This window comes from Mytilus edulis, chromosome 4 (assembly GCF_963676685.1).
Source record: "Mytilus edulis chromosome 4, xbMytEdul2.2, whole genome shotgun sequence".
In the NCBI taxonomy this organism is placed as follows: Eukaryota; Metazoa; Mollusca; class Bivalvia; order Mytilida; family Mytilidae; genus Mytilus; species Mytilus edulis.
In genome coordinates this window covers 64,717,987-64,862,165 of record NC_092347.1, presented here as the reverse complement: position 1 = coordinate 64,862,165, position 144,179 = coordinate 64,717,987, and the positions used below count along the sequence as shown (strand labels likewise).

General features: G+C 31.8%; 2 protein-coding genes across 2 annotated transcripts; one reads left to right on the top strand and one right to left on the bottom strand.

The window, feature by feature from the left end:
- Positions 1-46,206: 46,206 nt before the first annotated feature.
- LOC139520235 (kin of IRRE-like protein 1) lies at positions 46,207-89,064 on the top strand. Its single transcript, XM_071312717.1, has 7 exons — positions 46,207-46,400; positions 79,212-79,339; positions 81,045-81,261; positions 81,721-81,744; positions 82,572-82,892; positions 86,974-87,003; positions 87,401-89,064. Exons 1-7 carry the CDS (start codon positions 46,328-46,330, stop codon positions 87,517-87,519), a joined length of 912 nt encoding a protein of 303 aa, XP_071168818.1. The 5' UTR covers positions 46,207-46,327; the 3' UTR covers positions 87,520-89,064.
- Positions 89,065-118,981: 29,917 nt separating this feature from the next.
- LOC139520234 (uncharacterized) lies at positions 118,982-123,004 on the bottom strand. Its single transcript, XM_071312716.1, has 2 exons — positions 122,512-123,004; positions 118,982-121,043 (listed from the first exon to the last, which is right to left on the bottom strand). Exons 1-2 carry the CDS (start codon positions 122,677-122,679, stop codon positions 120,561-120,563), a joined length of 651 nt encoding a protein of 216 aa, XP_071168817.1. The 5' UTR covers positions 122,680-123,004; the 3' UTR covers positions 118,982-120,560.
- Between the last annotated feature and the right edge of the window lie 21,175 nt (positions 123,005-144,179).

Here is a 144,179-nt window from a genome sequence, read left to right as displayed (position 1 = left end):
GATGTTACATTAAATACACCGTGTATATGCAGGGTTTAGCGCTCTTTGTTCGTTGAAGAATGAGCCAAAACTCACTGCGAGATTCATATATGGCCTGGTTTAAACAATTATAAAAGAATATTATCCTTTCCAAAAATAATTATCCTCTTTTTCAAGTGTCTTAGTTAACTTTTTTTTTATCCCTTGCACTTGACTGATCCACGAAGGTACATTTAATATCCAGTAGTCAGTGCGTCTGTGCTTACATGACACATCATTTGTATCTGATATTTTATGTAAGAGTTCATCTGTTGAAAAGGTATGGGTCTTTCTATACCCAGGAATAGATAACCTTAGAAAAATTTTAGATACGCACGTTTGGCTTTAATGCTATTTCACGTCGTAATAGATTTAACCTTCAAACAATTTAAATCCGAACGTAACGAATTAGGATTTATTACTTATGTAAACGAAATGGGCGTCTGGAGTATTCAATTACAAGTCTGGTATCTACCTTTGGTGAAATGTAGCATCGACAGTATTTTCTCCTTAATTCAAGGTGACCCATCCTCTTATTCAAACCCGTCCTGAATAAGAATAAGATATTTGCTACCAGAATTAAAGCAAATAACAACAACCAATCAATCGTGTTATGATTAGCATTTGGCATTTAAAATATGATAATATAATTAGATACTTGTAACCAAAGCAAATGTCACCCATTACCGGTTTTGGGACATACTACACGACTATACCATCAATGAACTTTGTTGTTTGTTTCCCTCCTGGTGCTAGTCCTATCAAGACAGTCGTGATGATAAATGTAATACTAAGTTCACTTTTTATCATTTCTTTTATAAAAACTAATGTTTCCTGTCGCTATCAAGTGTGCAGGCATTAGCCAATATCCATTGTAAGAGCACTCAATGTTACACGATACACTGTGACTAAGCAAGGTTATAAAGTGTACAATATTTTCTTATTCAGGAAAAAATACTTTGAAAAACAACAGACTTATTTAAGCATGATATTACTTTTCGAACATCATTGCATGCTACCGAAGAATGCCTTTGAAGTCTTGCACAATAAATTGAATTTTATGGTTGTTATTGAAGATCAATATCAATATTAACCTACTAAATAAAATTGACTTATTTCCCTTCAGACGTGTTTATCTCTTCAAGATTCGTTGAAGTTTTTCTATAAATGCAGCTAGCTATTAAACTGTTTTCACCACATAAAACGTTAAACTTCATCTTTTATCACGCAAGCAATGAAAGTGAAATACATGTATGTTGTTGACATTTTCAGAGTAATTATAGATTATTACATGGCATTTTTCATATTGCCCTGGTATCAGCCCTAGACTCCCATATCAAGCCAGAGGGCTTTAGCCCGAGGGCTTGATATGGGTCGTGGGCTGATACCAGGGACCATATGAAAAATGACATGTAATAATCTATTTATCACATATTTTTAAGCAAGAGAAAACAAATAGCTTACACCAAATTATGTTTGATATTTCATCAAAAATCAAAAAGATATTTAACGAAAATAAAATAAAAAATGTATCACTGTGAGTTTAAAAAAGTTCGTATCACAGTAGGTAAACAACGTTTTGTGAAAAGTTTCAGAAATGATTAACAATAAATATATTAATTCTAAGAATTGCAAATATTAAACGACTTTAAAATGTTACATTACAAATGTTAAAAATGCTTAAGAAGAATCCTATATCGCTACTCATTCCAGTGTGGCGTCATATATTTTATAAATTCTTTATGACGTCAAAATTTTACGGGAACTATTGTGATTTTCACTGTTGATTTCTACTTTTTTCTTCTACAGCAGATTCGAAACTTTCTAAATTTCTTTTCATTGTGTTCAACTTGTTTACAAATAGTCTATGATTGACAGTTTACCGGAAGTTAAACTCGGGGGCTTGATATGGATTTCGAGGGCTGATATCGATATCGGCCCCGAGGGCTGATAACCAACCTTGACTTCCGGCTATTATTGGCCATGCAAAAACGTACATATCAGTACAAAATATGTGATAAATTAAAGAAAAGTTTGGTTTTTTTTTAGATTAGTAACTAGAGTTATCTTAGATATTTTCTAACTTATAATGTGTGCTGATTATATGCAAATAAAGACTGCATAAAACAATCTTTAAAGCAAATAATATTCAGACGTACAGAAACTGAACATTTCTTCAATTGGATATAGTGTTTAAACAATATATACACAAGAGCAAGGATGTAAATATTCTCGCCATAATAAAGAATTCAATTGCAATACGTTTGTTCTGTTTCTTACTATTTTAAATGTTTCCGATTTTTTACCGGGCTTTTTTTCTCAAATAGATCTTATTTTTTGTCAGCTTAAAGAAGAATAAAAAGAACTTTATTTATTCCAAAGTGCATGAATATTAACTTTGATACATGCTCGAATGAAATTGTGTGCAAATATATATGTATTTTCCATGTTTTAGGGACACGATGGCCGAGTGATCTAGTTAAAAGAGAAATTAAGGATACCGAGGAGAAATTCAAGCACAATGACATATTACCTCGAAAATAAATAAAACAGCAAAAAGTTAAACAACAGTACACAAAACACGACACGATCCACCCCAAAAATTCAGTTGATCTCAGGTGCTCATATTACGGAATAGTAAGTCGATCTGGATCCACACGTGTTCTCGTGTAAGTACAAACTAAAATCAAGGGAAAAAACAACCAATAAGCAATAATCAATTTCTTCTTATCAGAACATTCTAAATTAATTTTCAAATTACCATTTTGTAAGACGTCTTGCAAGATTTTACATTGAGAGAAAGAAATAAACTCATATAGTTTTGTATACACAAGATTCTGCAGTTACACTCGAATAGAGGTAAAAAAGGCATATCAAGTACGAGATAATGCATTAAGAAACACTGCATGGTTTGATTTATTTTTCAAATTATTGTCAATCGAAATGACATTCGTTTTAAATTTAGATTTGTTTGTTAAATGCTAAATGGCAAATAGGTCATTTGCAAAAGGGAACAGAACGAAACAAAAATTAAGATCCCGGAATTGCAGTTTCCGTAGTCCGATACGGATACACAACGGTTTGACATGGGGTTTTGACGTTACTTCCACGGATAATGAAGGACAAGGGCCATTTGGTCACATGCTTGATATGGGTTCTTACAATGAGACAAGGTTTAGTATGCAACGACACGTGTCGGGGCGTATGTACTGCGGTTTGTTACGGTATAAGTAAGGGTAAGTACGAACGAGAATGGTCTGAAACGGAATAGTACGAAAAAAGTAAAATCACAAAAATACTGAACGTAGAGGAAAATCAATTAGGAAAGTCCATAATCACATGGCAAAATCAAATAACAAAACGCATCAAAAACTGTCATATTCCTGACTTGGTACAGGCATTTTCAAATGTAGAAAATGGTGAATTCGACACATTTATCGTTAAGCTTGTGATTTGTCATTTCTTTATGGCAGTGAATCGTAGATTATTTGGGTTTTTTTATGTTAAAAAAAATATGTATATATAAAAAAGAAGATGTGGTACGATTGCCAATGAGACAAGAGATATGACACATACATTAACAACTATAGGCTTTCAACAATGAGCAAAGCCCATACCGCATAGTCAGCTATAAAAGGCCCCGATATGACAATGTAAAACAATTCAAACGAGAAAACTAAATTTATATAAAAAAAATGAACGAAAACAAATATGTAACACATAAACAAACGACAACCACTGATTTACGGGCTCCTGACTTAGTACAGGCACATACATAAATAATGTGGCAGGGTTTAACATGATAGCGGGATTCAAGCCCTCCCCCATACCTGGGACAGTGGTATAACAGTACAACATAAGAACGAACTATACAAATCAGTTGAAAAAGGCCTAACTCATCAGATGGGCAAAAATACAAGTAAACGTGACCGGGTACTTGTACACCCCGACAACAAAATGACACAATGAACAGATCTGAGAGTAATCGCAGTTATCTGACAGCTAGTTCAAAGCCACTATAAATAACAAAAAAATCATGCATCTAAGACTGAACTATCAATCCGTACGCATCCAACATCCAATATATGTCTCTGTACCATGTACTGTCCTTTTTATCCTTGGACCAAATACATGTACCAATTATTGACTATTGCGACTATTTCTACAAAGTTCTTGAATTTTACTTGATTTTCCACACAAAATGCAGTCACGAGGGGCTCATAATAGCCATGGATAGGTAGTCAGTTCCTTGTCGACCGTTGATCACCTCTTCGTCTGCCATCAAGTAGCCTGACCACTGCCCTGTCATTTTGTGCCATTTCAATATCCTAGTCTAGCCAATTAAGGTAGTACCTAACAATACAGGGATATAACTGTAAAATCAGCTAAACGTTTTAATAACGTTGTATTTGTAAGGAAATAGTAAGCTTCTCAATGATCAAAATAAGTGTCAAACTGCTATCTATCCAACCATTTTTTTCCGAGAAAGTGATTGGTTCAAGTTTTCTTAAATTTTTATATTTTTTTCAAAAGGTCAAAGTGAATATTTTGTCAAACTTTTATGAAAATTAAACGAGCCAAATTAATTGTAGTCAAGGTGTTTGGTACCACCTTAATTGCAAGAAGCAGTTGTTAATCATTCATGTTAGATAATGTTATTTATCCTGCAATTGGGTGCTCTACTATACAGATACAGCCCTACAGATATCGCTATGCTGTATATGTATACTATACAAATATCGCTTTAAAGCTCCGCCAATGTCGGACTGAGTATTGTATGAACCTGCGTGACATCAGATTGTGTACTGCAGGCGCATTCCAATGACGTATTAATTGCGAATTAACGATTTATTTTATACATTCTGTTTGTTTTCAACCATTTCTTTTAGAGCAATAAGAAACACACCAATTTTTTGATAACATACAAACATGAAGAGCAGTCTTTTCTACGATGACAACTATCGATTATAAAACTTGAATGTGTATGATTGTGTAACAAAAACAACCATGTCAATTTAAGCATGCATGTTTAGTGAATGTCGAGTCTGAAGCGTAGAACAACTCGTACACTCCTGTTTCAAATTGGACAATGTTTTGTTATTTGTTTTTACTGTTGAAATTAGTTGTTATGTTAAATTAGATAATTATTCACCTTGAGCGATGTATTACTGTTGACCATTCGAGATTCTTTTTGTTCTCGAACCCTTCTTTAGCTTAATGTGTGATTACTGTATCCTATTACTACACGGGCCTCAAGGGAGTAAATGCAAAACATGTGGTTTTGTGTCTTTCAAAACACAAATAGGCGAATTAATTGCAGGATAAAGACAATAACTGTTTAGTGTCTTTAAATACCAGCTGTATTTGTACATGTACTCGGCTCGAAACAGCTGTAGTAGCTCGCTAAAAGCTCGCATACACCTTGTTTCCTAGCCTCGTACAAATACAGCTGATATTTAAATACACTAAACAGTTATTGGCTATGTATACCTGAACGGCAAGACACAGAATACGTTAGACCCTATAAGTAGGGAGTGTTTATATAGAGTTCTTATGTCAGTTTGTCGTGGACCAAAATATTCCGTATCTTGTCGTGTTTTTAATGTAGCAAACAGTAACAGACTGTCAGAACGCAAAATAGATATACCAAAAGAAAGCTGTTAATTTGGACTGTCAATAGTAATTGATGATATGTTGGATACAAACAATATAAATACCTTGCAATTGCCCATCTACTGATCTCTCAAACAGTTTTTTCCTATGTGTTTTCAAAGCACATATAATGTGAATTTTTTCTTGCTTGAGGCATCTGATTTAAAGTGAAAATGAATTTCTCTTAATGATACTATATGCGCATCAATGGAAAAGTCCAGATGACCTAATTTCCACACGCTATTCAATCCTTTGGGGCGAATTTGTCTGATAAAAGAAAACCTAATAGAAGACTAATTAACTGTCTCGATGTTGTAGGGTACAGTGGTGTAACACTCAATCAGTAGTGTAATTTTGCCAGCAGAAACTCATAGCTCTACAAATCATCTGTTCACTTAATAAATGTTTTAGTTCATTTATATGTTTTGGAGTTTAGTATGACGTCCATCATCAGTGAACAAGTACACATTTTTGTTAAGGGGCCAGATGGAGCACGCCTCCGGGAACGGAATTTCTCGCTCTATTGAAGACCCATTGGTGGCCTTCGGCTGTTTTCTACTCTTTGATCGGCTCTCTTTAACACATTCCCGCATTTACATTTTCTATTCGTTTATCAATTTAGAGCGTTAATGAGCCCAAAACCACTTTGAACATGAAATCATTCGAATGGGTAAATTTGACAGAAATTTCGGCTGCTGATATGAAAACAAATTTGAAATTTAAAGACTGAATGATAGAATGTTGTACTCATTTATATGTATATGTCTGGAAGACGTTTGTATAAGTTTATCAGCGAATAAAGTAAAAAAAAATAAAAAAAAATACTGAACTCCGAGGAAATTCTAAACGGAAAGTCCCTATCAAAAGCTCAAATACATCAAACGAATTGATTATAACTGTCACAGATTGATAAGAACTGTTATCACATTCCCGACTTGGTACAGGCATTTTTCTTGTATAGAAAATGGTGGATAAAACCTGGTTTTATAGCCATCACTTGTATGAAAGTCGCATACAATTCCATGATATTGACCACGAGTTGTGAACAAACCAAACAAACATAACAAAACAAATGTCAAAAATAAGGGCACATTAGTCAACATTGTGATATAATTTGAATCACAATTTAAACAAACGAATATGTACTATGTTGTCATGTTTTTCTTGCCGAAAGATCATGCACAAGCTTAATGAATGGTCTGCAAGTCGAACTAATTGCCATGGGATAAATTAATACAAGTATCACTATAAAATTAAGCAAATGTGTCAACAGAAATAAACAAAAAGGCATATAGACCAGGCACATTAGCAAAAACGAAAGAAAGGAATACAAAAATTTACCATCATGACACAATGACGGGATATATAAGTACCGAGCCACGTCAAATGGATAGTGCCAAAACAGACTAAACAGTAAAAGTAATAATTGACTAAGACAAATAAAGTATACTATTAACACATTACTAAGAAGATAAACAACTTCATTACCTGAAATCTATACTTCAAGATTATCATGACTATCGTGTATTATTTGTGAAGTTGATACGGAACATTTATCAACAAGGTCTTGGTATCTCTTTCGAATTATTTGTTTATATTTTCTGAGGCGTTAAAAAGAGGAGATATAAATAAGACATAATGTAGCTCCTGTTATAGTAAAAATACTAATATCATGAAATTTTTTAAAAATCATGTTAATTGTATAAACAAATAAACAGGTTGCTATAGTATTGGCACTTACAAAAAATGTAAATGATGAAAGTTCTGTTGTATCAATAAGTTGTCATCAAAACAGATTTTGGGCATACTGGTTATAAGCCAATTTGAATGATTTTTTGAATGATTTAACCCAAAATATATGTTAGCGCTTTAATACTAACGACAAGAACTCAAAAATATGTTATATTTTTGCAATTTATGAAGCTTCCTGCAAAAAGGAAAGACGCATTATATTTATCTTTATATCACCACAATAGCTTATAACATGTGTATGTAAGTTAAGTCAATATTTAAAATGCGGTTGATGGACAGTGAGTTCATCTTATGTAAATATCTCAATTTAAAAAGACAACACAAACTCAATAAATAGCTAAATTTCTAGTTCAATCGATTCTGATAGCAGAACAGATTACGGTTTTACAGTAAGCTATTCGTGATAAAAGAGTATTAAACCGATATTTTTACCAATCTCATTGAACAATCGGAACAAAAAAATCATTAAAAAGTAATTAAAGATAATAAAAATGTAAACCTTGATTTAAGATGAAGGTTAATCAAGAGTGAATGCTGATCGAAATGAATTGGAGTCGGATCTAGAAAAGTGAGATAAGCATCAATGAGCATACGTCTTTTTAAATTCGCTTTCTTTTGAAACGATCAACACGCCGAAATCAAGCTCAAAATACAAATTTATAATACCATACTATTCCGCAAACTTTATTGATTTGAAACAATTATATTAAAAACAAATAAAAACTAAAGTCAGGTAAAATATTTTGCATTTTTGAAAGTAATTTTCGACAACGTAAAATAAATCTGATTATGATTTTTGGACAAAAATCTTAATAACTTTTAGCATTAACAAGATGTCACTGTACAGTACGAATCTTTGGAGTGAATACTTTTTTGAATAAGTGAGCATAATTCAAAACGTGATTACCCAACCTATTAGCGATAAAAAGTAGTTCATGTTACAATGTACAGTATGAATCTTTAATTAGTAAACTAGTTTGTGACAAATGAGTATAATGTGCTTGGTGGGAGATTTTAAATTCCTATGACGACATGGAGAAAAAAAATCAAATGTATACGTACACCAAATGCACCACCACTATATATTTCTGCAAAAGATATTTCATTGTGAGTTTCAGGCGATTCAAATACGCGGAATATAAAAAACAAGATGTCGTATGATGGCCTACGAGACGGCTATCCACCAAAGTTCAAGTGAAGTAGATGTGAACAATTTAAGGCAACCATACGACCTTCAACAATGAGAAAAATCCATACCTTATACATGTAGTAAGCACATCCGAAAAGAAGTAAACACCCTAAGGTTGATGTGGCGTTGTTTACCATTTGGCGAATTAGAATTGCAAAGCTTTATTTTTTAGTTTTTTTTAGCTGCGATAGAAATGCCAAAGAAAAAAGAACAACAGGAAGGGCAAATCACGTTTTTAGCTTCAATAACGCGTTTCATTTTTATTTGGATCGTTCGACAATTTTTTTCTGCGCTAGAACTGTTCTAGTTAGAACTGTCAAGATTAGTTCAGGGTAAAACTGTAGTAAGTAGAACTTTCCAAATCAGTTATATTCAGATAACTCTCAGCAGAACTGACCAAATCAGTTCTAACCGTAGAACTGTCAACCGAACTGCTTAAAACTGTTCTAGCCGTAGAACTGACCAAAACTGTCAGAATTGTAGAACAAATCTAGATGACGTCAGTTAGGGCATCTCACTGGTCACCATTCAGTGTTTTTATTATCGTTGATAAAGCTACACGCCAAATTATATTCTATTGACTAATTTATATTTAAGACAAAGAGTTCTTTTAGAATGAAATTCAAAACAGTGTGGCTGTGGCCATTGATTGACACATTAAATTCATCCATTGACTGGGACAATTTACGTGAACGTTTGTCTGTAACGACCACTGTTCACGACGTACCTACGATAGACATTTAAACTGTGGGGTTACCAAAGGTTTCTTAACGCCTTTAATTATAAAATAATTCGAAAAAATAATCAGGAATAACCTTTATGTTTTGATTTATATAATTGATATAAATCAAAACATCGTGTTATTTCTGATTAATTTTTTCGAATTACAAATGTACTTTATTAAGGTGTTGAGAACCTTTGATGGCCCCATAGTGTAAGTGTCTTTAAAAAGTACATAGTGAGCAGTGGTCGTTGCTTACAAACGTTCACCTAAATTGTCCCAGTCAATGGATGAATTTAATGTGTCAATCAATGGCTACAGCCACACTGTTTTGAATTTCATTCTAAAACTGTTCTATGGATAGAACTGACTAAATCAAAAAAATCTAGCCTTAAAACTGACCAAATCGGTTCTAATCGTAGAACTGTTCTAACCGTAGAATTGACTGTCTACATCAGTTCTAGCTAGAACTGACCAAATCAGTTCTAGGTTAGAACTGTCTTAAAGGTGTCAGGATGACGGTTCTACATTCTGTCCTTGAACGGTTCTCCCTACAGATTCTGACAGATATGATAAGGGGTTAGAAGTGATCTCCACTGTAGTTGTTTCAAAATACAAAAATCTTTGACGACTGTTCGTAAAACTCATTAATTCTTAAAGATACTTAAAATAATTAAAAATGATTAATACATCACGTTTTCCGAGACAAGAATATTAAACAGTATGCCTCCGCAAAGTATGTTTAGACGCATTACAGACAATTCAACCTAATCAAGATCTTTTAGTATAGCTGCAATATAAACTTGTAGGCGGGAGACGGAAGTAAAAAAAATATGATATGGTAAAATATTCTAAATTAGATAAAACAGTAGTGACCAATGTGTATGATGATAGAATTCTAACATCTTTTTAATATTTTATATTTTTTTGTCAATATTTCTTTGTTTTATACAATTATACATAAGCGATATTATACACATATCTCCCTTGACTTGGGATATATAAAACATTTTCTTAAGTTAAATATGTTTTCCCGAGAATTTAAAATCTTCGAATCTCCCTTAGTCTAGAGAAATAAACGCTACACTTCACTTAATTCACGCAGTTACGGCAAACGGAATATTTAAGTAAATACTATAATTTTTCTTCTGATTGAAAAGAATTAGGATTATAGACATTATAATTAACAATTTATTTATATAATAACATCTTTTTCTCTGTTTAGATTATACACCTGAAAATCTTTTAAACAATATTTGCAAGTTACATGGGGTGACCAGATCTTTACATAGGATAGTGTCCATTAATCCAGATTTTTTTTAGCTACCAATGTTAAAATAGAGAAAAATACAACATTTTGTTTCTTAAGATGCAGATACAGACTTTTATATGCCTGAAATACCAATACCCAGTCAGAAAAATGAGCCACAATCGATACAATAAAATTACACGGTCTAATCTATATAAAAACGAGAAACACGTATGAACTACATAAACAGACGACAACTACAGTACATCAGATTCCTGACTTAGGACAGATGCAAACATTTGAAGCGGGTTTAAACGTTTTAATGGTACCAAACCTTCTCCCTCTTCTGAAACAATAGTATAACATCACAACATAGAGAGACACACTATAAAATATATATAGGCTTACTAGTAACTCAAATTAACACACAATGAACGAATAAATTTGATCTGTGATACCAGAATGCAAATACCCAGTTGATACCAATTATAAGGGATAAATAATAAAGATCAAAAGGAAAAAAAAGGTTTAAACAAAGTTAAAGTATGATACCATTGTGAAATGTTAAACAATATTAAGAACATTTGCTGCATATGTTAAATCCAGTTTCCCTGTTAAAAGACTGTAGTATAACCCAATAATTCTTTTGGACTATAACGCGATATTTCTGAATAACTTTAGACAAAAAAAGTCTACATGACGTGTTAAATTTGTGTTTCTAATGTGATTCCGAATGTTATATACAGTTGCGTTACGGTGTGAGCATCAATTCTGTAAAAGAATATTTCAACAGAACACCAGACAATCTCAATAGTAAAGTAATAAATTGAATTGTCTCGAAATGTACTATGGATTTGAAGTTGAAAAGTACATTGTACTCACTATAAATACCATGTAGTTGACATAGTATGTTGAATAATGTTCATCGGGGGAGGGGACTCACTCGACTCCTGCTTTCCAAATATGGTGATTAACCTTATTTTACAAGCTGATTCAAGCTCTATTTTCAACACAAATGAATATTCGTTCGTGTCAAGGATGGTATCGTGTTAAAAGAAACATTTCTTTAATTGAAACAAACCTTTTGGGATTTTAGTCCTATTATATTTTATGCTTCTGCTAATAAAAAAGAAAATCTATTTACCGTTTAAGATCCCTTTAGATTTCCAAACGACATTCAAAGAAAGAAAAAACAATTTTCCAATTTTATTCCTAACGAAATTAAAATGTGGATGAATAAGTATCGTGTCTTTGTTACTGCATATGGATAACTAGATTTAACGACCAATTAAGGATTTGTTTTCCCTATGAGTAGTAGCAGTTAGTAATATTTGAGTACATGAAATACAATTGGTGCAAACTTGTATTCCCAGGTTGTTTGAAACCAATTGCAACACCTGAACCCTCTGTATTGGCAAGTCAAGATCGATTGTGCTATTTCGTTGACTATATTAAACATTTATTGCGCAAATAGATGAAGGGTAATTTCATATAAATTTGAAATATGAGTTTTCATGAAGAAAATCAAGAATTTCAACATTTAACCAACATTTTATCTGTTATTTAAGAATGCATCCCTTCTAAATTGATTTGTAGTCTTGAATGAAAGACAAAACATGACAACTAGTAATGATTAGAAGCAAATGGAAGGTATAATGTATCACTAATCAAATAATGTTCAAAATTGAGAAAAAAGATAGACAAAACATATACTGAATTCGAAGGAGAACAAACAAATTGACCAGCATAAGACAACAAAACTTTTCACAGAAAATAAACTGGGAGCACCGCAATCCCATGAACAGATATGAAGATGTACTCAAATGCTGAGGAAATGTCAAGAATATAAATTGTCCTACATTGTACTTGAATACAAATAAGTCAATAAACCATACAACTAACGTAAATATAACCATTTTACAAATTAAGGGTGAACTCAGCTGATACAAAGGAGGTAAGTGGTTCCTAGTTCACTACCAAAAAACTCCTGTGTACATCCGATAATGAATTTTAAAAAAAACGGTGACAAGACATCTTTGTTAACTTTTATTTGTGACCCGTCCTTAATCGTGGATAAGTGATATTGGTTTGTGTCATGAGCAAATACAAGAATACGGGACTATGTTTTCGACTAATAAAACATATGGCATTGCATGGTATTTTAAGTTATATTAAGGGAAGTATTTTGTTTAATGAATAGTGCATGAGTACCAATTAGAACGGATTATCTTATTACAAAATACATTAAAAAAGGCAACAACACATATTGATTAAAAAACGTCGTAATACTTCTAGGCTACTGAATAGAGGGTTCTTTGTGGTCTGACCGTAGATGTTTCGGCACACTCATGTCCTTCTTTCCTGATTCTTTTTAACGTAGTTTGCATACAACATAATACAGGGTGTATATTGTTATAACTAACAAGAATGGTTCCATAAATGGTACTGGAACTGTTCATCCATTTAACTAAGTTTAATTCATGTTTTATTTTATTTTAGGATAGACAGAAAGACGATCAGTGTCAATATGTACAAAACTTCTAATTCTTAAGAGCAGTTTCGAAACCGAGACACAATGTCGGTGATGTTTTTATAGTTTAAAGTTTTTCATCAAATTAACTCCAAGTTAAATTAGATGGCAAATACCATTTTAATGATACTAATCATTATAGGTTTTAATTTAACACTTATTTTATTTGATGTTTTAAAAACTGTAAATTATACATCATTCATAAACATTTTTATTTTAAATCAGCTTTGTCATGTTCATAATCTACGGATGGACACATTTTCATAAATATTGAAATTTTTTATAAATAAAATATAATATTCCCACATTAGTACAATAAATGACACACTTAGTTGTAATAAGCTTCTTTTATATTATAGTACGTATAAATCCATGACAAAGTAATCATTAACGTGGTGAAAAAAGATGTTTAAAACATTGAGATCAACAATTTCCATCCGTTGGTACATATTGGTACATCAAAATTTCAATGGCTTGCAAGTATGATGTTGAACGACAAAATTATACTTTTGTAATGTGTATAAGAGTTGAAACAATTAAAAACATTACCCAGGTATAACATAAAATGCTCTTGGATATTGTACATGTATCTACTTTGATAAATAATCCTCATTTTGTGGTGCCATAAGGATATTTCTACAAAGAAAAGAAATATAAAATATTGGAGATGTATGATTACCAATAAGACAACAATTTATTTTTATTACCCAGTTATACACAAATATGCTCTGGGATATTGTAAATGTATCTATACTGCAATAAATACCCCTTATGTAGTAGTGTTAGTAGGATATTTCTACAAAAAAAAGGAAATGTAAAAGATTAGAGATATTGTATGATTGCCAATAAGACAACAACAACCCATTGGATAACGAGGATGTCAACAAACAAAGTTCAACCGTTGAAAAGTTTGCTACAGACATACGAATAACGTATCATTAGGAAAACGCAGAAGCACAGTTGGTACCCTTTTGGATGAAGTTTGACAAACACAACAAAAAAGTTGTCATTATTAATCAATTGAATACTTATATAAAAGATATGGAATTTAAAATGTTTTGTAAAATTGAACGATGATTGGTTTTTATTCCATATGGCAGTCCGGAGATCATGGTTACAAACTATTGACGATGCCATGATTTGTCGGATATGTCAAAAGCACAGTAAAAGTAAAATCACAAAAATACTAAACTCCGTGGAAAATTCAAAAGCTCAAACACATCAAACGAATGGATAACAACTTTCATATTCCTGACTTGGTACAGGCATTTTCTGATGTAGAAAATGGTGAATTAAACCTGGTTTCATAGCTAGCTAAAATCAACCTCTCACTGGTAGATGGGTGTATTGAGAAATGCCGAATGCACAACTTTGCAGTTATATTGGTAAAAGAACTTGAACATTCCTCTAAACAGTCTCCTCTCTAAATCTGAAACAGAAAAAGAAAGTGTAGATAAATAGAATCAAAGACTTAAACAAAACCTCACGTAGTGCTAGTAAAGATGCGTTGAAGGTGAATTATTATCTAGTAGAGCACATCTTGACACAAGATCTTTTCCAATATGTGTGAATATTAAAGTAGGTTCGTATAAACAAACAATTTGAAATTAGAAAATAATAATAATAGTTAGTATACACGTTTGGATATTGTAATTGAATTTCTCAAACTTCCAAGTGATAAGCACGAGAAAATCTGTTCAATGAAATGAGAAAAAGCTCGACCTACTCACTCGTGCTCGATGAGTTTATTGACATCGCTTTCCATAAACATCTTACTTTATGTGGTAGGTATATAAATTCTGAATCTAACAGCAAGGATGCCTTTAAATGCGATCCAGTAGTAAATGATACGCGTGTCGAGTCTATTACTGAAAAAATATAGAGATGAATTTAAATCAAAAAAATTATCCACGACTAAACTGGAAGCATCACGGACCTGCAATGTATCTGTTAAAAGCAATATGGTGTATGAAGATTATTGAAGGAGACCAATTATTCACTTATCACGAACCTTTGCATGGACCAATTACTTTCCATTGCATGCAAGGATTCTTACAACAGTCATGGCAGTGAAGCGATTACTTGTGTTAAAATATATATACCAAAGATCAAAAATAAACTTTTAACAGTGATGTTCATGCACATGAAATGTAACAATTGAAAAATTTAAAATTATAATGTAAATGAATTAATCGAAAGGCTAATGATTAACCATCAAATTTCTCTGCTATGTAATTAGCACAGTCATTGGTGAAAATTAATAGCGTCCTAGTTGAAATGTTTCATGGCAATTAAAAATCTAAGTCTGGACCTTGTTGGTATGCTGAATAAAACTTTTTAAAAATACATCACCTACGAATTAAAATACTGAACATATATTTTAAAAAAAATATTTGGAAACATCAATTTCCTTTTTAGACCATGTTAAATTGGCTCTTTTAATTTGTTTAACAAGACAGTCAGTGAGAAAATGGTAATCCTCGTCTACACATGGTATACAGTTTGATTATTTGTTTTTAATCAACAATTTAAAGTAGTAAAGTACAATACATTATATAATGTTTTTAATGTTGAAATCCCTCAAAACTATTCTTTCCTGGATTTCAAAAGATATTCTGAAAACAAATTATAATACAACATATTGTATATCTTTTAACCTTTTATTGTATAAGATTCAATAATGCATATTCTACAATAAGAAATTTCTTCACGTAGTGATTTTTGTCGTGTCGGAAAATTTGATTAAATTCAGCAAAATTATTATAGAATTTGAGACGGGAATGTATTAACAAATCTCGACCTATGTCTTATTAAATTGTTTCCTTCGATGATGCAATTACAGTTAATGTTTTTGTAGTTGCTAAACAGCATCTTAATCGGAAGTAGAACGAAATAAACTGCAATTCGAAAAGTACATTTTAACGTCAAAGAATAACCCAATAAAGTACTACTGAACGAATACAACAATAGTGCTTAAAGTCATAAGAAACCTTAAATTAAAAAAAAAATAATGCATATGTTTTTTTATAACTCAATGGATAGTTTTCATTATATAACTTATGTACAAATACTTATTTCTGAAGAAAATTCTTTAGCTTGTTCATATTTAGAAGGAGTTTACTTTATTGCAATTGCTTCCTTCCAGATTTTCCGTATGCAAAGTGACCTCAGTGTGACCCATCTCTTAAAAATCCGGTGGTCGCAATACGCATGGATGTCCTTTTAACCTGACATATTTTCACAACAACACTGACCGATTGAAAAAAATGATAATTATACGAAATTTAGGTGAACAAAATGATAAAATCGTGCACAGAAGACTAAGTTTATGATGTTTGTATGCATTGGTTCAATAATTGGAATAACATTAAGTTTCACCGGTCACCCGTTTCAAATGACTTTAATATATTAAACAGCATATATATTTTTTTATCCAACGCAATCATAGGTTTGAACGTTGTTTCCAATTTAGACTTCTTTATATATAGAAGTATATAAAAAGGACCAACCAGCATTTATACTATATATGTACAACTCAAATGAATCAAACCGCATTAAATATAATTATTTTAAGAAAAAAAATGTACTAAGTTACGCCTAAGAATAATGGGAAATTCTTATAGAGAAATTATATGAAAAATTAAAAAGTGCAATAAATCAAAATCAGAGCAGGAAAGTTATCCTAGTATGGATTATCTTACATGTATCTTAAAGCTTGAATGTAAGTAGCAAACCTCTTTTTAAAACATCATAATAGACACTGGGAGATTTATATTCCAGCAGCACCTGCATACGGGGTATATATCTCCCAATTGATACGATATTTCCGTGCTTGCATTTCCTATCATGATTTTCAAGGAAGCTATTAAACCAAGAGTTCCAAATGGTGAAGTTGAAATCATCCCTTCGTAAATTTTACGGACGCCATCACGAGTTGGTTGACCGTTATGGAATAACCGTTTCACAATGATATCGGATATGTTCCTTACGTCGTAAGTACAATCCCCTTCCCTTTCATGAATGTGACCTACCGAAATAGACTATTTTCCGGATTTGTTATCACATAAGCAACATGACGGGTGCCACATGTGGAGCAGGATCTGCTTACCCGTCCGGAGCACCTAAGATCACCTAAGATCACCCCTAGTTTTTTGGTGGGGTTCGTGTTGTTTATTCTTTAGTTTTTTATGTTGTGTCATGTGTTCTGTTGTTTGTTTGTCTTTTTTCATTTGTAGCCATGGCGTTGTCAGTTTGTTTTAGATTTATGAGTCTGACTGTCCCTTTGGTATCTTTTGTCCCTCTTTTATACTTCATATGCAAGCTCAAACATAAACTCAATTTGCAGTAAAATATAATTATTACAAATAAACTCATCATAGATACCAGGAATAACATTTAATATTTACGCCAGACGCGCGTTTCGTCTACAAAAGACTCATCAGTGACGCTCGAATCAAAAATGTTATAAAAGGCCAAATAAAGTACGAAGTTGAAAGCAAATTGAAGCTTAAAATACCAAACTGTAAAAGTTAACTCCTGATTCAAACTAACTGAATAATAGTACTAGACTAAGTGCCAGTTAGTATTAAATTTTAATGATCCAAGTATACTTTGAATTAATCACAATACAAATACTAGTACAATCAGCTTTAATGGGTAAAAGTTATTTTTGCAGTGAAATTTAGAGAAAACATTAAGTACGTCTTACATCAAAATAGATAGTAGGATATACAATTAGCATAATAAGTATAAATGTTTCACAAATGTACACAATCAATGCACCTGTTTTTAAGGTTATATTTATAATATAAAGAGAAATCCCTTTGACTCTCATTGAAGCCGACTCGAAAAGTATTTCAAGAAATTATTTCAAAAAGAAAGATATTTAATCCCCTTAATTACAACACGTAGAAAAGGAAACGGATTACTTTAAAGTTAAGATCTAAAAAAAAATGAAATGCATTAGTTACTTATCTCGAGAATTAATTACTCTCTTTTGGTCGATGGTATTGTCTTAGCATAATGAAAACAGGATTGGAATGTCTAAGTACTCTCTTGATGTCTGATTTTGTTTTTGCATTATTATGTAATGTGGGCTATTCTTAGAAGTCTATTACATTTGTATTCCTATTGGTCTTAAAATTATGTCACAAGTTTGAAATTAATCATATTCAATGTATAATTGATATTTTCCAAACTTCTAAGACCAATTCATTTCCCAAAAGTGTACTTTTGTCAATATTTGCTCAGCTAAACTGAATTAGAATCAGATACTTCTTTTTGGTCATTTTTATTAAAATTATTGTAATTTTACATAATTCGCAATTGTTGTTCACTTATGCCCGTATCGTTTCAAAATTCGGACTTTTATTTCATCACACAAAATCGTTATTTGATGATTGGTAATGTATTAAATTCATATTTTCTTGAAGCAATCTTTTTTTTATTATTTAAGGTCCTAGACTTTTATCATTGCATAACACACCAGACGGGTTATAAAAGACGACATTTACATAATTACAAATCGAAAATTTTACAGATTGCATTTGTTTGCAACACCCAAAGAAGTTGAAATTAAAAGTGAATTTCTGAATGATCAGTATAGTATTTCGTTTGAAAATTTCTAAACTGTATAAAACAACTTCAGAGATATATTTAATATCTAGCATATTGCTGTTACATGAACGTATTAATTTTGCTAATTCTAATATTCAGACAAGACGGTAACTTTCCGTTCCTGCTCTGCATTAAATACTGAAATGCTCTGTGAATATAATTACCCATAACTGAAAATTGCTCATCGATTGTTGGAAAACGAAATTGAATATACACTATGAAATGTATCCAGGATGTTATGTAGGTTGACAAATTTCGAAAGGAGTAGGTTCAGTAAGACCCCTTTTTGGCCCCAAAATATAGCAGTTTTACAAAATTGTTAAAATGTAAACTTTTAGTTATTTATTGGACAGTAGAATGCTTCTGCTACATAAATATGGGCTGTTTTTGACAATACAATGCACATATATCGGGTACTAGCACCATTAAGTCATGCTAAATTACTGAAATCTTCACAATTCTAGCATTTTAGTTATATTTTAGACAGTTTTCGTGTGAAACGAAAGTGGCCGCATTCGTGTTCATCCTTAATATTGAAATGTAAGTTGTATTTTATGATAATACACAACATATATAAAGGTTGAGGATGAACACGGATGCGGCCACTTTCATTTTTGACAAAAATCATCTGAAAAGTGACATTTTTCGGCATATTTGGTAGATTTTTCATATTTGAGCTTGAATCGGGTTGTTTTTAATGACTATATCAGTTAAAATCTTTCACATAAATTAATTGATTCAAATGAAATAGACACTTAAGTGTTTAAAAAGTGGTCAAAATCTTTCGTAAGCTAAACTTGAAATTTGAGGCCAAAATCGGTCCTTACCGGACCTACTCCTTTATATTTTTGAGAAAGAAAAAAAAAAACAAGTGAAAAAAATAGAGGGAATTGCATAACCTTTAACATGATTTATTTTATAAGTAATTAACGCAAGAATGAATAGTGTACTTCACTTACATATATGAACTGGATGAAAGGTTAAGAACAAATTAAAAATGCAATAGAAATACTGTTTAATTCCATTATGAATTTGAAAACAAGTACAAATGACATTTTTTTGCACTTGTACAACATCTTAAACACAATAGAACTTGGTCAAGGTATAAGATTTTGCACAGAAATAACACATATAAATATAAAAAGAAATAATTGACTTTCAAATCACTGATTAACATGGTGTTTGAGCCCTGAAGCACACACAGTAGAAAAATTAATTGAATTATATTCATCAGGTGCAAAGGGATTAGAAGTGTTATTACAAATTTATGATTTAAGAACGTCTTCTGTTTTTCATTTCTTGAAGGTTGATGATTAAATATTCGAAGAAGGTTGATGGCTTGAGAAGATATTCATATTTATCGTGACCATTTATCTATACATGCGTTCTGTATGCCTGTATGCATGACATTCTAAATGTATATTGTATTTACGTCAGTGAAACAGCAAACCAACAACAAAAATACATCGAATATTATTCTCTAAGAATAAACAGGTGTCTATATACAGTGTCAAACTCTAAACCATTCTAAATTTACCACAAAAAATGATAAGCTTTCGAAGATCCTTCATCAATACCAAACTATCTAAATAACAAACAAACAAACAAACACACTCGGATATGACACAAGACAATCACTAACGAGGTGCCTGACTCGGAACAGACTAAAATCGACACTTAATACAATTGTAAGTCACCATCAATAATTGGTTGTCCGATACAATACGACATATCTTTGTCTCAACATAACCTCACATATTTTTCAACATTGGCGATACAGTTAACACAAAAGGTCGTCCCATCATATGTGGCTTGATCGAACGAAGTTTTGTTTAATGAACTACAGATGCTCCAAGGTCAAAGTCGGAATCACTTTGACAAATCAATACCTCAAAAGTACCTATCCTAGTTTAAAACTCCGTTTCTGGTACCTGAGATGCGTGTGGGAAGGATAAAACACCCTTCCCTTCTAATGTAATGGAATTATCAGCACCCCGGATCACCACTGTATTAATCTATCATCTAATTGTATGTATATTATATATATACACAACTCGTCTAAACATCAACCCAACAATGTTAGATCTGTAAATTTGCTTTCGCAAATTTTTGGTTCTTCCCTCGCCGGGATTCGATATATATATATCAATTATCTCACTGTATGTTTCATCGACCATTCGTCTTGTATGTACGCACTAACATCATTTGCAGCACTGATCTTAAGAATCAAAAGTAGTAAAATATTCAGTGGATGCATGTACAAAATGGAATTTATTAGGTTTCTTGTACAACAAAGACCAATTATTGTTATGGTAATAGCCATTATTGACATTTGTATCTTCACTGAAGAACGTTTATGGTCATCAAAGCGTCTAAGTTTACCACTACCCAGGAAAATAAGTATCACAATTGTTCCGAAACTATTTATTTGTGTCGCTTTATCATACCTGCTTTGACTCATTTACACATATTGCAAATTATTGGCTATAAATATTGGATCATATAACGGCTGACGCATACATAGCAGTTTGATACCCTTTCAAAAAATATTTCCTGTATTTTAAAGGAATAATGTCAAATGTTAGGTGTGACCAGGTTTCGATATCTCTTTTTTGACAAAGTACACAAATTAACATGTCTTTATGCGTGCTGGTCTTATTTAAGCATGTATTGGCCTTCATTTTTATTCTTATATTTTATTTTCTACAAATATGTACCATAATTGGTTTGGTGCTCAATTTGTGTTCATTGCCGCGATCATTTGCTACTTCTTACTAGTTACGGTTTGCAAAGGTCATGTGAATTTAATTCTTACTATATAATCTATATATGCTATTTTGAAAATTAAGAACTAACACCCGTGTTCATTATAGGTTCTTTTAATGTTCGTATTGGGTTTTGTTTTTCCTCCAGTTTTCTGTGCTGTATTCAGTTTGATTAACATTATAAAAATAAGAAGATGTATTTATAATTGCCTGTGGGACAACTATCCATAAAATATATGTACTAAAGGACGATAGGGAAATATGTCGGTCACCGTACAGCCTTAAACAAAACGCTTATCCATCCACTAACATTGGGCGGTGGTGTAGCAGTACAACATAATACATATCTACAGAAATCAGTTGGAAGAGGATACTTAGCAAAAAAAAAACATACTTACAAAACCAATACACAAAGTTTCGATATATGAGTACTCGTAAGTTCAAAACCATTTTCGTCTTATAAATAAACCAGGTTTAAATATTAATAAGTAGTCATTCAACAGATTTAATCTAAAGACGACGTGAACAGTCTGAAAAGCATGACTTTGTGCAACTAAACAACACAAATAACAAAAATACAGCAAATATTAATCGCTAACAATAGACAGGTGGCTATAACATCAATTTCAATTTCTTAATCACCCCGAGTCTACAAAGAAAGAAGTTCAGATGTCAAAGATGAAGCACGCAGCACAAACTCTCTACTTACAAAAAAACAGTACACAAAGTTCCGATTTAAGAGTACTTGCAATTTCAAAGCAATGTTCGTCTTATAAATAAAGCATGTAAAGCCGGACTTATCAATCCCCTTAGTTCAACTTACAGAAAGATAGCTTGCGCGGTGAGCTATGATCTCTCAGATAGAGAAACATAACAAATGTATTAGACAATAATGCAATTTAAAAGGTTTCAAGTAGAGTTTTCAAAGATCTTGGTGACCTGAGTCTAATTGAATATATTACGAACTACCTGATGTGGTAGAAAATTATGTCTACCGTATTAGTGTCTATACAAACACTCTTCTTGGAAAATAATGAAGACGATTTAAGGACTTTTCGTCCATCTCGTATATATTTGTTCTTTAAATGAGTCAAATAAACTCATTGAATGAGTCAAAGTTTACATTATTTTTATAACCAGACTAAGAATGTATACATTAACTTCCCACACTTGCGGCACTATCAACTCATAGTTCCATTGATACATTACATTTACATCAAATGATTTTTCAAGGCTAGGTATTTAGACACAAATATTTAAAAAAAAAATAGCGGTTTTCAAAGACCTGATAGACTTAATGTACTCTATCAAAGCATGTATACTGTTCATCGTCATTAAACAAAATAGCAAAGTGATTTGTTATCTGAGAAATTTAAATGTGTATTGATCCACTTTGATGAAGCCAAAGTTCCAATTCATGTCCTATTTTGATCAGACACTTTTGTCATCAGGGGAGTGTCATTTAACTTGTAAACATTTTTCAGGTTACATATTAAAACGTTATTTATTTATTAAGGAAATGACTCGACTTTTCTCAACACCAAAAAGATAACTCGTTTTCATTTTATGTGAATTCTTTTTCTAAACAACGATGTCATCTTCCGTAGAACAGAATGTATGCTAATGAGAAAACGAAGATTATGAAATGAAGAAATATATATATTTGATATAAACTTTACATTCATTTCTAATAACTGACAGGTGTCTATACTATGTTAAACTCTTAATTATCCCAAATTCACAAAATAGAAAATAAGCTAACGAAGATCAGACTGAAATTGACATTTAAAACATTTGTAAGTTTTACGCTCACCATCAAGATTTTGTTGTCCGATACGATATATCTTTGTCTTAATGTTACCTAACGTATTTTTCTACTAACGTTCCACTAAAATGCAAAAAATATGTCATATGGGGCTTGATCGAACGAATATTTGTTAAATTAACTGCAGATTCTTCAAGGTTAAAGTCGAAGTCACTTTGACAAATCAATGTCCCAACAGTACCAATTATAGTTTTAAAACTCCGGTTCGGGTACCAGAGATGCGTGTTGGAAGGTGAAAACACCCTTCACTTCTAATGTAATGGAATAACCAGCGCCCCGGATCACCACTGTATTAGTCTATCACCTAATTATATATCAATTATCTCACTGTATGTATCATCGAAGCATTCGTCTTGTATGTAGGCACTTACATCATTTGCAGCACTGATCTGAAGAATCAAAAGATGAGCAGTAAAATATTTAGTGGATGCAGACATAAAATGGAATGTATTAGGTATCTTGTGTAAGATAGACAATTTTTTGTTATGGTAATAGCCATTATTGACATTTGTATCTTCACTGAAGACGTTTTATGGTCATCATGGCGTCTACGTTTACCACTGCACAGGAAAATATGTTTTACAATTGTTCCGAAACATACAATTTTTCTCGCTTTATCACACCTGCTCTGGCTCATTTACGGATATTGCAAATTATTGGTTATAAATATTGGATCATGTAACGGTTGACGCATACATAGCAGTTTGATACCCTTTTAAAGAATATTTCCTGTATTTAATGGAATAATGTAAAATCTTAAGTGTTCAGGTTTCAATTTTTTTTTTTGACAAAGTACACCTATTTGCCTGTCTTTGTAGTGCGTGCTTGTCTAATCTAAGAATGTATTGGTCTTTATACATATTCTGTTTGATTTTCTTAAAATATGTACCACAATTGGTTTTGTACTCAATTTGTGTTTATTGTCGCGATCATTTGCTATTTCTTCCTATTTACGGTTTGCAAAGGTCATGTGAATTTAATTCTTATTATAATCTATGATATTTTGAAATTAAGAAATAACACCCATGTTCCTTATTGGTTCTTTAAATGTCCGTGTTGTTTTTTTTCTCCAGTTTTCTATGCTGTATTTGATAAGTTTGATTTACAGTATAAAAATAAGTAGATGTGTTATAAGTACCAAAGGACGATGGGGAAATATGTCGGTCACCGTACGGCCTTAAAAAAACCGTTAAATCCTCCACTAATATTGGGCGGCGGTGTAGCATCACAACATTTAACAAATCTTCAGAAGTTAGTTGGAAGAGGATTCATGTGTACGAAGCACACACACTATAATACTAAACCAATACACAAAGTTCCGATCTATTTGTATGAGTATTCGCACGTTCAAAGCCATTTTCGTCTAATTAAGAAAAACTAGGTTTACCCAGACTTAAATATTAAAGTAAGTAGTCATTCAACATATTAAATCTGAAGACGACGTAAACAGTCTGAAAAGCATGACTATGTGCAACCAAAAAACACAAATAACAACAAAACAGAAAATACTAATCGCTAACATTAGACAGGTGACTGTACCATGTTCAATTTCTTAATCACCCCGAATGTACAAAAAGAAATTCAGATATCAAAGATGAAGCATGCAGCGCAAAAACTATACTTACAAAAAACCAGTGTATCTAAGAGTACTTGCAATTTAAACGCAATTTTCGTCCTATAAATAAACCAGCGACAGCCGGCCTTGTTCCCTTAGCTTAACTTTCAGAAAGATAGCTTGCGCGGTGAGATATGATCTCTCAGTAAGATAAATACGACAAATTAGATAATAATTCAATTAAAAGGTTTTAAGTAGAGTTTTCAAAGATCATGGTGACCTGAGTAAAATTGTGAATATTTCAAACTGCATGGTGTGGTATAGGGAAACGATCATTTACATTCAGCTTGAAAATTATGTCCACCGTATCAGTGTCTATACAAGAAGACTTCTTAAAAATAATGAAGCAGATGTAGTGGCTTTTCGTCAACCTCGTATATTTTTGTTCTTTAAATGAGTCAAAGTTGAAATTACTTTAATAACCCAACTAAGAATCGAAACATTAACTTCTCACACTTGCGACACTATCAACTCCTAGTTCCATTGATATATCACATTTACATTAAAAGCCTTTGTAAGGCTAAATATTCAGACACAAAAATATTTAAAAATAGCGGTTTTAAAAGACCTGATACATTTTTTGTACTCATTGATGTATTTTAATGAAGTAAATACAATACTTCCATGAAGAAATCTATAAAAGCATTTTGAAATAAAAAAAAATTTTGTTAATAAAGTCAGCTGATTCTTGTGGGTATACAGTACATGTATACTGTTCATCATTATTAAACAAAATATCAAAGTGATTTATTGTCTGAGAAATTTAAATGTGTATTGATCCACTTTGATGAAGCCAAAGTTCCAACTCATGTCTCTTATTTTGATCAGACACTCTTGTCATCAGCGGAGTGCCATTTACCTTGAAATCCTTTGTCAGGTTTTATATTAAAGCGTTATTTATTAATTAAGGAAATGACTCACCATTCCTTAACACCAAAAAGATAACTCCTCTGCATGTTATGTGAAGGAATACTTTAAATTGACTGATCCTGCGAGTCTTTTTTATAAATTACGATGTCATGTTCGGCAGAAAAGAATGTATGTTTGGGGAAAACAAAGAATATGTAATGAAGAAATATATATATTTAATATAAACTGTAAACTCATGGGTAGAATTTTACTTACAAATTGTAATTCAAATGTGAATAAAATAAACTTCAAAGTAAGACAAAGAAGGGGAAACGTACTTATGATTAAATTAATATTACATGCATCGAAACAAAACTAGAATAGAATTGATTTTAACAAATATTTGCTTTAAAGGCTAGATTTGATATGTAAGAAAGACATTAGAAAAATGAAAGAAAAAGACTGGTGTATACTATTCTTATGTATTAAGAACAATGCAACACTCGTATGATGTCCTCAAGTACTTAGTAATTGATTAACAAACATGAAAATACGAACTTACGATTATGACAGTACATTAAAACCCATTATTGTATATATTTGATGTGTGTAAAAGAAATTGTGTAATGCTTGTTATACGAAAATGCGTGTGCTTGATTTGATTAAGAATGAAAAATAAATATCAAACTAAGCAAAGATATCATTTAAGAGTTGTACGTTCATATTATATATATATTATATAAAATAAATAAACAACAACTTGATTAGTTTTTGGCTGCTTATTTGTCATTGCAATTTGATTTACTTCAAATAAAGAACATAAATGGTAAACAATTTACAGCAAATTGACTATCAAACGCTAACGTGTGTATAAGTCAGTGTATAACAATTGTCTCTACTAGGTCAACCAAAACAGTGAATTTCGCCAAAATACCACGATGGCATTAAACAATATAATGTTAATCAGCCAAATAATGTATCGACTAAACAAATAAGCAGCAAAGGATAATTACGTAACAAACATATTCACTTTGATCATAAAATAAAATTCATTTTCAACGATAATAATCATATTCATCATCAACACATAATTCAATTCATCACAACTTCCTCAAAAACTAAAATAATGATCAACATTCAAATTGGTAAACGTGTTTATTTGGAAATTTTAAAACTGCAGTAATGCTTCTTGTAATTTATAAACAAAAATGTCACTTTTCGACACAATTAGCTTAGTTTTACGCCCATTTTGATCAATTTTTGAAGAATTAATCATAAGTATAATGCTTTCATCAATTTTATTCATAATTATATCATCAATTTTTAGGACGTGATTGCCTGAACCAGACTCAACAGTTTCACCAATTCTCAAAAATGCAAAAAATGATAAAGCATATACAGCTGAAAAAAGTATGGCCTCATATATAGAAGAACAGATGTTAGGTTAAACTGTATAAACTAATTCATCAAGTATTTTGATAGCAATTGGTTTGCGAATGTCAAAACTTTTATACTTTTTTGTCATTCCACCCAACAGCGTTTTTAGGACAAAAGAATCAGTAGTATCAGTTACATTACTTATCTTCATTTTAAAACCAATTGCAGCTAGATACGACTTAGCTGTGTTTGGTGAGTACGATTCTGTTGCTAAATATACTATGACATTAATCAAGTCGGTTAATAGGAATAGACCAACAATGTGCTAGTTGAAATTATATTCTGAATAGCTCAAATAAATTGATTGCATAGTCATAAACATTCCAAGTATTTTCAGACAACGAACTTCGTATTAAATTTTAAAATTGAATAGGTATTGAGGTTGGAAATGCATCCGCCTCTTGTGCCAACTCTTTGAATGTCTGAAACTGACCACGAGAAAGTGCATCAGCAATACAATTATTAATAGAAGAAATATGAAAAGCTTTAATATGAAAACTTTCTATCTCTGACCAATAGACTATAACTCGCAAAATGTTCAATACTCTCATAGATTTTGATGTCTTACTGTTCAAAACTGCAACTACAGCTAAGTTATCGATATGAAATGCAATTATCTTTTTCTGAAACAAATTATACCAAAGATATATCGCCAAAGCAATTTGTATTATTTTAAGGAAAGTAATATCTGGTTAAATTACTGTGTGATGCCACTCTTCGGGCCATTGCAAATAAAACCATTTTCCCATTAAAAAGCAACCACAACCTTTTCCCCACGCCACAACCATTTAACATTTAATATATTGTGGTTTCATTGAAATTTTCTATAAACATCTTCCATATCATTAAATCATTAAACACCTCTGTTGTTAATCTAATCAAATAATACGACGTTTTTGCTTTGGATGTAACCATATATAACCGTCTACTAAAGGCCCTTCCTGGTGGAGTTGTTCTAGTACATAAGGCAAGCATGCCACATAATGGCTGCAATTGTTTTAGAGTTACCTTTTTATTTCATTTGCAATAATAACTCTTTTAACTTATTTTCAGGAATCTCAATAGTCATTTCTATTGTATTTATTGTCAAGCCTAAATACTACAATACATAACTTGGACCTTCAGTCTTTTTATCTTCAATTGGTACATTTAATCGTTTGCATACCCTAATAGTGCTCACATCAATTATTTACAATCGTTAGTTCCCGTACGACCAGCTAATAAGAAGTCATCTAGATAATGGTTTAAAGTTCTTGATCATCCTGCTTCGTTTTCTGTTAACCAATGCACAAAAATTGAGAACTTTTCAAACGTGGAACAAGAAATAGAACATCCCATGGCCAAACATTTGTCTATAAAATACTTTAAACCAATTTTAATTCCTAAAAGATTAAAAATGAGAGCATTTGTTCCCAATTTGCTAACTATAGATACCGCATTATCCAATAATGAACACTGAACTGACGTAAACTTTGTCGTTAACACTATTTGAAGGGAAGTCTGGGCACTTCATATTTTAGTTTGAAACCATATATAAAATCATTTGACAATAATGTAGCAGTTTCCCTATCCAGATATAATTGACGAGCTTTATCTAATTCTCCAACGCATATAGGCGGGTAACACAGCTTCCAAACGTCAAATCTGATTGTTATTGTCTGAATATATTAATAACGAATATTGTGAGGATATGAAGCAGGTGGTCTAAATTGTAATCTTGGCTGTTAAGAAAATGTTTTTTTTAATATACACATAAAGCTTAAGGGTCCATCCCATTACATCTCAAACATGCATGTCTATATTTGCAATTCATTCGAAGGCACCCCTTTTTAAAGTCATAGCCATAACAACATCTTTGTAAAATTTGAGATGGAGGGGATTGTCCTTCATAAGCACAATTCACAATTTTACAATGAAGCGAGACATTTATTTGTGTCCATGTTTTTGTAGGATCCTGAGCTATCATAAGTCTTAATTGTTGGTCATATTGATACACTCTTTTAAATTGGGCATCAGTTACTGTACCTCTTATTAAAGATATATATGACAATAAATCTCTTGCTAGCAACGAATGCCTTTGAATGACTTGTTTTGCAAAAGTAGTAAAGGCGTCTGTCCATTATCAATATGTTTCACTTTCAAATTTCTATCTTCTGTGTTTACTATTATAGCCGCAATCTCATTTACTTTGGACTCATTTGGAACATTAAAGTTCTGATGTAATAAAAGTGCAAAATTGACATTTTGTAAATCCCATTTGTTTTCTTTCAAACCTTGAGAAACAATAAGTCAATCTCATTGTTTGAAGGTACAAGTAAGGGATCATTATTATAATTACATGAAATAAGAGAAGTTTCTTGCATAAAATCCTTACCATTTATAACATTGTAATCTGCCTGTATACCGACGTTACGTGTAGCTATGTGTTGCCCTTGATCTAGTATTGGTGCTTGTTGAACTACTTCCGGTTCATATTGCGGTACACCTGCTTCTTGTCGAGCCTGTTGGGATGGATTTCTATGTTCTCTGTTATCACGGCCCGGGTTTCTCCGTACTTGTCCTCTTCCAACGCCACCATACGGATTTTGTTGCCTTATTTGTCTTATCCCACGACCTCTATGCATCTTATAAATGTGAACTCATTTTCCCGTCCAAACTCCTGGATGATTTTCCAACCATTAACAATATGGTACATTGGAATTGTCTTTCTATGTCTATTCGAACTTAAAAGCAAGCAACTCGTGCTGACAATTAGCTTGTGTAAATTGTAGACATTTTTTGTATAATTTTACATGAACATAATTAATTATAGCAATGTGTAAAAATTAAGCTTGCTTAGATTTGACAAGTAATACAATAATTAAATTTATTTATGAAATGATTAAATTATATTATGATCCTAGTAATATGAGCGTCACTGATGAGTCTTATGTAAACGAAATGCGCGTCTGGTGTACTAAATTATAATCCTGGTACCTTTGATAACTATTTAACCAGCTTGACTCAAATTCAAACTTATACACTATTGTAGTTCTAAAAATTAAGATGTTTCGTCTAATATTAAGGGCTTTAAAAAGAATTCATTGGATTTGCGAAAATGAGGGACACATTGGTCAATTATATATTAATGTTTTATTAACTTGACTCGTTTAGATTTTCTTGAATGTGTATTGTGCATTTAATGTTAGTATTTTGACCCGTATGGGTTGCTGATTGTTCAGATTGTTACACCAAAAATAGGTAAGTCTGTTATGCTAAGCCCCATTAAGAATAATCAATTGAAATTCTTAGTCTGTTTATATATATATATATCGGTATATGATTTCTTTGCGCTCTAGTTACAACAAGCAGTATGGTTTCATGCTCAAGTGACATATCATTTATTGTTGGTATATTTATCTTAAAAAGTAAAGCAGTCGGATTTTGAAATATCTACAGTGTCTAAAAAATATGGTTAAATTTCTCTTGCACTGGTTTATAGAGATTAACTTCTCTAGTACAATAATGTCGCCTATGAAGATAAATTTGTTAAGTTTTAAATTAATTAGCATGGTTCACGATGAATGTTTACAATCTGATTTGCAGAAATTGTTTTACCATTAAATGTTACAGTTCCTTTTCCAATATAATTCACAACAAATTAAAAAAAAATCACGACAGTAAATAGCAAAGTCATTAATCTGTTCTAGTCCACACGAAAATAAACCATAAATCTAAGTAAAACATACATTTGTCTGCATGTTTACATGATACTGTGAAAATATTTACCTTATTTGGATTATCAGGCGCATCAGAATTCTAACAAAGTGAAAATAAGAATACATAGATAAAATTGTACACGGCTTTGGAATGTATTAAATTAATCTACATTATATACTAGTCATGCTTTCATGATTAACAAGCATGAGCCAAGGTTCAATGTTGAAGGCCGTACCTTGACCTATAATGGTTTACTTTTTTAAATTGTTACTTGGATGGAGAGTTGTCCCATTGACACTAATACCACATCTTCCTATATCTATGACTTTAGTATGGCCATACACTTATTATTCATACTACTTCACACATAATGAAAAAAATGTTGTAAAGTGGTGCAACTTTCTAAAGGACAGATTATTGGTCCCATTAGTACAGAAGGAGAAATGAATTCAGAAGAAAATAACAATGACCAATAAGGTTGATAATATCATTAAATTTATAAGAAAGTTGAGAAAGTTATCAACCCAGATAAAGTAGGTCAAATTATAGAAGGAATGAAACAGACTGGCAGTGCAGATGTACATAAAAATAAAAAAGAAGTAAAGTTTTCTGTGCTATTATTTGCACTTTTGTCTTTTTATTTTTAGCCATGATGTTGTCAATTTATTTTCTATCTATTAGTTTGACTCTCCCGCTGGTATCTTTCGTCCCTCTTCAGCTATATAGAAAGGAAGGATGTAGAAAATGGTAGAATTATAAGAAAGCCGACAAAGCCCATCATAATTGCAACTAAGACTAGGCCTTTTCAGGCTATTACTACTACAAAAACATATGATCTGAGTCCAAATCAAGAGCCCCTACAAAAGTAAATAGAAGCGATATAAGAAAAAGAGTAGAGAATGGAACACAGGCATCTGCGTTAACAACTGTCCGAAAAACAATTGCCACTAAAACTTCATATAAAGAAAATGGAAGACAACTAGAAATAATTGAGATCGTGGAACAGACAACTTGAGCGACCAAGACACTGGTATCCTTAAAATTTTATTGAAGCAAGGAATGCTTTACTGATAACAAGTTGTGATAACCTCAAAATTGAAATTGCTAGACAGTTTTATATATAGGTTTCTCTAATTATTCGTCAATTTATCACTTTCCGTACTCATTGTATAAAATAACATGTGGTTCGTTTGATTTCAGTTCTTCATTGGTTAAAATCCGATTATGACGTCGAATTTTCTTGTTTTCCTCTGAATGTCCTATTGTGACGGCATGAAAAAAGGCGCCCATGCCTGAGTACGTCACATAGAAAGAACACATCTTTTTGCAGATCAGTCGCAAAGAAGGAATAACTTTGACTGCGTATTGTCTGAAAATCATTAGAGAAACAGATTCCACCACCAAATCTCGTGTAATACGAAATTTATCCACTCTCGACAGTTAAATTTTAAATATTTAACTGTCTTGAGTGGATAAATATCATATACCACTCGATGCAATGGAAGAATCTATATATATATATATAGGTCTATACGAATATAATTGAAAAAAACGGGAATCTGAAATGGCCCGGTTGTGTTGAATTAATAGGATAAGATAACAGAGTTGGCAGATACTATTGTAAAAGCAATGACGTTATCATTGTGAAGCTTTTGGAAAATACATCAAAACATATCTTTACTTTATAAATATGTATGTGTCCGGTCGGATTGGGGACTTTAACTCAAAGGCTGGTGTACATTGAATGTCACACTGAGTGCACCTTAAAGATTCCTTTGTAGCAGCAATGTCTGTGTTCGTGTTCGATAAGAGTATGCTTCTTTTGAGCCGCTACATAGGCAAAATATTTCATACCGGTTATTTGGTTAGACCAGTACTTCCCGTGGCAGTTAAAACTATTGGATCTTTGTATCATAATTTGATCATTATCCCTAAGTTTACCGGGCAATGAAAATTAATGTGTCGGTAACTTGTTAAAGAAGGAGAAGGTAATTTCTGTTATAGGAATGATTCCGTCTTTGCACGGAAAATCTTTTCAACTGACATAAAAATGCGAGGGTGCATTTTCTCGGAGGGTAATGTGATGAATGACTTTGGTACCTTAGCCGCATTTGGCACAATATTTTGGAATATTGGGTCCTCAATGCTTTTCAGCTTTGTACTTGTTTGGCTTTCAAACTAGTTTGATCTGAGCGTCACTGATGAGTAGACGAAAGGCGCGTCTGGCGTATTAAATTACCATCCTGGTACCATTGATAACTATATAAGAAGTGTGTCCAAGTACACATTCTTTGCTTACCTTGATAACTATTTGGGACGACAATGCATAATAAAGGGCGAAGTCAGTAGTTACTGTTTCCTTTCATATTTGAACTCAAAACAGAGAAACATTGGATTTAACAGGTTCTTTATCAGACTTAATAATTACCTTAAACTTCATCGTACTAATAAGTTACATTTTATTAAAGTTACAGTGAGGTTAATCATTTGATAACTTGCATTATTTCGGACTATTTTCTATTTTCCAATGCAAGCGCTTATGCATATCTCTGACTATTTTATAAACTGGGAAATGAGAGAACTTGTATGAAGAATCCTCGACGTGTGATGCAATAACAATATAATTAGTATTTTTATGGTCATCGGGTATCATAAAATTGAGAAAGGAAATGGGGAATGTGTCAAAGCGACAACAATCCAACCATAGAGCAGACAACAGCCGAAGGCCACCAATGGGTCTTCAATGTAGCGAGAATTCCTGCACCCGTAGGTGATATATTCCTTTAAATAAGATAGTATCGTTTAATTACTTGACATCCCTTGTTTCTATGATATGCTCTATATGGCACAGACCAATAAAGGTGGACTCTTACAGGGTTGAACCACCCTTGTTTCTATACAATGCAGGGTAATGATTCCAAAGTGGAAAATCCAATATAAGCGAAGATAGCTGAATATTTATTTGAGCTGGTGGTGCTTAAATGAGCTGAGAGACTTAAAAAGGCGTTGTAAACAAAAGAAACTATATATAGAATGTACAAGTCTGAGAACTCGAGAATCTCGAGTACAGACCCCCGACACGTTACACAGTTTAAGTATTTTGTCATTTATACTGTTGACCCTCTTTGCTGTTCATACATATGGAAATTAGTTTCAGTTTGTGGTAAGACGAGGATGCATGAAATGTTTCCTACTGGAAGATGAGCAAACAACAAGCAATCAATTTTGAACATGAAAGTAAATAATACTGTAAGGTGATTACAGGTCATGAATCGAAGAAAGACAATATTAAGAATAAAAGGCATCTGGACGCCTTAAATTGCATATAGAATTTAAAAAAAGGACGAGCACTAAGAATAACGTCAAATCTATGATGAACTTCGTTGCCCGGAAGGTTTAGCAATCCACACTCCTACAGTGGAACAGGTCGTTTTCATCATGACAAGTAAAAAACCCATAACAATGCAAGTTACTTTCGTATATGTCATAAGCTAAACAATGTTAGGATTGTGACTACGAGAAACGTATCTATATGTGTGGTCATCTGTGAAATTCATTATAGTATACAATCAACAATACCGTTTATAAGACTTTCGAAATATGCCTTGTAGTCATTGATTTACAGACTCTTTAACTAAACATATGAATATATGTTATGTCAGTTTCTTCACCCTAACTAAGACTTCATTTACTTCCTTTTAACTATCAAATATTAAATCAGAATATTTCCACTGTGACCACTTTACAAACATGACATGATTACTAAAACCAATAAATCCGCGCGCAAGAATAGAAAATCAATAATATCAATATGTAAAATGGTGCGTGTTAGTATCTGATAGAATACAAAGTATTTGTGAGTACGTTTACATCTTTTCTAATTCCATGGGAAGATTTCGCAGTAAGACTTAGGATATCTAATATCCGTAGACAACTGATATACCGGATGTAATTTGACAAACTAAATACGATGTGCAAGTTACGTAAATAAACATGTACATATATTTAAAAAAAAAAAAAAAAAAAAAAAAGAACTTTCATAGGAAAAATTTAAAAAAATGAATGAAACCAGAGAAAATGAGGCTGGTGTCTGTTTCGATCACTAAGTCTTAATTATACCTGTAATGAATAATTTCATTTCTTGTTGGACGCGTTTATTTTTTCTCTCCAATGTGAACGTCTATGAAAATATAATAAACACAACCAAGCTTAAGCTATAAATCTATGGAGGTGAAGCAAACTGTAAACGACTTGGGTATAGAAATAAAGTCACCTTGACCTTTCACATACATGTAGAACAGTAGAGCCATTTTCTAGATTATCTTCCGTTTGAGAGGCTGGATTAATGCATATGCTGCCATTTTCGCTCAAAGTGTGGATGCTTAATTTGATGCCTTGTGTGAGTGTGCATATGTGGAATTGGTTTTACATCGTGGATGTAGTACTGTATTTAAAGAGCTGGTAATAGATTAAAGTATTAGAGTATTGCACATCTATAACAAAATAAATATGTTGGTATATAAAAACTTCTACTCGGAGCTTTATATCAATAATTAGTGCACGGCTTCATATGATGTCGTTGGCGTTCATATAATAGGTTTTTATATATATTCACATTATTGGGTACATTTTGTAAGTATGTCATCTAGAAAAGCTAATAAGTAATTATATTAACTTATTAATGCATTGCTGAGACAAGATTTGCATCAAGGGATTACATTAGAATGCTGCCTTTAATTAACGTTTTAATAATTTAATGTTGAGCTTAAATTTAATGTTTTTGTAATAAGTTGATGTCTTCATTGATTAATTTCCATTAATGGGATAATCACCTTTGTTCTGATTGTAATTTTTTCCTTCATATAAGAAGAAACCCATTTGTACATGTCATTACTTATCTAAGGTATAGACAAAGATTGTGTACTTGGACAGACTTTTTATAAAGGATATACGAGATAATAACCAAGTACTAATGTAGATATGAAAAATATACACTTCTGAAAAGTAGGATAAAATACTATGTTTTAGCCGACGTATATATTTTCAAACAATAGGAGTTAATTGAAAATAAATATCTTAGCCTGGTAGAAAACTGTGTCTATATGAAGATGAATGTGAATGTCGGGCAATTATTTTGTACAGAAGTGCTATAAAAAAAAATCATGCAACATATGAAAATTAATCCGCGGTTAGTAGCCGATCATTGATTTTCAAGGGGGGGGGGGGAGTAATTTGAAAACGAATATCTTGGGCTGGTAGAAAACTGTTTCTATGAGAAGGTGAAAGTGAATGTCAAGCAAAACAAACTTCAGGCAATTATTTTGTACAGAAGTGAAAGAAACAAATAAACATGCGAATCCGCTTAAAATACTCCCCACTATTTCAAATAAAATGGTCGTCCCCTTATACTTCTAAGTGTGTCTTATATACATTCATTTGATCAAGATTTTCCCCCAGGGAACCATGATCTACCAACAGACTGCAAGATAAATGTAAGACAAACGCAATCACAATGACGCCGCTTTAGGTTTTTAAGTAGACTTTTCCCCCTGCCTGCTTCTTTCGGTGTTACTTTTGATATATGCCGTACAGATATTATAATATAATATACATATTATATAATCTTTGTTGTCTGAATAAACAAAAAGACGGATAAACGCGATGTCATGTACAATTGTAATCATTATAATTTACAAATACCAAAAGTAGTGTGCCTTTACTGATACCAATAAGGGACATAGTCTCGCCTTAACATTCGAATAGTTTCATATGTGTGTGGTGTTTTTTTTTTTTATTTTAAGCATAAAATTAAGAATGGAAATGTGGAATGTGCCAAAGAGACAAAGCTATTCTATCGCCGAAACAATATGTCTACACCTGGATGTTACAAAAAATGTAAAATATACACAACACTTAACCGAAAATGATATACTGGAATCTTTCATGTAAACAAGTAAAATTATAACAGAGATTTAAGGTCTTCTTTAAGTACAATGCTTTTTTTTCTAAAACACAACATGTGGTAACAAGTGTGTAGCAATCTTCCACAACAGACAAGTTAAACCCCTCCAAATAATTGTAATTTTCCAGTATCCTTTATTCACAAAATTATAAAGTTGACGGTATAAATAAAGACAACCACTAATGATGTTTCAAGCTTTGGACTGGTACATTAACATGTGGGAATCTCTAACAAAAAACTGACAACGCCATGGAAGACAGAGAAAACCAAACAGACAAATAACAACTAATAAAACTGATGACTGAATGACACGAACCCCACAAAAACCGGGGTGAATTCATGTAGTCCGGAATGGTTAGAGAATCCTGCTCCATATGTGGCTCACGTCATGTTGCTCAGGTTAGTACAAAGCCGTTGATCAGTTGAATTCGGTAGGTCACATTAATGGAATGGAATAGAGCTTGGGATTGTGGTTTCGTAAAGTAATCGTATTTTGATGACTAGCTAACCCACTGGTGGAACATGCCTTTCAAGAAAAACGAGCTGTATATTAATTAAAGGTTATACAAAATCTTGATTGCAATTACTTAAAGAACTCTCTAACTATTCATACCACTTAAATATAAATCGTTTGTCATTATCATCGGCCTCTGTTTATGTCATAGAGTGCAGTAAAACATATAAAACAAATGTATAATCATGTATATGAAATAAGTACTAACCTATGTTTTGTCCTCAATTCTATAACAATTTACCGTATACAGCTAACACTGACCAATGGCACGAAATTATTTGTTTATTTTTACATTTAATGGATCTTTTTATTATTGATAGATTAAATGTGCTTTCTTTGAACTGATTTTGACTGCAACCTCTTCTAAGTTTCTTTTGCTATTTCGCTGACGGGAGATTGGCAGGGGCTGACTAAATACTAAAAATCACTTCTGCTTTATATGAATAGCACATGTCATGACATCTATCATTCTTGAGAAATAAGTAACCACTTACTAGACTAGAATTAATGGCATTGTATAAGTACGTTTTATGTAAACTGTAATAATGTACATTCATTTGAAAGTAAAACAACAACTATATATTTAATGGTAAGAATCAAACATTCCCTTTACGGAATAGCGAAAGCTTCTATATAATTGATGAGAGACACCCTACTCGTCCCGATCTAGACACTTTTTTTGTCTTGACTGTTTGACTTGTATACTGACGCATGCACGTTATAACTGACAAAAGAGCAATTTGGTGGTTTAACAATGTTTTCAGACTATAGAGTTTTGTATGTACATAACAATAAATCTCGAATTAATGGCGTTAAAACTGTAAATCAGACGTGTTCCGCTACTGTTGCAGACAAACTATATTGTATAATAGTTATTAAAGTTGTTGTTATTATTGTAGCTGTCAAGCGGGTTAAGAATAATTACACCAGGAAAGTGTATATCTTGGTTGTCTACGGAATAAAAGCTTTCAAATTATTTAAATAACTTGCGTATTGCAAAAATAATAAAATACGAGTTATCGCTGTCCAGATGAAAGTATGGTTCAATGTAATATTATAATTATCACTGATTACATTTCTTACATCATCAGACATATGCTTGTAATGAATAAATAAAAATGAAATAAAATAATGGTTCATACTTTCATATACTAATATTATAAGACTAACGTATAAATCCATGTGTTTGCATAGCGGAATGTTATAAGTGTTTTATTTGTGTTTTAATTTTGTACAGTTGTTGTTTATTCTTTTGATATTTCTCTTGTGTTTTCCAAGACTTTATCAGTTTATGACCTTTGGTATCTTTCACATCTCATTTACGTTCTACGTAATTCGAAATATCCTCATTTTAAAACCCGAATATCCATAATGTTATTCAGGAATGATCGATTTAAAAAAAAAATCCTGTCTGCGTTTTTATTCACAGGGTAAATGGACTATACTCTGTCCAGGTATCCAATCAACTTGCAGGATTGGTCAGGATAAATATGTACATTTAAAGTCATACATGTATATCTTCACTGGAGAGATTTTATGACTAGCTCGTTTAGAGATGGTAATTATATTACATTAACCATAATATTTGTTCCCTAATGTGTTGAACTTTATTCTGATTGTTTTTAGCTATAGAATTCTCTATGGCTTTTAAAATTACAAAAAAAAAAAAAAAATGTTTGAACTCTTAACAAATAAATACGATTGCTTCTCAAAACGCAATAAGCCTCTTGGAACAATCATGTTTTGGAATCAGCATTGCAGCTACGCCATCAATTTTTCTAAATTTTCTGCAATATAGCAAGCCTAAATCCCTGAAATCATCTTGAAAACTTTAATACTAAAAGTGTTTCTCTGTTTTTTGCATTGATGTTTTTATTAATATCTAAGCATTTGATTTTTTTTCTATTCTGTTTCATTTTTTTTGTTAACTAAAATTTAATTATGAATACAGCCACAAATATTAGAGTTAAAGACGGTATGAATCTATATCAGCAGAGTTGTACTGCAAGTTTGATTTGTGTGTTGTGTGTGTGGGGGTTGGTGAGGTCACGAGGATTTTTCAGGATTTATTTCGTATTGCAGAATATTTCTTTTCATTTTTATCATTCTGTCTTGTGCCATGTTGTTCATTTTTAAAAATCTTTTTTTGTCATTTCTAAGTAAGAAATTCTCAAAATCAAGCGGGTGACCGTTTAGATAATATATATATAATAACGAACTGGCTATATTAATTATTATAAAATTAAAAATGGAAATGGGGAATATGTCAAAGAGGCAACAACCCGAACAAATAGCAGACAACAGCCGAAGGCCACCAATGAGTCTTCAGCGCAGAGAGAAAATTTCGCACCCGGAGGTGGTCCTCACTTGGCTCCTAAATAAAATTGTGTACTAGTTTAGTGAAAATGAACGTTACACTTTACTAAAACATGTAATACAGCAACTGTTAAAAAATTGATTTCGTGATGATTATTTAATTGACAAAAAAAACAACAATCAAAAAATGATGTGTATAGTACTGAGAGTTCAATACAAATGAATGATTATAACAAATTCAGGTAAGACGCCAGTGTTCTGTCTATATAGGAGAAAACAACCCTATCAATTAAAATCTACAGGCGACAAGAAAAAATATTAGATTTTCAGAATTAAAGATAAATTAATAACAACTTAATCAAAAAGCAAATTATTTTAAGTATTCACAGTTTGAAATAAATTTGAAAGCAGTAGGAATTTCATATGTTATAGGTAAGTTCTAAGGGAGCCACTGTGGCGTATGATTTTTACTTATGTATCACAGAGCAATAACACTGTTTTTTTCCCATTGGCATCCTGTTTTTCTTGTTATTTTAAACATGAAAATAACATTTCGATCGTTTAACTGCTTTCATAGGAAAACGTCTTAAAATTCCTGACTCTAAATATATAATTCCTTAATTTTTCGAGTTATATAATTTTTATTGACAAATATTGTAACGAAGCAGAGACGTTTGATATCAATTATGAATAAGAATTACAAACCACTTGCTCCGTATTGAATACCGTACTTTGACCTATAATGGTTTACTTTTATAAATTGTGACTTGGATGGAGAGTTGTCTCATTGGCACCGTACCACATCTTCTTGTATCTTTTTTCTGTGTCCTAATAGGGAAACAAGTTTTCCTGATTAATGCATAACGATCCAGCACGTTAAAATATTAACCAACGTGCCGATCTAGTAAAAAGGCATGGTTCATATTTATACATTGTATCACATGTTCTGGTCCTGAATGCTGGACACAAAACAGCCATATCCATCATCAGTATCGACGCAGTTTTCTTAAATCATAAAATAAGAGTAAATGTGATGAACTGAGGACGATAAAAATTGTAGATATATATTTGAAATAAATTTGTCAACGCGTGTCTAAATATGTTTAAAATTTGTCTTCTTTGAAACGGTATGATTTAGTACTAAGTCTAGTGTAATAAATGATTTAGTATTCTATTAAGTCGATAACGTTATAATTGAATTAAGTAATTGTACGTTAAGATTTGTTTTTTTCCGCAGATCGATAGAATTGTAGTGGGAAAATTGAATACACACGAAATTAAATAAAACAAAAGATTTTTAATGCCTACGCGCTTAGAATATAGTTACCAAAGGTACCAGGCTTATAATTTAATACGCCAGACATGATGGCACTAACACCATTGTTTTAAAAACCAACAAGTCGGTGCCGTTGCTGGTGCACTTTTACTGAGTTCCCTAGGGTGCAGGTGCTTGTATGGCGAATGACATGATTTAAATAAAACTACATGTTTGTGAATGTCCACTTAATAAAATTATTTATTATGGAAGAAAATAAGCAATATGTCCTCCATTTGCCTTCAACTTTTAATTCCTTATTTTATATTTTAAAGTCTTTAAATGAAATAAAAACAGCATTAGATAATAGGACCACTTCACCTATACAAGAAACATTAAAATAAGAAATATTCAAAGCTGGTACAAAAAAAAAAACCCGAAATTTATAATTGTATTAACACCAACATGTCTTATAATTATAATTATGATAACTCTCACTTATAACCCATCATGATATATAGCAAGATTAAAATTGTGTACGCCAGACTCGTTTCGTAATAAACTAATTCAATAGTGATGCTCGAATGAAAAACGTTTAAAAGGCCAAACGAAGTAAAAATGAATCTATAAACACGACGGATGTTAACTGTGGAACTGAAACTACTTACCCTTCCAGCGTAACTAAGGTCATCGACTATTTGGTTAATTGTAGTAATTGTTGTTTACTGTGCAGTGCCGTGTTGACTAGTGTTGGTCATTTCAACTTGTTTATGCCCCATTTATGGGCATTATGTTTTCTTGTCTGTTCGTCCGTCCGTATATTCCGCTTTAGGTTAAAGTTTTTAGTCGAGGTAGATTTTGATGAAGTTGAAGTCCAATCAACTTGAAACTTAGTAATTATGTTCCCTATGATATGATTTTTCTAATTTTAATCCACATTAGAGATATTCCCCCATTTTCACGGTCCCTATTTTTTAGCTCACCTGGTCCGAAGTGAGCTTTCCTCATCACTTGGCGTCCGTCGTCTGTCGTCCGTCGTCGTCTGTTAACTTTTACAAAAATCTTCTCCTCTGAAACTACTGGGCCAAATTCAACCAGACTTGGCCACAATCGTCATTGGGGTATCTAAATTATAAAAAGTGTCCGGTGACCCGGCCAGCCAACCAAGATGGCCACCATGGATAAAAATAGAACATAGGGGTAAAATGTAGATTTTAGCTTATAACTCTGAAACCAAAGATTTAGAGCAAATCTGACAGGGATAAATTGTTTATCAAATCAAGATCTATCTGCCCTGAATTTTTCAAATGAATCGGTCAACCGGTTGTTGGGTTGCTACCCGTGAATTGGTAATTTTAAGGAAATTTTGCCATTTTTAATTATTATCTTGAATGTTATTATAGATAGAGATAAACTGTAAATAGCAATAATGTTCAACAAAGTAAGACCTAAAAATAAGTCAACATGACCAAAATGGTCAGTTGATCCCTTTAGGAGTTATTGCCCTTTATAGTCAAATTTTCACAGTTTTAATACATTTTGTGAATTTTTATTACAAATTATTTTCCACTGTAACTACTGGACCAAGTTCATTATAGATAGAGATAATTGTAAGCAGCAAGAATGTTCAGTAAAGTAGGATCTACAACACATGACCATCACCAAAACACAATTTTGACATGAATCCATCTGTGACCTTTGTTTAATATGCACATAGACCAAGGTGAGCGACACAGGCTCTTTAGAGCCTCTAGTTTTTTGCTTCCTTGGTATCCTTATTTTTATCATAAACACTGTTGGTACAGTTTAAATGCAATAAATTGATTTTTTTTAATACCATTTGATACTTGGCGTGACGCTTTGAGGGACCAATGTAAAATATAATCCGATTCGATATTAAATCACGAATTTACGAAATATTTGTCACTTGTCGTTTACTTCAGTAAAATAAAAAACACAATAGTTTGTCTTACCTCCTATTCATTCCTATGAACATGATTGGCTGAAACAAACGCGTATATTCCATATGGGATTATTTTGGTTCAAAATAGGATTAGTAGGCGGAACCCATTTCAATACACGGTTTGTAGAGGTGGTAAGTTTCTTTATACAAACAACACGATATTACGTCCCTTTATGAAAACAACACGGTGTTGAGGAACAATCTTAAAGGTTTCAAAAGATGAAGAAAATGATAACGAACGATTGAAATAAATTCATAAAACATATTATACTTTAGCTAACAACTTGTTAATGTTGACATTTGATTTTGTATTTACCAATTGAAGAAGATTCTTAATACTAACGGGATGGAAGACTTGATCACTTTAATATACCACTATTTAAATACCATATGTTAAGGGTTCGTGTTGCTTATTCTTTAGTTTTTTATGTTGTGTCATGTGTTCTATTGTTTGTCTGATTGTCTTCTTTCATTTTTAGCCAGGCGTATCAGTTTAATTTCGATTGATGAGTTTGACTGTCCCTCTGGTATCTTTCGTCCCTCTTTTAAGATAGTCGGTAAGATAATTTCGTTACGTAACTGTGCTTGTGACTTAATACGATACATTTAGGGACTGTAAATTTCATATGGGGATTCGAATTTCGCTCTCATCCCATATATATCTCATTAGGTTGAACTATGTAACTAATATAGTCATCAGTTTTATCAATTTTTAGTAAGTTTTTTACAGACTCATCAAAGAAATAATTTTTATAATTTAGTAAGCCAGACGCAAGCATTTTAAAGCAATCGCAAAAAGGTCTCGTTTTGTTAATATTGTATTAACATATGTCTACTTGTTTTGCAAATTGATCAAGCTCTGTAACGTATTTTATTGCACAACCAATACTATCCAAAACACAAACTTACTTTCATTTATTTGCTATAATGATGTCTTGCAATGTATTTCTCATATTGATTAATAATGTTTGTATCAAAAATGATCCATTTAGACATCAGTGTTATGGTATATCCATAAAACAATGGTTTGAATTACCCCGTAGACGATCTGGACATATAAATCTATGGATATAATCTAGATATCTGTCAGAAGTTAGAGTAGTTTTACATGATGTTTTATAAATATCTATTTTGACACGTTTTATTATAGATGAATACTGGACCTTTAGACTGGAAGCAATAGATATGTGTCTTATATAGAACAAACAGATAAAGAAAATTAAACGATTGGATATCATGTTCTTTCCAAGGTTCAACCTATATTTTTATTCGTTCGTTCGATAATTTGATTTATATATTTTGATATGGATAAAGGAAGATGTTGGTTTTAAATATGTCAATGAAACAGCAACCCAGTAACACAAATATAGTGAAGTTACAGCATGAATAAGAGTTTAAATATCCTTAAACGTTGAGAAAGTCTCCTATAGATTGCAGTTTTCTAACTCCTGCAAACGATAGGTTAGGGCATGCGCTTTGAAAGTTTTGCAAGTTAACAAGTGGCGTTTTACATTTCCGGAAATTGGCATTTCTTTTCCGCGAAAAAAATGACTTTTCCAGGGGAAAAAAGTCTACGTTTCCGGAAATAAACACCTTACTTTTCCTGGAAAATAGTAACGATTCCGGAAAAATAAATAATTCATTTTCCGTGAAAATAATAGAGGCATACCTAACAGCATACAAAGACAAAAATGTTAGGATGGCTAGCGTAAAACTGCTCGTTCAAGTGGACATGAAAAGACGCGACACCATTCGTTGTTTTCTTTTCTGTTCATGTTATATTTAATTTCATATTTTTACAACAAATCTTTGCATTCATGATTTATTTTGGCGAACATTTTCCTTCATAAAAGATAAAACATTCTATTTGACCAATTTTATGATGGATCGATATTATCTGGATGAAACAGTAAAACGGTCCCAGTTTGAAGTATATTACATTTATCGTTTTGTTTCGAATTATCAGGAGATATGTTAATCTGTCTGTCATTAATGCATAAAAATAAATGGATTTTATAAAGATCTACAATGAGGAAATTTTAATGCCTTGGGATCGATCATTAAATATTTAGGGAAGAGTTATGACAGTTTGATTAAAATAGGGATCCCGTGTCCGCGCTCCGGTTCCATGTACACTAGATTTGATTCATGATTACAAATGCTCGAATGACACCTTCATAACATTGAATAACAACAATTAGGTTGTAAATTTCATAATTTTCCTGAACGAGGGAAGATTATTCTGACAAAGAACCCATTTATTGTACAAATAGAGACAATTGGATCCCAAATATAGATTCTGATATTTATCTTTTAATTACTAAATACATGTACCAATTTGTAGCTTGTCTTGTTACAACTTGATGTTATCTGTTTACCTCATCATTGAAGAACTTTAAGAGACAATCACAGTATCAAAAAAAAAGAAATCATTACGTACTGATCCTCGTGCAGAAATAAATTATAAGTAAAGCACTTAAATAAAGACAGATTTTGTTATCATGTGGATGAAATGAAAATACAGTCAAGGTGAGCATGAAACTGAGGTAGAAATCAATCACGTAACTAGGTTTCTGTCTTTGGTAATGAGAATATTTAGTTTCAATCCACCATTTTTTACATTTGAAAATGCCTGTACCAAGTCAGGAATATGACAGTTGTTGTCCATTCGTTTTTTATGTGTTTTGTCATTTGATTTTGCCATGTGATTAGGGACTTTCCGATATAATTTTCCTCGGAGTTCAGTTTTTTTGTGATTTTACTTTATTCCTACTTTGTAGACATACAATTTTAAAAATGCATTAATTATAAAGAAAGAAGATGTGGTATGATTGCTAATGAGACAACTCTCCACAAAAGACCAAAATGACACAGATAAATATTCAGTAAAAGAAATAGAACATTAATCATGATAATGGAATATGTAGACATCTCTCTCACAAGCAGATTTATAATAATTCACTGAAAGAAAAAAAAACAGTTTGATTTTTTTTACCCACGATAATGTTAATACTCAGAATCTATCTTTTTTGCAGAAAAATCTGTTAATAGATTTTTTTTTAAATATATATACATTATAACTTAAAAGAAAAACCAAGCCTTATTTTTTCAGATATAGCAACTGTGCTCGTTTTCATCCGTTCAACACTTTTTTTTTCAAATGAAAATATCAATTATTGCTTTTTTTTTCATTGTATTTAATAGACAAATCCAAGAGCTTTAAATCAATCAATAATTTTTCCTTGTATATAACAGAACTTCGATGTTCATAGCATCAGTGTGTTACAAATATAGTAATGAATAGCGGTTGTGATGCCTATTACGCATGTTTGTTTAACTGCTTTCCAATCCATGCATCTTTATTTGGAGCGAAATTTAATTCAATGGATTTAACAAAGACATGGAAATTAGTGCATTTATTCACAAACTTTACACACACCTGGGATTGATCTTTCTGTTAGTTGTTATAAAAGGTAGGATCTTTTTAATTTTAAATTAGTAAACAAATTCATTAGAGGTCCATAAACTGGGCCGAACTATAAACTTCTAAGATTTGTAACTCCAGAGCCTTATTCAATTTCTCAATTTTGCCATTTTCATTTCATTCTAACAAACTTCTAAGATTTGTAACTCCAGAGCCTTATTCAATTTCTCAAATTTGCAATTTTCATTTTATTCTAACAAACTTCTAAGATTTGTAACTCCAGAGCCTTATTCAATTTCTCAATTTTGCAATTTTCATTTCATTCTAATATATGAAACTTAACTTACATGTACTTCATTTTTTGGAATTATGGCTTAATAATAATGATTCTATTTAACATTTCATTTTAGAATTCCTTTGACTCTCATATACTAAATAATACTACAAGAGTCCTACTATTTTATTCCCGTTAGTACCTTGTAGTCATGTAAATTTCTCTACTTTAGATAAACGCCAGCTTACTTCATCGATAATGATTTTTTTTTAAATAAATGAACTATATTTATTTCAATGTGCGTTATAATAATATGATTTGACATATTTTTTATATAATTTGGGTTAGAAAACAGCTTTCAGTCGCATTAAATATTGAAATTGTCAAGGCACGTGCTGTTTTTAGTTAATGTCCTCCCATGATACAATCTGGTTTTACTTGGATAAAAAGAGCCCTCAACGTATTCAGTATTTTGTTCTCATGGAAGTGTACGGTTTATCTTCGGGAAAGGAATGGAATTTGTCAACTTAATAAACATGTCTTTATAGAAGTGCATTTAACTAAGTAAGCACCGTACGAGTAAATTTGAAGTTGTGATTAATAGTTAGGTCATGTAACAGTGGAAACACTCATTCTAATGGTGAGGATAAAACATGTATGCTTTTCTTTAAACTTTTGAATTGTTTAAAGAAAGTTACTGTAGATATACACATTGAATTGAAATAGAAGAAACATTTTCTTGGCGGAAACTGCTGTTGTCTTGTAAATAAAAGATGTAAGATGATCTTTAACGAGACAATAGTCAACACAATTAAGGCAAACATGCCGTCTTCGTTGACTGACACATGTCGTAGAAATTGCTTCGCGTCCAGTAGTTAACAATAAATTTAATACACTCAATAAACAAAGTTCTATACCGTTTTCTATTATAGATTTTTTTTAAGAATGCGTGATTGCAACCTTCTCACTCAAGTCAATTACATGTACTTGATGTATACATGGTATGTACACACTTTCTCGTACCCGCCGCATTTTCAATAGTCTCCGTTTAAGACCGGAAACTTTAGTACTGAATAAAAACCAAGATTACATGCTTAGTAAAGGCAAGGTTTCAAGAAAACTAGTTAGCCAAGAAAAATGTACATTGTAGCTCCATATTGATATAATTGTTCTTTTAAATTAAACTAATGTCTTCACGACCAGCAATGTCAACTGGCGAAATTGAAGCAGGTCACCATATTTTCTTTTATCATAGTAGCTTACAATTTGAGAAAGTATAAAAAGAAACTGCTTTGTCTTCGCTTTCAATGAACTTTGCTTTTATTCTCTGTTTCTGTTTATGACCTATATATATTTGCGGCCAAATATTAAATTTACCAATTATCCTACATGTATCAATGTTTTAGTGATAAATAAATAATTCATTAAATTGTTAAAATATATATAAAGAGATACGAATGTTTGCCTTATCTTTAGATAAGTATTTTTATTTTAATGAAGATTTATTTCATGTATGAAATTCGATTCGCATGTCTGATACATTATACTATTTTTTATCAGTCTAATAATATCTTAGAATCATTCGTTTATCGTTCGTTCTATATACGTACTCATACATGTACCATATCTTATATCTTGTTTAGTTAAAATCATCTGGTTTCAACAATATTTTAATGAATAATTTAAATAGTCCAGTAAAGATCATAGTTTACGATATAAACAAAAAGGTCACAAAAATGTGCAGCATTGCTTATTTTGAATGTCTCCATAAATAATGTTATTCACAATTAAGAATAAACTTTTAGCCACCGCTTTACAAGCAGAGCCAAATACAATATTAATGAAAGTCCCAACTACGTATTGGCTTCCGAAGCTACACAAAACCCCTTACAAATATAGATTTATTTCGTCTTCAAGCCATTGTTCAACTGCTAAATTGTCTATTATTCTTACCAGCACACTTGGTACAATTAAAAACCTGATAATAACTTGTTCAAATAAGGCCTTCGAAAATAGTGGAATAAATTACTTTTGGAGTGTCAAGAACTCGTTGGAAGTACTTGATAAATTGCATGCTTATATTGGTGATTTTGAATCTGTTCAAAGTTTTGATTTTTCTACCCTTTATACCACATTTGCCTCACATTCTCATTAAGAAAAAATTCACACACCTAATTAAATGGGCATTCAAAAAATCAGAATGTGAATATATATGTTCAAACTCTTTTAGGTCATTTTTTAGTAGCAATAAACAAAAAAACTATGTTAATTGGACATGCTTTGATACTATATATGCCCTTGAATTTTTACTAGATACATTGTAACATTTTTGTTCGCTTTGGGGATTCCGTGTATCGTCAGATTATCGGAATTCCAATGGGGACCAACTGTGCACCACTTATTGCGGACCTGTTTTTGTATTGTTATGAGTTACAATTTATGACAAAAATAAGCAAAGACCCATCGAAACAACATCTGATAAACAAATTTAATAATACTTTTAGATATTTGGATGATATTTTGGCTCTCAATAATGACGACTTCAGTATGTATATTAATGAAATTTATCCTGTTGAACTTACTTTAAATAAAGTTATACTAACAATGACCACTGCCCTTTTCTCGATCTTGATATCTATATCACTAATGGAAAGCTGAATACTAAAATTTATGATAAAAGGGATGATTTTTCATTTCCTATCGTTAATTATCCGTTTTTAGATGGTGACGTTCCCTTGTCACCATCTTACGGTGTTTATATATCTCAACTTGTACGATTCGCTCGTGTATGTAACAATGTTTTAGGTTTTAACGAGAGAAATTTAATGTATTACTGAAAAATTATTACACCAGGGTTTTCGATATCACAAACTAGTCAAAACATTTACTAAATTTTATCATCGGTATAAAGACATCATTCGTAAATATAGCTCAACATGCTGACTTCTAATACGTTCAGGTATTTCACATCCAATTTTTTATGGAAATATTCTTTATAAAGCACAAAGGTGTCAGTATTCACCTCAGAAACTTACAAAACCTTTGAATAGACTTATTAAGAAGGAATATAATTACGATACTGTTGTCAAGTCATTAAAGATTGCATATTTTGGCGTTAATATTGAGTCATCGATAAGGTCTTTGCATCGGAACTAAACACATTTATTCTAATATTCTAAAAACAGTTGTTGGCATGACACGGGTTATGTTCTTCTCATATATGTTATGATGGTATGATACTAAACCCCTAACGGGAAGGATTGTGCCTGATGTTCATATGATGAAATCATAATCTTTCAGTCAGTTTAATTGAAGTCTGGAGCTGGCATGTCAGTTAACTGCTAGTAGTCTGTTGTTATTTATGTATTATTGTCATTTTGTTTATTTTCTTTGGTTACATCTTCTGACATCAGACTCGGACTTCTCTTGAACTGAATTTTAATGTGCGTATTGTTATGCGTTTACTTTTCTACATTGGTTAGAGGTATAGGGGGAGGGTTGAGATCTCACAAACATGTTTAACCCCGCCGCATTTTTGCGCCTGTCCCAAGTCAGGAGCCTCTGGCCTTTGTTAGTCTTGTATTATTTTAATTTTAGTTTCTTGTGTACAATTTGGAAATTAGTATGGCGTTCATTATCACTGGACTAGTGTATATTTGTTTGGGGGCCAGCTGAGGGGCGCCTCCGGATGCGGGAATTTCTCGCTGCATTGAAGACCTGTTGGTGACCCTCTGCTGTTGTTTTTTATTTTGTCGGGTTGTTGTCTCTTTGACACATTCCCCATTTCCATTCTCAATTTTATTACTCTATTTCAAGCATGCATTGTCACATGTTCTGTCATTATGGGAGAGATCCGTTTGCGCCAAAAATACGTCCTTTTGCGCAACAAATTAAAAATAAATAAATAAATAAAAAAAAAAGTAGTTTCTTTAATTTGACACAAAAGGGGTAATAACTAATAAAAATGAAAAAATGAAATGAACCAGGTGAAAAGTAAGGAAGTACTACTATGGTGTTACCTTTGATGCATGTATATTTTTAATATAATTATGTACCAATACAGTAATAATACTTTTTTTTCTCATTTGGGTAATAAGCACACTTGTATCCAAAAACAAAAAAACAAATATATTAGCTTCAACACACTCTGAATAATCAGCAACAGTACTGTATTCACAGCACTAGGCGTACGTCAGTATTAAAAATATAAGTGAGTTCTTGTTCACATTTCTAAGATATTTTGTCTTTGCCTTGGATAATGGTTAGGCAAAAAGTAGAGGCGACATGATTGCCAAGATACCAACTATTCACCAGTCTTATTAGAAAACACATGAACAAAAACATTCCGTATAATCATCTATAATTAGCCTTGACATAACAAATGGTACATATTTTAAACGTGAAAAAAAAACTAATGGCATTATGATAATTAATAACTGTCAATTTAATTTGTGGAAAACGAACTACAGTTCCTACTGATTCAAGTATATGTTACAAAAAATAACAAGGTGATAAGTCAATGATAATTTTGTGGCAAAGTATCAATCTATGAATTTTTTCGTTCCGATTACTTTTTCATAACGTTTTCCAAAATCCAATACCTGTATTAAAAAATCAACATCAAGATGTTTTGGCTGTCAACTGATTTGAGTTCTTGGTTATTCGTCTTTAGAAGTGGTTGCAAAGATAAGATTTCTTTCTAGAGATATTATTAACCAAAGCGTCTCGTCTTTTAGAGATAGGAATAAAAGCATATTTTGTGAAGAAGAAAAAAAAACCGTTTTTATCCTCGATAATGTCATTTATAAAGTAATGTAATGTAATAAGTTTATTGCAAATCAGCATATAATATAATGCTATAGCATCAACAACATATATAATATAGTAAGCGACATAATATAAATGAAAACAGAAAGCAAAATAATAACACAAAAAAAAACCCCCCCCCAAAAAAAAAAACAACACCAGATATTAAACAGATAGTACCATATATAATCTACTTTATCAGTTGTGACCGTAGTTTCCAGTTTTCATTTAACAAACAACAAAGTTTTAATACCAAAGTCCTTGAACTTGTTTGAATAAGTGATAAACATTTTGACATATTAGGCCAAGAACAATAATATTTAGGCAAAAATCTTAAACGCAGATGTCTATAGGCTGGACAAATCATTACAAAATGATATTCATTTTCAATAGCTTTCATATTGCAACATTGACAAAGTCTTTCATTACGAGGCACATTATTATATCGTCCAGTTTCAATGTTGAGTTTAAGTGAACCACATCTAAGTTTTGCTAAGAGTTTAACATTGACATCAAGAAGTAAATATTTTTCTAAACAAAAGTCAATTTTGAACATTTTCAAAATATCCAATTTTTCACAATCGAACATACTAGAACGCCAGTTTTGTATAAACTGATCATAGAGGCGTAGTTTCAAAACATCATATGAAAAAAATACATTTTCTTGGTTATACCATAAAAAATTATAACCAAGATCATTTAACAAGGTACGAACATTTGACGCCCAGTTTGTTTTACCATTCTCAGCATAATTAACCAACATTTTATATACATCAAATACAATAGGAGGTTTCTTGGTAACAATTTTCAACCAATATTTAAGTATTCTTTGTTTTCTAATAATATACATTGGGAAATGTCCAAGTTCACCGATAACAGCACAAATAGGTGAATTTTTACCAACTTTAAGTACAAATCTACAAAATTTATTATGAACCTGTTCAATGTCCTTGGCATGATGAAACCCCCATATCTCAGAACCGTAGCTTAAGATCGATCCAACAAGACTATCGAACATTTCACATTTCTGTTGAGTTGATATGTATAGCATCTTAAATGAATTAAAGAGTGACGCAAGAGCTTTATTAGCTTGCTGGGATAGTCTCTTTTGGGTTTGTTGAAATTTTCCGTTATAGTGAAATAAATTCCCTAGGTAAACAAAAGAGTTCACAACTTTGAGCTCGTGCTTGTCATAATACCAACTGTGATTGACTTGTTGCCATCCATTACGGAATACAATTATTTCAGTTTTATCTTTGTTCACTTCAATGTTCCATTTTAAACAATATTTTAGAAGTTTATCAAGAAGTAGCTGCAGTGCCTCTGGTGTTTTACCGAATAAAACTGTATCGTCAGCAAAAAGTAGCAGATGAATCAAAATACCATTCACACAAACGAAGTCGTCGTTGTTACTTGTTTCAAGCTCCTCAGCAATGTCATTGATGAAAAATATAAAAAGAAGAGGTGATAAGGGCTCCCCTTGTTTCACGCCAGAAATATTTTCAAACACTTCCGAAAATTCTCCATCAGTTTTCACACGGAGGCGCACAGTTGCATATATCGACTTTATCATAGTAATTGTTTTGCTACTTATTCCAGAGTTAAAAAGCTTATACCATAATATTCGTCTGTCTACATTGTCAAACGCTTTACAGAAATCAACAAATGCACAGAATAGTTTTTCTTTATTTTGTAAAGTATGAGAAATAATACCATGAAGCACGAAAATTGCATCAATTGTTGATTTATTCGGTCGGAATCCAAATTGGTATGCTAATAGCTTTTCGTTCTCTTCAGCCCACGTTATAAGACGTTTGTTCAAAATATAAGTAAAAAGTTTGGAAAATATACTGACAAGTATGATTGGTCTATAATTATTTGGGTTTGACAGGTCCCCTTTTTTCGGCACAGAAATAACAATTCCATCACCCCAATTTTCAGGGTAATAACCATTATCGAACAGAAAGTTAAAAAGCGTCAGTAGAATAGGCACAAAAAGTTCGGAATCGGACATGAACATTTCTCCTATGATTTTATCGAATCCTGGACTTTTACCCATGCGAAGGTTTTTAAGTGCGTCTTTAATTTCGCAATCTGTGATAGCGCAGTCAAGTTCTTCAATAGTAAGATTATTCACACATGGATCGTTAATTAATTTTCTAATATCTGACGATACTTCTTTTTGATCACCACCCAAAACGGCTTTAAAGTGCTTGTACATACTGTCCGCATCAACTTTACACGATGATTTAGTTTTTCGTCTAATTTTTGACCAAAATGCTTTTGGTTCCGTTTTTGCCAGTTTGCACAATTCAATACCTTTCGATTTTTTATATTGAAATTTAGCAGAACGTTTAGTCTTGTTATATTTTGTTCGTGCCTGTATATATAATTGTTTGTTTGTTTCATTTCCATTACGTAAAAAAGTATTACGAACTGAATTAAACTGAGCTTTCTCAAATTTACATCTCTGGTTGAACCACTCATTATGTTTTACTGTCTGATTAAATTCCTTTTCATGGGTCAATCTTGAACTACCGAACACCTCAAACGCACAATTATAAATAATATCCGTTAAAGAATTTACCGCCGAGTTTGCATCACCAACTTGTTGTAGATTTTCCACAATCTCCGTCATAACGTTCTTGTGCAAATTCAATTTAGTTTTATATTCTTCCACTTTATCTTTTTCCCATTTTATAAAGCTGGATACTTTTGGCAAATTTTCTTCTGTAACAGTTTTGATACCAACTTCAAACACAAGGGGTGAATGGTCTGAAAATTCATTAATATTAAGAATGTCAAAGTTTGAAATTTTATCATAATCATTTGGTGAAGCTAACATATAGTCAATTAAACTGCGACCATTAGGTGAACAAAATGTAAATTTTCCATCTCGATCATTTCCAAGTCTTCCATTGCAAATTGTTAGACCAGTGTTATAGCACAGTTGTATAAGCAATTTACCAAATCGGTTAGCAATAGTATCCAACGAACAACGAGTTGGGATATTGGGAACTTCATCATGCCACATAACATCAGTGTACCTATCTAGATTATCAGAAGGTAAATTATCATTAATTAAACCAGTGCGACTATTAAAATCGCCACATACAAACACACTACCTTTGTTACAATATTCTAAAAAAATACTCTCAATACAATTAAAAAAGTCACAATCATTTATTGAATAAAATGACGATCTTTCATGTGGAATATAAACAAAACATATATACATGTCATCTTGCATATGAAAAAAATCTTTTTTTAGTTTCACTAAAACAATACCATTAGTTAATATTTTTTCTACAGTAATACCGTTATAAATAGAAGGTTTACAATAAACAGAAATACCACCTTCCCTTCTAACTCCAATATTTTTTTTTCTAGAAAAGCTGGTTAAAATTTCGAAATTTGAGATATCAAGCCTTTCGCTATCACTCAACCAAGTTTCACATAAAAAAATTAAATCATATTCATTGATCATATTTAGGAAGTCAGTATCATCAAAACATGAATATAAACCATGAACGTTCCAACTGAGACATCTAATGTTATTAAATTGCCCTCTAGTGTGTTGCTATTTTTTGTATTCTTTGCCACCAACATGTATCTTGTCTCTCACAAAATAAGCTTTATGTCCTGCATCGCGCAGTTTTTTAAAAGTAGAAAATCAACAGAGGACCCAAAAACTAACCACTACATTTACCGGTAGTCATTAAAACAAACGTACCATAATTTAATAAATAAATAAAATTACCCGGTCTTCGCTATAATCAAAACCTATTAGATAGCAATCAATTAAATACTTTACTTTTATCACCAAATACAACTTTTTTTCTTTATTAATAGGAAACTATCGAGAGCTTCACTAAAATCATTTAAAATATTAACCGGTCGATTAACAAGTGAAGCCTGAATGTCATTTTAAAGAACCTTACTCTGTATAAAGTGATTGTAAACATATCTATAAAAATACTGTTTTATAAGCCTAAAATTTTATGCTCTAACGGGAAATCCGTCTAATTTTTTTTTAAATCAAATGATGAGTGACATTTGAATACCAGGGGCGTTTATGCTATTCTAACTATTATAATATACTGCATTTCGCTTGGAAAAATATAATATATTACACAAAGGATTTTAGAAATCTTAAAGCCTCTTTGTACAGTTTGGGGATTTATAATTTTGCGTAGCTGTAGCTTAAGGTGGTTTAAATTTACTAAGAATCGGACTATGACGTGATAACATATAAATTGCATTTGCTTATTGATATCTTAAAAACTGTATTAGAGCTCAGGATATTTCATTATAAGAGATGGTATATACTTGTGTCAACTGAAACTAACTGTAATTTTATTAACGATTTTCCACCTTAGAAAAGTTGTTTTAACAATTTTGTTTTATATAGGCATTTTCCAAATATTCTTTCTAAAAATTAGATTTCCTCACTAAATTGTACTTTCGTTAGTAGTGCGTCTTTAAGAAACGTTATGTAATATACTATTCTTTTTCTTTGCCTAATAAGTTAGCCAATGGAGATGACCATTCCAAACCGTTATTCTTTTAAATTAGATTAATTTGTCTGCTGCATGTAAAATAGTATCTTTGATTGTTCACGACATTCCTTAAAACCGTCTGAATCTGGTATTGAATTCCAATTAGTTTCGGATAAGAAAATGTCTGTAGTCGTTACGATCATACAACCATATTTTACGTTTGAATGCTTTATGACAGGTTTTGAAAATGTTGAAAGTCTGAACTCCAAAGTAAATTCAAACCGGAAAGTCCCTCATCAAATGACAAAATCAAAAACTTAAACACAGCAAAGATCACTATTTACTAACTGACATATTTCTCACAACTCATACCAAAAAAAAGTAGTTTACTGATCATGAAAGGCTAGATGAATAAGACTTTCAGTAAAACAAGTTATACCAAAAAGTTCAAATTTACTGTTCCAATAAATGTTATAGAATTAGAGAAGTTTATCGTTGTCCATAAATGATACTAGTATGCATGATTGTCAGTTAAGACAAATGAATTTTCAAGTTGAATCTAAATATCAATGTTGCAACTACGGGGAATATAAAAGGGTCCCAATGAATGAGAATATTTTACATTTATAAAAATAAGACGATGTGGTATCCTCGCAAATGAGACATTTCTCCATAAGAGACTAAATGAAACAGAAATTAACAATAGATCACCAAGTCAATATGGCGACTCACTCTTTTGTTACGAAATGAAATCTGTTGACGGTAAATGTAGTTGAAAATGAAGAACCACGGTGACAAAATTGGAAATCTGTCTTAGTACAGGACAATTTAAAAAAAATAACAATTGCGAATAAAATAGTGTCTGTTCGCTTGTTTTTGCAACAAATGTTGAAAAAAGCTGAACAGATAAACATACAAAAATGTTGTCCAACAAGCAACGGCTTTGCGTAATATCTACGACTGGAATGAAATCACTGTTAATAATTTTAACTGTACAAAACCCACTGAGTTTTCTAATTGTTATTATCTGCGATAGTCGAGATACAGCAAAAATTGTTCAAAAATGAAGACGTTTTAGAAGTTCATAAAACGTGGAAGAATTATAGGGACTGCCTAACCCGACTAATCATACAGTCGTTATATTCCGACTCACAATCAATCGCTACACCTCGGGAGGCCACTCGGAATCAGTCACTACACCTCGAGAGGCCACTCGGAATCATTCGAGTTAGGAACTTCCTGGTACATATCAACCAAAAATCTTGATAAAGTAAAAACATAAAGGTTACGGTATCTGATGTGAACAAACATAGGAACTACTAATGACGGATAATTCCAAATCAAACACTTTTGATGATAAAATGTCAGAAGACGACACTTGTTCCTGTACCAAGTCAGGAATATGACAGTTCTTGTCCATTCGTTTTTGATGTGTTTTGTCATTTGATTTTGCCATGTGATTATGGACTTTCCGATTGGATTTCCTCTGAGTTAAGTATTTTTGTGATTTTACTTTTTGTTTTATTTTATCAAACTAAATCATTTGTTCAGTATATTTGCCTTTTCATTGTCGAACAAACATGATTAACAAATGAATGCTAGTCTAAGCATATTTTAACTGTTATGAACTTTGTATGAAATAATGCTGCCTACTATAATAAGCTAGTTCATAAAAAATTAATAGCCGTTGCTGATAGTAAAAAATAGAATTTTAATTCCAAGATATTCTATTGTTCATTTTTATATTTTGTTCATGTTGTACTAAATCTACTTAAAGTACTGCTGACGATATATATGATATTAAATATGAATAATTATTATTCCTATAACCTTTGTAAATACAATGGTATAGTACATATATTAAAACAATGCTAACAAAGTAATACCTCTGCCACACACGCGTCTGGCATATACGTTTTTAATCTTGGTATCTGATATTCACAGTTTTAGTAGTTCCCCGAATCCGTCAATTTGAAATATCATTTCTAGTCCTTAACTGAACATGTTAGAGCATTATATCTGCATTCCTTATAATGGAAGAGTAGTTTAGAACAATACCAGTCGGATCCACAAATTGACAATAAAATGAATTGGAAAAAAAAGGATAATAAACAAGGTGTTGTTTTTTAGCTGAATGCTGACTGATGACTTTTACTGTACCAGTTTACATCATCGGATTCCTTGTGCTATGGTGTTAGGTCTTTTTTTCCCAACTACAACACATCGCCTTATTTTTATATGAAAGGATGGTAACTTGCTTTTGATAAGCAGAAAATAAAACAATTTACACAATAATAAAATACATCAGTGATTATTGTTAAACATATGTTTTAAAATATCTACAAATACAGGGAGTTCTTTGTAAAGAATAAGACGCCAGTAATTCTACTAGATTTTCTAAGGATTTTTTTAACGCTCGGCACAGACACAGAGTTTTGGCACTATTGAACAAAAACACTCAATTTGATTGTATCCTTTTAACACATCCCTGTTTCTGAATTGTTTCCCGCACTGTTTTGTAAGTCAGGCAATCATACAATACTTTAATGGAAGGTTAATTGATAACTTCAGGAGACTGTACACCAGACCAATTTTGTATTATTACCCTCATCTGTGAAACATCTTAACTGCAGGCTATACTTTGTTTGTAGTTTGTGATTACAATTAATCAATTTTAAAGGAATCAAAAGATGATTAATGACAGTGATAACCGAAATGTTCCAACAATGCAAATTTGAATAGAATGAAGACATTTATGGGTATAAAAAAGGTTGTGATGTCTTACATAATTCGGCGCAGAAGAAACATGTATAGACTCCCACACATTTTATTGATTTTACTTCCGGGTGTTACGCAATTAAAGAGATAAGCGTAATGTTCTGAGTCTACAATGTTGAATGGGAAGAGGACATTTATGGGTATACACTAGATTGTGATGTCCTACATAATTTGCACAGAAGAAACATACACAGACTCCCACAATTGTAAATGATTTTACTTCCAGGTTAAATTCAATTTAAATATGTATATATACGATCTGACGTACTTATAAATATAATTATTTTCTGTGACTGTATCCTACATTAATTTGTAGGATCCTTTACTATAGATAATTTAGCTGATCTATAAAAATAACATCTTCATGCCTTATATATCATGTACTATAGTACGACGCTAGATTAAAACTGACGTGAAAAGGTAACACCCGGTGAAGCCCAGGTGGTCGTGTGGTCTAGCGCACCGGTAACATGGCAGGCGATTTGGTGTCACGATATCTCAGTAGCATGGGTTCAAATCCCGGCGAGGGAAGAACCAAAAATTTGCTTTCGATCTAACATTGTTGGGTTGATGTTTAGACGAGTTGTATATACATAATGTACACAGCCATGTATCACCATCACTGATGGGGATGTTATTTTAACAGATCAGTTAAATTATCTATAGTAAAGGATCCTACAAATTAATGAAAGATACAGTCACAGAAACTAATTATATTTATAAGTACGTCTGAGCCAGTGACAACTCTACAACAGATTTATCCATCGGATCACCAGCAGTGATGATGAAACATGGCTGTGTACATTATGTATATACAACTCGTCTAAACATCAACCCAACAATGTTAGATCTGTAAATTTGCTTTCGCAAACTTTTGGTTCTTCCCTCGCTGGGATTCGAACCCATGCTACTGAGATATCGTGACACCAAAAAATATATATATATATTGCCTGGTATTTCTTAATCATAAGAAATCCGATGGACAAGGTATAATTTGTAGTTGTCACAACACATAGGCAGAGATATACATATATAAATTTACAGTGATTGTATGCTTCTAAAAATAGATTAGCATCCTGAAATTATAATGAAGAGATGGGTAGATGATCATTTCTGTACACTAAAAAGAATACTTCGTGTATTGTATCAGAGATCCTTGTTTAATTCCTACGACAAGGTAACACCTCCCGAAACGAAAGCTTATTTTTATAAGCTAGAGTTAGAGGAGGGGATAAGGTCTCTGCGCAATGCTAGGCGGTGTTGTCGTAGAAGTTAGAAATAAAAAAGTACAGGTTCCAACCCCGGCGCCGGGGAGGAAGTTACGAATCAAATCTACTCTAACATCGTTAGGTTGATTTTCTAGGCACTTTATACATATTCTAACGCCTGGTATTTCTTAATCATAAGAAATCCGATGGACAAGGTATAATTTGCAGTTGTCACTACACATAGGCAGATATATATATATATACGTATACATTAATGTACAAGCAAATTATGTCCTTTTCAGATGACAGGACAATATATTCGATGCCATCGTTATTTTGTTAAACTTAAAATATTCGATCACCTTGAAAACAAATCACAAATTTGCGTGTGAATGTAAATAGTTTCAAGGTTGTTTGATTTTTGTATTAATCTTTAATGACGAGGTTCTTACGAAGATCAATTAAGAGATTAAAACATCTTAAAAAGGTAAATGATTTGCAGGATGTTTGCTACTGATTATCAAAATAACAACAGTTTATAAATAATTCGTAAAAGAAACAGTTTATCATACTAGATGGCAAGTCATTTTTCTGTGAATCTAATATGTATTTTATGCCCTAATGTCAATCTCCAGCAAACGTAATTTAAAATAATGCTCCTTGGAAATTTAGGCAAATGTTTGACTTTTTATCATTCCTGCAATCTATGTACACGCATTTGTTTGACCATTTCCATTTGAAAGAGAAATGTTTTGGTTAAAGTTTGTTTTTAATTGTAACTAACCATTTTGAATGGAATGAAACCTTTTGGGGGCTTTGGGCTGTATTCTGCTATTTGGTCGGGTTGTTGTCTCTTTGACACGTTTCTATTTTCAGCCTTCGGAAGAGAAAACAACAGTTGGTCCTGAGCTGTAGCTATAGGTTAACTAAACATATAAAGATATTTCAATTGTCTAACATTTGGGTTTGAAGGATTCATTTGTATCTAGATTTTGCATGTCCCTAGACAGTTATGTCTGTAATTATTATCATGAAATTGTAAGCAGATTTTGTTGTCTTTTTATTATCGAGAAAAAGGTTGTAAAAAAGTACTCGAAACTAAAACAATTTGTTTCACTACGAATCCATTAAGAGTTCAAATTATATTTATACTTTATACATATATTCTTAATTTTTGTTAAATGATATGTGACAATTCCTAAGGATTTTTTAATTTAAAAGTTGCTATTGAATACTCTCATTTATATCATATGTCATAAGAGCCTATTAGCCATTTAAAAAAAAAATTAGTGAATTATTGAAATTTAATGAAATATTGAATTTAGACCACCAAACGAGTCATATCAATTTATTAAATGAAAACTTAAGACTTATGAGGGAACAATGACACCGGTGCTAATATTGTCAATAAGAGCATTAACCGTACAATTGTGTGTTTTTGCTACGGATGTGCATTTCGACATAAATGTCTCATCAGTAAATTAAATGATCGAGGCAAATATATATATGAAAATCCGTAACTATTAGAAAAAAAACTGAAGAACTAATAAACAAATACAAAAAAAGAATAGCCAAATTCGGGCAAGAAATCAGAGCTATGCATGAGGTATATATATACCTTTACGAAGTTAATAATTTCAGACACTTGGTAGTATCAACTTAAAAAAAATTGATAAATTACATACGTATATTTATGCCGAAGTAATGGCTTCTTTGTTGGTGATACTCTTAGGGACTAACAATCTACTAGCTGAAGCATCGACCTAGTGGTATAGTAATGACATTGACGGTTCCAATTTGTCTGCTCCAGATGCGAGTTTCGGCAATAAATTTCTTTTCAATGAATAATTTACCTGACTTTAAAACCAATCTTACTATACGTAATATCGTCTCTTATTAAAAATACAATACTGTTTGATAAATAATGTTAATAAAATTGATGATGAATAAAATACCGAACTACTTTTTATATTAATGTTTTTCTGTTGGTTACAGTACTTTTTCCCTGAATTATTGAGAAACCCACTCATAACACTTTCTACGTAAATTTAAATCTAATTAGTCAGTCGCACTTATAGCTTAAAAATGTCGTTTTTTTCCCGACCTTTGGATATGTAATTGAAAAAGAAAATTGATTTCGCCCGTTAAACAAAGTTAAAGGTACCGGTGTTGATCAATAAAGTAATCAGTGCATAAAATTTATTTTCCAATTGTTCTTTTGGGACTCTAATGCAAATCATTGTTCCATTTTTCCTGGAAGCTTCAACATCTATAATAGATACGAAATCTGCAATATCGGAAGAACGATACATCATAAATGTTCTTTTATTGTGATTAAACGTTCGGTTTTTACTATACATAGATCAATAATTAATAGAGTGAGCATGTAAATCAAAGCTTAAGTAAACGAAAAGACATTTTGACAATTCAATGTTTTTTTTAGATTTTTCATTTTACTTCTCAGCATTACACTTCCTTCCGTCAATGAGTTTTGCTTACCAACAAGTGAAAAAACGTGTAACACATTATAAAGTATTCACATTCATATTCATTTAACTATTATGATATAAAGTCAGGAAAAAGTTTCAGGAAATTTTGTGGACAGGAGGTATTTATGAACCAAAGAAAGTCCAGGCTCGTGTTACTCGAGACTCTCAAATAAGCACTGTGTGTATTTTTTATGTGTTAGTTTTTTTGTTATTCGTCAATTTTCTTTTTAGCCAGTTTTTGTCTGTTTTTTCTTTGGGTTGCAATTTTTGATTGCACATTTGGTTAACTTCAGATTCTTTATTTTAATGTTGGTCACTAGTATAATAAGGTACAGTACTGTACAATCTACCGTTGTATTGCTTTTTTCTGTTGTTTTTAGCGACTCACACGAACAACATTGTTGTGAATAAATCTGCAAAAATTGAGCTTGAATTTTATGAATGCGAGGCTTTGATCAGCTGAATCTCTGTTGTCTGTTTAAAATCATTTGACATTTACTTTAGAACAATATCATAAAAAAATCGTTTTTCATGTAATGAGGCTAAACAACAAACAGAAAAAAACGTGATAAGTAAACTTTATGTATCCAATTACTTGATTATTTGCAATTAGTTACAGACATCACATACGAATCGGGTTTATAACTCTTTGATTATGTACATTTTGCATGGAAGTGGACAATTAAGAACTCCAAATATGATCGTATGTGTCAATAAACAATGCCATAGATGGACGTTTATCTTATTTTGCATTAATCGAAATAGTCCTCGTAATTATAAAAGACCTATTCAAGTTGATTATCTCTACTAAGGAATAACATCTTCTGATTCCGTTAATGCAGTTTGTCACTATCCTGTCAACGTAAAAGCCAGCTAGGACTAGATAATAACATTTAAGAGTACTCGAGTATAAAACAAGTTGATGGTGCAATAAGAAAGGAACTAAAAGGTAGAGGATATCGAACTTACCGGAGTAAGTAGGAAATCAAGTTAGAATCAAAAATTGAATTGTGTGTTCTTACTGTGTGAAGTTATTAGTCATTGGTCTGCTTATTTTTATATCAGGACCCTTTAAAGTATAAGGAAAGCATCCAGATAATGTGTTGAAAAGTAATTTCAGTATAACAAAGAGTTCTATAAAGGCTACAACAGTCAGTCAATTAGAGGATTTGATTGAGAAACAAAGTGGAATAGAATAATCATGACTCGTAAACAATAGCAACAGAAATTATGAAATATGAATAACAATTATTCTTGAGAAATATCTTGAAATTTATGATTAATAGACAAACTCGTATCGATTAATGTAAGCTGTTGCAATTCTTTCATATTATTAAATGGCACACTGAAATACTCCTGAGAAAATTAAACTCAGGTCGTAAAATATACAAATGTATAGTTTAAAACAATCAAATTAAAATAAATGACTAGAGACTTTTTTATTTAATTTCTTGGTACTAATGATTTATCTTTGATGCATTGTGGCACACTGAAATACTCCTGAGAAAATTAAACTCAGGTCGTAAAATATATAGTTTAAAACAATCAAATTAAAATAAATGACTAGAACCTTTTTTATTTAATTTCTTGGTACTAATGATTTATCTTTGATGCATTTTCATATATTTCATTTAAATAGTCCGGAAATTAGTGCAAGCAAAATATATGCTTTGACCCATGTGTTCTATCAAATGTTCAGTCAAGTAAATTATTTTCTTTTACATTTTTCAAAAAGGGATTGTTTGTAAAAATTGATGAACACATAAGATATGGCGTCTTCTGTATCCAGCAATAGTCGTTATTAAACTAAAATAAAATGGATAATGTTAACTCATTGGTTAATTTGTTTAAATCAATGGCAAGTTGCTGCTATTGATTAACTTTCCGTGATTGTAAAACTACATGTACATATAGGAATAATGAGATTCACTGACAATTAATAGAATTATATCTTTGGAGGTCGTATATTTCTTAACGAAATAAAAACAAGCGATTGAAAAGTAGCCTAATCACTTGATTTTTTGGCTTTTTACAACAGAATAACATTTTTTCGAGGCTTGGAATAAGTCATCAGTTAATGCAAGCTTTCCTCAATGTCCGTTTCGTAGACAAAGTATTACGAATGATAAAATCAACGTGAAAATAAAGATTGGTGCATAACTGGGATAAGGTTAGATGAGCATTTAGTTGTATTTTTGCCTCCGTATTTTATTTTTCCTGCATTTTATTGGCAATACAACATACTAATGGTGATCAAAGTATTTAATATGCATTTTGATTTCTCACGTTTTTCGAAGAAATATCCAGTTTTTATGTATTTACCTATAAATGAAATTATATTGAGGAATTACAGGAATAATGGAATTCCTTTTTTGCATTATCGATCATACGGTTTATAGATTTTAGATTTGATTTTAGACTTGATCCCGTAAACATGCAGGCCTTGATTATTTGATCAAATAGCAATTTTTAAGACGGACAGATAAGCAGTTACAGCTTATTACCTATCATTAGAAAGCACACAGACAATTTTCTACACAGAATGCAATAAAAACATCAAAAACAAAAGAGATGTAGTATGATTTCCTACGGGACCATGATTAATTAAGACCAAATGACAAAGATTGAACAATGACAGGCCACTGTAGTTCCTTTAGCAATGGAACAAATGTAATCTGTAATCTACAAATGGTCACAAAATGTTGTGAGGTTTTATGAAAATTCAATAAGTTCTTTTGCATAGTCATGTCATAAGTAATTAAAAAAAAACACCAAAAAACCGTCTAATACGTTGGTTTCATGAACAAAAATGTGTCTCTGATATAATCATAACGACAATATCAGATAAAGTTTACGTTAAAGTTACAAAACTCAAAGTAGGCATTAGTATATAATGTCATCGGTCCACGACAATCCATACTTTAAAAAAGTGTTGTATTCAATATCTGATTGTACTGTTGAATTTTGACCTGTACAGCCAAACGAGAAACTGTAATTGTATTATACGAGAAAATGAAATTTTTCACGTGATAAATAGTCACAAATGTTTAGATAATTATTTAAATGCATGCTATGATAATCTTTTTTCTAGTAATTTCTATGATTTAACACTTCCTGGTATAACTATAAGGTTTTTATTTTCTTTCATGGTCCCACATTACGAGCTAAAGTTACTTTATCTGTCCATAGTGTTAATTTCTCACGAATGAAAACTATTTACTTGACTGTTAATAATCACGGGCAAACAATTTTATCTTTTTTAATATCATCTCAGAAGTCTGATATAACAAAACATATTATCTAGTATGCCACATGAATGTTTGTACAGAAACATGACGTTTTGTCGTGTTTCCTGGAATCACACAATACCATTACACATATGCAGTAATGGTAATGGATTTCATAAATAAAGACAAAACCAAAGTATTACAAAACCAAAGTATTCCAAAACATTTTTTTAATGAATCTTAGTAAGAGGTTGCGCATCGAGACAAACCACGTCCGCTCGATAGCAAAGTTAGCAACACATTGAGGTTGCAGTTGCGCTGTACTATCTCATCTAATACCGGAAGTGTTATGACGTAATATAATTTTTTTTTAATGATAACCTGGTGCTGAAAGTTCGACATGATACAAAAGATGAAAGAAAAAATTAACACCAAACTACAAAGAAGGAAAGGCAGATTCGGATATAAGTATTAAACCGAACCATCAGTAATGAAATCTTTAGCTGATAATATCTACAAGACCATAGTTTCACTGCACCAAGTTCTTAAGACTTTAAACATCAAATGAACATACATGTACATGCAGGAAATGACATTATCAAAGCCACTAAACCGATAGACATAATCTTAGGAAAAGGTAAAATTATGCAGCATGTTGAAATGAGAAGAGATCAAATATATAAGAATAACAACAATGTCAGGAAATAACTTCTTCAAAGGATAAGAAAAGATAAAAAATTCAGTATGTTTTCAAAGGAATGTGAACAATACAAACATGGTTGGAAAATACGTTACTTTGTCTGTTTGTTTATTTTCACACATTATTGTCAATATAATGGAAATGTATGCGACTTTCAAACAAGTGAGAGGTTTATCAAGCTATAAAAGCAGCCCAGTAGTCAGCACTTTGGTGTTGACATGAATATCAATTACGTGGTCATTTTTATAAATTTCCTGAATATAAAACTTTAAATATTTGTAAAACCTAAGGACTTTCTTATCCCAGGAATAGATTACCTTAGCCGTATTTGGCACAACTTTTTGGAATTTTGGATCCTCAATGCTCTTCAACTTCGTACATGTTTGGCTTTATAAATATTTTGATATGAGCGTCACTGATGAGTCTTATGTAGACGAAACGCGCGTCTGGCGTACTAAAAGAGGGACGAAAGATACCAAAGGGACAGTCAAACTCATAAATCTAAAACAAACTGACAACTCCATGGCTAAAAATGAAAAAGACAAACAGAAAAACAATAGTACACACGACACAACATAGAAAACTAAAGAATAAACATTATAATTAATTAATTAATAAATTATAATCCTGGTACCTTTGATAACTAATTTATGTACCATTTTCTACATAAGTCAATGTCAGTAACAAATCAGGAAGATGACCGTTGTTATCCATTCGTTTGAGCTATCTTTAACTTGCAATGTTCACTCCAAGTAACCTAATAACGTAAAGTAAAGGGAGCATTGAACACTCACAAACATGTTTATCACCGACACATTAACGTTGTGGCTCTAAGAATTCAAAATCCTGTAATTCAGTAGTTTTCGTCGGAACCCATTTATAAATAAAACTATTATATATTTCAATTTTTCGAGTAAATTACTAAAGCTTGTATAAAATGAGTCTTAAAAAAACTCACCATGGGATCAAAACTGTATCATATGCCCTTAACAAAGATCAGACCAATCGATTTCTAATTTAAGTTGTTCATCATTTTGTCCTTTCGGGCATATTACAGCTGAATATACGGTTAAGGGTTGTGTTCGTTGTTGAGTTACGCATGCTGACCTATAATAGTTATTTACATCCACACACATGTCTGTTGGTCTCTGGTGGATAGTTGTCTCATTAGCAATCATACATCTCATCCACACACATGTCTGTTGGTCTCTGGTGGATAGTTGTCTCATTAGCAATCATAAATCTCATCCACATACATGTTTGTTGGTCTCTGGTGGATAGTTGTCTCATTAGCAATCATACATCTCCTTATTTCTATATTGAGGCGAGCGTATGTACGATATTTAAATTTACTATCTTTCTACATGATTAAAATGAGAACGGCAGGACTGCACGTATAAACTTCTGCTATTGTAGGACTCGATGGATAAGACCAAAAATACATTTAATTAATTAAGGCAATATTCTGCAATGAAACAAAAAGGAGTATCAATGTTTATGCCTAAATCACTTGTACATGTACAAACTCCAACAATTTTGCAAAGTCTTAGTGGAATTTCCTTTACAAACGTCTTTTGAAAGGCCTATATTAACATTCAATAAACGATAATCCTAGAATATATCCAGCCTATATTAAAGACCTATTACAAATATATATGCTACATATTTGTACATGTTACCATCACCAAATAGACGTGAAGGTTTGAAATATGCGACAACCTTAGTACCAGATCGATTTTAGAATAGATCTTAAAAGCATCTTAAATCATATACACAGGAGACAAAATACCGAGTTAATACAAAGTCTGTAGCCTTAAGGTTTGTTTTAAACATATAATTAACCTATTGGTCAAGAAAATAATGGATTCAGTACAGGCAGTAAAAGCTATCTTCATAGGTTGTCCCACTGTCTGGTCAAAAGCATTAGTTGCATTGAACTTGAAAGTACTCCAGTCCCAGTTTTCAGTGATTGTTCTCAAAAACTTAATGCAGAAAAGAATTTTGGTAAAAATAAATCATTTCCATAATACGTATTTCTTGAAAGAACATAGCCCGCTATATTAAGACAGAACGACAACAGATGCAAAACAAGATTGGAGAAAATAACCCAGTTAAGATAACGATAATTGAGTCATACGAAAAGACTCTCATTCAAGAGTTTAATACAATACTGCACTTCTGTGCTGACGTGAATTATCATTGGTATGGTAATATTCATAAATTAATTGTTTTCAAAACTTTTGAACTTTTTAAATACTTTAAAGGCTTTTCTACCGAAGGAATAGATAACCTTAGCTGTAAATGGCAAAACTTTTAGGAATTTTGAAAATCAGGTAAGGGCGTATTCATGTTTCCCTTTTAATTGTTGATCTAACCTATCCCTTAAGAGAAAGTAAAGGTTAGCATATGTAAACTTAAATAACTACTTCGGAAAGTTAAGTTCACTGGTTTTGGTGACATTTGCAACCACGCGTCTTGCAATTCCAAAGTCATACAATGTCGTTTGTATAATGTACTTTGCATGACTTAAACATCAACAAAGAAAATAACCACATACATGTAGTAACAGTAACAATCACCTACATGTAATTGTTGAAGCGACTGTAGGACTTTTTTATTATTATCATTGATAAATAATTTTTAGCGTTTTCAGTTTACCTTCATATGTAATCTAACGGCCTAGTTAATGAAAATAAAAAACATATGACAGATATGAACCAACACCAACCACTGAAATACATGTTCTTTACTTGGACAGGTACTAAAGAATATGTAGGCAGTAAACATGTTAGTGAGTGCTCAGCCTTCCCAGAACTTGGGACAGTGGTGTGACAGCACAAAAGTACAAATTGTAAAAATCAGTTACAGTTGGCTTAACTTACAAATGATTGGTACGACTCACAAAAACAACTAACATAAAAGCACCGAACTTGTATACACTGAACGCTTGTTCAAAGTCAATTACAACTAATAAATAAATCATGTTCGCCAAATCTAAAGTGTATTGTCAGGATATACCTACCATTCACAAGTTGCTCTAGTAATGATTTTTCCAAATTATTTCTAGTAGACATGGATACTGATTTCTTAAGACCTCGGGAATCATTACATTTGTTATTCCCCACGCATTTGTTCTTCACAAAATGGCAGTAGACAAGTTCTAACGTTACATAATGGTAACATTAACAACATGATAACTGATGATTTTGCTGTGAGTAATTTTACCCAAGTGCAAGTGTTCTTCTTTCATTTCCCGAAATGCTGAATACAAAGTATAGTGTGATTAATTGATTATCTTGATTGGTTTGAGAGAGTTAAGTATTCATTGCTCGTATATCATTGTCTGGATTTGTGATCTTTTGGACACAATATCAATATTCCCCGTCAGATCCAGACACTGCTTGACCACGAAACTATTCATTTATCAGATCACACATTTGTTTTAACATAGACTCTGAAAGGACATTTTTTTTGTTCCTATAATTGGTTGGCGGGTTCGTGATGGCATTTTCAAATACGATTAATTCCACCAATGAAGTGCAACTATGTAACGCAACATCAATGTAACACAATAAGGTTCGATCTTACGACATTGTACACATCTAAATGGTCATGAATTATTTGGCATTGGGCTTAAATAATAAAAAAAAATCAATTAATCAACTACATAAAATATTTTGTGATTTTCTGATGACATATAATGACATCTTTCATTTTATTCTATCTAGTTACAGGTATCCAATATCACTCACTCGGTATGGCCATCGACAATTGTCAGATTAAACTATCAAACAAGCAATAATTTAGAATCACCCTTCTGCATTCTCCTACTTCCCGTCTTAGAACCTATTAATTAGGGATAACCTTCATCAATCAGTTAACACTAACTTTTAATACAAATGTTGACCCCTTCATATAAACTAATTTTCTTTGATCCCATAAATACCATGTTGGAAAATTCATTATCGTTAATGCAATTAATGGCAGTCTCAACAGAAAGTAATCGTATTATTCGTGAAAAACAAGTTATAACCAACATGTAAAATCATTGTTTTATTTCGCAAAGACAATTACAGCTGAAGGTTACTTTTTCAATTAAGAAAATGAAAGACAAATATAAATATTTACAAAAGTTTAATAAAATATAACGGTTAAATAAAATGTGATATTTAAATTAGTCTTTCAATTGGCAATGTCGTAACATGAAAGCTATAGATTATCGTTTAATTCTAATAGAATCTAGCACATCATGAACTATATTATCCTAATGGTACTTGTCCACGCTGCACAATTTTAAAACACTAGTCTTCTATTAAGACAGAAGGAGAATCATGGCCGTTTAATACTTTAAGTCTATAAAGTATATAAGTACATGCAAATCGTCATTGTTATCAAGTTCTATGTCATATTCTTGTATTTTTTTTTATATTTATGATGGCTTTGATAGAGGGTTGCTGCTTTTCAAGGAATCTATTAAACCAGGAGTTCCAAATGGTAGAATTAAACTCATTCCTTCGCAAACTTCACAAACGTCATCACGAGTTTTGGATAATCTGTTTCACATGGTTCACATGTACCCACTATCTCGTCCTCAATCCTCAAATGTTACCTTCCGAATAAGACTGATCAGCGGGTTTTTACTAATAAGAGCAACACTATGGTGCCACATATGGAGCAGGATTTGCTTAACCTTTCGGAGAATCTGAGATCATCTTGATCCGTGTTGCCCAGTCGTTATCTTTCTGTGTTATGTTTAGTGTAATGTTTGTTTATCTTTTATTCGTTTTTTTATCTTTCCTGTCATTGTCAGTTGGTTTTCAAATTGTGAGTATGAATATCCCTTTCTCATTTTCTACTTCCCTTTTGCATCGATTGTGTTGTTATAGGTCAGTACAAATTCCTTATTAAGTCAGGGTTTTTTTCACAATTGAAGAAAACAGGACGTGAGTGTGGATTCAATTGCACGGACCATATCCGTGGTCATCTGTTACAGTTAGCACGGTAGTATTTGTAATCCTGAATTAATGTTGCTCTTGTGTGTACCCTACCCAAGTTAATGTATCTGAACAGTGTGATTGGACACAAAATACCAAATCTACTGAACATGCTTTCCTAAACTGAGGGATGAATCAGGTGTAGAAAAATAAAATAACTTTACATACAGGTCAAAAAGAATTTTTGAGATTTTTTTTTATATTTTGAATTCACTGCATGATAAAAGACCTAAAAGCACGAAAACCTTAGTATAGATTTTCAAAGATAGCAAAAGAAGTAAACGGTCATGCATATATATGATACCTATTTAAATTTATTTCTGAATAAAATAATGAAAGTATTTTGGTTAACTGTATATGTAGAATTTTTGGCAGTATTAGAAAGTGATGAAAAATCTAAAAAGGCTACCATTATCCCTTAGGGTCAGAAAAAATTGTCACCTACGGCTATTCCATTGCGGTCAACCAGCTCATGATGACACCCGCAAACCTTAAAAGGGATAACTTCAACTCTATCACTAGGAACTATTGGTTCAATAACTTCCTTATTATCAGCAACCCTTTATAAAGAGAATTGCAAGCTCTGAAATATGGTCACAAATGGAGCTATATACTCCATAAAAAATCCTGTGATCTCAACCTACACACGCATATAGTCAATTTCTAATTGTTATTTAAAAATATGGGACATATTGAACTGTACAGTATCTGTTGGATCCTTTATTTTAAGTTCGATCGGATGGACGAGGTTAACACATTAACCATAGCCTGAATTTTCTAGTGAGAGAACATCATCTATATTGCAGAATTTAAGTTTAAAGTACACTAGCTGGATGTGCAATCATTCAGAATTTGTCTTAACTGTTAAATTTTTATGGTTTAACACATTGCATGTATGATTAAGTTAAACGTTATTATGTCGTTAGCCGCTGGTTAGCCGTCAGTGTCATTATTATTTAAACTGTTTAAACGATAGTTAGCGTGTCAAAGAAATTTTCTGGGCATTGCTGTAATGTTTTAAATGTTTCTACTTTATTTCCTCATTGATTAGTGTTGTTCAGTTACAGTTAGAAAAAGTAATTCGATATAATATAAATTGGTCTTTTCCTGTAGATGGCGACGTATCAGTCCGAAGATCACAGAACGTACAAGCTTCTATGTGAATAATACCGAATTATCTGGATCAAGGCAATCTTACACCGATAACAAATGAATTAATCAAATGTTTTGACGTAACAATATAAAATTTAGCACCAATATTCTTCGACATTCCTCAGCTAATTTCACCGGTTTCCGGAACTGTAATTGCTTATTTGTACAATTTTGGTTTTTGGCCTGTTATGATCTATGATTTACGGGAAATAATGTCATTTGTAACTTGTAGATATAACTCATAAGTAACTCATGGTTGGTACGTAATTGAGTTATAGATTGGACAAAATAGATAATTCTTATGATAAAAATGTAGATTATGTTTGTTTGGTAGTGTTGTTGCATGACAAATTTTTCTTTTGACAGTTGAAATTAATTTTACTTAACAAGCCGTGCCAATAATGGAACACACAGGCACTTGTCTCAGAAAAAAATTTCCTATATATATAACACGTGTTATATTAAGGCATATAGGGATTTTTCTTTCTGAGACAAGTACCTGTGATGGAACACTAACTAGTTATAATACATGTTTGTACCCATTGGGAGTTACAATGTCCCATTGGTGACACCGACTAAATGAAGATATTAAACACGTACGATTCAGATTTTAGTGCCCTAGACGCTCATTTTCTGAAATAGTAATACCATTAAACATTAGGTAAACTAAGGTATATGATGGTATGTATAGTATACATCATTGGCTTTCAAATGTTTGGCTTTGATATTAAGTGATTTCGAGGAAGAGAAATCCATAAAAGCACTACGGATTCATAAAATTCATAAACTGTTATATACATTTTTATAAGAGCATTGGGAACAAACACAAAAAAGATTTGTTTAAAATCTGACTAAGCCCATCTATGCTTTTAGGTAAAAACATTTTAAAGTTTTGAACAGCAGTGTCATAGAAAATGACAGTATCGATAAATCATGTCATCACAGGGAGGGGTGCTTCCTTCTCAGCTGTCGGAAGTGGTATCGACCAAGTGGTTGTACATAATAAAGCGTACTTATTTTTACCTCCCACATTTAGTGTTCTATCATTGACGCTTAATTCCCAACACAAAGTGTGATGGCATCCTACAATATAAATTTAAAGCCGACAGTTTTGATTTTGTAATAAAAAACAAATAGTATTAGTTTACAGATTAAATTAATAAACAATGTTTGATCTGTTTCACCTATCAAATGTAAATTGAGCTTTATTCATATTTATTTTGTAAAAGTACGCAATAAAAATTGAATCTGAACACTTAATCCCGTACACCTTTAACATTCTCGTCGTCTCAAATATCACTTCAGTCCTATCGTTTGCAGTGTAGAACCGTGAGAATTGTGAAACAAAGCGAATTTGGAGACACATTAACACACAATGATACGATTATTTACTCAAATGATACCACTGTTTAAATATTGGTGATCTATATTTTACCGAATGGGAAACAAACAGATCTGGTTAGTTTATTCAATGATTTGTATTGACATTACAATGATATAATTACTAAAATTGCAATTTTATTCCTGTGAACTTAAATGTGTTAAGGGACCTGTCATGTTTTACCAAACACTGATAGACAATCAGAATCAATGGATAATACAACTGTCAATATTTTTAACTATATCTGTCTTGTAGTATGATTTTCACTTCCATCGTGTCGTCTTGTGATTTCCGGCAGTATTCTTTCTTGCTCAAACGATTAAAATTAAAATGTTTAATTAAAAACACGTACTTGAGCGGAAGTATGAAATGAATATCGACCGTAACATAAAAAGTACCAAAAAAAAAAAACCCAATGATTTAAGATTTCTTAAAATTTTTCTGAGTGTTTCTTCAGTCTCTTTAATATAGATACGAAGAGTGAAAATAAACAACAAGCTTATTAATAAATATTTTACTTAAATAGTTATCAAAAGTACCAGGATTATAATTTTATACGCCAGACGCGCGTTTCGTCTACATAAGACTCATCAGGACGCTCAGATCAAAATAGTTAAAAAGCCAAATCAATACAAAGTTGAAGAGCATTGAGGATCCAAAATTCCAAAAAGTTGTGCCAAATCTTTCGCTATTTGCATTTTGCTTGTTGAAGTCTACGACTAGACTGACTTGGACATTACGGTTCATTTTTTGAATATAGTTTTAAGGTTTTGGTACTGAATTCCTTGTTATGACATTATTTATCCAATGCACAGCTGTATAGAAAGTAACTATTTCTTGAAGGTTTAAATGCATTCTTCTTGATATTGAAAGTCTACTGATGTGTCAAATTTGAAATACTGTATACAAATTTCGTCGGTGTGAATGTGTAGCACCAGAGACGCGCTTGTTCTGTTGCTCATGTGTCTACGACATTGTTAAATATCTTTCAAGTATTATTTTAAAGGCATTTTAACATTCCCATTCGAATTATTACATCATCATAGTCGACGTAAATATCTTTAAAATGAGGACACGTGAATTATTTACCGAACAGAAATCAGAAGGTGTCCCTTTCACAACTTATTACTTTCATTCATGGTTTTAAAACGAAGAAGTAAATGGAAATTCCTAGAATTTATGCTACAAGAGACGGCAAATGAATCTGTTGGAATTGAAAAATATTTAAACTGATCATCATTAAGATAATGGAAACCAGAAACTACAGTTTCAGTGATCGCGATCTTCCATGAGATAAAAACAAAACATGTTTGCCACCTCTAATACACCAAACAAGAACAAAAAGTGTTTTCCCACCTCTAAAGTGTAAAAGAATTCAAATTAAATTCAAGGGAAGATATATTGTTCTGTGTATTGTTTGAATTTGTTTAGATTATGTTAGATTTAAAATAATATATATATTTTACATATGAATCAATACCTTATTGAATGCTAGATTTTAAATATATACAGTTTATACAATTATTATATTTTGTATTCATAATATTCACTTTGACAAAACATTACAATTTATGATGATTCAAATCATTGTCCATATCGAAGCAATCCATATGTATTATTCAAACTTTATTAAAAAAAATGATGATTTAAGATAATACATCCCACATATTTTATGTTAAATCGATTATTTTTATATGAAAACAGATTTTTGATTTGGAAAATACTGTTGCATTCCCATGTACTAAAATTTATACCAAAATTAGAAGTGTATTACAGAAATCTTGTAGGAACAAAAATTGGAAAATTTAGAAATATAATGGAAGTTAGCATTCAGACTTGAAGAAACATTTATCCGTAATACTTAGCTCTGTCTATGAACATACGGCTATATGCATATAGATCATAGTATAATGTATATAACATTTCAAATAATTTTATTTTGGGTACATGATTGTCATTGGAACATGATTGTCATTGGTGCATGATTGTCATTGGAACATGATTGTCATTGATACACGATTGTCATTGTTGCATGATTGTTATTGGTTGTGACTGGCTCTTTTGGTAACAGTGAATACACTTGTATTTTGTTTATAGTGTTTTTGTAAGTTGGGTTTGTGCCTTGTCTCGATCTGATGATTCGAGCCCTTTTAAATTGATTTATGCTGTAATATCATATTTATTTATCTTTTGCTGTTTTGTATATAACTAGACCGTCGGTTTTCTCTTACATTTTGTCTTGTCGGTGCTTTTATAGCTTGCTCTATGCAGGGTATTGTCGAAGACCATAGAGTGACCTATACTATAGCTGATTATAATACTGTCAATTAGTCTCTGATGGATATGTATCTTATTTGGCAATCATACCAAATCTTATTTTATATACAAGGATTGTTTTAACTTTCAAGCTCGAATGATCTTACTTTAAACTTAAAGTATTGTTTAGTATCCATGAAGACAATACGACACAGTAATAATTTTGATTCATGTTGAGGGAAAATCCAGTTCCATAACTTAGCTTTTTATAAACATTAAAACAAGATTCTCAAACGTATGCACAGAAATTTAAGCAACAATATCTTTCGATTTTGATTTTGTTTAATAAATGTATAATATTATGACGTGATTCTCATTCTATCGTACCGAATCCTAATTACGTTAATTCTTTCTTAAGTATATCTATGCAATACTTAAAATATCATTAACTAGCACATGAGAGAAGATGCACCCTCACGGTCAGGAAATAATTTGCAATAACCATCGGATGCAATATGTAAATCGTGAGCACAATGGAAGTCATTTCAACTTTAATGACTGACTATTTACGAATTGTAATCTCTAACAAGGAGTAAATAGCTAGAAATAATCAGATGCATTGTTTACCAGAAAATATCTCTCTTCAATTGTCTGATCAATTCAAAATACTTCCATTTTTTGTTGATTTTATTTCGAATCTTACTGTGGATTCATTATTATTCATTGGATATCAAATATTTCTTGGCTTTCGTGAAATCAAATAACCACGAAAAGGCACGTTTTCCTCAATCCTCGAAATTTGGTACCTGTCCAACGAAAATAAATGAATTCAAAATACTTTCATTTTTTGTTGATTTTATTTCGAATCTTACTGTGGATTCATTATTATTCATTGGATACCAAAAATTTCGTGGCTTTCGTGAAATCAAATAACCACGAAAAGGCACGTTTTCCTCAATCCTCGAAATTTGGTACCTGTCCAACGAAAATAAATGAATCTACAGTATTCTATTTGATGAATAAAAGGAAATGGCTTGTAAATGAAATTCAACGTAAGGACACACACATAGTTTGGATTTAAACCTTGTTAAAAATGTATGTGATTATTTGACTCGAACAGTTGATATTCACGATTTGACACTATAGCGATCCAAACATAGTTTGGTTTTAAACATTGTTAAAAATGTATGTGCTCATTTGACTAGAACAGTTGACATGTATGCATGATTTGACATACTGATCCGTCAACATAGAAGCCCTGGAAGTTATACAATGGACAAGTTAGAATAAATAGTTTGGGAATGAGTTAGTAAATAATAAATAAAACGCCACTATATGGAACGCTGCTTTTAGTGCCATTTTCACTTAAAAATGTTTTATCTTGCTGTGTCATTATTCTCAGCAGAGAATATCATAATTATTTTATTTAACGTAAAATTGATCTTATCTGAATTGTATTTTGAAGTCAAATAGCCAAAGCTTTTTCATCGATACATCAGTTTGATTATCTTTAAAGGAAAAAAATATGAAACACACTTTGCCATTTTCATTGCTACATTGAACGATCATTAATTTCGGTTCGTGTAACAGTCAAAGTTATGTTTACAACGATTTTCTGTTTCTGTCCATATTCTGCTGAATACGACATTTTCATGAAAATTCATCTGATGTTTTATTTATATAATGTTAAGTTTGATCATTTAATTGTTTGTTTAAAAAAAAAAAAAACACCAGTTAATGTGATATATTATACTTTATACAAGTTCTTAATTTTCCACGCAAGAATTTTGATATAAGATACCTTTAAACATTTGCATATCATAACTTAGAAGTCCTAAATGTATATTATCTTAGTGTTCTGTCAATAAAATTGATTTTTCATCTTGATCTTTCTGGCTTTCTCATTGTCATCTTATATCAAACAATTATCACGGGTTCCTGTAGTTACAGCATACCCTAGAGAGTATCTTCAAAGTTAAAGTTTATTAATTCCGATGCCTAACGTAAACATGTAAGAGATATGACATGTATTCACATGGAGACAAACGTGTCAATGCGCAATTACAGTTGTTTACAATAATTTTAAGTCATGGTGTTGTCAGTTTTTTTTTCGATTTTTGAGTTTGACTGTCCCTCTGGTATCTTTCGTCCCTCTTTTATTTACAATAATTTTAAAGTGTTGTTGCACTTAAATAAGTGAAGTCAAATTGCACGTGTAATATGGCAAATTCAACAAATAGCGTTTTTTTCCCAAATATGTTTGATAAATTGATGGTATCGGTTACCAAGTTCCCTAGCAAACCATTTAAAACTAGGAGAATCAGATGAGAAGAAAAATTTTAATCGATACTATCTGATTTCTTCAGGAATCCTTTTAAGCGTTTGAAACATGTTAGCATGTTTCCTTCAATGAACATAAAAGAGGGACGAAAGATACCAATAAGTCAATAAGTACATTATAAAGTTGTACTTTCCGTCTTATATAGAAGTTAATAAGGACAAGTATCAATCAGAACCGGTTATTAAATATCGAATATATCTCAAAATCAATAATTTAAAAACCCTGATGATAGCTTATATGTAGAGAATTCTGATATTTAAACGAAGCATATAATAATGTACTAGCCGATTTATTGGTACATATAATGATTGTAGAGTTAAAATTATGATGGAACTAATACGTTCTCTTCCTTATTATATACTGCATCTTGACGTTTAGCATGCAAGCAACAACAAATCAATTCATCGGTGTGAAATATTTATGGTACAATGTACATGTACTTTACACAAATATGTACAACTTTGTTGGCGTTATATGTTGCTTGATATATAGCTGCCATTCGTTCATTTAAAGCTGTATTATGATATTTTATTCAATTTGAATGTATGCTGGGATTCCAAAGACATTTACATTACAACTAAAGTAAGAAAATTAATTTATTGAAACCCTACTCCAAGAACTTTAAACATTTTGAAAATTTAGAGCACTTGTTTTGGATTTCAAGAAACTTGACTGCTTAATTTGCTCGCTGACTTTCAAAAAAGTCTTGCTATTGTGATTACTTAATATGATAAATAACAAACCGTATTTTAAAGTTTCAGGTGAGCTGTTTCAACGGCATCGTCAAACAACATTTGCACCTGAACGGAGAAATCACGTGACAGTGTATAAAGGGGATACAGCTGTACTTACATGTGGAATCCGAAATTTGGGCCCAAAGACAGTGAGTAGACACAAAACTAAGTATAACTAACGACTTTTTGTACGAGCAATTGGGTACACTGTTATGTTTTTACAATGCACACAAAAACAATTACCTCTTCACTAGAGTTTAGCATTTATGAGTGGGTTTTTTTGGCACACAAGAACTCAAAATAGGATCAACATATTTGTACATATATATATATATATATTCAAATTCAAAGTATAAAACATTTTTTGTTTATGCCTCGCTTATGATAAAAGATGATTTCCAGTCTGTGCATACGTCCGTCCATTTGTCAAACAGGTACCAGGCTTAAGTTTTTGGTAAAGATACTTTTTAATAAGTTGTGGTCAATCAAATTGAACATTATAACACATGTTCACTGTTATGTGAACTTTTAATTTGCAAAACATTTTGTGTTTTCTCAAATTTTTTTGTTCTCTGAAAATTGAAATATGATAGTGCAAGCTGCGAGGCACAGGGTCCTTTTTAGTGATGGTATCTGACTTTTCCTTCTTCGAAACTATTTGCAACGTTCATGTCAGTGCTTTAATTGTACTTACAGTACTTTAAGAATGTGAAACTTGTTTAATATCGTTTGATATAAAATCCTAATACGCGAATTGAACATTATTACAGTTGAAGTCGGGGTCCAATTCATGCAGACATAAAATGGATGCAGAAATGACACAAAAATAACCGATAAACAATGTACCCTATAAAGCTTACGTTTGTAATCTAATATATTAATGGTATTGTAGCGTGCATGATGTTTTGTAAATGGGATAAACAAACATCTTGTACGCTTGATATCATTTATAGGAATTGATAAACAAACTGGTAGTTAACATTTCATAAAGTTCATTTGTTTGATGTTAAAACAACCATTTTCCAAACAGTGGTAGTTAAAAAAAAATATGATAATCTTCAGATATATTGCATACGCACATTCTGCATGCATGTATCGTCCTACGTGTATCGTGCGCGTGGTCAGTTTAAATTCTAGAAAGGCTGTTTGTTGTGTAGATAAAACTAACATTTTCGGTTGGCATTTTGGTTCCACAAGTCTCAACTGATTATGTCGCTAAGACTATGAGCAATTAAGAAACATAATCTAAGTGATGATTTTATAACTTAATCTCAAAAAGGGGAAGAGGGATCACAAAAGTAAAATAACAATATACAAAAACGAAACAAAACAAAACAATCACACATGATCATTAAATGTACAAAAGTATACAGCGAATTGACACGACACAGCAAAATAAGTAACAGGAAGTTAAGTGCATGACACTTAAGAATGTTTTGTATTTTAAACGAACGCTTCTGGATGGCTGTGCAAATAAAGCATGCTGTTTAGTAGCAACTTATAATAATCAAACGACATTTGCTTTCAAATTGGTGTTAAATATTCTTGTAGAAATTAAATCGATTTTTAAACAATAGTTGCAACAGTTTACACATTACCTTTTCTTTATGTTTTACTGTAAATCTGATAAAATAGTTAATGACAAGGGAATATTTAATAATCCCTAAAGTTATAAAAAAAAAATCGTTAGTTTCAGGCTTAGTTACAGTAAAACACAATTATTTGATTATCACTAACACAATATTGCATAAAATTGTTATTTACAAATTTAGAGACAAATGTATATAATCATAAGTTTCTGTTGTTTAATTTCTCGACATTTAGCTTTACTTTTTTGTTTTTACTATTCGATAGGTAGCTTGGCGCAAGGTTTCGGAAGACTTCCCAATATCCGTTGGTAGAATGATGTATGCTCCAAATGATGAAATGAGCATAGATTATCAGCAGATTGATCACATGACTCATGTTAATTTAGTAATAAAAAAGACACTCCCATCACATTCAGGCAAATATGAATGTCAACTAATTTCATCGGAAATTCAGCTTCATCACGTAACTCTTACGGTTCTTAGTAAGTACTTTTTTTAAGTCTCGGTGTTGTATTTTTTGTTGACTATAAATAGTGTGTGGTTGACGCTTGTTATTCACTGTCTTTTTATTAAGTAATTTTATCGAATGAACTATAATTCAACATATATACATTGTTCAGGCCTCAAAATAGATTATATTTAGTTTTTATTTTTAAAAATAAAGTATACTTTTGGGGCCCTTCATAGCTTGCTGTTCGGTGTGAGCTTAGACCGTGTGTTTAAGACCGCACCTTGACCTCTAATGGTTTACTTTTATAAATTGTCACTTGGTTAGAGAGTTGTCTCATTGGCACTCCGTCTAGTACCACATCTTCCTATTTCTATCAAACAGATTGTTAACATCTAAGATGCAATGCACTAATAATTTAATTTGTGTTATAGAATAAAAACCGATGTTTATGAATAAAAAATAATATCAATATTGTTGATTTTTATTTTAGAGAAACGGCCTGTGTTTAAGCAGTGTAAGTATAATTGATCAAAATAAGCTAAATGCACCTTCTTTCAGATTTTTTTTGTGTATTCGTCTGTTTTCAAGTTAAATTGTTCCTGAGGAAGTTTTTTTTCTGAGAAAAAAAAACTGTTGCGTTATAAATGAAAGCGCACTGGTACAAATATATGATAGTGGAAACAGCATCGTCCTTTTGCAGATTGCCAATTGTGTGTAGCCGTTTTATTTATTGATTATTACACCAACCTATTTAGTACATTTATTACACATACACGTTCATGCGATTCTGCATTTGTAGATTAAATTAAATAGTATGTGTCTAACATTTGGACAGCAATTAGACAGTTAATAGCATATCGCGACCAAAAAATTATTTACAACCCTGAGAGCCATATGACAGTATGAACTAGTCCGACGCTTAAGTCATATATTTGTATGAATCAAGGAAATGGCCTACATGTAGGAATAATTAGCCTCTACCCGAATTCATAAGGAGATTATGTTAATAAACTAATGAAATAATAAACCTTCCAAAATATAGTAATGCTCTGATAGGTAAGACTTCGTTTTTGTTCCTATTCCACAAGCGATTCCCGTTATTAAGCTGAAGACAAGTTAGATTAGGGTAATAAGTGGGTGAATTAACAGCAATAAATTGGTATCTGTGAATGGGGTAGAACATATAAATAACGGGACAAATACAGGTTTTTAATCCTTTACCCCCTTTTCGATTCCGATTGGTCGTTTTCACTGTCGTATTACAGGCATTAACTTAAAGGCTAGTGACAAAATTTTCTACTTTGTATTCAAATTTTTCAATGGTTATATTTCTTTTCACAGCTATATTTCTTGACGGATCAGTGTACCTAAGTCCAAAACAACGACTAAACTTAACTTGTAATGCTACTGGCTCAAGCCGTGCCCCCGAATTTATAGACTGGTTTCATAATGGGAATCTCATCGATGAGCGAAGAGATAATTGGAGAAACAGAGCACAGATTTTTAATTATAAACCGGAGGTTCCTGGACGTTCACTAATTAGTCAACTGACAATTGAACATGTTCAAACTAAAGATGCCGGTGTATACGTTTGTCGTAGTATGACCCCTAGTGTCAACAGTGGTGTTGATACAACAAGTATCACTGTACATATTTTAAATGGTATGTACAATTACTGTATTATTATATATCATATATCATATGTTATTTATATAATTTTTACAAAAGGCAATCTTACCTAATCTTCCCTTTTTTATACATTATAACAATTACCAAAATCAAAATTGAGAATGGAAACGCGGAATGGCCAATAGGTCTTCAACATAGCGAGACAAAAAAACACCCTGTACGTATTAGTTTGTTCAAACATGCAACTCAATGCCTTCAGAGTATTTACATTGATTGCAGGATTTGTGTTATAATTTATTTAAGGGACATTTAAGTGTAATAAATAGTGATGATCAATTAAAATACAAGTTATAAGGATTTTTTTAATTCGTTGAATTAATGTATTGCTCCCTCGTGTTAATAAACTCATCCTAGATACCAGGATTGAAATTTTGTATTTACGCCAGACGCGAGTGTCGTCTACGATAGGCTCATCAGTGACGCTCGTATCCAAAAAGTTAAAAAGGCCAAATAAAGTACGATGTTGCAGAGCATTGAGGACCAAAATTCCTAAAAGTTTAACCAAATACAGCTAACTTATAAAGGTTATCTATTCCTGAGGTAGAAAAGCCTTAATACTAAAATATATGATAAAAGAGATGATTTTTCCTATCGTTAATTATACATTTTTAGATGGTGACGTTCCCTTGTCACCATCTTACGGTGTTTATATATCTCAACTTGTACGATTCGCTCGTGTATGTAACAATGTTTTAGATTTTAACGAGAGAAATTTATGTGTTTTACTGAAAAATTATTACACCAGGGTTTTCGATATCACAAACTAGTCAAAACATTTACAAAATTTTATCATCGGTATAAGGACATCATTCGTAAATATAGCCCAACATGCAGACTTCTTATACGTTCAGGTTTTTCACATTCAATTTTTTATGGAAATATTCTTTATAAAGCACAAACATTTCAGTATTCACTTCAGTAGCTAACAAAACCTTTAAATAGACTTATTAAGAAGGAATATAGTTACGATATTGTTGTCAGGTCATTAAAGACTGCATATTTTGGCGTTAATATTGATTCACTTATAGGGTCTTTGCATCGGAACTAAACACATTTATTTATAAAAACCAGTTGTTGGCATGACACGGGTTATGTTCTTCTCATATATGTTATGATGGTATGATACAAAACCCCTTACGGGAAGGATTGTGCCTGATATTCATATGATGATTACATAATCTTTCAATCAGTTCAATTGAAGTCTGGAGCTGGCATGTCAGTTAACTGCTAGTTATTTATGTATTATTGTCATTTTGTCTATTTTCGTTGGTAAAATCTTCTAACATCAGACTCGGACTTCTCTTGAACTGTGTTTTAATGTGCGTATTGTTATGCGTTTACTTATCTACATTGGCTAGAGGTATATGGGGAGGGTTGAGATTTTATAAACATGTTTAACCCCTCCGCATTTTTGCGGCTGTCCAAAGTCAAGAGCCTTTAGCCTTTGTTAGTCTTGTATTATTTTTAATTTTAGTTTCTTGTGTACAATTTGGAGCTAAGTATGGCGATCATTATCACTGAACTAGTATATATATTTGTTTAGGGGCCAGCTGAAGGACGCCTCCGGGTGCGGGAATTTCTCGTTGCATTGAAGACCTGTTGGTGACCTTCTGCTGTTGTCTGTTCTATGGTCGGGTTGTTGTCTCTTTGACACATTCCCCATTTCCATTCTCCATTTTATTAGTATTTCAAAAATTCATAAGTTTTGTAAATAGTTTATTTATAAACATGACCATATCAATGATAATTCATGTCAGCACTGGGCTGGTGATACCCTTGGGGAATTAAAACCCCACCAGCAGTAGCATCGACCACGTGGTTGTAAATAAACTCATCATAGATACCAGGATATTGTTACTTGGAACATGCGTGTTGCTTTCCAGTAGAGAAGTGTGCGTGATATTTGTTTCAGATCTACATTTGAATATATTTAGCGCAACACAGTTCGTTTAAAGAACAATGCTGCATGGTATAGGTTGAAGACAACATGACATGGACAAATACTTTTCCGTAGCGGAATTCGGCATTGTTGGTTTTAATAAATGTGTATCCAAGAGTGTCACATTCTTTTCGTTAATCAGAAATGTAACAGTAACATTTTTGATCATGTCTAACTATACTGAACAACTATCAATCAATGTAAAAATCAAAATATATGTACACAATTCGCAATCAATAGTATTGAACGTAATTCAGTTAATGTATGTGCTGCATCAGACTTACGTGTATTCCCTTTCAGACAAATGATTCGAACATAGATAAAGCATACCACGATGTATTATAATTAAAAAAATAATTGTATATGTACAATGTATGTTAAATGTGTTAGAAAAAAGGTGAAACATTTGAGTTAAATCAGGGTTTTCATTTTGTTATCATTAAAATTTGTCATTTTCCCCAGGACAAATGCAGAATTTTCTTTTCTGGGCTGCTTAGAAATAGTTTATACAACAGAGGAAATTTGAATAAAACTATTTATCAATAATACTTTAGAAACCCATACCAAAATGGTATGCTGTACGGTAATTAAGACTTTCATATAAAAATAAAATGTTGAAATACAAAAGGACACTTAAGGATCCTAAAATTTTAAGGAGGTTTTTGAAGGATCAAGAACTCTTACTAAATGTAGTGATATCACGACATCCCTTGCGTGATTACGATAAAATCACTGACATATTCATTATTAAAAAAAACTGTGTGTCGTTCAAATTAAATTGAATGACTGTTATTTGATTTTAATTGCAGTGCATATTTAATTGCATGTTTTAAAACTTTGACAGTATAAATTAGATATTCAGATTGAGATTAAGGCTTCGGAATGAGATTATTGTTCGACGAAGATTTACCGAACAAAACATCCATGTTGCAATATCGGAACGTTACATCAATTTGATAATTATGTTTAAGACTGATGAAGTTTTTATTTCCCGAGATCTTTACCAGCTCAGTAGTCAGCACTTCATGAATAATCATTGATATGGTCATAATTTATAAATTATTTTTTTACAAAACTTTGAGTTTTTAAAATACTACGGTGTTTTTACCTCAGGAAAGGAAATACCTTAGCGTCAATTGGCAAAACTATTAGGAATTTTTGGTCCGCAATGCTCTTCAACTTCGTACTTAATATGGACTTTCAACTTTTTTTTTAGTCGAGCGTCACATAGAAGTCTTTTGAAGACGAATTGTCTGGCGTTAATACAAAATTTTAATCCTGGTTTCTATGATAATTTTATTTAAAATGTTTATTCAATGAAAATATGAGTCAATCATAAACTAAAAAGTAAATGTTAGTTGCTTTCATAGATAATCTGCTTATATCTGTCATGTTAAATTCATAATATTAAATACAAATTACCTAGGCGTCAAGTTATCATCTTGTTTTGCCATGGCACTGATTAGAAAATAGTCAGTGTTTCTGTTGCCTTTATGATGATTGGGACTAAGCGGAAAACTATAACAACTAGATTGTATAAAGCCAACGAATTCAGAAAAATATAAAACCTATAAGAATGTTTTACCGGTATATCTGAATTTCAAACAGAATTGCAACCTTACAGATATATATCATTTATATTTATGTATACATTTAGGGAGTTCTGGTGGGAAATGGGCATCTTTCCATTCAAAAAAAAAAAAAACAATTATCACTTGTATTCGTTGTAGACGTTGCGCACATTTTGCTATAGATTATCATAAAAATAAATACGTAAAGAGACTAGAAAGTTCATGTTTGGTTGAATTTATTACTATAGACTTGAAAATAAGGATAGTTAAATATTAACCCGATAATATGTAATACATCACAGTCTATGATATCTTATTCGTAAATATGCATTTATCTTTTTCAAAATTTGTTTCAAATTTGCTAATTTATATTCTGTTTGTCAGCTTTCATAAATTTCTGTTTTAAGTGAAAGACATTTTTAATCAAAAATTCCTATTTTAGTAAACCTGATAGTACTCAAACATTCCTATTTCAGTAAACCTGATAGTACTCAAACGTCAAATTTGAATTTCATACTGATTCTTTTCTAATTTTATTTCGCAGCAGAAAAAGATCACATGAAGAAAAGAGAAGGTGAGTAGTATATTAGCATATCAGCTAGTAGTTTATACAATATATTATGTATTTCCGCTTTATTTAAGCTCCAACATACTGCCATAAAGAGCAGGGTTCTCTGATATAAAGCAATAATTACAAGTTTATAAAGAAGGTGTTCTGTAAGCTTCGAATGCTCAAAATTCGAGACATTACTTATCCATTCGCTTTGTCTGATTGTACAATATTGTTATAAAAAGTCTTAAATAATATTTGCGTACTGGACTGTACTCATCTGTACTCGATCATTCTGGTATTGTCAGCTTATTGAAGGAACTGCTTTTACAAATATACACGCGTTTCAAGTAACACGAGTAAGTTAGTGCGGGTCAATTATTTTAGTTAGTTTAATATAAATTAATTGTTTGTCTTTTAGGTGGAGGACATAAGAAGGTAGCAAATGAACTGATAAAAGGCGATAAGAACAGGACATTCAGATTACAAGGATGCTACTATGTTGTGTTACTCGCTATAATATTTCAGATATTTAGCTAACGTATTTAAACAGGATAAACAGTTTTGTGCCTTATGAGGAGAAAGCTTTTTAAAACATGTGTTTTGCGGTGCAAAATGAAAACAATTTGCTAATTAAAGTTTTGTTTTAGAGCCATCATATAGCAAAACAAATAAGAGAGTAAATCGCGCGCATTTGAAGGACCAGGTTTGGAATTGTTAGAATACGACCATTCGTACTAGTTTATTTATCTGTCGAGTTATGTTTATTACTACTGATTTAGCATTCCTATAATACAAATGATTGTCAGGATTCGTAGATTACATTGTAATTGGTGATTGGATCAATATGCTATATTTTGTACTTCAAAAGAAAAGAGTTTCTAAGCAATTTTCTGCTGTCAATGTTTATATTTTTAAGTTGATTATTTGATAATGTTTTTATACATACAATAAATATTAAACAATGATAGAAGCTGTATCCACTTTAAATGGAATGCATTGAAAGGTACCATTGACGTTTCTTTATATTGTTAAATAGTTGTAAATATTTGAGTAAAAAAAGACATTTCAAAGGATGTTGTTTTTCTATAAGTGTATTTCAGTTCTGTAAGGTAAAATCGATCACTTGTTAGAAAAAGATAGTCATCAGAATTATGCATAGAGCTGTTTTTAATAAATACGTTGTTAACACTAAAATGGGTGTTTTTGGTTTGGACTACACTCAATAGTAACACATTGTGTCCATTTTTGTATATAAATAGACTTTTGCATATATAAATTTTGGATCATAAATAAACAAAATATAGCTTTTTGTTCGGTGTAAGCCAAGGCTCCGTGTTGAAGGCCGTACATTTGACCTATAATGTTTTACTTTTATAAATGTTATTTGGATGGAGAGTTGTTTCATTGGCACTCACACCACATCTTCCTATATCTAAAAATATGTATTGTGATAACATTGTAGCTTGTCAGTACATTAAGTGTATTTTTTTTAAAAATCATACAAATACTACATATAGTTAACAACTTAAAAGGTCTCTAAAATATGACTGATAAAAATCTCATTAAGAACCAGAACGCAACTGTATACGTCTGGTAATTTAGTTTTTACATTTAATTTTTGTTAAATGTAATTTTATATTGTAGAGATATTTTAGTCAACCATCTGCACTGTATATCATAATGATGAAATACGGAACCTATCCATAAACTCTACTAGTTGAGAACGGTTTAGAAAACAAACTAAGAATTAAGTCCCAAGTTTTTAGACATACCCCTAGATTTAAGAAATATTGGACAAAAAGGTCTCTGTGTTTTCATCATTCAAACAATCATTATGGTTTAAAAGAGATAAAATATCTTGAGCACCACTTCCTAAACCAATAGCCATGCATTGTATTATCATACTGTTACTTCTTACTATTAGGTTTATTGTAAGTTACACTATATTACTACAAATGTATCATCATTTTTCATTAAAAAAAAATATGAAACAGATATTTTAGCTGATTTGTAAATATTGATTCTATGTATAATAATGATGGGAAAATAATTTTACAATAAATATTAAGTTTACTTTTTAAAGCAGCTTTATTTCAAAGCCATGATCAATTATTGAGTTGAAATAGAGATATGCTGGTATGATATGACCTTTTGTTTTGAACCTTTGAATTCGCCGATCACATGTATCAAAGGAATGCTTCAGAGTCACTTACATTTAATTTTCTGAAAACATATTTTTTTGAATTGAAGGATACATTTGATGCAGGCCGATAATCATTGAAATAAAACATCTCAAATCGCCTTCTCTAAAACCTTCTCATGAATTTAAAGCTATCTTGGGTGCAGGTCAAATATCGATTATGTCGCGCTGCTATGTATCCTTTTTAGTGATTAGTATTATATCACAAGGTTATCTGCTGTATTATTGACCTTTTTACCTATTATGTCTGTTTGTTTTGTTCACGCACCGTTGTCAATATAATGGAATTTGATGCGACTGTCATACAAATGATAGGTTTAGTTAGCTATAAAACCAGGTTCAATCCACCATTTTCTACATCATAGAATGCCTGTACCAAGTCAGGAATATCGCAGTTGTTATACATTCGTTTGATGTGTTTGAGCTTTTAATTTTGCCATTTGATTAGGGACTTTCCGTTTTGAATTTTCCTCGGAGTTCAGTATTTTTGTGATTTTACTTTCTATTTAATGTTTACAAAACAATAATGTAAAAATATGCCAATGATTTAATCCTAATGATGTCATTAATGACATATGAACATGTATGTGACTACGATTGATCATCATATTATTTGATCCATTTCATTTTCATTATTTTAAAGAATGTATATAACTTTTCAGTTCTTATCATACCTCCTCCATTAACGTTAATATTAGTTGTCGAATTATATCGACATTTGATTCATTTTTTTAAACTTTGTTTGCACAACAAGGCTTTCTTAATACTGTTCAATATTTTACTAAAATACATACATTCTTACCCGAAAAAATACTCACCGAAGAAACCAGGCTGATGTATTTACGCCAGACCCAGACGGGCGTTTCGTCTACAAAAGACTCACCAGTGACGCTCGAATGAAAAAAAATAGACCTTAAAGTACGCAGTGGAAATGCATTAAAAGTAAGACTTCCGAAAAAAGTAATGGCAATCAAGTTGGAAATCTAGCATAAAAACAACCGAGATCATAGAGTACATATTTATCTAAATCTACTAACGCCAATTACAATTCATAAATAAATAGTGTTTTGCCTGACTAAAGTATGATCGGTACTCACCCATTTAATTTAAAGATGTCATAAACAGTTTTAAGTAAACTTATCATAGATACCAGGACTAAATTTTATATATACACCAGACGCGCGTTTCGTCTACAAAAGACTCATCAGTGACGCTTGAATCCAAAAAAGTTTTTGAAAAAAGCCAAATAAAGTACGAAGTTGAAGAAAGGATTATCTTACGCAACGTCAAAATATACGTATATAGTATAGACAGGACGATAAATCATCTGTTTCATAACTATATACCAATACATATGTAATGATGTTTTGATTTATAAAAATAAAAATCAGTGTTTGTAAAATTGAGAAAGGAAATGGTGAATATGTCAAAGCGACAACCACCCGACCATAGAGCAAACAACAGCCGAAGGCAACCAATGGGTCTTCAATGTAGCGAGAATTCCCGCACCCGTAGGTGTCCTTCAGCTGGCCCCTAAAATATGCATAATAGTACAGTGATAATGGACGTCATACTAAACTCCGAATTATACACAAGAAACTAAAATTTAAAATCATACAAGACTAACAAAGGCCAGAGGCTCCTGACTTGGGACAGGCGCAAAATTGCGGCGGGGTTAAACATGTTTATGAGATCTCAACCCTCCCCCTATACCTCTAGCCAATGTAGAAAAGTAAAAGATTGTGTCAATGTACCGATTAAGAAAGAAAAAAACATTAAATGATCTTATTAGATGTGAAATTTATAACCTTTAAGAATAAGTTTCTTTAAACGTTATAACAAGTTGCCATGGATCGTGTCTCTAAAACAAAACCGTACAATGAGGATGTATATTAGATATATATTTGAAGTTCCCTTCCATATTTTATATTATTTTCGCATCAACTGATATTTTAATAGTGAAAAACAAGACTGATTATTTTGGTGTTTTTTTTTTTTTTTTTACATCTCAATTGATCGAATGATTTCTATGTATCAGGTACCAGACACAATAGCCATGATTCGAACAATTTGATTGAATTTTTACCAGTTGTTTAAAATTTTGAAGTAAGAAGTCCCTTGCAAAGTTGCAATTGTCAAAATTGATTAACAAACTTGTCGAAAATAGAACATGAAAGATAAGTAAATCAATTGTATTTAAGGCAATTTAAAAACATTTTAAAATTCAATATTTTATTATTAATTTTCAATTTCCCCACCTGTTTACATCTTTTATCATTACTTTCTAGAATTTCTTTCTTGTCCGACAGATCTTACAAGAATGGAAGGGTATTTTTCTAATCACTTTTGGAAATTTATTATTGATTTGCTAGATTAAATAAAAGAAGATAGACTATCATACATATGCACGCTTTTACACGGGGCGCCCAATTTCATACCGTGGAAAATAATGACAGCAAATTGTGTGTCTCGAGAAGGTCCTCTCAATTCTTATTTTTAAGAAGCCCCTTTACCATTTTCTCTCTTTTCCTTTCCCTAATGATCAAAACATGAAATCTCGAATCCGCGCATTATACAAGAACGACTAACTATTATAGATAATTTAGGCATAGTAAACTATTAATAAAGTGCTTTATATTAACATCTTATTTGTCTTTAATGTGAAAAAAAATCCTTTCTTGTTCTTCCTTCACTTTTGAAGTAAGTAAAATGTATTGGTATTTACGGGTTTGGTATGGTAACCATGTCTATCATTTAGTTATAAGCAAACTTTTACATACAGATGTTAGTTCCGTACATAGAAGTCAATGTCTTATCTTTTTACGCCGTAATCCGATTGTAATTTTGTAGTACATTTTTATAAACTTTAGAAATATTACAGTATATTGTCGCGTTCTATTACCTAGGATGATTATCAGCGATACGAGCCTTTAGCAGAAAAATTCTAACAAGAAGTCAGGATGTCTGACAGTTACTGAAGTGGAATTAAATTACATTTCACACTTCCAATCGCATGTTATTAACACTGTTTTGTAGTTTGTTTTAAAAAAATATTGGATTGTATTTCATGAGGATGATATGATGGCATTCGACATCTTAATTAAAATCAGATATTTCGGTAAACGTCGAAAAACATGACACAAATTAGAGATAACTGAATTAAACGTGTGTGATAGGGGAGACAGTGGTATGGAATCTACCGAACAATAGTAGTCTCCGAGTCGAAAATATTGAAGGATTGGTTTTTTAGCTGTTGTTTTGTTATACCAAAATGGGTTGATTCATATTTCTTTCAGTATTCTGTCAATAATTATACGACTATATTTTTTCATCATGCTAAAGAAAACTGAAGAATCATCATAATGTAAAGGTGTGATTGACACAAAAACTTGACAAGTAAAAGCTTTTGTGATATACTTTCTTACTCTATATTATCAAATTACTACATTTTGGAAATTAGTTTATGCTCTAGTAGACAAGAACTATTTTCGCTACATGGTTCAAACATTGCAATGTTTAGATTCATCCTCGAAAGACAGAAAACAAACTTATCACACAAATTTCATTTATTCAAAACTAAATAAAATTGAAGTGGAAATGAGGAATGTGTCACAGAGACAACAACCCGACCATAGAACAAACAACAGCAGAAGGTAACCAACAGGTCTTCAATACAGCGAGAAATTCCCGCACCTTGAGGCGTCCTTCAGCTTGCCCCAAAACAAATATATATTCTAGTTCAGTGATATTGATCAATAAAAAATCACTAATAATCCACTCACAAAATTATAGTCCAAAACCACGGTGGGTATGGTTGTCCTGCGAGAGAACGTACTGTGCTGGTGATTTGGTCCTGACGGGTGCTGGTGGGTCCTGATTCTGTGCTGGTGGGTTTGTTTACATTGTATCAGAACGGCAATAAAACGACTGTTTTGTTGCTTAATTTTTCTCTGATGTGTCATAAGTACCATGCAAAGTATATTACATCAATATTATATTGCAAAAGTCGTGCAAGTTCGTTAAACGGAATTGTCCTGACGCTGTGCTGGTGATAAGAAAAACGGTCCTGGTTCTGTGCTACTATGTCCTGGTTCTGTGCTACTATGTCCTGGTTCTGTGCTTTTATATTTAAGTTAAAAGTGGCATATATTCAAGATCATTGATGCTGTACTGTTATTGACTAATTAGCTGTTGTCTGCTTTCTTGAAATTGACATTGTTGTGAATCTGTTTATGAGAGAAAATATACCCCTATTTTTTTTATTTTTTTTTTAAATTAAGTGTAATCTTATTTATTGGCCTGTTAATGGAACCCTTCTTGACCCCTTTTAAGATAAGAAAATATGTTTACGATTTTCGGGATCACGATCATTTTGTAAGATCACCAAAATACGTTGTAATTTATACAATACTTATATAAAGTAGATGATGTGGTATGTTTGTTGTCAATGGACAAATTTCCATAAGAAACCAAAGGAAGTATGTGTTAACAACCATACGTCATCGTACGACCTTCAACAATAACCCATAAGTTAGAGCGAAGTTACAGTGAAAGCTTGGAATAGTCTCCCGTAAGATTTAAAAGTTGTATTGTAAAAGAAAAATGTATCTTATAGCTATTAAGAATCACTTGCTGTAAGATTTTTCCAACGTATTTTTTTTGTCTGAACGGTTATCAGGTTTTTTTTCTTTCGAAAGTTCGATAGAACACTAAAAAAATCACTATTCTATGAAAGGGCAGGCTAGAATATGTCAGAGAATGAAGACGAGATAACCTAGAGAACTCTAACAAAATTAAGATTTCTTAGCTTTTTCATTTCAAATTAAATATTTTTATAAAGAATTATGGGGGAGGAAGTGAACAATGTGTCCTTCTTTTCTATATTTAAATATTTTTCATGAATAATGAATAAAAATAAAATGTGCCTTGCTTATAATTGAAAATGAGTAAATAGAAAAAATACCCAACTAAAATACACTTTTATTTTAATATTGGTAATATCACTAAGCTTTTAAGTTTTGTGTGTCAAACACACCATCTCCGTAGTAATGACTCCTTACTAAGATATTTTTTTTCTGCATTTTTTATATTGTGAATTCATAGAATTATTATATTAAAATGTAGCCTTAATTTATATTTAAAAAAAAACTGAATCTAAAGTCAGATATATCAAACATTTTTGTTTCCATCTATCCGTTTTCAGGACTTTAACAATCAACAATAACACGCCTGGAAAGTAAAATGCGTACTCGGCTGTCTGTAATCGACCATTTTTAGACACCCCAGGCTCCTAAAAGAACCAAGCCGGGGTGGGGGTTCAAAGATGCAAATTAAGTACTTATATCAATATTTTATCTTTTCGTGTACGGTTTATGACCCCTCCTGTGGCCTGTCAATTCCGAAATGTGCAAACTGCAATAGTATCAAAACAGCAGAGAAAATGAATAATAGAGATATAATTTTGTACATATAACAAGGGGAAACTTCTTGCAAAGCATTATTATTTATAGTTCATTATTGTATTTAGTAGAAATAGAGAATTTAGCGAAAATAAAATCACTTTTTTTGTAGAAAATTCACAGACCTCTGTACAGAGATTTTTGTTATGTTTAGCATGAGATCAACACAATGGTTCATTACCGAGTAAACAAAATCAAAATGTCTATCTATCTTGCACATTTCAGAAAATTCAGATCAGATAACGAAACTGGGTCCAGCAACATTTATAAGCAATTTAAGATTTTGACCCTCACAGTTTCCATTCACCGCAAATATTCTCGTTACAACGAATCATTTTAAATACAAAAATACCAGTTGCAGCCTTTTGTTTATTTATTAATATATGTATACCGACAAATTTATGAAAGGCAGCAGGGTCATCAGGGTGAGGAGTACATGTCATCTGAAATAAATGCTAAGCATAGATCTATAAAGCGACAGATAATTATGACATTAAAAATAATCTTTTCTTTTCGACTTTTTTCGAACAAATTGACACATAAAATGAATTATATAGTATTGTGGAATTTTTAACTTATTTTAGATACTATATATTGTTATCTGATATTGGACGAAAGATGTTGACCTTTTATGTTATTATGTAATACAAGTTTAGAACTTTTGAAAACACATATTAAACAGCCAAATGGATGCACAAGAGCTAAAATAGGAGTCATAGATCCTGTTGGCAACAATTATATGGCTAACTTTATTGATTTTGTAACATTTGTTTCAAATATGACCAACTTCTTATCCAAAATCACCAGCACTGTATCAGGACCCACCAGCACAATGACAGGACCCACCAGCACAGTATCAGGACATGAATAAATTGAGAAAATGCTAAATTTTAATAAATTGCAATGTTTTTTCACAAAATTGTTTTGTGGTGTGGATTGCGGTATAGAAAGCGGACTCTATGAGCATTTTTGTTTTATTTTTTCAGTGCGAGATTTTCTGAAAATGAGCATTTTTGTGTTACGCTTACTAAAACAGTTTAGAGGGTCAATTTTTCAATGGCTTATATATGAACCCATAGGAAACGAAATTGAAAAATCTCAACTGTTTTCTTCCATTTTTTATGAGTGAAAACGTCAAAAATCATCATTTTCGTCTTTGTTTACATTTTTTCATTGATCACCAGCACCCGTCAGGACCGAATCACCAGCACAGTACGTTCTCTCGCAGGACAACCATACCCACCGTGAAAACTATGCACGGGTGTTCGTGTTAAAACTCTCCTTCAACATTTTGTTAGAATACAAACAAAGATAGCTGTATAGTTAATGGCAGCAAAAAAATAAACTGAGCAAAACACATGACTTTTGGAATCAAACAAAATACATTTCATTAAAGAATTGAAGCTGTCGTTTTGTAATGTCATTGGTGTGAAAAGGCGTAAACGGAAACACATTTTTCAGAAGCGCTTATATTACATATAAAATGGGGCATATCACTATCTTCGCAATATTAATTCCCTCGCAGTAATCATCTGCAGCATTAATAACCTTCAGATGAACTGGTCATTGTTGTTATAGTACTTTATTCTAACTAATGGTTGATTTCGACGTGTTTTGTTTATGTATGTATGTATGTATGATGCACATATCGTACTTCATTAATTTTTTTCCAGATAAACCAATTGTTGTAGATTGCGATAGGCCAATTATTGTAGATTTATATAAGCCAATTGATGTAGATTTGGATTAAAGATAAACCGATTGTTGTAGATTGCGATAGGCCAATTATTGTAGATTTACATAAGCCAATTGTTGTAGATTTAGATTAAAGATAAACCGATTGTTGTAGATTTCGATAAGCCAATTGTAGATTTAGATTAAAGATGTTTCGTATGATTTGTAATAGTATGGCTTTTGTTATGGAGAAAATGAAACAGAATATAGAAAGAGAAGCAACGTAACAATGCAATGGTTTTGTAAGGTACACCTATTGTAAAGGCTTAATGGAAGATTTAGATAAGCCAATTGTTGTAGATTTAGATTAATGATGTTTTGTAGGATTTATAATAGTATGGCGTTTGTTATGGAGAAAATGAAACAGAATATAGAAAGAGAAGCAACTTAACAATAAAATGGTTTTGCAAGGTACACTTATGGTTAAGGCTTAATGGAAGAGAAAACAAAGTTTTTTAAGCCAGAAGTTAGAGGAATAATTGTCCAATTATATCCATAATTAAAAGGATTTGCCAATCAAAAAAGTCAGCAGTATGATATAGATGTACCCGGTAGCAGATGTAAAAGAAACGATGGTTAAGGTGCCATATGAAGACATGATAATAAATAAAGAAATTACAGAGCTAACAGAAGTATAAACTTGAAGATACTGTCCAAATAAGTCAAATCCTGCTGTCTTACTGTTAAGAGGAATAACCGTAAATTCCAAGACAACCGACTTTGGCTGCAAAGCCCAGATTGGCTCACAGTAGAAGATAATTGGACAGATTGGAACAGAGATGAAGCACACAATTTATCAACTATTGCACACCAAGAAGTCATAGTAGATACCGTAGAATCTACACAGAACAAATTTATAATACAAGAGATCGTAAATGTCATCGATTTGAATAGATTCGACTCATTCAAGAAAATTCTTCGAATTACCGCATACGCTTACGTAACAAGTATGTTAAACACAATAATACAAAATGCATCTATAACGTGGATAAAGTACACTCAGAAAAAGATTTATTTAGAAATCATTCAAGATTCACAAACAGGAGAGGGGAAAAGCAAAACCTTGTCAAACAAGTCAAATTATACCTACTGTTGCTAAAGACAAATTAATTCGCTGCGACGGACACATTAAAAATGCACCTTTTGAAGAATGTACAAAATTCCCAAGTTAGCTACCCGAAAAGGACAAATTGAAACAATTTATAATAATGTACGCACATGTAACTCATTTTTCTTCAGGATTATCGAGTACCGTAACATTACTCCGCCAAACCTTTTGGATACCATTGATACGATAAGTTATCAAGAGCAATATACATAAATGCGTGATCTGAAAAGAAATTTGCTAGTCGACCGTAATTAGCCCCAGATCCACCTCCTTCACCTCAAGACCGACTTTCAGAAGCAACCCCTTTTACAATAACCGTAGTGTATTTTACTCGTGCCTTGAATGTTAAAACCACAGATGGACACAACATTAAAGTTTATATTTGTCCATCTGCTTGCGCTAACACTCGTGCTTTTTTTTTGGAAGAAGTGATGAATTTATCTGAAGAGACATTCATAATAGCGTTACGAATATTGGCCAGGAGAAATTAAAATCATTGCCGAAAATTAGGATGTCTGACAACAGCACAACATTCATCGCAGCCGCCAAGCAATTAACAAGGTCATCATCAGTTATAGAAAAACTAGACAACTTCGGCACTGAATGGAAGTTTATACCAAAAAGAGCACCGTGTTATGGTAGCTTTTGGGAGAGGCTTACAGGACTTACAAAGGACTGCATAAAAAAGGTATTAGAGCGTTCTTTAATTAATATTGAACTACAAAAAACCATCGTTACGGAGTTTGATGCTATACTCAACGACAGACCATTAATATACATCCGACCCGTTAGATGAACCGCTCACCTCGTCCCACTTACTTGATGGACATAGAATAACATCACTACCTTACCATACGAATCAGCAATTGGAACATTCACTAAATGATATAACCCATAAATCTATGAATATATGTTTAAGATTAAATCACTGATTATTCAAGGTTTTTGGTAAAAATGGAAACACGAGTACTAAACATTCCTACGAGAATATCATCTCAATACATAGAACAATAATCAGCTGATCAGCATTGGAGACGTGGTACAAATCTATGAATATTCGCCGAAGATCAAATGGACACTAGCCGTTGTCGAAAAACTCAATGTAGGAGGAGACGGACTAGCAAGATCTGCCGTGATACAGACCAAAATTGGACAAACATCGCGTTCGATCACAAAAATGTACCAACTTGATATTGTAATTGCCTTAGGAAGTTGACTAATAATTCTGTATATAACAAGGAAAAAAAACTTTTCTTTTATTATTTGACATTTCAACATTACATTAATAACTTAATAACCATTTGATACTTTATTTAATATCAACGTGTCTGCAATGTAAATGTATGAAAATGACCAGCTATAGCACTTCTGGAAAGACCTATAATGCTTTTAATTTACGGGAAATGTCAATTTTGATAAAATGCCATGTCGGATCTTCTGAGGTAATTATTTCTTATTAAGTGAGTTGCAGATGACCCACTCCTGAACTTTTTCTCATCTTCTTAATTTACAAAAATCGTAGTATGTCTATGTTACTTAAATAATTATTTTCTTAGACAGTCTGTGGTACTTTTGATTTTACAAAGGCTCAATTTCGATAATATGATTAAATATCTTTCGTTCATATAAATGCACAGTTCCCATGTTAAAATCAAATTTCCGGCTTTAGAGATGACCAATATATATCTATTTACTGAATTTGACCTTCGGTCCGCAAAAATTGTATTTAATAGTAGTCAATATGGAAATTGAAGCTCACATCAGCGCAAATACGATATTGTACTTGTGTAAATTCTATTTACATATAAATCAACACTGTTGCTATTACAGCCAGGAAACTGTATATCTTATCGATTAAAGTTCTTAATGCCTTTTAAATAGACAACATTATTTATGGTTTTTCATCACCTTTTTTAACACTGAAACTTATACTAATATTCTAGTTTAGAATGTAAAAAAACGATAATCTCTTTTTTTGTAAATCAATTTATACAAACAGTAAAAATAGTATCGAGTTCTAATAACGCGAGTACGTGCGTTGAAAGGGTAAAGGGTAAACATGGTCGTTAACGTAAATATTTGTCTGCATTACCACTTTTACAAAAAACAAACATGTTAAGTCAAATTAAACGGTGCATATCTAACAGAATTGAACCACATATTCATTTTGAATTGTATATATTTGAGTATGTCATTTAAGTTTTATCTGTGGTTTCCATAATGGAATAAGGTGCAGCAGCAGGGTTTCGTGTGTTCACGTTTCCATATAAACCTCCCACGTTTCCATTTTAACCACTCGACCATATTAAATGGTATTCGTTAACTCTACCTTTCATTTTTTCCGTTACCATTATCATTTATTGGGTTACATATACAAACACAAATGAACGTACATTGTAATTAGAAAAGGTTTACCACAATTATTAGACCTATCAAAACTAAAGGAAGCATGATGGTTTTTGAATCATCAAAATGTAAATACTTGCTCATTTGTTTATTCGTAAGTACATGTAAGCATGAAGAGTTAATTGCATTAGAACTGTCAATTCATTAACATACGAATATGTATGTTATAGAAGGTTTTTAGGTTATACGGTGTAATTAAAACACTTTTAAAAATACACGATTAAGAGTAATTTTTCAACAAACGTTCAGTATAATAGCAGCAAAGGTTGAGATCACTATCAGAAAAAAATATTCAAGGATTGACTTTGATGTTATGATTGTAATAAATTCTTATTGAATAATTCAGGTCGATATTGATCAAATTATGTTAGTGTCATCCATGGAGAAAAAAGAGTAATGTTCACAACATTATGTCACAGTGCTTACATTTTAACATATTATATTACAAACGTTACATGTAAACACCATTTACGGATCAAAAGATATAATTTCAATGTTATCTGATTCGCAGCTACTTTTAAGTCAAATTTCAGTTATTCTCTATAGAAAGATAATAATGATATCATCAACTCATTCTATGCTGTTTGTTTTGAACAAAAAAGCTGCATCATGTTATAAACTATTTAACAGAAGTATGCTTTCATCCTGTCTTTTTCAGGACTCATAATTATTCAGTATATATATGTATACCATTTGTACGGTTTTTTTCAAGTGTTATATGTGGACGATGTTAGCATTCACGACATTGTTTTCCATTTCGACACCTTTCATGAGATATGTTTCGCTGACTATCTGCATTCAAATATATAGGTGTCTCAAAAAACAATTTCGGTGACCAGCTATAATAGAATAAGGTAAATATATCCTCAATAGTTATCAAAGGTACCAGGATTATAATTTAGTACGCCAGACGCGCGTTTCGTCTACATAAGACTCATTAGTGACGCTCATATCAAAATATTTATAAAGCCAAACAAGTACAAAGTTGAAGAGCATTAGGATCCAAAATTCCAAAAAGTTGTGCCAAATAATGCTAAGGTAATCTATGCCTGGGATAAGAAAATCCTTAGTTTTTCCAAAATTTCAAAGTTTTGTAAACAGGATATCAATAAAAATGACCACATTATTTAGCCTTTCTACATGCCGCTAGGGTTTCAAAGGTCGATAACTCTTTTTTACCGGAAGTTGAAATATCGATGCAATCACAATTTTATATTCACGAAAATCATGCATGCACTCGGAGACACAGGTCTCGAAATAGGGTATTTATTTGGGTTACCTACAATGTCACGCAGTTTCACACATTTGGAAACCAAACTTATACATACAGTTATATGTTACTGCAAGCTTGCTGGAGAATATTTGCAATTTAAAGGAAAAACAAGACAATTTCCAACACCAAAAATATCGTCATCTTCAGGCATCGTCAATCAATGAGAAATACAACCACACATACTATTATTTGTGCCTTAACGGTTTGATAGATAGTAATATTAGTATGAACATAATCACTACCTTTTTTTCAAAATTTTCACTTGATGCACAACGATGCACGTAAGACTTATATGAAATTTCCCATGGAGTTGCCTCCCTTCTAACTATAACCTGTTTCATGAAGGGACTGGTCATTTTCTTTCATATGGGGTTTGGGGTGAGGGAGAAAACATCTGAATTTAATTTCTCTTCTGTTTTGAAGACTCCTTTCGAAATACATGAAAATCTGACACCATAATTACTTTAATTATAGATTTGACTGGAGAGGGCCCTCCCTTAGGTCAGTCAGCGCCCCCTCCCCCTCATATGAAAAGTTCTGGATCCACCACTGTCCTCAGATTACAAACTAAACATTTTAAAAGTATTATCAGTAGTCATGATAATGTTGACCATTTACTCTATAAACATCACAAAACATTGGACATGCTATATTTCAAATTTATCAGATTATTATTTCCTTTGAGAAGAATGGATATATAAATAGTGATTTACAAGTAACTTAACTATTATAAACATGAATATTACTCAATTATAATCAGAGAAAACAAAATATGAGTGGTTATTGTTGTAGGTTGCTGTCTATCATATTTCTTCAGAATATAAATCAAGCTGTTGGTTTTCTGGTTAGAACAGGTGAGTTTAAGTAGCTTCAATAAATGAGATTTAATATCTTCGCTGGAATATAATACCCGAAATAGAATATACATTTAGTTTACTAGGAAAAATAATTGTAACAAAGTATAATTTTGCCCTATGATACAACATAAAGTATTCTTTTTCTCATTGGCAATCATACCACATGTATATCCTAATTTCCATGTGATATATTAAATAAATAGAATACAAATATTAATTTTCAGAAAATTAAAGAAATGTGGCAATCACAAATTAGTTCTGATAACAATCAGCAGTAGCTTCCAACAAACAACAACAAAAGTATTAGGCTAAGCCATCATAGAGATCAAATTATCATATCAATTCCAAATTTTTACCATGTTACACCTAATCTTAGGATTTTCACAAGCGCAAAAGATGCCATACTATTTCGTGTTATAACAAATGAATATGATGTGATAAATCCCAGCAATAATTTAATGGACGAACTGACATTATTTAATGAACATTCAATACCAGAACATGTACTAAATTTGAGTACATGCACAACACTAGAAAATTCATCAACATCCAGTGAGACTCAATTTCCGGCTTCACAAGATCTGTTCTCGTCAGCGGAGGAAGGTCTTGATGGGTCATGTGATCTGTTTTCCGATTTAAGTGCTACTGGAAACAGTGAATGTGACAAAAAGAGAAAATTTGAGATCAGTGACGAATCAGATTCTCACTCTGTTAGTCTTTTAAGTGGTAAGAGACCAAAATATTTTAGAAATAAATACATGTAGTATTAATGGTTTATAGTTTTTGTTAAATAATGAAATGTTAAAAAAAATGTTGAGATGTTGGGAATATGTTAATTAGACACCAACCCAACAAATTAAATTACACAAAAAAAAATTAAAGGTATATATGCAGGTCAGCATTCATTCTTCAACAAAGGGAATTTAAATTCATAAACTTAGAACTCATGGGATGAGGTAATCATTACCACATTTTGATTTTTTGGGCCAATACATGTAGATCAAAGCAGTTATTGGTAGACTTGCATGAATCCTCCTAATACATATCTGGATAATGCTAGTAGAAGATTTTAAAATAATGATTGATCTAATCATTGGTTAATTCACATACTGGCCCAAATATATCATGCATATTCAGGACAAAATTTATTGAGATATAAATTGTCAAATTATACACTACAGCATTTGTTTTAAGGGTACATGTCACAAACCAAATTATCAAATTGTTTATTTTTCAGATATTATTCCTTCAAAGTTATATATGACTGCTATGAAAACAGATTGGATTGCTTAACACAGACCCTTATCTTTTCAAGATATTTAAGGTATATAAATACTTTTTTATAATGTAAAAGGTAGCCTTTATGAAAAACATTACCACCAGAGACCCTTAATCACTTAAAGTATATTACTAAGAGGAGATAACTCATATCTTGATATACAAAATGTACAATTATTAAAATTTCATTCACTAACATTTGTTTATTTATCATTCTTGCATATAAAGTTACACTGAATACAGAACATTTATGTTACATCAAATAATGAAGGAAAATTATTCTGCAGATTTCTTTTGTTGATGAAGACATAATTACTAATGGGAGATAACTCTATCTTAATACAAAATCTACCTTCTGTAAAAATACATGGAGCCAAATTTTGATATTATCAAAACAGAGGTCTTTTCAACTGTTAATTTGAATTATTTATCAAATAATATTATTCATGAATCAAACTTTTCTGAAAAGTTGGTTTTGTAAGGTATTTTTTTAATGAAGGGAAATTTTTCTGCTTTTGCAGGTTTATAGAGTGAAAATAGAAGCACTGTCAGTTTCAAGACAAATAACATATATTAGGTATGCAATTGCTGCTGGTTTACTTAAAATGCAGAAATTATTGCAATATGGATATTAATGCGAATTGCAACAATCTCAGGTTTGCAGAAATAAAAACTGGCATTCATAATTTCATAAATGCATTTATTAGATGACACATTGTCATTAGTAAAAAGTAATTCGCAATGATAATTGTATGCATTAATTTCTGAATTTTCAGTATTTAACATTTACTTGTTTGTTCTGTTAATGTCTAGTTAGTGTGAAACCTTTTTTAGGATGACGAAGACTGCTAAAAAAATCTAGTAAAAGGCATACAGGTAGAAGTATTGGTTGTCATGAGTAATAAATTGTAGACAGAAACTAGGTCTTATACCTATTCATACTGTTTTGTTGGTAGTGGGGTGATATATTTATAAACGTTTCAATGTAATATATATATATTTTTTAAAAATTTTATGACAGCATACATGTATATGGTAAATATCATAAACAATCTGATTTATGAACTGTCATTATGGAGTCATTATCAAACCGTATTTTACATGAAGTCTTCATAAAGGTAGCTGGAAATGTAAAAGAATTACATAGATACATATGTAAACTCCTTAAAAAAACAGAACAATCTGTAAACAGTATCAGTCTTCATTACAAAGCGAAAAAAGTTATTAATGAAATTAAACGATTGAAGAAACATCGTGACAAATCACAATTGGAAACATTCTACAGATAAAACTTTGAACTGCCAAAGCCAAATTTGAAAAAGAAATCTAATGAAATAATATCAGATGATGTATCAAAATCAAAACAAAACAAGAAAAGTGTGTGTGGTGATTCTTGTTCTGAAAGGATAAATTATTTATCAAACAAGATTAAGCAGTTAAATGGTAAAATCAGGCATATCAGTATATCGAAATTAAATCTGCAAATAAAGTGGCAACGTAAATATATTAATGATTTGAAAGTATCTAAAGAAAAACATAAGATCAAGAAAAACATATTTTCAAAAACAATACTTTTTGATAAAAGCACCCAGTGCAACTCTATGAAAAATATCATATCAGATTTTAAGTCGAGTATAGACAATTTAGAGTGCATGGCAGAGGAAAAGATTGAAAATTTAACCGAAGAAACTAAGATGTTTACATTTAGAAATAATACCAAAGGTAAACCATTTACTAATCGACTGAGACAGGTTTATTACTGCTTTCGTAGCCGAAAGATTGGACTAGAGCATATAGCACAACTGATAATATCAGTTCTCTCGCTTGCTGACATAACTTTAACACTAGATGACCTACCTAGTATCTAAACAGCTGCTAAACTAGCTTCAGAACTAGGAAAAGTAGCAAAGAATCATGTTAAGGATGAGAAAATAACCATGCAAAGGCATGCCACGACTAAAAAAGGTAGACATTTTGTGGGTTTAGAGATTACAACTGGTGAAAAAATTATTACTGCTGGCTTGAGAGAAGTTTCGAATGGAAAAGCATCTACATATGTGTCATGTACAATGAAATTATCAAAGATATTGAAATAACTACAAAAAGTAAGGATAAAATTTTGCCTAAAATTAAGTCGTTCATGACGACCGTAGTGCTACAGAGCACAAAGCAAACACTTTGTTATCTGCTGAAATACATGACGAAAATAATAATACTGAAACTCACAATTTTAAATGTGCAGTGCATCCGGATCCGTTATTACAGTTTAGTGATGTATGTACCAAACAAATTGTTAAATTAGAAAAAGATAAAACTGTTAATATAGATGGATCTGGTAATATGTGTTCGACATCCTTTTTATTAAAATGTGTTTCCAAGTTATTTTTTAAAGATGGCACAGGAGACCCAGCACTTGTTACTTCATATATCAAGAGTCAAAATATAAACCGCATACATATAATGAAATTGCGTGGCAATCGTTTTAACTATTTATTTTATAATTCAGCTGGAACATATTTTTTACACAAACATTTAATAACTTATTTGAAAACATCAAAATCAACTTTAAATTATATTCAGGATTATATTGTTCGGGCACTGTCAAATGACAACATTTTAGCGATATTAAGTGCTTTAGGTTTAATTTCTGAAATTTTTATCGAACCATATTGAAAAAAAGCAGGTGGTGAAATAGAAACAGCATTAGGAATGGGTAACATTTACAACAGATTGGTGGAATTTGTAGAGATATGTATTGCAAATCCAGAGCCTGTTTTAATAGAAAATGGAATTAAATTATTTTATGGACCAGATTTTCCAGATGATGACATTTATTCATATTTATTAAAACCATGTAATGTAGATGATTTTAAAAAGGATATTATAGTTAAATTTTGCTCTGAACTAAACATGCTAAAAGTAAAATGTATGCAACTTTTTAAAGATTTTATGCCTACTGGAAAATATTATGAACCAAATGATAAAATTTAGATATATGCAAATCATGTCCATCGAATATCATTTCTGTTGAGCTTTTGATGGCTAAATTGGACAACTGTATTGTAAACGCTCCAACTTATAACACTAATTCTATGGAAAGTGTAATCATGTTTAAAAATAACAATACACAAGAATGACTGCATAACAAAACAGATGCTGAAACAATTGAAATCATTGCCAATGCACGAACGCAAAATAATAAATTTTTATCCAATATTAAATGTAGAAAAAAAGATTTATTTGATCAATATTAAAACAATCAGGCAGAGACAAATAAACGAAAGTAACCGACAGCTCAAACTCAATGTTGAGATGCAAACAGCGCTAGATGCCTTTAATCGTAATGGAATTTGGAACACTGATGCAAAAATAAAGGAAGAACTTGCGAAAATCAACAAAAAAAAGGATCAAAATATAGCTCTTAAAAGCCAACTTTCGATGTGTAAAAAACTATTTCCCGTCAATCAAACTTTAAAACACTTTCTTCAAGTTAGCAGTCATGGAAAAGCTTTCGACGTTTCAGAATTAAGTTTAAATTTATTAGAATTCCTCCAAAATCAGCAAATTCATACACCATCAACAACCGTCATGCAAAAAGATATTCATTTAACTACAGAATAATATTATTCAGATTTTTTTATATACATGTATTTTAATTTTTTTTCTTTTTTTTCCAGAACATGCATGAAACAGACTATAGTAATAAAAGTGGTGAGTGAAACATTGAGTTGTTCCTCTTTGTATGAAAAAAAATATTTTGAAAAATTGAGTTGTTACCCTTTTATTCATTAAATTTTGTGCTATAAATAAAAAAAAATAAAGAATTGTTTTCTCAGTAAGGCAATAACATCCAATCAAATGCTTGCTTGTATCAATCTTTAGCTGTAGATAGCTAAATAAGAACACTTATTCATGTCAACACCGCAGTGTTGACTACTGGGCTGGTGATACCCTCTGGGACGAAACGTCCTCCAGCAGTGGCATCGACCCAGTGGTGTAAATAGTTATCAAAGGTACCAGGATTATAATTTAGTACGCCAGACGCGCGATTCGTCTACATAATACTCATCAGTGACACTCATATCAAAATCTTTATAAAGCCAAACAAGTACAAAGTTGAAGAGCATTAGGATCCAAAATTCCAAAAAGTTGTGCCAAATACAGCTAAGGTAATCTATGCCTGGGATAAGAAATCCTTATTTTTTTTAAAAAATTCAAAGTTTTGTAAACAGGAAATTTATAAAAATGACCACATTATTGATATTCATGTCAACACTGAAGTGTTGACTACTGGGCTGGTGATACCCTCGGGGACGAAATGTCCACCAGCAGTGGCATCGACCCAGTGGTATAAATAGTTACCAAAGGTACCAGGATTATAATTTAATACACCAGACGCGCGTTTCGTCTACATAAGACTCATCCATGACGATCATATCAAAATATTTATTAAGCCAAACAAGTACAAAGTTGAAGAGACTTAGAATCCAAAATTCTAAGTCTCTTGTGCCAAATAATGCTAAGGTAATCTATGCCTGGGATAAGAAATCCTTAATTTTTCCAAAAATTCTAAGTTTTGTAAACAGGAAATTTATAAAAATGACCACATTATTGATATTCATGTCAACACCGAAGTGTTGACTACTGGGCTGGTGATACCCTCTGGGACGAAATGTCCACCAGCAATGGCATCGACCCAGTGGTGTGAATAGTTACCAAAAGTACCAGGATTATAATTTAATACGCCAGACGCGCGTTTCGTCTACATAAGACTCATCAGTGACGTTCATATCAAAATATTTATAAAGCCAAACAAGTACAAAGTTGAAGAACATTATGAGCCAAAATTCCAAAAAGTTGTGCCAAATAATGCTACGGTAATCTATGCCTGGATTCAATCAAATACCATAAAAAGAAGTATTTTCCAGTAGTCAGGACTTCTGTGTTGACATAAATTAACATTGATATGGTCATAATTATAAATTAACTGTTTACAAAACTTTTGAATTTTAGAAATTTTAAAGCTTAACTTCATTAGGAAAAGATTACATAAGCTGTGTTTGGCTAAACATTAAGAAATTTTGGCGAGTCTTGTACAAGCGTCACACATCAGCGTATAGTACCGACGTATGCCGGGCGTGGTCAAAATACATGTATGCTGTCAAATACGCTAGTAATTTTGGACACATTCAACATGTCAATCATATCTGTATCGTGTGCACAACGAGCTTTAAGCGTGTTTAGGGCGTACGAGAAGCGTACATAAGCGTTTATCTGGCGTTGAAATAACGTATGTTGGCGTATGTCTAACGTAGTTGAAATGCACGCTACGAAGAAAAAACGTCCATTGTACGTATTTGAGACGCGTCCCGGTCGTATTTGGGACGATTATCCGTGCGTGTCTGGTACGTGTAATTATGGGGTGTTTGTTAAAAACACGCATTTGATACTTCAGTGTAAAAGTTGAACGATCTTGAGGCGTATACAACGTGTTCTAAACGTGTCTCAAACTTATCTGTAGCGTTTAATGCGCTTGTAGCGTATATATTACGTGCGTGTAGCGAACAGGTATACGCTCTACAAACGCTTGAGCGAGATGACAATTTGTATGCTGTTTAAAAATTTCCTGGATTTCACCAAGCGTATACCTTTGCATTTCGACATATTCAAACTAATGCAAATCGAGTTTAACGATTACTAGAGATTTCCAATAAAATGACTTTACTCAACATAACCGACCTAACTCGACGTATTTCGTCTTATTACATTGAAGCATGACGGAGGGGAGTATACACTGCATGCATGTTTTGCTGTTTGAATACGCATTGTTTGCTGGAATATACTTTAAGTAAAATTCAACCCCAACTAATTTTTGGTAACTTGCTAGAATCATTAGATCCATAGTGGCCTTTGACAAGATTCCAGCAATTACGATCTGTCACATAAAATTATGCTGCCAAGACTCGCAGCAGAACAAATAGAGGGGTATTTCCTATATAGGATAGCAGAAGATCGACATGCTAATGGAGATATCAAGGCGTTGGTAAAAGGAGAAAAAATGTTCGAATAACATAGAATTTTAGCCTGCAGCTTTTTCAGAGTGGCCAAAACACTTTCTTAAGTGGAATTGTTGGTGCAGCAATGAGACAAAAGTGTCATTAAATTACAAATTCATACATATAACATATTTCATTTATAATACTACTAAGGGGGATTTGACTGCATATGATCATGAGGGCCTCACACATTTGCTGCAGATTTGTATCATTTTTTTTTTATTATTCCTTCAGTTTCTTCAAACAATACATGTGAAAATCTCTGTTACATGTAAGTGAATACAAACAAATAATATAGTCGATAAATTTGTCATTTAACTCAGTAAAAGTTTCTTGAATTCAATATTTTTATGTGTACACATACAGTGGATCAATTGTCAAGGTTTATGTAAGGCGCATTGTTAAAATATTTAACTTTTCATAGTGGTCTAAAGTTGAACTAATGTTTTGTGGTCTAAAGTTGAACTAATGTTTATATGATCAAACCAGATTAACTATTTTGATAATTTCTAACATTCAAAAGTACAAGTGGCTTCCCTTTTCGACATAAAACTAAGTTTTTTTGTCATTAAACTTTGAACGATTTTATTGACACAAATATTATCATGGAATAAGTAAGTTAGAAACTTGTTATCAAATACACCCATCATTTCTAGTCATTTCACTTGACCCATATTTTAGTTCTCAAATGATGAAATTTAAAAAATTCCAAGATAAAATTTAGCATGAAAATATTGAAAAATGAATTCTGAAGCGAGAAGGTTGCCTTGTTATTGTTTTTATAAGTTTTTACGTTTACAGTAGATTCTAACACACCCCAATGTAAAAGGTGTACTCGACTATTAAAAAAAATAAAATTTCTATAATTTAATTGAAGATAGTTTGAAGTGGGCAGCAATTCATATCGTTGATCAAATAGTAGTTTTTTGTCTTTACCTATATACCTCAACGTGCATTCGAGGATACAGGAGTAGAGGGCCCGCTAAATAATTTTGAAAATCTCATGTGTTCCACAATATCTATACAATATTCTAGCGTATAATCGTCCAAATTATATTTTGCATCGCTCTGCTTATCAGTATAAATTCAAATTCGTGAACTACACCCTCTTTCAAATATCTTGGATCCGGCCATAATAGCAAACTGTATTGCACGAAAAAAAACTTAAATGATTGTCGTTCGACTTTGATAGATACTTTTTGAAAACAACAATGTCTGAACATTCGGCATCTCGCATGAGATTTAAAAGTTTAAGACTATATACTGAATTGTTTTTTTTCGTGATTTAGTAGCTCACTGAACACAGAAATGTGATACAGACCTGTAATCTAATGGACACATGGAAACTACATATAATCTTCTGTGCAGTTATAACCACTAATGTCCTACAGACACTTTGGCTTTTGACATGAAAAATGGTCTTGCTTTTCTAGACTGTGTATGAATGTGTTATACTTAATTTGTGTTATGTACTAAAAACAAGGTGTAGTACGATTGCCAATGAGACAACTCTTCACAAGAGACCAAATGACACAGAAATTTTAACAACTATAGACCACCGTTCGGCTTTCAACAATGAGCAAAGTCCATACAGCATAGTCAGATATAAGAGGCCACAAAATGACAAATGTAAATGAACTAAAACGAGAAAACTAAGAGCCAAATTAATGTTAAAAAAAATGAGCGAAAACACAACAAACGATAAGCACTGAATTACAGGCTCTCAACTTGGGATAGGCACATCTATACTACATGTGTAGGTCAATGGTGTAACAGTACGACATAATTGATCTATATTAAAAACTGGATTATTATTCTTTATTTATTAGTTGTAGTTGTTTTAAGATAGTGTTCATCAGCTGTGGATACTATCAGACCGGTTCATGGAGTTTATTTGAAAATACTAGAAATTGCTGTTTTTATGCTTCCTTTCAGTCTCACGAGTCAATCCCTTTCTTACTATTTTAATTGTGACATGATCATTTGATAAACATACTTCTATGATCTCTATTTGCATTAACTTTGGTAGTGTAGAAATGCATGCGTAAAATAAGTTCTCGACATAAATTGGCTAAAATATCAGATTAAAATTAAGCCTCAAGTTATAATACCTATAACGAAGAAGCCTAAAGCAACATATAATACATATGCATGTACTTACGACGGAGATTTAGCCTCAAGTCATATTACTTATGATGATGATGATGATGATGATACTGATGTATGTCGTATATCCAGCGACAAATATTACATATTAGTATATATTAAGGATGATGAAATGATAATGGTAAATGCATATACCTTTTTATACATGCCCAACACTTAGAGTCGCATTTTGATATGCTAGGTAACAAGAGAGCGTTACCACTATAAAAACACACTTGTCTTTCTACAAGTAAACCAATACCTGCTTTTACTCCTGAATGCATTATGCTTTATGGAGAAACCGAAAAGTCTCAAAGTCATTCGAAAAATGCGACAGAGTTGTAAACGTAATAATTTAAACTCGCATTTCTGAAATATTTTATATGAATTAAACAGGATTTGTTTCAAAATCGTAAAAATTAAAATCGCTTTTAAGTCTAAAATAACAAAATCGCAATAATAAATGCAGTGGTCAATGTTTATATGCAGATTATTAATCATCAGTTACTAATCAAGTACACCTTCCAAATTACAATCTATATAACGAATTGGTATGCACATTTATTTACTTACATTACTATCAATTACAATATTATATTCTTTTTTTTAATGCTCGTTGACTTTCATTTGAAAGAAGTACAAGACCTGTATTATTATTTTTCAAAATACACTTCCCGTTGACGTACGTTTTCCCTGATTGCGGAGATTTTAATTTAAGGAGATTAACTGCAGAAGGAGAGAACAGTAAAATGATGCTTAATAAAGTATGATGCAATCCCAGTTATCAACTTTAACAGAGACTCATTTTGATTAACATGTTGAGTTCATTTTTTTTTCTAAAGTTGGTAAAATAATCTTTCTAATAATAAATACCCACGGAAGTTAAATATTATAAAACATTAAAAAACGAAAAGAAGAAGAGACAATTTAATTTGATAACGACAAACAAAAGCAATACAAATATCAAATAATAAAAGGTTCATTAAATTTTGCATAAAGTATATCGGAAAAACAAAGTCATGATCAAAACCACGAAAGCTAAGACAACTCAAATGAATTGTATGATAGGTAAAGATACGTATATATACGTGGTCTTATGACACCGAAGTTTAGGCGGAAATCTCAATAATCACGTGATATTAAGAAATCATGATTTCTTTCGTTTTTCATCATCTTAGAAATATTTGATATTGATAAAAGTTATTATAAATGGGTCTTACGTGCACCTAACGTATGCGGACTTGGTAATTTTTCTCTGTACTTCTGATACACTTTGGTCTATATGGCAATGTGTGATGCCGGCATTATGTAGTCAAAACACGCTTCTGGCGTATTAAGTTATAAGCCTGGTACCTTTCATAACTATTTACACCACTGGGCCAATGCCACAGCTGGTGGACGGTTCGTCCCCAATGTATAAACAGACCAGTAGTCAGCACTTCAGTGTTGACATGGATATCAATTATATGGTCATTTTTACAAATTTCCTGTTTCCAAACTTTGAATTTTTCGAAAAACTAAAGATTTTCTTATCCCAGGCATAGATTACCGTAGCCGTATTTGGCACAATTATTTTGGAGTTTTGGGTCTTCAATGCTCTTCAAGTTTGAAATTGTTTGGCTTTATAACTAATTTGGTCTGAGCGTCACTGATGATTATTATGTAGACGAAACGCGAGTCTGGTGTATTAAATAATTAACCTGGTACCATTGATAACTATTTGGTCCTCAATGCTCTTCAACTTCTTATTTTATTTGTCGTTTTTAACGTGTTTTGATTCGATCGTCACTGATAAGGCTTTTGTAGACGTAACGTGCGTCTGGTGCACATACAAAATTTCAATCAAGGTATTATGATGAGTTTATTTTCAACATTTTATATGTTGAATCCATTACGAAAATCTAACCGTAGCTTTGACGTTCATGTATAGGATATGTTCAGATTTTAAGTAAATTAAATAACCGCCAAAGCCACACAACCGTTAAAAGACATATATGTTACATAGCAGTACAGTCCTCAATAAAAGGAGAGTGCCCATACATTATGTCAAGCTAAAAATCACCATCTAGTTAGAAAAGTTATAGTTAGAACGAACAACATGCAAGTGAATAACATGCAATCACAAGTTCATCAATACATTGATCATTTAATAACCATTTGATTAGTTTTATTTTTAAAATAAATGTGTCTTTATTGTTAACGTCCCATTACTCCAATAGAGAGAAAACAATCTGAATATATAAAATTCGATTATAACATATCAATCGTTACAATGTTTTCTATTATGTTTGTTATGCTAACATATTTCTAAAAAAAAGACTGATCTCAACAGATTTGAAGTATTTATTTAACTGAATTTAATATAAGCAGTTTCAATCGTCTTTACTAACTAATTGTGCAAAAGAGAGGCGCAAGATACCAAAGGAACATTCAAACTAATAAACTGAAAATAAAATGACAACGCCATTGGAAAACAGAAAAAGATCAAAAGACAAACAACAGTAAATATTTATTGTGCAAGGGTTGTGCATGATGAAAATGTGTACACGTTGTTTCAAAAGTCTCTCTTCCGCACTTGTTTCGTTGAAGACGCATCGACGTATTCTCTTTATGTTTTTTGCACACTCTGGAACGTAAGTTTTAAGTTTCTGTCTATATTGAAATATTTTACAGAATATTTAAATCATCAGGGAAATTGCAGGTCCTGCTAAAAGAAATAAAATTAATAATGTTCTACTAAAGGGAACCAGTTCACACATCATATATATTGCAAGCTAACGAGTTTTGTCTTTTAACCGTCAACTTAATTTGATAAGTAAAACAAAACGTCATGGGAGCTGTTAACAAGTATGTGAAAAGTTAGAATTGAAAAAGTTTATATATAATGTCAATTGGAATATTATATTGAAAAAAAAACTAGCTTTGATAGAATGCTCATAAATTTTACATTATAAATATACCCTTTTGAAAAAAGCTGGTTTATGATGCACAACTCGTGCTTCCGTTTAATGGGGTAACTAAGAACACAGAAACTCGTGTTACGTGTTGGATATTAAGATATAAATACTGAGGTTTTTTTCTGCATCAATGTAATATAAAATTCTTGGTATTGCACAATCCTAATGTTAATTTGAAGCAATTATACCAGTTTTCTAATGAATATCTGATTTTCTTAGTTCAATGTGTTTATACTGCAGTCTTGTGCAGATTCAATAGTGATGTATGTAATTATTGTTGCAGCAGTTTATGGGAAATTCGAATCGTGAAAACCGTCTCTTATCTGGAGTAGCGATATTCTTTTATATTAATGAGATACCTTGTGGGGAAATCTCAGACCAATGATGAAATTTGTATGAATAATAGAAAATTCATCCAAAGAAGTGTTTATTCTTTTTAAAAAAACAAAGACATATTCAACATGACAAACGTATATACAACTTGTCATCATTTTGAACATTTTATTCAAAGTGTGTTGTATGAATACGAGTAAATACGCGTTTGCATTAAATAAAAATATTTTCATGATCTTTAATTGTAAAGTGTATAAATACTTTGCCAATGATGTACCAAATACACTGGAATAGCCTTTAAAGTTATAATAAACGAGTGACGGGTGAAAAATAATGTTATTCCAATTCTTGAACCAATGCATACAAACATCATAAACTTAGTCTTCTGTGCACGATTTTATCATTTTTTTTCGCATAAATAACGTATAATCGTCAATTTTTTTTTTCAATCGGTCCGTTTTGTTGTGAAAATATGGCAGGTAATTAAAGTTCGTGTTTTGCAGCCGAAGTTTACAGATTGTCACCTGTTTGTCAACAATCGACAAAAAGCATGGATGTTGAGCACGTGTTTAACATGTACAATCAGATAAAAGTTTATTTTAAGGACATGCATGCATATTGCGATCACCGGATTTTGGAAGGAAGCAATTAAAATAAAGTAAACTTCTTCTAAATATGAACAAACTAAAGAATTTTCTTCAGAAAAAAGTATATGTACATAAGTTTTATAATGTAAACTATCCATTGAGTTATAAAAAAACATATGCATTATTTTTTTTAATTTGAGGTTTCTTATGACTTTCAACTTAATCGATTGCATTCCATTGCCAAGAATTAGTCCGGTTTAAGGGAGGTAATCCAATCTTATTGAAAAATTCCTTCCAAGAACAGATAACTCGGAGTATACATTGCTATCTCAACATCCCAGCGTGCATGGTGACATAACGAGGCCAGGCAATTAACACCTTGTAGTTTTTGTCTCTTATCTCAAATTTATGTTATAAACATGCAAAATAAATTTGCTTTCGGTTTTGACAAGTTTACTAGTAAAATGTAACAATTTACGTGTCATCTTATTCTACTTTAGATTTTAATTGTGTTTTTTTTTACTCTAATACCCCGATTTATTCATATTTCTATAGGAGGAATAGTGTTATGCTTTTTTTGTATATATGCTTTTGTTTGTTCTAATATCACTTATTTTAATGGTAATATATGAATGCCTGTTTTTGTTTCTTGTGTCTCTTTTGTCTTTTAACTTGAATATTTGGTTAAGAGTTTGGAAACATTTTTTTTTTGTTCTGGCTGTGTGTTACACGTTTATAAACTAAATAATGTCTACTACCTTAAACAGAACAATATGTAATAAATAAGCATTTTATAGCAGCATGTGTTTTTGTTATGAACAATAGGTGATGTTGTACGTCAATAAGTCCGCAAGCCAACTACAAAAATAACAAGTAGACATTTAAAAAGGGATAAATACCGTGGCAGTCCGGAACAATAGTCTATATAATGTAACGGGCACTTAATCGCCCAATATCAAAGTTTCTAATAAATTTAACTAAAGCAAGCAAAGATCTGCCATATATTTCTGCCAAAAACGAAAACACTGACCAGCCGATGTTCGTGACTTCAAACATTTTAGAAAATAAGTGTGTTTACTCTAGTACGACAATTTATTTCAAGACTATAATACTGTAATAAACAAGGGTAGCTTTATCAAGCAGTCTATTGTAATAAAATGGATTGAGCTAGTTTTCCAAATGATTTATATACTGTTTTTTCTTATATTGTACTGTTCACCACTGTCCCAGGTTAGGGAAGGGTTTGGCGCCCGTTAACATGTTAAACAACGCCACATTTTGTATGTATGTGCCTGTCCTATGTCAGGATCCGGTATATCAGTGGTAGTCGTTTGCTGCTGTGTTACATATTTTTCATATTGTACATGAATAAGCCCTTGGTTTTTTCGTTTAAATACATTTGTCGTTTCGGATTTTTTTTTACCTAAAAATGTTGTAAGGGTTTTGTCATTGTTGAAGGCCGTATATGGTGCTTTGCTAATATCTGTGACATTTAGTCTCTTGTAGAGAGTTGTCTCATTGGCAATCACAAAACATCTTTTCTATATCAACTATATAAAAACTTCAATAACAATATATTTATAAACATATAAAACCATGTACTAATGACCAGAAATTTTCGTTTGGTGATAGTAAAACACTATCTTGTGTTTTTTTTGTTTTTTTCGGTATGACAGAAAACTAAGTCTATAAGCATAAAAGAACAATATCTAAAATACATTTTCAAACTTTAATAAATTTACTACTCCGTGCCGTAAGCCTCCGAAGTTTGTGAATCAATATACAAACACTACAATGGCTGTAACAATAATCGGACAAACAGCTATATATATATATATACATTTACAAATTGATCAAACAGCAACGAAGAAAACTTTTTTTTGTTTAAACCTACAAGAATTTAGTGACGTAAATGCTTTAAATGTTAAAACAAAAACAAAAATGGAAAGAAAGCACATTTTTTGTACATATATACAAGATAAACACCATCTGGGACTATTGAAAACTGTCAATATATTATGTACCAGATATTATCAAATGATGGAATGAAGGTTAAACTTTGCTTGTTATACTCAATATTTTCAGTTTGATACTCAAGATGAGACGGTATACGAGGCTAACTTGCTGTGTATACATCCTTAAAAAAATTCTACTAAAATACCCCTACAGATGTCTGATACAATGGCATTATTTACAGGATTACATATGATATCATGATATCTAAATGAATGAATATGTACAATTTCTTTGATATAAGAGCAAAAAAGGGAACACGGAGAACTAACCGAAAAATGTTTATAACCTTAAAAAATCAAGTTCTTGGGTATTTTTAGGTAATAACATAGCCCCCCCCCCCCCCCACACACACACACACACACACATACACACTTCCATGACCAAACCCCCACCCTTGTAACGAAACATTGATTTCTTACCTAAATTTACTCAAAAGTGTTTTACATTTTTTTTAATTATCTTGTAGAAAACTTTCACTAAATCAATCAAAGATATGCCATAAATTTCAACCAAAAAGTGGTAATAACGAAAAGGAATAACACGCATTCAACCAATCTAAAGTTAAGTTTGTATTAAAATGTCTACTTTCTGCCGCCAACAGTTTCTTTTAAAAGAACTACGAGCTTTTCTTTCTTCCGCAGTTTTGTTTTTATGCCAAAAGCTAACAGTTTCTGTTTAATTTCTTCGACTGACAGGTCTTCAAAATCAACAACCTCGTCGGTTGATAAAGATGAGTTGACGGAATTTACCGTTGACACATGGAACTTTTCGTCTGCGGCTTGTATCTCTTTCGACACATTCTCCTTCTTTTGTGCTCGGGTAACACGGATGTGGTGTTCCCACCAGTCGTCATTCTTTTTCACATAATTCCTTCTTTCCCGTTCCATTTCGCTGCATAAGTTTTCTATTCGCTTTCTAACTTTAATCGTATCAATAGTGCAATCCATCTTATTAGTTTTCTTTTGATATATTGTTTTAATACTGTCATTAACTTTTTCGACCGCCTGACCGCTAAACTTTCGAATCTGTCCGTAATTTGACACGTAAAATGGGATGTGATAGACGAGCGTATGTATATACGGAGTAATATTTTCAGGACGGTATCCATTCCGTTCCTTCCCGATTTCAATAAAGTCAGAAGCCCACTTTTTACACATATTGAAAACAAATTCTGGTGTTTTGAGTTCAACAGCGGGGGAGTTAATCAGTCGTAAAATGGAGGAAAAGTCATTCCATAGTTTCACCGTTTGATCGTGGGTATTGTTATGAATACAGAACATTAACTTTTCTGGTAAATTTTTCATAATTTTTTTCATATCATCTCCCCTTAAAGAAGTCCAATCTCTTTCGCACCTTCCAGATTTTGGTGTCCAAATGTTAAACGAAACCCCACATGATCTGATACTTTTGACTAAAGACTCTAGATAGTCTGTTTTGTTACCTACTGCTGCTGCTCTGTTATCCTTTTCTGCCGCATCATCAATCAAATTTCGCAGTAACACGTCGAACACTCTCATAGTCAAATGAAGTTCGTCTGGAACGATATGGTTTGGATCTATTTGTATTAGGGGTGGATTCTTAACGCTAAACTGTTTCTTACTGTTCTTACTAATCAAATTTATTTCTGCAATGGATCGCCGGTGTTCTTCTAAATGATAGAAATTCCAGGATTTAGAAAAGTCACTTCTTTCCATTTTTGACACCTTGCACCATGGACAAGCATATTCTGCGATTGCGCTACTGAGACCCAGGCATAATTGTACAAACTTCATATCACCTCCAAAGAAAACTTCGATCTCATATTGACGGTCTTCAATCAAAATTGTACCTTCAGAATAGAGCTCATTGATATCATCAAACAACGGTTTCAGCGACGAACGAATATTTTCATAATTTTCAGTGCATTTCACGATCGCCAAAGTTTTTTGATGTAACGAGGATAAACTTGTTTCGTCATCGATCAACGAAAAAGACATTACAACATAATTCGAAATTCGGCTAACTTTGGTTCCGTCGCCTGATACCTTTATTCTGACTTTTTTCTGAGCATCGTCTGTCGGAACATCATTAAATTTCTGTTTAATTGCATTCTCAACTTCTGACCTGAAATTCAAGAATGCGCCGGGTACATTTCCAGGCGTCCGTTCTAACTGTATGCCTTCGTTAAATTTATCTCTGCAATTCTTTATTAAGTAAAATTTTGGCAGGTCATTTGTCTTCATCGCTATCTCGTGATATGCTTGATCACTAATTGCAAATTTATCGAGGAGAAAAAGTATTTCTTTCAGGCGAATTTCATCATTTTCCGATTGACTTTCTGTTTGTTCTCCAAATCTTATGTTGATGTCTTCTCCGTGTTCGGTTTCAAAAACTAAATTTTTTGGTGTCAAACCATAAGTCTCAGCAAACCATAGCGCCTTTGCAGATTGTGTCTTTAGCGTTTGCATTTTAGCATATCTCTGAGACTTGCCGAGATCACCAACCGGTTTTCCGCCGACACTTGAAATATGGTGTTTTTCTAACAAGTCCAAGCATTTGTGTAGGCTGTCGTTTTCGCGTTTTAACTTCTCTGTGATTGTTTCCAATTTCTGGTAATCGGCATTCCCTCGCGATCTTTGTTTTTCTTCGGAAAGTAATTGTTTATGAAGTTCTTTGCATCTAATAGACAGTTCTATTTTATCTTCCTCAAATTTTGAAAGGCGGTACGATAATGAAGTCACATCCTGAAGTTCAGAGTCATACACAGCAATCTTTGTTATTCCCTCGTTGAAAGACGAACGTTTTCGGCCACATCTAAATTTTGTCTTGTATTGATAAGAAACTCGCTCCGCGGTCTTTTTAAGTCTTTCTTCAAGTCGGTCTGTGCCTTTTAATTGAAAGGTTGAAATCTGAGTATTTAAAATTTCTATATACTTATAATCGGAAAATTTCGTTTTAGTTTTGTGAATTTCACTGATAAAATTGTTCTTAATTTCGAGAGTCAGCGAAATTTCACCTCGGCTTAGAAAATCTTTATGAAGATGAGGAGAAAGAGCATTTGATATAGCCGGTTTTAAATCTTTGTCTAGCTTGAGCTTGCAGTAAGCTGTAAATTCGTCTGACATGACTGGTATATATGGAATGTAAACATATGAATGGAGAAGAGTTTTACAAAATTCTCTGCGGGACACTATAGCTGATCAAAAGTACATACTTCAATGGCACATATCATCCTCAACGTCTCGACAGGCACAGTTTTCATCTCCAAAGCACCCTTTTCAGAAATATAAACTTTTTTCATATGTAATTTGGGTTTGACTGTTAATGGAAATGCAATTTTCAATCCACGTCCACTGGCGTTCAGGTTGTAATGCCAGTTTTTGTGTAGTGGTAATTTTTCAAAATCATCCACACTTTGTAAAATGTAACTGTTTTCTATACCAAAACAATGTCTGAACACATCAAGGTCAAATCTAATTATCACAGTATTGTGCTTCCCTCTAAGCCTCTGTTGTATAGCCAATTCAAAGTTACGAGCTGACAACGTCAGACGTGAATCGTCGATTTCTGGTGTATAGAAGGTATTTAACAAAACTTGGTTAAGATGAGCCTCTGGTTCCCACGAGCATTCGTAAACAGAGTAACCTTCCCATTTCACCATGTACATAAGCTCCTGTAAAAAAAGGGATGTGTGTCAAATATAAAAATTGATAAGAATATAAGAATCGGCACATGTATCATACACAGTAATAAAGTATAACATATAATATATGTTTCTTAGAAGAATTGTGAAAAACAAGAGAAGTCGGGACATAGTCCTATGTATCTTATTAAGAACTTGTTCGGAACCAAAATTACTTTTTCGCATTTTCAATAATAAGACGGAAGATCTTAAGCGGACATCCCAAGCTCTAGAGAAACAGACAAGTCATTGCAAAAAAAGATAATATATAGATATGCAAAAGAAAATAATTAACGAAATATTCAGACCAAAGCAAAGAAAAGGGGGGTCTATGCCATTAAGCGCCAATATGAAAAAATTTTCTGGACAAAAAAATTCACAATTTGTCTTCATAAAAAAAATCCGTCATCATTGGAATAAACGAGACATCTGATATAATGCATTTCATTAAAAACAAAACTCTCATAGACGCAAATATTAGAAATGGGGTGCTTACAAAATGTAATCAATGATATGTAGTTATCTCCTTATATATTAGTAGTATATGTACCATGCGGGAGTTTATCAAAGATCGTACTTTATGATAACGCGACAAGTGGACAAAGCAAACAAACACGGCATCATGTGTAAATATATATATACAAATCAAAGATGTGTTACTTTGAAAAGAACCTCAAAATTGTTTGCAAATAATTTAACATTACGAAAAAGTTTTCCTAAAAGATTGTTATTTGAAATATTGATGAAAATCAAATGCAAAAATCAGGTCATGTTTATAAATACGAAAGAGCGTATGGGTTAAATCAAGGAATTGTATATTTAAATATACAATTCCTTGGTTAAATGTAGTTATCTATAAACATATGAATGCCACAACGAAATAAACAGGCGTATTCGTTCTGGGTGAAATTTTAAATAAGGATGAGACACCATTTTTTCTTCTTTTGTGGAGATAGATTATGTATACATGTATTTCATTCTCTCCATTTGAAAAACTATTCTTCTATCAACAAATTTGTAAGAAAAATATTTTTATTACCTTGCAGATTTTTTTTATATGAAGAATACAAATTAAGGCATTAAAGTGTCAAAGCGTATAGATAAAAAAAAAAAAGGCTATTATTTTGTTATAATATGTGGATTCTTAAAATATTACACTGGACCCTTTTAAGCAAATATCTTTTAGAAGAGCTTTCATATTTGAAGCAGATGCTATATATATATATGGTATAAACGGTAACAGAGAATCTCTTATTGATAAAACTGCTTGTCCACTATTTTAAACAAGTTCAAAGCTTAAGTTTGAATGTTTAATAAATAAATGGAAATTGTACGTCTTTATATAACCAGTAATGGAATGGTCAGTTCGTTTTAAACTAACTAACATAATTTAAAGTGGTTTTGAATTTCAAAGAGATGACACACTTCAACTTCATCCAAACTAAGCTTAAATGCCTACCTTTCTTTTCTCTAATTTTCTGGAAATAAGTCGTTCAACTCTGTATTCATTTGGTAAGATTTCTCTTTGTGGAACAATTCTCTCTTCTTTTATAAATATTTTCTGTCCAAAGCACAACTCTCTCCAATTGATTTCCTTTTTAGTACGTAATTGCATATGAAGCGTCATCGTTGATTTTCAGTTATAAAATGTAAAATAACTTATAATACGATTAATCTTTTGCCGATATTTCAGATAATTGTCATTTTTATTATCATTTTCCTGTTCTGTACACATAATTTCTGACACTCTATCGGCTAAGTCGACCACCTACTCTTGTTTATTATGTCTACGTGTACCTGAAACTCTCTTTGGCATGTTTTAATTAACAAATCTAAACTTTATTGATGCGTGTGTGTGTGTGTAATCTAATCATGGAGGAAACAATATTGCAAGATTTTTTTTTTATTAAAACGACAGTATAAAACATTTGAAAATATTCGTTTAAATTTAAACATATTGCCTATTTTGCGTTTTATTTTAGTCGAATGTAACCAGGTATGTGCATTACTTGTGTATTGCAGCGAGTCTTTTCCTCGCTAAAGACATACAATCAAGATTTTATTCCATGCTTGTTCAATCATTTCAGTATATCAATACTTTTGAGGGGATGTCGTATTTGTTAATATATTTACATTGAAATATATAATTCAAATTATGTAACAATTATAATGTGTGTATTGAAATAAAATAATTAATAAAAAAAAACGTTAAAGGAGAGTATAAATACGATAGCTCTCGCTATCTTATAATCTGTGATCATGTAATCAGCGCCGTATAACATCTTGATTCTTGTGTGTATCAGTTTACACATATCGTGACGTTTTTCTTAAAATTAGTAAAAATGTTCATATTTCTATTCAAGTTGGTAGCATGAAGAACATTTTTTTAAACTTTGAAACTTATATCGAAAGATAGAGCAATCTTTCTTCTTTTATTTTATAACAAAGTCAATTTAATGTTCATTGATTAAGTATTTTAAATTATTTTTTAAAGATGTGACCTTATTGGTAATAATTTACATTTCACATATAAGAATTTACAACAAAGAAGTCTTTATGACTGTTACAAAACTAAAATTGGTATCAAGAAAGACAAATCCGAAAAATATAATAAAAATATCATCTAGTTGCTGAAATATTGATGAGCACAAATATAACAAAGTCAAAAGGATTTTATGAAAAGAAAAGATTTAAATCGTCAATTTAAACATTTTTCCCCGTTTAATTCAACAGACCGATTTCATCGATAAAACCTCTGTCCCGTGACGCATGCGCATTACAGACCGGACTGATTCTTGACAATGCTACGCCATAATCACTTGTAATAGGATGCTAATTTTATTTTTTTTCATAGGTGCGACTTTTATTTTAATAGAATCGGAATAATTATGGTTTTTTAAATTAAACTTTTCCAATGCGATATTTTTCTAAGAGAAATACGATACTGTTTTCATATAAAATTTTGTATACACAACCTTCATAATAAACCAATAAAACGCATATAAAGAAGTAGACACGATGTTAAATCGAGACCGGGGATGACCTAGAAAATTTTACACCCCTACAGCAATTAAGCCTATTTGGATATGGGCAGTGCTAAGATAAGAAACAGATTATTTTTAGTGAATTTGCTTGTTGTGTAAATAGAAGCACATGTTACTGACTGCATGCTGTGATAAGAGAAAATATGAAAAAACTATAAAACTTACACACAGATTTTATCTCATGAAAATCCAATTAATGTATATATACAAGATAGAAACACAATATCACTGTATCCAATAAGAAATATTAAATGTTTTATAAATGAGACAAAAATTTAAAGTTGCATCCCATGAATTGATATTTAGATAAAAATATTTACTTCATAATAAAGATGATGAATGAATATTAATTTCTCTCTATTTTTTCTCTAATAAAATGAATTTATTTGCCTAGCCCAAATACTTTGTCTGTAATTATAAGTTGGAGGCTTATAGTTCTTTTTGCCAATGTTACTTCTTGGGGCATTTCTACGGTTTGGGTTCCAGATTGATGTGAAATCGCGATCAACATTTTCATTCCAATGACAAACTGCCAACTGACTTCTAGCTTGGTAATTGTCATTACTAAAAGCAATTCTTTTATCTTGGAACATGTTCATAGTATTGTTAAAGCTCTCAACATAACATGTATCTTTGGCTAACACATAATCCTCAGGGTGGGTGTAAATTGTAGATTTCCGAATAACACCTAGGAGAAGTTTTTCAGCAATTGGTATTGAAATAATTATCCGCTTAGGTTCGTAATTTGTATCACGCTTACATCGTGAATCAGGATGACACTTCTGGTGATTGTTCTTATAATGTTCCACAATATTTAGTAATACATCCTTTAATTCCTTTGGATTTTCTTCACAGTTTCTAACAGCCCAATGAAAATGTGTGGCAACTGATTCCACCTTGTCCTCTAGTTGAGCAGACCAGGACTTTTCTTTTAAATATTTTGGTCCCGCAGATACTCTTTTCATTGCAACTTTAACCTTTTTGATGGCATGCCATGGATCGTTCTGATTTGTAATAATTCCTGTGTCTTTTACCAGCTTGTTAATACTCAAATTTCGGTCATGAGAATGTACATTAACGTGTACGTCTTGCTCTTCCAAGTAATGGTAGATTCGTTGTGTTCCCAATTTTTCATGGCGCTGTGATACAGAATCATCAGATTTTGTAACATGTTCACATTTAAGAACTTTGTGGATTTTTTCTCCTATGGCAACAACACTGCTGTCTTTTGCATTTTTACGCCAGCCATGTCGAGCATCTGTTATTATGTTAATTCCTGTCAATTCATCGTACATTCCAATTTCTTCTAGTACTGCTGACTCAATACTTTCATTGTATTGCTGTTCAATATGATTTTTGTATCTTTGAAACATGTATTGCTGTTTTTGTTTGTTGATATGTCCTATTTTAGCAGCATTAGCAAATCTGTTGTAGTGCACTGGTAACATTCCGCTACAAATATATCCGTGAAATGTCCTCAAGTTTGCAAGGTATTCACCGTTAGGTAAATAAGGAGACGATGACCATAACATGGAATGGTGTTTATCAGTGTCACAATTAAAACGCACTGCAGCTACATGTCCTTTTGGTGTCAACTTCTTTATACTGAAATGTCCATTGCAAATGGAAGAGTGGTTTTCTACAACTTTGATGATTTTCTGTAGTGATGTTTCTGCCGTTAGGAACAATTTTTGATCGACATCTTTTTTCTGCACCTGGATGTAGGTATTTAAATCTAATGTTGTCATATCAGACTTTGAGGACTGTCCATTATGGTCAAGAAGAAAATAGTCTAAGACCTTCTCTAAGATGTCAGCATTATTTACAGGGTGATTCAGTTGCTGGACAAGTATAGTCCGAACTTTTTGTAACTTTGAAAGTACTAATTGCTTTTTACTGTCATCTCCAGGAACAGAAATTTTGAAGCAAGGTGGTCGTTTTGTTTCTTTTTCCATTTTCAATAGCAAGTGAATAATACCAGAATACTAAAAGTAACTGATGCAAAATAATATTATACATCTAGAAGATTATCTACATGATCTATATGTAAACAGTCGTAAAATTTGACCCAGTCTAGGACATTTTGGACCATGGCAGGGGTTTGTTTTATTTATATTTTTATCTACAAATCCTAAGTAATAATATTATGGATATAACAATTTAACAATTACATTATAGCAATTGACATTTTTAAATATGGAATTATAGGGAGTGGGGACAGTAAGAATTAAACAAATTATGAAACATGCACTGTCCTTATTGATAGCCTCCCTCAATTTGAAAGGGGACTCTAAAGGAGTACTGGACTTAATTTTCAAAGCATTACAGACACAATGATGTACAGAAGCATGTTTGATATGTTTTTAAAATAATCATTATGTCAGTTTTTATCCCGTATGTAAAATCTTCTCGTGTAAAACATAAAATATAAATGCAATCTCTCCTGTAGGTACCTTATTATAATATGAGGTGTGTAAAACACTGGGAGTATGATATCCAAGGTATTTGATGCTAAGATTTGGAGGGAAAAATATTGTTGTTTTATTGCTACAGTTTGATAAAAGAAAGTCGTGTAAATTAGATATAAAATATAGACTTGACAAAATGGAGAAAATAGCACTTGTCACTGAAGAACAAAAGGAAACTATTTACAGTTTATTTGGATATTACAATTGGGATGTAAAGTTAGTAGATAGTAATAATGAGATTGCACAAGTTGCAACTATGTCCACACAAACTAGTGACAATGAACAGGAGGAGATAGAAGCTGGAATTGAGGAAAACCAATTCCGCATAGAACAAGACCAAGAATGTGAGGAATGCCCCTTTTGTTTTTGCAAACCTTGTATTACTAGTGAAAACAACAGACAAATGCGGTGGGAAAGTGAACCTCAAGGGAGACATCAAAGAAATCATAGTTTGCGAAAAGAAAACTACAAATATTTCTGGACAATGATGTTTCACCGTGAAGCTTGGAAGATGACAGATATTTATTACGAAAACAAGCTGCTCTTGAAAGAGACCCTAAATTTAAAAATTACACATGGAAAAAAAGAGATATTATGCCTAATTGTGTCCTAAAATTAGTAAGAGGGTGGCTTCCAAATCCTGAAAATATTTCTTATATGGGCCACCTCTGGGAATAGTTACATTAATTTATAAAAGTGACATTTGTTTGGGATATAACATTTTTTTTAAACATTAGTTGGCACAACAGATTAAAAGACTATCTATATTCTGAAGCTTTTAAAGGATTTTATAATTGAATGATTCCCTGCAATTAGTAAGTAGATTTTCATTTCACAAATGCATGCATTAGATTATAGATAATAAAGCCACATGTAGCATGCTACTTCCGTTGTAAACATAAACAGAAAGTTGTTGTCATGGATATCTCCTCCTACTTGTCAATCACAGGAATTTGAATTTAAAAATTTAGCTGTGCTTCAGGATTTTTATTTAAAATATCTTTATTGTGAGTTATTTTATTTTCCCACTTTTTGGTCTTAACTGACCATTATTTATGTTCTGACAACTGTACAAGTTTAAAAGTAAAGAAGATAGCAATTTTTGAATTAATTTTGAAAAATGCTTCTCAATTCTTAACCCTGCCCAATATTTGAATAAAATCATATTTTCATGAATTGTCTCCCTTTTATACCCTAACCCCATGTTCGTCGGTCAGTTTTGGGTGTTCCAGTTAATTTTGTACAGTATTTTTCAAATCAGTAATAAATTGTCATCAAGTTTAACATGAATTATGAAAAAAAATCAGCCAAATTTCAAATTTTAAATTTGTTGTTTGCATTATTCTTACAAAATTAAAGAAGGAAACAAAACAAATAGGTAGAAGTATATTTCTCCCTTTCTGCGCAACTATGGTAATTAATAGGTTTGTTTATTACTGTTGTGTTATTGAAATTTCAATAGATTATATGATTGTTGATATTTATCGCCACTTTCATCACTAGTGGCTGCCAGTTTTTTGTTGTTACAAAAAGCGAGAGTTTCCTGAGTAATCCTAGTTACAATTAATGAAGATTACAGCCGTTGCACCGCGATGTCCGTTTCTCAAACTCACAAAATGTATCTATTGTAAAATGCTGTATCAGATTATACTTACTTACAGTGTCACCTATATAAACAGTTGAGGTTATAAATAGTTGTGTTTGTCGTTCAAAGAGACATAACTCAGAATTCACTGGTTTTTACATACTTGGTTGTTGTTACAAAATAAACTGGTACAATAAAATTAGCGATACCAATTTGTCTGTACCAGAAGTGTATAGCGACCATTTAAAAATTAGTAAAAGGAGATTTGATTGTGGATTGTGGTATAAAATGCAAGTAAACATTTTAATAAAAAAAAAACTACGGTTTAAATAGCCATTTTGGTTTGCATGCAGATAGCTATTCATTAACAAAATGATAGTGTTTATACTCTTGAACCTTTGAAAAAAACTAAACTCATCTCAGATACCAGGATTGAAAATTTAAATTTACGCCAAACGCGCCAAAACAAAAAACGGTAAAAAAAAAAGGCAAAATAAAGTACAAAGTTGAAGAGCAAATACAGCTTAAGAAATCTATTTCTGAGGTAGAAAAGCCTAAGTATTTCAAAATTCAAAGTTTTCTTAACAGTTACTTTACAACTATGACCATATCAATGATAATGTATGTCAACACAGAAGTGCGGACTACCGGACTGGTAATATCCTTGGTGAATAATACACGTGTATAATGAAAACGACTGAGGAAATTCATCATTCTAATAGACAAATATGCTTTTGTTTCTAAACAAAAAATTACCCACAATTACAATAACTATTCAGTAAATTCAGTTTACACAGTGATTTGTCTTTATATACTTATCCGTTTTCTAGCACTGTTTTTGTGCTGCTACAATGGACCATATAGTAGTGAGTGGTCATCTGCCACAGTTATTATCAAGCTAAATGAAGTAATTGTATTTCATGTTAAAGTCGAAACAAAGTAAAATTCTTCAATTATGATGGCTGTTTGAAAATTCCTTGGTCAGAAGTGATAGATATAATTTCGCAGGCGATTGTTTTTAATTCAAAGTGTTTATATGAAGGAAATTAGCAATTATCTCAGATGGTGCCATTAAAACAAAACACATATATGGATTGGCGATATCTGGCCACAGCTTTTATTCATAATATAGATTCATATAATATATATATATATATCACACAAGTTTATTGTTTTCTACTTAATATTCAACTAATATAGAGATCCATTTTGTTACACCTCATCTATTTATTTGGCAATCGCCAATGGCAGTCAGCAGGGTTTATAAAGAACATCAGTTGTTCGATCTGTTTGTCAAATATATTTTTTCACTCTTTTGGTCTTTTGAAAAATGTTTTTAGTGCTGTATTTAGACGCCTCTTCAACGAAATTTGTTACATGCACACGTGCACACGTATAAAAATTGCTATTTTTATCCAACGCAATCATAGGTTTGAACGTTGTTTTCAATTAAGACTTGTTTATATTTATTTCGTTTCGATCCCTAACAACACTGAAGAGACATTAATTGTCAAAAAAAAATAGCACCTCATGTTGTGGTTTATCATCATTGCCACAAGTTTATTGTTTTCTACTTAATATTCAACAAATATAGAGATCCATTTTGTTACACCTTGTGATCAATTTATTTGGCATTCGCCAATGGCAGTCAGCAGGGTTTAAAAACATCAGTTGTTCGACCAGTTAGTCAAATGCGTTTTGTTAAAATGTACGTACCTTTTCACTCTTTTGGTCTTTTGGAAAATGTTGTTTGTGCTGCATTTAGACGCCTCTACAACGAAATTTGTTACATGCTCACGTATAAAAATTGCAATTTTTAGCCAATGCAATCATAGGTTGGAACGTTGTTGTCAATTTAGACTTGTTTATATATATATCAGTCAAAACATTTTCGCAACGGTACTAATATAAAATGGTATTATACGAAGATGTTGTTATCAAATCGTGTTGACAAATATTTCGGTTTAATAAATAGCCTTCTTTAGTGTCAATAATTTTAACAATACTAATAGTAGGTGTTAAAAAGATTAGTAATACATGTAAGTTTTGGTCTTTTGATTTTAATCCATAATCTTGAATATCATAATATAAACAAAACTCGATACTCAAATAGACATGACTGTATATTTACATTTCAAAATGAGTGAAAAACAAAACTGCTGTATTTCTTATTGATGCCGTTTAGATAATGTACATTTAGTCCCTAATCCAAAAGTTTTTCCGAACCTGTCGCTGGGCATCACTCATGTGAATGTTCTATTCAATCACTAGGATTTTCATGCGGTTAGAGTCATCAAACGAAATTGTTTGTCATAATGCTGCAAGCCTAAATTATTACAACGCTTGGCACCTAAGAGTATAATACTCATATATTTGAGCAACTCCTGAAATATTCCAGAATGAAGATTACATTAAATACTAGTAAATTTTATAAAAGCGGTTGTACACACCTCAATACCAAAGATTCTTGACTGGTTTGGAGCAGACTGCAATACAAGCTGCCAATTTTGTACCACTAATTTTTTGAGTGTTTGAATCTGATGGCATGTTTTGTGTTAACAATATAACCATATCTATATATTCACTTGTATAAATTTTGTCCTTTATGTTTTTTGTGGTACATTGATAGCGATATCAGTATTTATACCGTATATTTGCTGTGGAATATACATTTGTTGTATCCTAGTATAAGGTGTACATTAGACATTAGACATTAGACATTAGACATTATTTTATTTTTCCAATCATGGGCCCTTGTCAGGCAAGATACAAAAACATCATAATACAATGATTATATAAACATTAGTGAAATACACAATAAGTAATACACAAATAATAAATTGATAATATGAGCAATGTAGGATATAATTATAGTAAGAGACATTGAGTGCAATGAGGCCGATTTAATATTAAAAGGATATGATATTAAGTTTATTTTAAAATACGGAAACTAAAAAATAGTAAAAATAGAACCGGGAATATAGTATCTCAATCTGCAGTAGTTCTCCTCATGACCAATGCACAGTAGTGAGGGACTTCATCACAACAATGCAAAGGTCATCAAGGGGGATCCTTCAGAACTAGCTACAGATACATGAGATTACTCCAGTAGTGATTCTCCTCATGACTAATGCACAATAGCAAGGGTCAACATTGCTACTGGACAATATTCATCAAGGGACGGTGCTCTAGAACTCACTATGGAGAAAATATAAAGTTCAAATTACAAGTAGTAGAGGGAAATAAATCCCATTAAAACTTTTCATATTTCTTAATGAACATGCATAATTCTGATAATACATGTACATGTAGCTTTCAAATTAATGACCTGATTACCTGCATGTTGCACGGATACATTGTTGTCTGTGTGCTGCGTGTAGCTTGACACTGTGTTTGTATATGTTGATATGACAGATCCTAAGTCGGTTGAGTAAGTGATGGGACCAGTCCTAGACCAAGCTGTAGAAAATGTAGGTGCCATTGGCATTGCTGTCTGTGTCTGGTGTCCAGTTGTGAGTATTTCCGCCCTTGTGGTGGTGTTTCTTGGCAACGTAAGGTCTTGTCCTTTGTCTTTACGCTTCCTAGCTGTTCTTCTCAACATTGTGCGAAAACTAATCCGAAGTAAATTTTAACAAGTGTTTCTATATAACATGAGCGTAACAAAATCAAATGAGTGTTCAAGCAAAATAATAATTGCAAGACAAAGTATATTCAGCTTTGATCGGTTGAAGAAATTATAATGTATGGCTTAATTTGTGATTTATATCAACCATTCATTGTACTTTAACATGTTTACCGAGTCAACCCTCGGCTCAGTTTTTAACAGTGTAAGGTTCCACTAAAGTCAAAATATAGAACACTTCCTAAATCTAAACTTTGGCTGTATTTTTCAACCCAAAACGAATGAAGTCCTTAACTATGGGAACATATGTTCATTTAAACATACTTAACATATACACACTTTAAATTGTAAAAATAAGTTAAAATTGCTATGTGGTGGCCAAACCGGTTCTTTGGGTGTGGGGTTCTGGAGGCATGCGAGACGACTTTATTTGATTAAATTTGGTATGGACAATACTGTTACATCCAATGCAGTACAAGTATTCAAGGGGGGAATCTACGTCATCACGCAGGGTGTCGGCGATTAAAATTGGACCACCATCTTGTCGCTTCAAGGTAAGAATTTTACTTATTATGCCAGTTATGTGAGAGTTATGATTATACAAAATAGTCCACCAAAGACTATATAAAGTAGGAAAATAAATGAACCATTGCTCAATATTATTGGTTATCTCAATTTTGCAAACACTTCGATACAAGTTTTAGGAATTACGTCAAACATGCAGGATATCGGCAAAAATTTTCATAACAACAAATTGATTATCAAGAACCGCCTCATTTATCAACAACCGCCTCATTTATCAACAAATGAACATGTCCGAATTCTTTATTGTACTCGGGAAAATACTTGTAACTCACAAATATCCGTCATTATGGTCGAAAAACGTCATATTTTTGAAAAATGGAAAAAGGATGTCGGCAACACATCGAATATCGAAGGATGTCGGGGACACACTAATATATGAACAATGTAATTGTCCTTTGATTTTATCAACCATTATAAAGATACGATAAAAAACAAGATTAGTGTCCCTTGCTTGCTTCCATTTCATGCACTCAATTTCAGGATTCAATATTTGTACATATTCGAAAAAAAAGTTTTAGAAGGTGAAACTCAGATATCGTGCAGTTAAGCCAGGAGTTCCACAGGGGTCAATTATTGGACCAAGTCTTTTTGATACTATATATATATATATATAGTTACACTTTTCCTCAAATCTTGTATATCTTCGATCATAATATATCACCATTCATAACCAGATTAAAAAAAATAATCTTATTTAACTACACGTTACATCAGCTAAATATTAATAATTTGATATGAACGTTCATGTAACTTTTATAATTTAATCGAAATCCTTTGATTAACTTTTTATGAAATGACCTCTGATTATTATTTTTATTTTAGAAATGTCATCATCTTATGAACCCCAGCTATGCAAACACTGTGGCAAACTGTTCACAAACAAATCAACGTTACGGCAGCATGAACTGAGGCACCAAAATGAAGGCCCATACGAATGTTCACTAGAAAAATGCAGTTTTAAATCATTTAGTAAGGCAAACCATGAAAAACATACCAGAAGTCATTCAGAAAAAAGACCATTCGAATGCACTACTGCGAAAAATGTTTTAAAGGAAAGACTGAATTAAAAAAACATGAAAACAGAGCAAATAACAATAAAAGATTTCAGTGCTCATATTGTGACAAATTATTTGAAGAAAAGAAGCAACTAAAGGATCATCTGGGAATACATAGTGGTGTTAAAGACCATAGATGTACTGTTTTCAACAAAAATTTCCGTTTTCGCAGTAATCTAAACAGACACAAAAAGACTCATGACGTCAAAGAGGAATATTCATGTTCAATATGCGGTAAACTTTATAATAGGAAGGACAATTTAAAACAACACCAGGCCGTCCATAACAGAGGAATACTATGTACTCAATGTGAAAAGATATTCACTTCAAAGAGGTATTTAGACGCTCACATGAAAAGAAAACACCAGTTATAGACAAATGAAATTAATATTCATGACAATCTTGTTTTTTTTTAATTTCTTATATCATGTTTTTTTTCCTTTTTACATTATAATGACCAAAAGAGGTTTTGATAACATTATATTATCTCTGTGATAACTTGTTATTTTTTGTATCTTTTATGTTGATCGCATTGGATTAAAAATGCCTAACACAAACGTTTTGTAGTATTGTTTATCCTACATGTCTCATATCTACCATTATACAGACGAAAATTTTGAATTTATTCTTCAATTTTTAAGTCGGAGTTTATTTTGTGTGTGTGCGTTTTTGTTTTTGTGTGTGCGTTTTTGGTTATTGTGTATTGTTGGTGCAATGCAATGCAACTGAAGTTTCTTGTAAACAAGTATATTTCTAAATACCAAAATACAAATGTAACTAGATTAAACTAAAGTAAATAGCTATACAAATGTGAACTACATTTGTAAAAACGAACAAGCAGATATTTACCAAATATATTGTTTTTAATCATCATTACTTTTCCATGTCATACTTTTCGGAAAATTTACATCCAATAAATGATCAAACACCACATAACAAATTATGCATTTCATAATAGCTTATTAAGGTGTCAACATTAACAATTAACTTCAACAATCGTAAAAGTCAACAAATAACATTATTAACATATAAATATATCACCATTTATAACGTATTTACCCAAAATTAACAATAAAACAAACTAGTTTAGTTGTCAGATTAGTACATGCAAATAATAGATTGTTACTCGTTTGGTATTCCCATTTTACGTGTCGGTAACAGTTTTGATTCGCTAACTCTTGCTTTCTCCCACCGAACACCAAGTGTACCCTTCTGAACAGCATTTCTCCTTAAAGATACAGTTCCAAGACGCTATTTACCAGAAGCACATGTTCGTGCCTTTGTATCAAAAAAATGATCCCTGCAATATAAGTGCTTAGTGAATATACGGTAAAAACTGAATTAAAAATAACTATAATTAATATCGTATCACTTTGAGTCAGGAATATAGCAGCTGTAAATCAGACAGTCGGTTTCTGTGTGTGATTGCTTTTGCCTTTTTTGTAATTCTGTTTTTCTGCTGTTTCTTGTTGTTGGTGTGTTTCCCTCGGTTTTGGTTTAGGTTCGTTTCATTGATTTGTTCACTCTTTATCGAAAATTGACTTTATAAACAGCGGTATACTATTGTTGCCTATATTTGATTCCATTTTTATCCACTTAGTTTTATTATGTGTGCACTTAGTCATGTTAGTTAAGAAATAATTTACAACAGCTCATCATTTATAAAAATGTCGTTTTGCTTATATGTATGATTGAGCTTGCAATTCCAGTGAATTGAAAAGAATTATATACTTCTAAATACCCAAATACATATGTTACTAGATACCAAAAATTTATCTAATTAGCTTTACTTATGTGGAATTACCTATTTAAAAACGAAAGCATGCAGGTATTTACCAAACAATGTTTAAGTTGTTATTTCTTTCCATGTCATTATTCAAACAAAATTGACATACAATATACACCACATAACAAATTATGCAAACATCATTTTAGAATGAAAACTATAGATCATTTTCAGTTGTCTGAGTTCGCTTTATATCGTGTAAAATAAAAATAAATGATATAATTTTACCTTGGCTTGATCACATGAATTACATCTTTTGATTGTTGTCTTGTCTGCAATTCATCACCGACATAAGTCTCGTCTGCATGGTCGTTTTCCACTAGATTTTTTTAATTTTAGTTTCTTGTGTACAATTCGGAAATTAGTATGACGTTCATTATCATTGAACTAGTATATATTTGTTTAGGGGCCAGCTGAAGGACGACTCCGGGTGCGGGAATGTCTCGCTACATTGAAGACCTGTTAGTGACCTTCTGCTGTTGTTTTTTCTATGGTCGGGTTGTTGTCTCTTTGACACATTCCCCATTTCCATTCTCAATTTTATCTTGTAGAGAGTTGTATTAATGGCAATCATACTGCATCATTTTTTTTATATTTGCTCAATGTCCGACGAACATGGGAATGACGAACTACGAATGCTTGATTTGGTTGACTTCAAATAATTTCTTGTTTTTGATGCCACATTACCTGTGGCTAAATATAGCTAAATACTTTATATAATTTAAGATAGAAGTTTCCTTCCCATATGTTTTTATTGATTTTTTCTTACTTTTGTAGGTATGTATTAACCTGTGTGGACTAAACATCAAAATGGCCTGAAGCTTTCCCTATATACTCAAAATCTACAGCTGAAGTTGGAAGCAAATTATATAGTACAATATGCAGGTTTGGGGTCATGAGAGAGATTGTATCTGACCAAGGTGGAGAATTTAACAGCAAATTAATAACCTACATTTGTGAAACACTAAAAATTAAGCACATTACCACCTCTCCATACCACCCACAAGCTAACGGAATGGTGGAAAAGTTTAACCGGACCTTGAAGGGTATGATTAACAAGACAATTTCAGATCACTCCCAAGATTGGGATCAACATATCGAAAAATGTCTGTTTAATTACAGAACATCCTACCATCATTCAACCAAATTCACACCATTTTACGTCATGTATTTACATCAGGCGGTACTGCCTAATGAAACATTAGATAGTTATGTGGAAAATTTAGGGGATGAAGCTGTAGAACATAGTGCTGAGAATATTATATCAAATCTGGAAGTTGTACGTCAAGAGGTCTGTGAAAAATTAAAACAAAATGTAGATAAAGCTAAAAAAAAGGCAGAAGGAGGCATATGACAGACGGCATAATGTTGACACTAAATCATATGAAATTGGTCAATATGTTCTGCTAGAAAATTTCCGTAGGAAAGCTGGTATGGCTACTATCGAACAGAGGAAATATATTGGTCCATACAAAATAATACAGTACAAAGGCAAAGGGAACATTGTTCTTTGGAACAATGAACAGTCTAAGACAGTCGGTCCTCACAACCAGAAGAATTCTAAACTATGGATAAGTAATCCAGAAATGGAAAATAATGATAACACCGGAGATGATGAACAGGATGGCCAGACTGGTAACAGTACAGAACAGGATGAGGAGGATGTGGATTGTGAAGATGGCAGTGTGTTTCTGACCCAGAACACATTCATGGAGGAAAATGATGAAACAACAGATGATAATGCAGTTGCAAGTAATTTTAATTTGTCACAATCCAGTACAAATTCTGAATCTGAAGTTGAACGTCAAGTAGAAAGGAAACCACGAAAAGAAAGGAAACGAAAAAGACGTGATTCCAGTATTTATAAATACCGGTAAAATATCTATTTGCTGACTTCAAATAAACACATATATGTATATAAATTTGCAGCTGATAATTAAAATGCATTTTGTTAAAAGTTGTATTTATTCACAGTCAATCTATTGCATTGTATTTATCTGGTAAAAAGTGTTCATTTTCTTTTGCTTCCAGAATGTAAATTGGAAACGACATTTTTTTCTAGGTAAACAAGTCCATGATCATAATTTTACTACAAAACATGTTTAAGGTCAAATTTTCCTAGGAAAATAAATGACAGCCTTATTTTACGAGCTATGGACTTATTTTCCTAGGTGAATTTATTCTAGCACTTTTATTCCTAGTAAAATTATGGCCATGGACTTGATTACCTAGGGAAAAATGTCCGGCGGACAAATTTTCCTACCGGACCACATTTTACTGTTACACATTCATATTTGCTTAAACTAAATGAATGCATTTCTCAGAACATTATTGATGTACATGGTGTATTGCCATTATCATGATTATGCACTTCTCTTTTGAATTTTTAGTCCAATGAATCACATAGAGATAACACATGTTATTGCAGGTAGTTCCAAAAGCACATAATTATACAAGTAATTTTGAAAACAAACCACAATTATAATTGATAAATGTATTTATACTTTATTTGCAGTTGCCAGACTATAAACAACTTTATTTGTTTTACAGAGAATCAAGTTTCGAAGACCACATATTAAGATACAGGAAATTTACATTTATTCTCGCTGTAAAGTTTAGTACATATACGTTAAGCTTTTACTTTTTTAATTATAAGACTAGTGAAACTAGCATGCAATGTAATAATGCTGTACTTGCTCGCACATATTCATAGATATTTTTTATCTGTTCAAAGCAAGTAAAATTTGAATTATTAAACACACTTATTGCCTACATTTAGTAATTGTATGCAGATGCCAGACCCAAACAAAGAGTTATTGTTATTCAATATGCACTTTTTTCAGATCATTAATCAACTTATTTTCTTGAGCCAAGCAATTTGAATAATAATTGATAAATGTATATACTCTTTCTTTATTTTACGGAGAATCAAGTTTAGAAGACCTTAATTATTTACGTTAAGATACAGGAAATTTATATTTAATCTTGCTGTGGAGGGAAGTATTTAAATTTTTAGGGTTTTTAATTGTAAGATCATCATGACTATTCAATTGATAGATAAGTGAAACTAGCATGCAATGCAATACTGATTTATTTGATAAGAGCCACATACAAAGAATCCATCCTAACACACAAAATAATAAATACATTGAGTTACGTCCCTTTATCAATGAAGATCTGCACATATTCATAGATTTTTTTTTAACTGAAGCAAGTTAAATTTCAATTCTTTAACACACTTATTACTTACTTACTTAATCCTCGTCATGCTATGATGCACATAAGGCAGACAAAACACAGTTATTGGCTACATTTAGTAATTGTTTGCAGTTGCCAGACTATAAACAAAGAGTTATTGATCTTTAATATGTACCTTTTCAGATAATTAATCAACTTATTTTCGTGAGCCAAGCAATTTGAATTATAATTGATAAATGTATATATTCTTTACTTATTTTACAGAGAATCAAGTTTAGAAGACCTTAATTACTTACATTAAGATACAGGAAATTTATATTTAATCTTGCTGTTGAGTTAACTACTTAAATGTTTAGTTTGTTAATTGTAAGATAATCATGACTATTCAATGAATAAATAGTTGAAACTAACATCCAATACAATACTGCTTTATTTGATCGGAGTCACATACAAAGACTCCATCCTAACACACAAAATAATAAATACATTACCACAACACATAGATCAATTTTGTGTTACACTGGATACTCTATCAGAAGCGCCTGCATGCATAGTATATATATCTCTCAATTATTTGCTGACTTTAGAAAATAACATGAGATTCACAACAGTTGACACATGTGGACAAACGTCACCGTTCTGGAGTTATGCCCCTTTATAATTGTCCAAAATTTGTTCCTAACTTAAATTTGCCTCATAAAAATTATAATTGATAATATTAGTTACATGGTGTGTTAGTGACCTAACAGTATATTATGCGTCAGTAAATTCAATATGGGGTGAGAGCAGTATTGTTTTTATGAAGGGTTGTGGCATCATTTATGTTTTGAAAGGGAAATAACTTTTCTAACCCCATATGGTAAGTAACCATGTATGGTTGCTAACTGTATATTTTTTAGGACACCCTATATCAAATATACATAGTCACCACGTGTAGTCCTTTAACCAATCATATCTCTATAAATCTATAGGAGGTAAGATAAATGTATATATACTTTATTTATTTTACAGAGAATCTGCAACCTTAGAAGACCATATATTTATATTAGATACAGAAAATATATATTTTACCTCACTGTTAAGTAAGTACCTTTTGATTCAATATTTTGATTGTAGAATCATAAAATGAATTATGGTTAGATGAGGGAAACATGCATGCAATTCAATACTGTTGTATTTTATTTTAAGGCATAATTAAACAATCCATATCCAAAATTGGTACACAGAGTTATGGCCCTTTATTTACAAAAATAAATTCTATCAAAAAACAAATATTTCATCTGACTGCTAATTATATTCATGTTAGGTGCCGGCTAGATGACCCAAAAAGCTCTTTAAACACATACTTTTAATTCCTTGTTGCAACTGTTTATAAATATGAATTAAGGTGTATAATCTTTTAAGAAGTTGCTTTTATCTGTTTTTACAGACAATGGCAAGATGTCAATTTTGGACAGAAGTTATTCCTTATTATACAAATGCTCGTGATGCCATTATGTATAGGTTTATTTTTTGAGAATACTGTAATGTATTTCCAGATAGCAATATTTGTGAGGAATTATCTAATGTTTGTACCTATCCAGGAGATTGTGACAGTTGTAATTGTAGAAGAAGAGCAAGTACTATAGCGGCACCTAGTACAATTGATTCATCTGATTCTCTGTTTGCATTAAGCAACATGTTTTCAGATTCAATTGAACTTTCATGGCAATCACATGCTGTTCCTACTTCACCATCACATTTTAGTGATAGTGAAAGTTGGATAACCTCTGATTCCAAGGACATTGAAGTTCCTCACCAACATAATGAATCATTTGCTTCAATATTTGTTGAAAGCAAGTCATTCTCAGTTGATGAGGAATTAGATTTAGATCCACATTGGTTAACTGAGTCATCAAATATCTCAAAGAGTTATGATGATTTAGATAGCCATTGTTTGTCTGATGGCGAACACATATTCAACCAACCCCTTTCAGAATCAGGTGATCTAAGTTTAGGTAATGGTGAACTTCAGTGCTCAAATGATTATTTTGGTACATCATATCCAAAACTAGTTGATGCGTGTTTCAGCAATACTGAAACTCAGCCTTCCATATATTTTAAGGATGAACTACCTTCCGCAGCAGGTGTATTAAATTTCAGTGATACTGAAACTCAATTACCATCTGTTGTTGATGGCTTACCATCCCTAAAATTATTGGAAACAAGTTTCAGTGATGCTGAAACTCAGGCACCAGCTGGTTTTGTATATGGATTGCCTTTAGCATCAGATGAACTTAGTTTCAGTGATGCTGAGACTCAATGGCCAACTGATTTTGAAGGAAGAATACTTCGTTTCCAGAGTTTGGTAAATGAAAATAAAAATAACATTAACGGTTACAATTTTCCTGCACCAGATGTGCATTTCGACAATACATGTCTCTTCAGTGATGCTTGTTGCCAAAATATTTGAAAGCCAAAGCTTATATAAAGGTTGAAGAGCTATAATCCAAAAGATCCAAAAAAGTATAGCCAAATCCGTGAAAGGAATCAGGGCTATATAATATATAACAAATAAAGCTTCCCATTCAGACAGTTTTAAAAATGGTAATTTTAACTTGATTTGTAGAATTTTTTTTAAAAATTTATTAATAAAATGTTGACGATAAAAAAAAATATCATTTAAATATTGTATCGAAGAATTATGTAATCACATTTTGTTCAATTGTTCTTTTCTGTCAACATAATGTTTTATTTTTTTTATTTTTCAGATATTGATTTAAGAAAGAGACTGTAGTTTATTTTAATCAAACTTTTACAGTAAGTAATAAAAATGAATAAGAGTTATCTCTCTGTGCCAAGTCAATTTTTGGGAAATGCCTTTGTGTTAATATAAAAAGACCCTTCAATAACGTCCTTAAAATAGTATCCATTCAAAAAGTGTAATATTTACAATTTAGGTGAAGGTCTCCAGGTGAATATTTTATGAAGAAAAGAAGATTTTAGTTAAGTTGAATTTTTTTTCCTGAAGTAGCTAATACTGATAGTAGGTGTTAAAAAAATTAGTAATACAGGTAAGATTTGGTCTACTGTTTTAACTCCGAAACATATAAATGAATTCAATTTTTTTAAATGTTATCACTTAAACGGATAACTGCTTATGATTAATATACGGGGTCATCAATGATATAATTTCCAAGAAAACTGATCATCAATGATATTATTTCCAAGAAAACTGAAAACGCAAAAATCACCCGGAAAACAACGTTGAAAAACTTGCAATGTGACTAGCTCTGAATGATTCTGTAGGTGTAATTTTGGCTCTTAAGAGGATTTGAATGACCCTTTTAATTGTCACTGTAAGTCAACAAACAGATATTTCAATACACCAATGAAAGATTTATTCTTTTTCAAATCGTTAAAAGTGCGAACCAATTCAGTCTTAGCAACTTTTGAAGAAGAGTTTAGACCGAGGTAATAAAATCAGACATCGATCCTAAGTAAAAAAAGCTTTAATTGATAAATCCAGAAGTTTATGTGACAATGTAAATGGTGTATTCTAAGGGGATGAATAGTTTAAGGAATCTGAAAGGAACACTGATATGAAAGGTGGTGTTGCACAAATAGATACTCCAAACTTAATCACATAGAAGAAAAGAATTTGACAACGATAATAAACAGAACAAAATAAACAGCTGCGCCATAAGAGCATGATACGCCCGTCGCTTTTTTTTTTAAAGAATTAAGCTTAATAACATCTCAATGTCATATCAGAAATCAAACAAAACGAAAGGGAAGTTATTTTTATAGATATAAACCAAAGTTTTATGAAAACCGCTCAAAGCAGTAATGTGTAATTGTCCGAAAACTATAACATTACCCTTTTTAGAAATAAAATCCCAAAACTCGGCAACGAGAAATCTAAAATTCTTAAAAATTAGAAATAAAATTGAGAATGGAAATGGGGAATGTGTCAAAGAGACAACAACCCGACCAAATAAAAAACAACAGCAGAGGGTCACCAACAGGTCTTCAATGTAGCGAGAAATTCCCGCACCCGGAGGCGTCCTTCAGCTGGCCCCTAAACAAATATACACTAGTCCAGTGTTAATGAACACCATACTAATTTCCAAATTGTACACAAGAAACTAAAATTAAAATAATACAAGACTAACAAAGGCCAGAGACTCCTGACTTGGGACAGACGCAAAAATGCGGCGGGGTTAAACATGTTTGTGAGATCTCAACCCTCCACTATACCTCTAACCAATGTAGAAAAGTAAACGCATAACAATACGCATATTAAAATTCAGTTCAAGAGAAGTCCGAGTCTGATGTCAGAAGATGTAACCAAAGAAAATAAACAAAATGACAATAATACATAAATAACAACAGACTACTAGCAGTTAACTGACATGCCAGCTCCAGACTTCAATTAAACTGACTGAAAGATTATGATTCCATCATATGAACATCAGGCACAATCCTTCCCGTTAGGGGTTTAGTATCATACCATCATAACATATATGAGAAGAACATAACCCGTGTCATGCCAAGAAAGCTTATTTCAGTAGATATAAAAACTTTAAAACTCGTGAAAAATGCTAAAAGCATTTCGAGTCATTGTTAGAAAATAGATTGATTGATTGATTGTTGGTTGCTTAACGTCCAGTGGCAAATATTTCATGCATATTCAGGACGAGAACAAGTTCACAATAAATACAATAGGTAGGTTGTTGTAATAGAGGCCATCTAGGATAATGGTCGGGGAAATTTGGACTGCCACTAGAAAATGAGGGTGTATTGGATAGGGACAGAAATTTGGCCTTGCAACAGGCCACCTACGGACCCCTCAAAGAGTTGTTGCAAGGGTTCTTAACGTGCAAAGAGCGTGGCACTCTCTTTACACGAGGCATCGGATTTAACGTCCCCTTCTGACGGACGTGACTGCGAACTTGATACATCCCGCACAGCCAAACGGACGCCCCACTTCGGCAAGCGTTTTACTGCCGGTCGGGAGAAGACCAAGTGACCATATTTCTATACTCCAGTCACCCTTGGGGTGTTTGAAAATAGAAAAATCCGCTTCTTGAATGAATAAAACTGCACAACTTGGAAACGTGAAATCGAAAATCCAAAAAAAAAAAAACTGAGAGGGAGCTCTCATCATTAGATATATACAGTTCACCAAAGATTCTTGTAAAAAGGTAAAAGTATTTTTGAGTAATTGTCCGAAACCTCGAAAATTTTATGAAAAACTGTATATAAATCATTTGTAGTTAAAAATTTCGATAACAAAATCAATGAACTTTTTGCGTTAAAGTTCGATTTAAAGTTCTCTATTTTTGCAATCCTGGCAAAAAAATTAAATGGCGGCGTCTACCGGAAGTAACTAAGTCTCGATAATATAGTCACTGCGAAAGATTTAATCTGTTTATCGTGATTTGATGTTTTTTAAATAATGACTAACATGAGCATAGAAGTTTTATAATTCCTTATTTAAGGTATAAATTTCCGAGAGAAAAAAACTTGTCCAAACAGTTCAAATTGAGTATAAAAGTACATAAGAACATTTGATTTGTAAAATCACATAGTGAATTTATGTCTCACATGTGAATTTTTAAAACAGCAATAGAAGTTCCTAGTGATCACAAATAATTAGAATTAGGCTTAGTCTATGAACAATATCTTTCCCTCTACATTTTATTGAAATGTCTTTTTCTTTTCACAGCTCTGGTACTGAACATGCAGGTTTTTTTTATGACTTTACGATTTATTTTTTTGTATGAATGGTGGAAACAGCAC

Bases quoted from the DNA above. Each gene is read 5' to 3' on its own strand.
- LOC139520235 (XM_071312717.1), top strand. From the start codon at position 46,328: ATGGAAATTAGTGCATTTATTCACAAACTTTACACACACCTGGGATTG. The intron at 81,745-82,571 runs GTAAGTATAATT...TTCTTTTCACAG, and splicing joins ACGGCCTGTGTTTAAGCAGT to CTATATTTCTTGACGGATCA. The intron at 82,893-86,973 runs GTATGTACAATT...TTTATTTCGCAG, and splicing joins CACTGTACATATTTTAAATG to CAGAAAAAGATCACATGAAG.
- LOC139520234 (XM_071312716.1), bottom strand. From the start codon at position 122,679: ATGACGCTTCATATGCAATTACGTACTAAAAAGGAAATCAATTGGAGA. The intron at 121,044-122,511 runs GTAGGCATTTAA...CTTTTTTTACAG, and splicing joins GAAAATTAGAGAAAAGAAAG to GAGCTTATGTACATGGTGAA.